General features: G+C 43.1%; 1 protein-coding gene and 4 long non-coding RNA genes across 9 annotated transcripts; 3 read left to right on the top strand and 2 right to left on the bottom strand.

Moving 5' to 3' along the window:
• The first annotated feature begins 17527 nt into the window (after positions 1-17527).
• Positions 17528-23362, top strand: LOC121401438. The gene is made up of 3 exons (XR_005966243.1): positions 17528-18045; positions 20243-20365; positions 23285-23362. It is a non-coding gene; the product is annotated as an uncharacterized LOC121401438 (long non-coding RNA).
• Positions 23363-82313: 58951 nt separating this feature from the next.
• Positions 82314-90168, top strand: LOC108710854. The gene is made up of 4 exons (XR_001934816.2): positions 82314-82460; positions 84737-84769; positions 86093-86132; positions 89972-90168. It is a non-coding gene; the product is annotated as an uncharacterized LOC108710854 (long non-coding RNA).
• Positions 90169-91805: 1637 nt separating this feature from the next.
• Positions 91806-101491, bottom strand: LOC108710853. The gene is made up of 6 exons (XR_001934815.2): positions 96525-101491; positions 96339-96433; positions 94853-95243; positions 94152-94233; positions 93958-94051; positions 91806-92881 (listed from the first exon to the last, which is right to left on the bottom strand). It is a non-coding gene; the product is annotated as an uncharacterized LOC108710853 (long non-coding RNA).
• Positions 101492-114552: 13061 nt separating this feature from the next.
• LOC121401436 lies at positions 114553-114951 on the top strand. The gene is made up of 2 exons (XR_005966240.1): positions 114553-114651; positions 114900-114951. It is a non-coding gene; the product is annotated as an uncharacterized LOC121401436 (long non-coding RNA).
• LOC121401435 (general transcription factor II-I repeat domain-containing protein 2-like) lies at positions 114645-117326 on the bottom strand. 5 transcript variants are annotated; one of them, XM_041586084.1, is made up of 4 exons: positions 117197-117326; positions 116996-117100; positions 116798-116918; positions 114645-116710 (listed from the first exon to the last, which is right to left on the bottom strand). In XM_041586084.1, the coding sequence occupies exon 4, from the start codon at positions 116707-116709 to the stop codon at positions 114985-114987; it is 1725 nt and encodes a 574-aa protein (XP_041442018.1). In that variant the 5' UTR covers position 116710; positions 116798-116918; positions 116996-117100; positions 117197-117326; the 3' UTR covers positions 114645-114984. The 5 variants fall into 5 exon arrangements, with proteins under 5 accessions (XP_041442018.1, XP_041442019.1, XP_041442020.1 ...); XM_041586085.1 differs by having other exon boundaries at positions 116798-116900; XM_041586086.1 differs by having other exon boundaries at positions 117193-117325.
• Between the last annotated feature and the right edge of the window lie 26853 nt (positions 117327-144179).

Below are 144179 nucleotides of genomic sequence, written 5' to 3'. Positions count from 1 at the left end.
ATGGCGGAGTCAGATGAACGCAGTCCAAGCCCGGTCGAGTAAACAGCCTCCGGCGATAGCACAGCCTCTACGCATACAGACATCCGCTCTCTGTTGTCTGCCCTACCCACCAAAGACGACTTAAGGGCGATGGCGAAAACGCTACGAGAGTCGCAGAAGGCAGACCTTGCGGAAATCAAAGCGGATTAGCATAGGTGAGGCCTACAGCAAAATGGAAGACAGGCTTGGAAAAGCGGAACAGGCCCACTACCATCTTGTACACAGATCCAACGACCATCATAGGTTTATCTACCTACTCTGGAAACATATGGAGGATCTAGACAATAGAGGCCGCCGCAATAACCTCAGGATCCGTGGTATTCCGGACTCCGTAACCGCAGCTGAACTTGGCGACACGGTAAGAGCCATCTTTAATTCTATATTGGACAAAGAACCCACCAGCCCACTTGAACTGGACAGGGTCCACCGTACATTGGGCACCCCGAGGTTTAGAACTGAACGACCCCGGGACGTGGTATGCTGTGTGCACAAATTTACAATCAAGGAGGACATTACACGTGCATTGCGGAATGTGGAGCTTTTTAAATACCAGGACTACGAAGTATCCATCTTCCAAGACCTGGCGGGGCTCACAATCCAACAACTCAGAGCCCTTAGGCTGCTTACCATGGTCCTAAGAACCCAAAACATAGCCTATAGGTGGAACTTCCCATTTGCCCTCACCGTTATAAAGGGCAGGCAATACAGTCTGAAAGAACCAGACGGTCTGGAGGACTTTGTGCGTGCTGTGGGATTGCGTACCTTAAAGACCTTAAAGAATGGAGGGAGCTAGCCTACAATGGAGACTTTATGGAAACCCTGGAAACGGAGCAGTGGCAATGCAGGAGCAGAATGAATAAACCCTCCAGCCCATCCACTCCAAGGTGCACGGACTAATCTTGAGGCTTCTGTCCACACACTGCAATATAGGACAAGAGACCCTATTTTGTAAAACCTGCACACCACTGTTTTCTGGGAGGCAAAAGACACGAAGAGGAATGGGAAGGGTGATAGGGGAGGAAGAAAGGGGAGAAAAAAGAAAAAAGGGGAAAAAACAAAAAACAAAAAAAAACCTCACACTTAAAGCACTAGATTCAATTATACCCATGCTGGATCACTACCATAATGACTCACGTCCTGCTGTTGACTACACACATTTGTGCCTTTAGACATGCTCGACTTCCTTTACATTTTGTAACATCAGATTTCCACAACAGTAGACTGATGCTGGGACTCTGGGAATTTCTAAGACCCACAGCACCATTGGAGGTTGAGCCACTTGGGACAGTGTTGCAATTCTTAACGACACACCATCTTGAACAGTTCCTGTTCCAGCGCAGAGACTCATTCCTCCTCCAGCTCATCGGCCTTCTTAACAAACTCTTACCATGAGGATGTGACGGTTTAACAGCTTTATTATTTTTGCATAATGTTTCTTTTTGTTTTACTTTAGGTTCCCAACCACCTAAGTCCAATACTTACCAGTCACGTTATGTGCACTCATCTCCTAAAACAAGGGCCACCACTTAGCCTGTCTCTTCGCCCCTTCTAGAGAACTCCTCTCCCTGTGTCACGGCCGGCACCCGATACCAGAACAAATGCCAAGCACCCTGGTCTTGGCTCGGCTTCACCAGTAGTGTGACCACCGTTGGGCTTCGGGAGGAGCGCTCAGCTTACTTGGGTGCCACCTGGACTTAACGAGGGGTGCAAGGCGAGATGTTCTGGCTGGCGAAGGGGCACGGCTGTTTAGCAGAGTCTTTAGGCCGAAGGTCACGGTACAAATGGAGCAAGCGAGAGAATCGTCAGACAGGCTGGGTCGAGGCAGGCAGATAACAAGAATCGCCAGGCAGGCAAGGGTCAAACCGGGTAATCAAACAGAAGGGATCAGGCAGAAAGAGTAGTCGAAATGCAGGCAAGGGTCAGAGTTCGGATATCAGAATAGTCAGGAACAGGCAGGGATCAAAAACCAGGAATCACAGATAAAGTTTACAAGAACAAACAGCACAAGGCTTCAGGAACCACTAGAATAACAATTCTATCACGGGCAAGGTGCTGTGGACATGATGGGCTTTTTACAGTTTGAATTTCGCGCCTTTGCGTGCTGACGTATGACGTCAGCGCGCCTGCGCCTTTAACTGGAAGGCGCTGTTCCTCTTCTCCGAGAGGAATCCACGAAGAAGGACCTTACCCAAAAGCTTCAGAATTATTTTCAAGAAAATAGCTTAGAACAGACCGACCCATGGACCCTATGGCTATGGCTAGCACACGAAAGAAGAGAGAACGCAATGCTAAAATACAACTCTGACCCCCTGACACCACACAAGATAAAATCTACAACAAATTGAACAAATGCAATGGCTACATTATAGACTATATTATAGATTCCAATATCCCGCAATTATCAGATGATATTAAAAAGGCCTTAGACTCCCCATTGACCAAAAAAGAGTTTACATCAGCCATTAAGACAACTCAATCCGGAAAGGCGCCGGGGCCCGATGGCTTCTCGATATCATACTATAAAGAACTGAGTCACTGCCTCTTACCATATCTAGTTGCCGCTACCAACTCTATCACGACCACCAAAACAATCCCCCCAGAAGCTCTGGAGGCTCACATAACCTTAATACACAAGAAGGGCAAGGACCCAACAGACCCTGGAAGCTTCTGACCCATTTCCCTACTAAATGTCGATACCAAATTGTATGCAAAGGTACTAGCTACCAGGTTAAATCAAGTTCCCACAGTTTGTCCCACACAAAGAGGCCAGAGACAACACAAACAGACTCTTCAGCATCATCCATCACTGCAAAAGCTGTTCCATCCCTGTCATGCCATTGACGCCGAGAAGCCATTCGACAGGGTGGCCTGGACATTTTTGCGATCCACTCTAGAACACATAAACTTAGGACCCAAAATGCAATCATGGATATCTACTTTATATACCAATCCGTCTGCTAAACTCAGGGTGAATGGAGAATACTCACAACCATTTAGAATCCAAAACGGGACTCGGCAAAGCTGCCCGTTATCCCCACTCCTCTTCATTCTATCACTCAAGAGCTTTTTAAACAGGGCAAGGAACGATCCAAACATCAATGGCGTCACAATCGGCTCAAAAGAACTCAAAATCGCTGCATACGCGGACGACCTGCTTTTCTTTTTACGAAACCCTAGGATTTCACTCCCAAACTTAATAGTAGAACTAGACAAATTTAATTCAGTTAGTAACTTTAAAATAAATCTGACTAAATCAGTAGACCAAAATGTCTCTATTCCCCAAGAAGAGTTCTCAGCTGCTACTACTTCTTTTCCCATTAGAACATCCAGTACATGCTTCACCTACCTTGGCATAAAAATATTTCCTGACGTGAAACAAATTATCAATAGAAACTACAGTGATCTTTTAAATTCTATCAAAACGGACTTAAGAGACTGGACAAACAAGGCGCTATCGTGTTTCGTCCGCATCAATTCACTTAAGATGAACATTCTTCCACGCTTCCTATACGTCTCAAAAGCTATTCCATACCCCCCTCCCAAAGGGACCTTACAAACGATGCATACTCTTACAAAAAAGTTTATTTGGGAGGATAAAAACCCGAGACTGGCCAGATCGACCTTAACCGCATCTAAAACACAAGGTGGACTAAGTCTCCCAGACTGGCAGACATACCATCAAGCCACGATTATAAACAGATGCCTAGACTGGGCCTTTTACAGGAAAACCAAGTTATGGATAGAGATAGAGCAAGAATCCCTAGTAACCCCACTATGGGCGGCCCCGTGGTTATCTCCAGCAGACAGAACATACAGAGATAGAACAGACGCCAAACTTAAATACACATTAGATACAAGGGACACTCTAGCCAAATCAAGCAAATGGATCAACTCTCCTTCCCCCTTATCTCCAGTATTTGGCAGTCCCAAATTCACACCAGGCCTGGACTTAGATAACTACAGGGGATGGGACATTCTTTTACATGCAGGAGACGATTATTTTTACAATCGAGGCAAATTGAAAGACATAGAAGAGCTACTAATTTACAACACTCTGTCCGACCTAGATAGATTTAAGTACCGGCAAATCAGGCACTTCCTACAGGCAACATTTCCACCCGATAAAGACAGGCTACCCTCAAGCATGGAACATATTTGGTCCCAGAAAAAACCCCCAAAACGTACGATCTCACGGATATACAAACACATTACAGATCTTAAACCAGGTCCACTTTTTATCCTTAAAGACAAATGGCAAAAAGACGTGAACACAACTATCACTGACAACCAATGGGCAAAAATCACTCATTTAATATACCAATCCTCTAAATGCGCCAGACTCCAAGAACTTAACTATAAATGACTAACAAAATGGTATAGGTACCCAACTAAATTGAGCAAGATCTATAAGGCTGTGTCACCCACTTGTTGGAGATGCAAGGAACATCCTGGTACCCTAACACACATATTTTGGGATTGCCCCATTCTCAACTCTTTCTGGACCCTAATACGCAACACTATCAAAACTGTCACAGACATAGAAATCCAAGACAACCCTCTAGCTGTTCTTCTACACGACATACCATTGCCATTAAAGGCATACAAGAAATCTCTTGCTCCCATAATGCTTGACTCCGCCAAAGCATTAATTCCCCTTAAATGGAGACAGACGGAAGGCCCGTCCGTAAAAGATTGGCTGCTCAAGATTAAAGAGATACATAAATTTGAGGAGCTGAAGAATGAAACTGCAAACGATTCCCAGAATTTTATAACTAAGCTCCGTGTGAGATCCATCCTAACATTCTACTTATAATCTTACAATTATAAGCGGTACCCAACATGAGTGAACCACCCAGACTAGTCGCATCGTCATAGCGACTAGACAAGATTTTTTTCGTACTCCTTACAGGTTTAAATTGGCAATATGTAGATATGAGCTCGAACACATCTTTCACGATTTTGAGCCCCCCCAGGCCGGTATGCCATCTTTGTAACTTTATTATTTCTCCACCCTTGTTTCTCCCCCTCACCTTTATCTTACTCTCCCACACCCCGACCCCCGCCCTTCCCTTTTCTTTCCTTTTTCTCGCTGTACCCTCTATCTACTGAATCCAAAATCAGGTACATCAACACTCTATGGTGAACTTTTTTGGCACCCCAAGCGAAATGTCACCCAACGAAACCATATAAATGAGACGAGCAAGACTCAAAACCTGCTATTGATGCTCATTATGGAATAGTCTCCTCAGATAATGGCTGTAGAGACAATTTGACAGTGCACATTGATAAATAGTAAATGCTATCCTCTGTCCCTGAAATATTATTGTTTCTGATGCTTTAAATCTGTATTGAATGTGCTGATGTGTACCTGTTTTTTCCTTTGTTGAGAAAATCAATAAAAACAGAATTATAAAAAAAAAAAAGTGCTTATGACAACCGCCCTACCAATGCTTTTCGGCACCCAGACCAGATCTGGGTAGGACTAATCAATATTTTTACCCACTGCCTGACCAGGTGATACTTAACAACAAGCTGATAAATTTTCAACAGCATTTGTTTGAATGGCTATTAACAGATGTGGCTGTAGATGTGGTAAGTTACAGTTTCAATACAGTTTCCCACATCTAGTGAAGATGTGGGAGTTACAGTTTCAGTACAGTTTCTATTCTGGTTAGTTCTTTCTCTATTCATTCTCTGGACCCCCGCTCTATAATGTCTGATGAAGAATTGATTGGAAAAGTGAGTTTTACAATAGTAACGCTGCAAGAACAAACCAGTGACAAAACTAACTGTGGCGTAGCCCTAAAAGCAGGTAAAACTAGAGAGAGAATATTTTGGAGGAGGGAAAAATAAAAAGCAGATGGCAAATTAAAAAAGAGGGAATGTCAAGGTGAGAACAAAGTGTAGAAAATAAAGAATTTGAAATGCATTAGTGTCACAGAGAGAATACATCAGAAATAAAAATAGAGATGCCCAAACCTTTTCACCCTACAGATTCCTATTTGGCTCTTTTTAATTTTTTGGTTTTCTTGCCATGTTTTCTTCTCTCTGTTCTGTTCTTATTCTTTTTTTTTTCTCCTTATCTGTCCTTTTTCTATTGTTTCTATAGTTTCTTTTGTTTTAAGCATGAAAGGGGACTTGTGCAGAAAAAGTTTAAAGCTTTTGCTCTTCTTTGGTCTTTTAAAGGGATACTGTCATGTGAAAAAAATTTTTTTTCAAAATGAATCAGTTAATAGTGCTGCTCCAGCAGAATTCTGCACTGAAATCCATTTCTCAAAAGAGCAAACAGATTTTTTTATATTCAATTTTGAAATCTGACATGGGGCTAGACATATTGTCAATTTCCCAGCTGCCCCAAGTCATGTGACTTGTGCTCTGATAAACTTCAGTCATTCTTTACTGCTGTACTGCAAGTTGGAGTGATATCACCCCTCCCTTTTTCCCCCCCAGCAGCCAAACAAAAGAACAATGGGAAGGTAACCAGATAACAGCTCCCTAACACAAGATAACAGCTGCCTGGTAGATCTAAGAACAACACTCAATAGTAAAAACCCATGTCCCACTGAGACACATTCAGTTACATTGAGAAGGAAAAACAACAGCCTGCCAGAAAGCATTTCTCTCCTAAAGTGCAGGCACAAGTCACATGACCAGGGGCAGCTGGGAAATTGACAAAATGTCTAGCCCCATGTCAGATTTCAAAATTGAATATAAAAAAATCTGTTTGCTCTTTTGAGAAATGGATTTCAGTGCAGAATTCTGCTGGAGTAGCACTATTAACTGATGCGTTTTGAAAAAAACATGTTTTCCCATGACAGGATCCCTTTAAAATACTTCTTCCCATACAGACACAGAGCAGTGATTTCTAATACTTGCTCTCCTTATCCAGTAAAGGGAGGAGTGTGGGCTCCATTACAGTCCACAGCATGGGTAAGCCATGTGGCTCAAATGTCCATTTGTCGCACCTTCTGAACACACCTACATATGTTATGTGTTACACACACAATGCCAAATCACTGTTGCCTTTACATTCTTACATCTAAGGCTGTTTGTCTTTCAGCCTGCTCTATTCAACCGCAATGTGAATCCCCTTACAGTGATCTGCATTTTGGTTATCAGGGTCATTATCTTAATTCACTTAATTCAAGTAGAACGCTTGTCTATAAGGAAGTAACCTAATGTAATGAAGAACATTTTCTATTAATAATACAGAAGCAGGGTATAGAGAAGGGTAATCTGTATACTTCTATTTAAAATGCTAATTGGTATAGACAAGCTTGCTCCTGGACTGGCATAAGTAAAATATTATTCAAGTTAGCTGTAAGGGTTGTCTTCCTCCCATTCGTGGTCCCTCCCGGTTCGGTAAGTCTGACAGTATGTCCGAGCCCTATCAACAGGAACCACTGGAGGAAGCTAATATCTTAGAGACTTTGTCCCAGCAGATGGCGGCGTTGATGCGTGCTGTCCAAGATTTGCAAGGTGGCTACCAAAGCATTCAAGTCCGTTTAACTGAACTCCCCGCTGATGACGCTGATTCCTCGTCTGCTTCTGGACATCTTGAACCAAAGATTCATTTACCAGAGAAATTTGCCGGAGATTGCAAGCAGTTTCGGTCTTTCTGGAACAGTTGCAGGTTACTGTTCTCTATGAAGCCCAAGACCTATGTTGGTGAAAAAGTCAAAGTGGGAACTGTTATTTCATTTCTTCAAGGCGAACCTCAAACTTGGGCTCACCGCCTTTTGGAACTTAATAGCCCTCTTCTAAAGGATGTAGAGACTTTCTTTGCAGCCATGGCATCCTTATATGATGACCCACAGCACCCAGAAACTGCAGAAGCTGCTTTAGATTCTCTCACGCAAGGGAAGCGCCCTGTGGAAGACTATGCTGCAGAATTTCGGAGGTGGGCTGTTGATACAAGCTGGAACGAGTTCCCTCTCAGACATCATTACCGAGTTGGACTATCAACTCAGCTAAAGGATGGATTAGCCAGAGTGCCTATTCCTTTGGACGAGCTCATTCAGCTTACCATCCAGATTGACAGATGGTAAAGAGAGAGGCATACGGAGAGGTCTTCAGCTCCAGTCTCCTGGATGGTCCCTAGAGCACCCATTCCAGGCACCTCATCCATTCCTACCACTGAACCTGAACCAATGCAACTTGGTCTTACCCATCCTGGCCTGAGTCCTGAGGAAAGATTGAAGAGAAGGCGTTTGAACCTTTGTCTTTATTGCGGTGCTGCTGGTCACCTCCTGCGGACATGTCCTCTCCGCCCTGATGGCAATATTACTTCTGGTGGGGCTGCGTTGAGACTACGTTTGCAGTTAAAGAATTCCCATATTTCCCTTTTGCTTTCGTTACAGTGGGGAAGAATACGGGTGCAAGTGACAGCAATCATTGACTCTGGGGCCAGTAGCTGTTTCATTGACTCTACCTTTGCTCGTATCCATGGCTTTCCTTTACGCCCGAAGTTGCAACCAGTATTGATTCGAATGGCTGACGGTTCACCTTTGAATTCTGGACCTGTTTCATTCGAGACTGAAATTTAAAATGTTTCAATAAACAAGTCTCATCATGAAACTATCCGTTTCGATGTGGTTCCTTCACCTCATTTTCCAATTATTATTGGGTTACCATGGTTGAGGGTCCATAATCCAATTATTGACTGGGTTTCAGGGAAGTTATCCTTGTCTTCTTCGTTTTGTCTTAGGAATTGTGTGCAAGGAAAGTCGCCTGGCCTTCATCAAGCCCTGCTTTGTGCTTCTGAGAAGAATCAAGATTTGTTATCCACAGTCCCGACTGTTTACCACGAATTTCTTGATGTTTTCAATGAAAGACCGGCGGACATTCTTCCTCCACACAGGGCAGACGATTGTCCTATTGACTTGCTCCCTGGTTCACCTATTCCCTTTGGTCGCATTTTTCCTCTTTCTGAACCCGAACTGAAGGTTCTACAAGACTATATTGATGAGAACCTTCGAAAAGGCTTTATTAGATCCTCCACGTCTCCAGCAGGAGAAGGCATTTTCTTTGTGGAAAAGAAGGATCATTCACTGCGACCTCGTATCGATGATCGTGAATTGAATAAAGTGACGATCAAGAACAGGTACCTTCTTCCTTTAATTCACAAACTTTTTCAGAGACTGCGTTCAGCAACTGTTTTTTCTAAGCTCGATCTGAAAGGAGCTTATAATCTGATTTGAGTGAGAGAGGGCAAAGACTGCCTTTCGCACATGATACGGGCACTATGAGTACTTTGTCATGTCATTTGGTTTATGTAACGCGCCAGCAACTTTTCAACACTTTATTAATGACATTTTTCGGGACATTCCGGATACCTTTGTTGTGGCATATCTAGACGGCATTTTGGTCTATTCAACATCTTTGGAAGAACACCGTAGACACAAGCGAGAGGTATTTTCTCGTTTACGCTTGCATCATTTAGTAGTCAACGCGGAAAAATGTGAATTTGAAAAGGATCGAATTGAGTTCTTGGGGTTTGTCATATCCACCAATGGAATCGTCATGGGTGTTAAGAAAGTTTCGGCTATCCTGGACTGGCCAACTCCCAATGATCGTAAGGCGGTCCAGAGGTTCATCGGGTTTTCTAATTTTATACGTCATTTTTCTGGCATCATTAAACCACTCACGGATCTCACTAAACAAAAGGTCAAGTTTCAATGGTCCTTTTCAGCTCAGTCAGCTTTCGATCAGTTGAAGAAAGCTTTTACCACGGCCCCTGTTCTCACACATCCGGAACCATCTCTGCCCTTTATTCTTGAGGTTGACGCCTCTGAAGTTGCCGTCGGAGCTGTACTATCTCAGCGTTCTGTTCCTCAAGGTTTAATACATCCAGTGGCATTCTTTTCCAGGAAATTATCTGGGTCAGAAGTGGGCTTTAGAAGAGTGGAGGCACCTTTTGGAAGGTGCTGCACATCCGATTCTGGTTCTTACTGACCATAAGAATTTAGAATATCTGCGTTCTGCCAAAAGACTCCGACCAAGACAAGCTCGTTGGGCACTTTTTTTTTTCACGGTTTCAGCTTCACATAACTTATCGGCCTGGTTCTAAGAATGTTAAGCCGATGCTTTGTCTCGGATGTTTTCTTTGGATCCTTCTTGGTCTTCTGGAGCAGATCCTGTTCTTCAACCAAGTTTTTTTTTTACTTCTTCAACCCTCCCTTCTTCAAAGAGTGAAAGAACTCTGTACGCCGGAATCTATTCCTAGTACTCCTGTATTAAAAGCTCAAGAGGGCCTTTATTATTTCAGGAATAGACTTTTTGTTCCCTTAGGTCTCAGATTGGAGGCTTTGGGGTATGCTCATGATGTTCCACTGGCTGGACATGCAGGGTTTCGAAAGACTCTTGATTTGGCTCGTCGTCATTTTTGGTGGCCTACTTTAGGAGGGGATTGTGCGAAGTTCGTTCGCTCTTGCGAAATTTATGCCAGATGCAAGGGAGCCACTTCCAAAACTTCAGGTCTGCTTCATCCATTACCAGTACCAGATCGCCCCTGGGGCTCCATTTCAATGGATTTTATTACGGATCTTCCTTGTTCTGAAGGTTTTTCTATTATTTTTGTTGTAGTGGATAGGCTCACGAAGATGTCTCACTTTATTCCTCTTGGTGGCATTCCTTCGGCCCCTGAACTGGCTAAGACATTCATTCAGGAGATTGTTCGTCTGCACGGTCTTCCGGAGAACATTGTCTCAGATAGAGGAGTACATTTCACTTCAAAGTTTTGGCGAGCGTTACAGATCAATTTATCCTTTTCTTCAGGTTATCATCCTCAAACTAACGGACAGACAGAAAGGTCAAATCAAACGTTCGAACAATACTTGAGATGTTTTTCGTCCTTTCTACAAGACAATTGGGCCTCTCTTCTTCCAATGGCAGAATTTGCTTACAATAACTCTGTTCACTCTTCCACTAGACACACTCCTTTTTTCGCCAATCTTGGGTTTCACTCAACAATGATTCCAGGTATTCCTCAGGTGGTGTCGGTTTCAGTAGCTCAAGAGAGACTTGAGTTTTTGTTATCAAACATCGTAACTTTGCGTCAGAATTTACGGAAGGCTCAATTGAACTTGAAGTACTTTGCTGATAAGAAGAGAGCCCCTGATCCAGAGTTTAAAGTTGGTGACAAGGTTTGGCTTTCAACTGTTAATTTAAGGCTTAATTGTCCTGTGAAGAAATTGGCGCAACGTTTTATTGGACCCTTTAAGATCCTACGGAAGATTAATTCTGTTGCTTTCAAGCTTCTACTTCCAAGGTCCTTGCGGGTTCATCCAGTTTTTCATACGGCACTTCTGAAACCAGTGGTCCCGAATCAGTTTGTGGGTCGGAGATATCTAGTTCCGGATCCCATTATTGTCTCCGATCATGAGGAATATGAGGTGGAATCGATTCTGGATTCTAGGATCAGGAACAAGAAGCTTCAATACCTTATCAAGTGGAAGGGGTATGGTCCTGAAGAAAACTCCTGGGAACCTACTGATAATATTCATGCTACTGATCTTTTGAAGAGTTTTCATCAGAAGTATCCAAACAAGCCTTCTCAGGTAAACGTCCAGAGGCCGTTCCTAAGGGGGGGCAATGTCCCCAGGGTTCTGGGAGACATGGCTCTTCGGCGCTATGCGTTCCAGCGCTGCATCCAGTGACGTCACAACGCGGGCACCGTGACGCCGGCAGAGGGGAATTGCTTGACGCAGGCGACGGTATTTCTTTCGGCGCAGAGTTTCTCCCAGTGCTCGGACATCGCTTTACTAGCTGTTGTGAGTAAATTTCTCTGATAATTATTGTACCTTGGTTTTGACCCTGATTCTGCCTATTGACTACACTCCTGCTTAAACAGGAGGGGAATTGCTGTGCGCAGCGTATTGACGCAGGCGACGGTATTTCTTTCGGCGCAGAGTTTCTCCCAGTGCTCGGACATCGCTTTACTAGCTGTTGTGAGTAAATTTCTCTGATAATTATTGTACCTTGGTTTTGACCCTGATTCTGCCTATTGAATACACTGCTTAAACACTTGGAACCCTGCTTGATATATTTGAACTCCTGTTGCCGAACCTGCTTGTCTTGACTATGCTTCTGTGTTAACCCTTTGAACTCTGCTTGATATATTGAACTCCTGTTGCCAACTCCTGCCTGCCTTCTGAGTTCACTGCTGAATTAACCCTTGGAACCTTGCCTGGACCTGTTGCCGAACTTTGCCTGTTATCGTTTACGCATTTTGCCTTGACTCTTGTCTATCTGAATATTTATCACCACTGCTGATCCAGTTTACCCATCTCGTCTACGCTTCAGTTTCATCCTGGGAACCCTTCTCCTGTGACTTCCATCAATCTGCTCAAACCAGCAAGTTCAGTGCAGCAGCCATAGTGTCATCGGTGCTGATCGTTATTCTGCCAACTACTCTTCCATCAATACCTGCAGTTAACGCTAAGGTGATTGCCGCACCAGTTTCTGCGACGTCCTCCCTACTCCTACTGCTCAGCAACTAAACCTGCACTTTCCTATATCCCCACAGACACCAGACCTGCTCCTTCACAGACCAGCGCACCCTGCCAGGAATCCCAGGCTCCCCTACTACACCTTCACTGATCTCCCTCTGTTCCCATTGGAGGGTGTATCGGTAGAGGAGCTGTAAGGGTTGTCTTCCTCCCATCCGTGGTCCCTCCCGGTTCGGTAAGTCTGACATTAGCCCAGTAGGGCCTTGGACTGTTTTAAGGCAAGCAATTTAAAGGAACAGTAACATCAAAACATAGAAGTGTCTTAAAGTCATAAAAATAAAATACAGTTGTCCTGCACTGGTAAAACTGCAGTGTTTGCTTCAGAAACACTACTGTGTAGCAATGGTGGCAGCCATTCAAAGAAGAAAAGGCTCAGGTTACACAGCAGATAGCAAATAAGCTCTTTAGAACATCATGGTGTTATTTAGCCTGTGCCATATAACCTTTTTTCAATTTCCACGATTGCTACACAGCAGCTTCTTTATATGAACTATAGTAGTTTTTCTGAAGCAAAATCAGTTTTACCAGTGCAGGGCAACACCACATAATTGTCTATGCAGCTAATGTTTGTTTGTAAATCTTCTGCTTTCGCTAACTTTCTCTTTGAAGGTATATACCATCTTATGTCTAGTAATGCAACTCTCATGGGTAATGCATGCTATTGGAATGTAGGTAGTGTAATGAAGCACAAACTGCTTCATTACACCATATAGTTCTATATTACTGTAGAACTGTGAAAAAATCCCTTAATTGTTTACCAAATGTTGTTGAGACAGGAAGTGGCTTGGTCTGTTCTACAAAGGTTACGTGCCATTCATATTAGTCTACCGTCACAGATTTATTTTCCTATTATGCAGAACAACCTGAATATGAGGCCCTCCAATCTCATGTTTATACATTTTTCATTTTTCTGTCTAGCCTATACATCTAGCAACGGTGAGTAGAATTTGTTAGTTTTTTCTATTTCTTCTATATATCAGCTCTGATTTATCTTTGTACATTACTTCAGGACACTTATAGATTATTTATTGTATACTGCATTCTTGGAATCTTGGCTTTTATGCTTATCCTGTAATTTGGAGCACCATTCCTTACAGCTATTATTACACTTAAATACATTTACATTTAAATATTAAAACAGAGCAGAATGATTATGCCATTGTTATGGAGCTAATTTAGTTGCCAACAGATAGGGGGTAATTTTTAAATTATTACAGAAAAAATCCAAAAAAATTAAGAATTATTTGTTTAAAGGGGACCCGTCACCCCCAAAAAATTGTTCAAAATCCTATTTTATCACATTAGTCAAGCAAAATTAACTTTAATTACACTATATAAATTATTTGAATCTTGTTTCCTTCAGTCTGTGATTTCAAAATTATAGCAAGCCGGCAGCAGCCATTTTGTGGACACTATTATTAAGACAAGCCTTGTATCATCTCAGAATCTTGTTTGTGCACCAGAATGGGGGACCCGATGTCCATCCCCATGTCCTGGCTACACAATTAAATGGTAAAGAGAACGGGGGAATGTGGGGAGAGCAGTGACAACTAGGAAGTGCTGAATGGAAAGTGAAAGTAATTGTCTGCCCCGCTTCTATGCCACTGGCATAGAGGAGTGGCAGACAATATTTGATTGACAGCTGAGATTTTTAAAGGAGTTTACAATAGCTATGAATGCATTAATAAAAAATAGAAATTGGATTTCATGTTTAATTTGAAAAGGACTTTTATTATACAGATTTTTGTGTCTGGGTGACAGGTCCACTTTAAATAAAACTGCGTGCCAGTGGCAATGCCGTAATATGGAACTTTCATAATATTGGTTTTCCAGATAATTACTGCAATAGTAATTTATTTATTGGTATTAATTAATATATAGAATACTTATTCTTGACATTCTAAATTTAAAATAATTTAGGGGTAGTTTTTATGTGAAGGCATACATTTTAGCAAAACCAGTACCGATTCTTTGACATTAGCGTAAAATATAATGATCTCAGAGATTACTCACAAGAAGGTGAAATTGCTTAGTTAGATGTGAAAATTATTAATCAAGATTTACTTTAATGTAGGATACTTTTCTGTAAATATGAAATCAAAAATTGTGCTATGCCATATATTTTGTTTTTCTTTTGTAATCAGTGACTGAATTTTGGAATCTTTATTTAAAGCCTAAATCAAATGGAAAATAAATCATGAGCATTTCTTTCTAAGTAGTTTTGTGAAAATGTACACCAGGAGTAAATGGTATGAAACACATATTTAATATGATTTATTCTTGGCATAAATATTTACAAAAGTATGTTAATATGTGTGTGTATATGTAATATAAATATTTAAGATAAATATTGAACAGATAAATGTTTAAAATGATGTTAAAATGACAGTATATTTGTATGCATGTCCATGTCACCCCTAAAGCCCAGTTTTCAGTAAATTCTAATATTTAATCTTTTTCTTGGTCTGAAAATTGGTTGGTAAATTCATTCTTGTATTCACTAATGAATTGGAATAATCTAATGGTAAATTGATTGTATGTATGTAGTAATCATAAGTTTTGGGGTATTTTAAACATAAATGTATTTATACATGTATGTCTTTATTTTATTCATTTTTTTAGGAATAAAAAAGATGATGTTGCCACTTACTTCAGATATCACCATAGAATGTCCATCACCATATTTTAAAGCACATTATCCACAGATGAAAAATGTAAAAGAATACTGTTCTCAAGATATATCTTACATAATTATAACAGATTTTTCAAGTGGTAACGTTGGAACATATCATTGCATTTCCCCAAATAGAACAGTGCTTGAAACAAAACTGGAGTTAACTGACTGTAAGTTTTAATTAACGTTTAATGTTAATGTACATTGGAAATGTGCTTAGAATAGCCCCCTCATCAATTTTACATTCACTTATTTTTAAGGTTTACTTATCCGTTAACGAGCAGAGATGATGACTGTCCACTAGAAAGATACATTGTGTGTGTATAAACATTATACACATTATCACATATAAAAACAGTAGAAAAGGCTGAAGGATAGGAGCAACTATGATATATCATTTAATTCACCAAAAACAAAACACTAAGGGGCCGATTCACTAAGCTCGAGTGAAGGATTCGAATGAAAAAAATTCGAATTTCGAAGTATTTTTTGGGTACTTCGACCATCGAATTGGTTAAATTCGTTCGAATTCGAACGAAATCGAACGAATCGAACGAAAAATCGTTCGACTATTCGACCATTCGATAGTCGAAGTACTTTCCCTTTAAAAAAAACTTCGACCCCCTACTTCGGCAGATAAAACCTACCGAAGTCAATGTTAGCCTATGGGGAAGGTCCCCATAGGCTTGCTAAACTTTTTTTGATCGAAGGATTTTCCTTCGATCGTTGGATTAAAATCCTTCGAATCGTTCGATTCGAAGGATTTAATCGTTCGATCGAACGAAAAATCCTTCGATCGATCGAACGAACGTTTAGCGCTAAATCATTCGACTTCGATATTCGAAGTCGAAGGATTTCAATTCGAGGGTCGAATTTCGAAGTATTTTTTACTTCGAAATTCGACCCTTAGTGAATCTGCCCCTAAGTGGCAGATGTATCAAGGGTTGAATATCGAGGGTTAATTAACCCTCGATATTCGACTGCCGAATTAAAATCCTTCGACTTCGAATATCGAAGTTGAAGGATTTTGCGCAATTCGTTCGATCGAACGATTAAACCCTTCGAATCGAACAGAAAATTTTCAGCAAGCCTATGGGGACGATTTTTAGATTTTTAGAACGATTTTTAGTTCGAAACGTTCGATTCGAAGTCGAAGGTCGTAGTCAAAGGTCGAAGTAGCCAATTCGATGGTCGAAGTAGCAATTCGAAATTCGAACTACTTTTCCTCTATTCTTTCACTCGAACTTAGTGAATGGGCCCCTAAGAAACTCTTTAAACACAGCAGGGCAAAAATCCCAAATGTCCCCCTGTTGAAACAACTCAATATACCTGATTAAAGTATTGTGTGTTGTACCAATGCAAAACACACAAGTGAAGACAAATTAGCTTTCTTTTGGAAGATGGGAAACATTATTTAGTGTGAAATTTGTTGGTCAATTAATTTATATTATATGCCTACAAGAGCAGGGACCTCCCTTACCAGTGTCGATTTATTGCAGTCAATGCTTGTTCTCCTTTACAGTGCCACTTCTATATTAAACACTGCATTGTATTTTGTATATATTCCATTTGGAAAAGCTTATCTAGTATTACCTAAAGCTACTGCTACTGGAATCTATCAGAAAATTGCCCAGATAGTTAATATAGTTTTTACCTTCAATATCATTATTATAGTATTTTACCCTGTTAAATAAAACGTCTCCCCCCACTGGTCAATGTTTATTTTACAATAATAAAACTAACATTCTGTAAATGATGCTCATGAATACTATTAATATTTCTGTACTGCTGCTCATTCCAGTGGAGACGACTGAAGCGGAAATTGTAAAGTTTCGATCTGTTGGGGATGGCTTGAAACTGTATTACCAAAGTAACACTGATTCAAAATGGACATGGACCTCGCCTGACTCACAAAGTAAAAGAAAAATTGATATTTTAAATACATTACTCTATATCAGTTGGAAATTCCAGGGTCGAGTCAAAATTTTAGAAAATGTCCTTCAAGTTGCACCACTGGATTTTTCAGATGCTGGTATATATAGAAACCATTTTGGAATGATGATAAATCTTGTAACTGTGCAAGGTATGTATAAAGCATTCCCTTTCTGGTTACCAAGTATGAAAATGAAACACTTTTAAATGCATTTTACTCGGGTAGCATCCCCCCTACAAAGACTTAAAAAAATAGGGTACTAAAGGATGGAGATACCCAAGTCATGTCCTTAAATTCATTATTGCTAATTAGTAAATCATTGCAGCTTATTACAGCTATAACGAATAAAGGCAGGGTGGTTAGGGACCATCCTAGAAGCAAATCAGCTTGGAATGTTTCTTGTGTTGAAACATAACAGAATTAATTGAGCAAGATTTAAATACACACTGGAACTTGCCTTGTGTTTGGAATGTGCTGTTTATCACAAGATAAACACCTTTTTTCTCTTCCTGGCTTTTCAGTTAAAGCAGATCCATCTACAGTTGTTTCACATGGAAGAAAGCTATCTCTCACCTGTACAGTGTCCCATGTACCAGACACCAGTGTGGAACTTGTCTGGGCAAAAATAAATAGGACCTGTTCCATACATGGTAAAAGGCAATCATTAACTTCAAAAAAATTGGAATATACCATGGTTGTTGATGAAGTAAATGAAAAAGCTACAAACTGGGCATGCTTGGTATTCCACAAAAGCCTCCTTAAAGCTACATTACCCATTAACTTAGAATACATCAAGCTTCCACTTTCAGGGATTACAACCAGCCCCGTCGCAGTTATGACCGGCACCATCATTACTTCTACTTTCCAACCAGGCACATTGAACAGTACAGGTATGATATTTATGTATCATATTTCCATATATATTTTTATTTTACAGGTATGGAACCTGTTACCCAGAATGCTCGGGACCTGGGGTTTTCTGGATAATGGATCTTTCTAGAATTTGGATTTCCAGACCTTGAGTCTACTAAAAAATAATTTAAACATTGATTAAACCAAATAGTATTGTTTTGCATCCAATAAGGATTAATTATATCTTACAAGGTACTGCTTTTGTGCTACAGAGAAAAAGGAAATAATGTTTAAAAAATTTGATTTATTTGCTTAAACGGGATATGGCCTTTCATTAATTCTGGGCTTTCTGAATAATGGATCCAATGGAATATATACATTTTCATCACTTCATGAAAAGGGAGGGGGGAATTTGGTGATATATTTAACTATAACTTAAATACAAGATATATGATATCAGGATTCATTTATTAATGCTAGATGCAAGCTTGCTAATGGGCACTGAATTTTAAAAATCTGATTAAAACTCTACATGACAGGGCCCTTTTTCCAGTTTGTTTCTGCTTATTGAATTGCCTGGATTTTTTGTTAGTACTAAAATAGAATTATACCCATTTATATTATATAAAATGGCAATTGAGGTTGGAAATAAACCATGTCTTCAAGGTTCCATTTTTCACTCTGATTTGAAATTGAATTAATCAGAATCTGATGATGAAAATGAAGCTGCAGTGTTTAATACATGGCAACTGCCTATAGTAAATACTGTTTTGTAAATGTTAGACTGACTTCTTTGATCATAGTTTCCGAAGTCTAAATTGTGGTTCAGCTACGGAGAATTCCATTTACAACCTTGCTCATTTAGAAACTCTTTGAATGGTATGAAACCATCTGCCCTCTATAGATAGACCATAAGCTGAAAATCCAGAAAGCTCAATTTTAAACATTTTATTACATTTTTAAACAGAGTATTGCATTTTTTTAAAAAAAATTTCCTTTTTCTCTGTGATACACAAGTACCTTATACTTGATCCATACTAACATATAATTAATCCTTATTGGAAGCAAAACAAGCCTATTGGTTTCATTTAATGTTTACATGATTTTCTAGTGGACCCAAGGGAGTTATTTATTAAAGGTCAAGTTGCTTATTACACGAAAAATTGGATTGTATTTTTCATTCAAAACTCGAAATGTTTGGTTAAAAAACTGTAATTTTCCTAAGCTTTGTTTCTAAAAACCCATCGAGGTCATGTAGAAGTCATGGGCAGAGGTCTCTTGAATTGTTTGAAGATGTTTGTAGCCTTCATGATGTTCGTGTTTGGCTCAAAAACTCGATAAATTTGAGTTTTGGTATAAAACTTCAGAAACCTCACAAACTTGACCTTTGATAAAGAACCCTCTTAAAGTATAGAGATCCAAATGAAGGAAAAAACCCTTATGTGGAAAACTCCTGGTCCCAATCAACAGGAATAACAGGTTTCATACCTGTATTGCACTACTAGGATATTGTACAGTACAAGGCCCATTTACTAAGGGTCGAATATCAAGGTTAAATTAACCATTGATATTCGACCATCGAAGTAAAATCCTTCGACTTCGAATATCGAAGTTGAAGGATTTACCGCAAATGTTTTGCATTATATCCCTGATCAGAGGCTTACCGTTCGACTATTTGACCATTCGATAATCGAAGTACAGTCTCTTTAAAAAAAACTTCAACTTCATACTTTGCCAAATTAAAGCTAGCGAAGTGTAATGTTAGCCTATGGGGACCTTCCACAGCACTTTTCTAAGTTTTTTTTGGTCGAATAGAAATCCTTTGATCGATTGCTAAAAATTGTTGATTCAAACGATTTAATCGTTCAATCAAACGATTTCTATTCAATCGTTCAATCGATCGAATACGCTAAAAATCCTTTGACTTTGATATTTGAAGTTGAAGGATTTCAATTCGATGATTGAATTTCAAAGTTTTTTTAACTTCGAAATTCGACCCTTAGTAAATCTGCCCCTGAAGGATATAATGCAAAACAGAGAAACCAATCAAGATAAAATAAATGATAAAATAAATGATAAATCTACATAATCTGATGTTCTCTGCTATACAGAGATTTTTAATCCAAAAGGGAATTTCTTATTGAAGCTGCCTGTTTCTACTGTTGACTTGAATTTTAATAATGCATTTATTATTGACAATGTATTTAAATTACAATTCATTTGCTTGTCTTTTAGAATTAAGCACCAGGGACACATTGGATTTGGATCATTCAATTAGCTTAACAGTTTGCATTTTAATTGCCCTCGTGATTGTGGTTCTCTTGTTAATATGCGCAATTAAAAAATGGCTGAAGCCAGGTTAGTGTTCTATGCATTATTTTCACTTTTGTACGTTATTTAGGTTTTGTAACAAATAATACATTGACTAAATATTTTATAGAGCTGAAACTAAGCAGTGAACAGTCAATTCTAAAGTGTTATCACAATGACACATATGAAAAACATATATTCCTATTACAGGTATGCGATTTCTTATACAGAAACCTGTTATCCAGAAAGCTCTGAATTGCCAAAAAGCAATCTCCCATAAACTCAATTTTATCCAAATAATCCAAATGTTAAAAAATGATTTCCTTTTTCTATGTAATAATAAATCAGTAGCTTGTACTTGATCCCAACTAAGATATACTGTAATTGCTCCTTTTTGGAAGCAATTGGGTTTAATGTTTACATGATTTTCTGGTAAATTTAAGATATGAAGATCCAAATTACGGAAAAAACCATTACACAGAGCATTTTGGATTACAGGAACCATACCTGTAATCAATGAAATAGTCCTCATTGGTGGAATGAAGTATGTAAGCACTGCTCTCATATCAGTGACTTAAGGTGGCCATAGAGGCAAAGATCCGCTCGTTTGGTGACATCGCCCTATGGCCGAACGATCAGATTACGATGCGCAATTGGCTCTGGCGGGATCGGTTGGGACAAAATCAAACCTTTCCGATCGACCAAATGTTCTGTCTCCGCCAGACGAAAAATGATCGTCACTCTCCACACGGTCTGAAAATGGTACGAATCCTCGATTCGTACGATAGGATCTTTGCGTCTATGGCCACCTTAAAGGAAAACTATACCCCCAAAATGAATACTTAAGCAACAGTTTATATCAAATTGAATGACATATTAAAGAATCTTACCAAACTGGAATATATATTTACATAAATATTGCCCTTTTACATCTCTTGCCTTGAACCACCATTTCGTGACTCTATCTGTGCTGCCTCAGAGATCACCTGACCAGAAATACTATAACACTAACTGTAACAGGAAGAAGTGAGGAAGCAAAAGGCAGAACTCTGTCTGTTAATTGGCTCATGTGACCTTACATGTGGTTTGTATGTGTACACAGTGAATCTTACGATCTCAGGGGGCGGCCCTTATTTTTAAAATGGCAATTTTCTATTTATGATTACCCAATGGCACATACTACTAAAAAAGTATATTATTATGATAATGGTTCATTTACATGAAGCAGGGTTTTACACATGAGCTGTTTTACTCAGTATCTTTTAATAGAGACCTACATTGTTTGGGGGGTATAGTTTTCCTTTAATTCTGCTGTGGTGGACAATGACGAGAAAACCCCAAAGCATTGTCAATTTCTTAGACAATAACATGATGTTATAATTTGTCCACCTCTGATAACAGAGAGATTCTTTATGATGAAACCAACATCGTGCTGCAATCTGTAACAGAACCTTCAGTTCAACATATGTTTCTAAATAAAAGGCTTAGGGGCCGATTTATGTAAAAAAAAAAAAATTTCAATTACAGAAAAACACAGATGAAAAATGTGATTGGAAAAAAAAAGTACCAAATTATTTTTGGAAACCTCTGAATTAAAAGAAATTAAAAAGTTGCTAGAAAAAACTTGTCAAATAAAAACTGGTGAGATTGTACAGCAGTCATTAGGAATAATATTTATTTATTGTCCCAGTTTATTAAAACATTCAAGATTTTCAGCCTCATTGAAAAGTAATGGAACAATGTGATTCCTGCTGGCATGCGACAATTTTGTCTAAGAAAGGGCTGAGCCAACCAGGCGCCCTAGGCAACCCGATCAGCTAGCCCCGTCCCTGCGTGCACATGTGCAAGCGAAATAACGGAGGGGGAGAGTGATGAAGGGGCCTCTTCTGCCTGCCCCTAGTTCCAGCCCTGATCCACGTGCAGGAATGTTTTGTTGTATTTTTTTGTTACATACTGACAGAGGTCCCCAACCTTTTTACCCTTGGGCCACATTCAAATGTAAAAAGAGTTGGGGAGAAACACAAGCATGAATAGTTTCTAGAGATGCCAAATAAGGGCTGTGGTTGGCTAATTGGCAGTAGCAATATGGACTGGCAGCCTCCAGGAGGCTTTATTTGGCAGTAAACCTGGTTTCTATTTAACCAAAACTTACCTTCAAGCCTGGAATTCAAAAATAATCACCTGCTTTGAGGCCACTGGTAAGCAATATCCAAGGGGTCGGTAAGCAACATGTTGCTCGTGAGCCACTGGGCTCTGCGTTTTTTTTTCCCGCGTCTGTGTTTTTTTCACAAAATGTAATTTTGAAGGGATGGTTCACCTTAAAGTAAAACTTTTAGTATGTTATAGAATGGCCAATTCTAAGCAACATTTTTTGATTGGTCTGCATTTTTTCTTTTTTTTTTTATAGTTTTTGAATTATTTGCCTTCTTGTTCCGACTCTTTCCAGCTTTCAAATGGGGTCACTGACCCAGTCTAAAAATGCTCAGTAAATACAAATGTATTGTTATTGCTACCTTTTATTACTCTTCTTTCTATTCAGGCCTCTCCTATTCATATTTCAGTCTCTCATTAAAATTGATGCATGGTGGCTAGTGTAATTTGAACCGTAGCAACAGACTGCAGAAGTTGCAGGTTTACTTTGAAGTGGTATGGTGGCTTATCAACTTTATGATCATAACTCTGTAACTAAAAACCCCTGTCTTTGTTAACACATGCACTTGTATATATACTGAATTACTCATGAGACAGGGGACCGGGGAATGTGCACTGATTAATTGGCCAAGTCAGTAGCACTTTCATTGTACTTTTTATAATACATTTTTACTTAGGAGTGCAACCACAACCCCCCTTTTTGTATACTAATAAAAAAATACTGCGACCATTGCTCCTGTGTGAAATTGCTAAATGGATTTTATGAGTGTTTGATTTTTGGATACAAAATTTACATATAGGAATTTGTTTTTATAGCGGCTGCAAAACAGACAGCGCAGACAAACGCCCGCCTACATCACATACAAAACATGTCTGGGACTAATGAATCAACAGGTAAATGCCGCTTTATCATATTTATTTAGTAGGTAATGATTAGTATGTAATGACTCTGTTTGTGATTTGACTTTAAATGAATGGTTATTGTATTTGTATGGCTGGACCTAGAACCAGCCAGTAAGCAATCAGAACATAACAACTTTCACAGGGTTTTAACCTTTACAGTTAAAAGTCAACAGGAAATAAACAAACAGATTTGTTTGCGAAGAACATTTTATTACTGTATTATGGTTTAAATAGCTCTGTGGCTTAGCAACTGATGTATTAACATTCATATTTTTCATTTCCCTGAATCAAACTTTTTAGCGCTACAAATTGTGCATTTGAATAACTTCGCTAAACCTTGTCAACATGTATTTATTAACTGTAAAAACCATTAAAAACTCTTAATACAAAACATCACCATATAAAAGCTGGTGATTTCATGTATACGTCAATAGGAGCTGTCCTTCTCTAGTTGTAAAACCTTTCTTTACTTCAAGGTTTTAGAGGTTTTCTTTTTTTTTTTTTTAATTTAATTCCATGAAAAAGAGGATTTGTATTAATTTGTGCTTTTTATATTTATTCTGTATATATATTTATATATATATATATATATTAATCTAACAAGTAGGTATTCATGTTTTTATAAAATGTCAGTTTATTCACAAGTTAACTTCTAAAATTCACAATTTTTTTTTTAAAGATGTGGGCCCTATTTGTGGATTTCTTCTGGGTACGCTTCCCTACATACTAAAAGACACAGAAAGATTCATTGGCTCCTGGTGAAATTGACTCTAGTGTGCTGAGTAAATAGTGAACTTAGATTGTAAGGGAGCAATGGAAATGACATACAGGACTGGCAACTAGCCGGTATTTCACCACCAGGACTGGGTCCAGTATTACAAATCTACTGACTATGTAATTGTTGGTATAATTGTAAATCCTATTTGTTCTGTCTCTGGTCAGCCCGTGATCCACCTTAATTTTGCTCCCTACTCCCCTCCATCCCACCCATTACCCCTTTCAACTCCTTTTTTCCCCATTCTGCCACCCTTTTGGCTGCCAGTGCACCCAGGTCAGCCCCATTTGCCTTATAGTCCTGCCCCCATCCCATCAAAGTCCCACCCCTTCACGATCCTGCTCCCGCCTCTAAGGCATAGGTTGATAAGATACAATCAAAAGGTGGCAAACCTTATGGCAGACAGTCTCTGAAATAGCTGCATAAAAATTAAACTTAACTCTTCTTTTTCTAATTACTTTTTTAACTTTTTTAAAAAAACTTTTATCGTAACTTTTTTTACTGTAAAAATGATTAGTTGACAAAATACACCTACTTATGTAACCTTATCTTGGCTAAAATAGGCTTTATGTGGCTAGTAAGATATAACATAGGTTACACTGGACTCTCTTTCAATAGGATGGGCCTTTGCTAAGTGGAAGGGTGAAGGGGAGATGTTGAACAACTATACCTCTCTTGTGCTGTTTTGTAAAAAAATAAAAAAGAGAGGATGACAAAATAGTTTATCAAAACAAAATAATAACAGGCTTTATTGTGTAAAGCGTAAACAGGTTAATACTCACACAATCCAAATGAGGCAGTGTAAAATAAGTGTCAAATCAAAGGGAGAGCAGAGACAGCCGGGGGCATTTCTGCCATGAGGCAAGGTGAGCCTCAGGCGGCAGCTCCCCAGAGGTTACCAGGGGCGGCAAAAAGCCACTCCTGGTACCTTCAAAAGCTGAATTTCCGGCTTCTAAACCGGAAATTTGGCTTTTCCTACGCAGTGAGAGCAATTTTGCTTTCTGCGCTATAGATGCGGCTTTCACCGGACCCCCGTCAGCTATTTTCAGGTAAGCGTGATGGGTGGCGGCATCCTGAACGTCGCCTCAGGCGACTGCCAGGAACGCGCCTGGAGACAGCAATGTAACAACAATGTGGAGACAGTTTTGGGAGTTTGAGCTTTGCCTTCTAGGGTTCCTAGTAATGATGTGCGGACCGACCCAATACCAGCGGGACCGGCCGACCGTACTGCGCAGTTTGCAGGTCAGTCGAGATTTTCTCGACCCGCATATCACTATTTCCCAGCATATGGCAAGAAAATCCTCAATCACGGAGCAGCAGCAGTGTTAAAACCATCGCTTTATTCAGAAAATCTTAAAAAGCATGAATGGAGCACACAACAAACGAACGCTTGATGCGTTACGTGGACAGAAGCCATTTCTTCCAAAGCAATTTTCACATGTGAGCATTTAAAAAGACAAAAACACGACCACTAAAAAACAGTAACCCTTGCAGTGCTGGACAGTAACTGTTACAGTAATACATGTAGCGTTCCCATAAGGGACTTGTACCACTCAACATCTCATACAATTGACAGTTAACGTACTATAGATAATTTACAGTAAGTATAAAAGTATGTAATTCACTCATTTCTAGTATAGGTAAATCTAAAAACAACTGGACTTGCTGAGTAATCAATGAAGACATTTCACTACTCATCCGAGCAGCTTCTTCAGTTCAACTGACTGGTGTGGAAAGTTCTCGGCATACAAACTCTTCCACTAATCCAATCACAATGGCACATTGTAACTCTTCAAAGAGGTGACATCTGAAGAAATTCAAAGAGGTGTAAATTCTGTGTAGTTACTGTGATAGGATTATCCAATGTGTCATGCAACTCCTAGAAAGAGGGGAGACAAAACAATGTTCACCAAGCGAATGGCTCAGCATAGGAGGGCAAACTCTACAGGGCAAAACTCAGCTGTCTTTCTACACTTAAAAGACAAGGGACACCCCTTTGAAGATAGCAAGGTCCAAATATTGGATAAAGAAGACCCTTGGTTTGAACGAGGCGTGAAAGAGGCAAATCATGTCAAGGTGGAGAAACCATCCCTAAACAGAGGCGGGGGCCTTCGACACCACCTCTCTGCTACATACAATGCTGTTCTAACATCTGTACCCCGGCGGTTTCAGAACACTTCACACGTCCATTCATGCAACTCTCACAAGTAAAACCTCTTTCTAGGAGTTGCATGACACATTGGATAATCCTATCACAGTAACTGCACAGAATCTACACCTCTGTGAATTTCTTCAGATGTCACCTCTTTGAAGAGTTACCATGTGCCATTGTGATTGGATTAGTGGAAGAGTTTATATGCCTAGAATTTCCCACACCAGTCAGTTGAACTGAAGAAGCTGCTCGGATGAGTAGTGAAACGTCTTCATTGATTCCTCAGCAAGTCCAGTTGTTTTTAGATTTACCTATACTAGATATACCATGACCTGGATAAATGAAAATCTTCATAGTCATAATTCACTAATTATTACACTAGAATACATGGATTAAAAAATGAAGGGGTTTGGAATCAGATAAGAATTAATTGGAAACAATTAAATAATAAGGTATGAATACATTTATCTACACATTTCATTATTTAATTTGAAAAAACAAGTTTTTTCCCATTCTCGATTTAATCCGCCGTGAGTTTCTACCATTTTAAGTGGATAGATCCAGTACGCCTCTAATTTGGAAAGGGTCTTATTCTTATCAACCCGTCGCTCATTGTATCTTGGGCTGTCAATTACTTACCCTAGATACCTTATCATGTTGTTATTATATGTTTAGCAATGGCTGATTTAGTGTCACCCCTTTCAACAGCCGACAAATGTTCCAAAAATCGGACCCCTGCACACGGTGTAGTTTTGCTGGGCTGGGCTACGCATGTGAGGTAGCCAGGTAAACCACCCACCTCGAGCGGCAATTAAAATATTGTTTGATAATGTAATCCTTTCATGTGTATGTACTGTTAAATCTAGAAGAGACATTGAGTACAGTGTATGCCTTGCATCTGTTCTGACCACATTTGTAGGTGCCTTTGTGCCGTAACCAGGTTGAGTCCGAATTACATTCCTTGGATTGATTTAAACTAGGAGAGAGCCAAGATGCTAGATTTCCCTTTCCAAAAAACAAGAGGGAAATTGGTCTAAGGTCTCTTTTAAAACTGGATCTTGTAACAATATGCCCCAATGTCTACGGACACTGCGTTGTATATAAAAGGCATCTCTCGTATACATTGTAGTAGACGGCAATTTGGACCCTTGATCAGATGCCCTGGATCCTGTGGCCACTTTCCTACAGTTTTTATTTTTCTTACTGTTTTTGTTATGATATCGTAGTAAATCTAGCCTGTCTGTAGAGACAGCTTTATCATATACGAATTTGATGTCTTTCATATCATTTCCACAATCAAGGAACCTGTCCCAGAGTTACAGGTTTCTCCTGAAAGACATCCCATGTGGAGCATATACAGCATAGCCGCAAGAACCGTCCCACAGGGATGCCCCTCAGGGAAGACGCAGGATGTCCACTTGTGGCATGTAGTAAAGTGTTCTGTATGATGGGATTATGATATTGTGTAGTTTCAATCCTATTCTGATTCACTGATAGGATAATATCTACAAAGTTAGTAAATTAACTGTATTCCTTCCGTTACTACATTACAGTACCCAATAAATAATTTTAACATCTGTTCATCTCCACCCCATATTCCAATACAGTCATCGATATATCTATAAAATTGAATAATATTACTGCGGTATGGATTTGTATCTCCAAAGACGTGGTGTCTCTCCCACCACCCTATAATGTGTGGCCCTGATCCCTTACAGGATCTAAACCCTTCTTCAGAACCATGTCCCTTCATTTAGGCAAGACGAGAACTACTTCCTTCTATCCCTCCTTGTTGGAGCTCATGTTGCTTTTGCTAACCAGTTTTATCATTGTCAAGTTCCTAGAAAGTGCAATGACAGTAACTATTGCTATGCAATAAAACCTTGTTTATGGAGTCTCTCTTCCCCTACTTCACTAAAGGATAGTGTCCCTGGGGCGTGACTGACCAGGCAACAAGAATGGCCGCATGATTTTGGCTCTCCTGGGGCTCCACACGCTAAAGTGCCCCACACCACTATCCCAGTTTACCCAGCTACCATCAAGTGGATCCGGACAGCTTTGGGACCGTTCCGCTGACATTCTGCAGCAAAAGGGAGTCCCGGGGAGCACCATTACCCAAAGAACCGGTTGAGGCCTAGCACCGCGTGTCAAGCCGCGGCCTCGCGTGATCGCGGTCTCTTCCAGGGCTGGTTGGAAAGCTCCGTAAATTATCAGCACGACTGCTGGGGAGCTGTGGTGGAGGGTGAGTGGCGTTGGAGCCCTGGGGGCCCCTTATTTTGCCTTTTAAAAAGAACTTTGCATGTTCCAGTGGGTGCTGCTCTCACACCCATAGCCTGCAGCTAGAGACCAGGCCAAGAGAGGGTGAACAATCCAATTCCTAGGAGACTCCTTGCACTGCATGTCACTGAGTCTTGCACAACAACTGCAGAGGGGCTGTATAACCGAACTTTTGCTCACCAGAATTTACTCGCATAATAGACCCCCTGCCAGCCTGAGGCCTAATTTAAAGGCTAAGTAAAGACCCTCAGGGGCGTGGCTACCGCATTTATTTGAGAGGTCGCATCTCTGTTAGGTTCCGCCAGCCAACACAAAATTCCTCCCCGGTGAGATAAAGTCCTGCTCCACCACTGTCTATTCTGACCTCTTTGACCAGCCTTGCCTTCCTACTCCAAGATGGGCCCCAGTAAAACCTTCAAAAAAGCCCCAGAGGCAGCTGCGCGACTGGGAAGATTCGCCCGAGATAGTGGGCCTATCAAAGATAATGGAAATCAATTTGCATCTTCCTCTCCAGATGCAACCAGGGAAACCTGCACAACACTGATTACTGCCAAAACCGAAGAGCTTAAAGTGGAGTTCTCCATACTTAAACAGGACTTCAAAAGCTTCGGGAGCGCACGGTAGAAGCTGAGCACCGTATTAACACATTGGAAAATACATGTGCACCTGTCCCACAACAGATTAGTGAGCTCCAGCAGGCACTCACAGTGTGTCAAGCAAAATCAGATGATCTTGAGAACTGTCTGTGCTGGAATAACGTGAGGTTTGTGGGCTTCCCTGAAAGGGCAGAGGGGACGGAGCCAGAAAAGTTCCTCGAATCCTGGATAAGAGACACCTTTGAAGTGCCCTTACTCTCTCCTGCCTTCACAGTAGAAAGGGTCCACAGGATCCCAATGCGCCCTCCTATTCCAGGAGCCCCTCCTAGGGCTTTAATTGCATGGCTATTAAACGCTAAAGACAGAGATGCCCTACTCAGGATGGCAAGAAACATGCAACAGATCACTTTCCAGAATACCAGGATATCTCTCTACCCCAATTTCTCGCTGGAAGTTCAATGGCAAAGGTTGCGGTTTCAGGAGGTAAAAAAACGCCTGAGGGAAAAGAAAATCAAGTATGCCATGCTGTATCCTGCTAAACTTCGGATTCAAGCGAACGGCAACACCCAATTTTTTTCTTCCCCACAAGAAGTCTCTACATGGTTGGATAATGCGGCACTGTAAAGTTCATTTCTTTGACGTCCTCACAGACCCCCAATTGGATTACAAAATTTGATTACTCCAGCTTCGATCGTGGGGACCTTAGCATCTTCTCCTGTGTGAGTACTAGGGATGTCGCGGACTGTTCGCCGGCGAACTTGTTCGCGCGAACATCGGCTGTTCGCGCTCGCCGAATGTTCGCGAACGTCGCGCGACGTTCGCCATTTTGGGTTCGCCTTACCTGGCGCTTTTTTTTGACCTCTCACCCCAGACCAGCAGATACATGGCAGCCAATCAGGAAGCTCTCCCTCCTGGACCACCCCCACACCCCCTGGACCACTCCCCTTCCATATATAAACTGAAGCCCTGCAGCGTTTTTTCATTCTGCCTGTGTGTGCTTGCAAGAGCTAGTGTAGGGAGAGAGCTGTTACTGATTTCACTGATTTCTTTGAGGGACAGTTGATAGTAAGTTTGCTGGCTAGTAATCTACTTGATACTGCTCTGTATTGGAGGGATAGAAGTCTGCAGGGATTTGAGGGACATTTTAGGGTAGCTTTGCTGGCTAGTAATCTACCTTCTACTGCAGTGCTCTGTATGTAGCTGCCTGCTGTGGGCACTGATCTCTTCTGATCTCATCTGCTGACTGCTGTAATAACCCAATAGTCCTTGTAAGGACTGCTTTTATTTTCTTTTTTGTTTTTTTACTTTGCTAGTTGCTACTATAAGCCCAGTGCTATTAGTCTAGCAGTGTTGGGGAGTGGGACTGGTGTGCTACTGTGCTGCTCCTAGTAGTTCAGCAGCACCAACCCGAGAAAAATATTTTTTTTAATATACATATATTTTTTTTTTCTTTTACTTATCTTACTGTTCTTTAACGTGTACAGTGCTGTTGCTGTTCTTCATAGTAGTGCACCAATAGTAGTGCACTTGCAGGCATTATTTGCTCAGTGTGTTCTTCATTTTCAAACAACAACCATCTAGCTGTGTGAGCTTGTTCACATTCTGTCTAAATATCAATAATAATACCGTCTCTAGAAACACCACCCGAGTGACGTTTTTCAGGCAGCAATAATATATTCCGTATCCACTGCTGTAGTAGTGTATACGTTAACCTTGTAGGCATTATTTGCTCAGTGTGTTCTTCATTTTCAAACAACAACCATCTAGCTGTGTGAGCTTGTTCACATTCTGTCTAAATATCAATAATAATACCGTCTCTAGAAACACCACCCGAGTGACGTTTTTCAGGCAGCAATCATATATATCGTATCCACTGCTGTAGTAGTGTATACGTTAACCTTGTAGGCATTATTTGCTCAGTGTGTTCTTCATTTTCAAACAACAACCATCTAGCTGTGTGAGCTTGTTCACATTCTGTCTAAATATCAATAATAATACCGTCTCTAGAAACACCACCCGAGTGACGTTTTTCAGGCAGCAATAATATATTCCGTATCCACTGCTGTAGTAGTGTATACGTTGACCTTGTAGGCCTTGTTTGCCCAGTGTGTTCTTCTTCTTCATTTTCAAACCACTGCCACTTAGCTGTGTGAGCTTGTTCACATTCTGTCTAAATATCAATAATAATACCGTCTCTAGAAACACCACCCGAGTGACGTTTTTCAGGCAGCAATAATATATTCCGTATCCACTGCTGTAGTAGTGTATACGTTAACCTTGTAGGCATTATTTGCTCAGTGTGTTCTTCATTTTCAAACAACAACCATCTAGCTGTGTGAGCTTGTTCACATTCTGTCTAAATATCAATAATAATACCGTCTCTAGAAACACCACCCGAGTGACGTTTTTCAGGCAGCAATCATATATATCGTATCCACTGCTGTAGTAGTGTATACGTTAACCTTGTAGGCATTATTTGCTCAGTGTGTTCTTCATTTTCAAACAACAACCATCTAGCTGTGTGAGCTTGTTCACATTCTGTCTAAATATCAATAATAATACCGTCTCTAGAAACACCACCCGAGTGACGTTTTTCAGGCAGCAATAATATATTCCGTATCCACTGCTGTAGTAGTGTATACGTTAACCTTGTAGGCATTATTTGCTCAGTGTGTTCTTCATTTTCAAACAACAACCATCTAGCTGTGTGAGCTTGTTCACATTCTGTCTAAATATCAATAATAATACCGTCTCTAGAAACACCACCCGAGTGACGTTTTTCAGGCAGCAATCATATATATCGTATCCACTGCTGTAGTAGTGTATACGTTGACCTTGTAGGCCTTGTTTGCCCAGTGTGTTCTTCTTCTTCATTTTCAAACAACAACCATCTAGCTGTGTGAGCTTGTTCACATTCTGTCTAAATATCAATAATAATACCGTCTCTAGCAACACCACCCGAGTGACGTTTTTCAGGCAGCAATAATATATTCCGTATCCACTGCTGTAGTAGTGTTTACGTTGACCTTGTAGGCCTTGTTTGCCCAGTGTTTTCTTCTTCTTCATTTTCAAACAACTCCCATCTAGCTGTGTGAGCTTGTTCACATTCTGTCTAAATATCAATAATAATACCGTCTCTAGAAACACCACCTGAGTTGTTGTTGTTGTTGTTTTAAAAATAATGCCAGGCAAAGGCAGGCTGCCACGCAGAGGCACAAGGGGCCGTGCTGCTATGCTATCCTGTGGCCCTAGGAAATTGCCCAGTTTTAAAAAGGCAATGACCCTGAACTCCCAAAATGCTGAAGAGGTAGTTGACTGGCTTACACAGCACACCCCATCCTCTACCGTTTCTAACTTTACCACAACATCCTCATCCTCCACTGCTATGGGCACCCCACGTAACACTTCCTCCACCACCGGCGCCCCTTCTTCACTGGAGTCAGAGGAGTTATTTTCACATGAGTTTCTTGAACTGAGTGATGCGCAACCATTATTGGCAGAAGAAGATGAAGGAGATGAGGACGTTACACCAGATTTAATTCTGGCAGAGAACACAACAGAGATGGACATAATGAGTGATGACGAGGAGGTCCCCGCTGCTGCTTCCTTCTGTGAGCTGTTAGAAGAAATTGATGCATCTGAGGAGAATGAGGATGAGGAGATTGATGTTTTATGGGTGCCCAGTAGAAGAGAGGAAGAGGAGGATAGTTCAGATGGAGAGACGGAGAGTCAGAGAGGCAGGAGGAGAATAAGACTTAGAAGAAGCAGGGAGGACAGCTCGCAGGGAACAGTAGGGCAACAACATGTATCGGCACCTGTGGTCAGCCGGCCAACGCACCCGCCATTGCCGCCAACGCCGCCGACTTCTACTGTTACCGCCAGATTGCCAGCCTCAAAAAGGTCAGCAGTGTGAGATTTTTTTAATGTGTGTGCCTCTGACAAAAGCGTTGTCATTTGCAATGAGTGCAGTCAGAAACTGAGTCTTGGGAAGCCCAACAGCCACATAGGTACAACTTCTATGCGAAGGCACATGAACGGCAAGCACAAAGCACTTTGGGAGCAACACCTCAAAGGCAACAGGCAAACTAAAAGCCACCCTCCTTCTGGTCCAGCATCTTACTGCTCTACCTCTGCTGTCCTTCACCCGTCTGAACCACCCTCCACTCCGCCTTCCACCTTGACCACCAGTTCCCATTCCCAGTCATCTGCCCCCAGCCAAGTTTCTGTGAGGGCCATGTTTGAGCGTAAGAAGCCAATGTCTGCTAGTCACCCCCTTGCCCGGCGTCTGACAGCTGGCTTGTCCGCACTCTTAGCCCGCCAGCTTTTACCATACCAGCTGGTGGACTCTGAGGCCTTCCGCAAATTTGTAGCAATTGGGACACCGCAGTGGAAGGTACCCAGCCGCAATTTTTTTTCAAAAAAGGGAATACCACACCTGTACCACCATGTGCAGAGCCAAGTCACCGCATCTCTGTCACTTAGTGTTGGGCCAAAGGTCCATATGACTACTGACGCATGGTCCTCCAAGCATGGTCAGGGCAGGTATGTCACCTACACTGCCCACTGGGTGAACTTGGTCATGGCTGGGAAGCAGGGAATGTGTAGCTCAACAACGACAGTGGAGTTGGTGTCACCGCCACGGATTGCACGCGGTTCTGCCACCACCTCTACTCCTCCTTCGCTCTCTACCTCGTCTTCTTCCTCTTCTTCGTCCTCTGCTGCTGGGTCCTCCTCCTCCACACCTGTGCACCCCCAGCTCCCCCTAGGCTATTCGACGTGCCAGGTACGCCGTTGTCATGCTGTCTTGGGGATGACGTGCCTGGAAAGCAAAAACCATACCGGATCTGTACTCCTGTCATCTCTGCAGTCACAGGCCGATCGGTGGCTGACCCCACACCAACTGAAGATCGGAAAAGTGGTGTGTGACAATGGAAGCAATCTGTTGGCAGCACTGAGACTGGGCAATTTAACACATGTGCCCTGCATGGCACATGTTCTGAATTTAATAGTACAACGTTTTGTCTCAAAGTACCCAGGATTCCAGGACGTTCTCAGGCAGTCCAGGAAGGTGTCGGCCCATTTCAGACGGTCCTACACAGCCATGGCACGCCTTGCTGACATTCAGCAGCAGTACAAAATGCCAGTCAGGCGTTTGATTTGCGACAGCCAGACTCGCTGGAATTCAACGCTCCTCATGTTGGAACGTCTGCTGCAACAACAAAGAGCCGTCAACGAATACCTGTTTGAACTGGGTGGTAGGACTGGATCTGCAGAGCTGGGGATTTTTTTACCCCGTTACTGGGTGCTTATGCGCTATGCCTGCAGGCTCATGCGCCCTTTTGAAGAGGTTACAAATATGGTCAGTCGCACCGAAGGCACCATCAGCGACCTAATACCCTTCGCTTTCTTCCTGGAGCGTGCCGTGCGACGAGTGACAGATGAGGCTGTAGACCAGCGTGACGAGGAGCAGGAAGCGCACGATTTCTGGTCGGAATCACCAGAACGAACCCAGGCACCTGCTGCAACGCAGGGAGAGGTGTCAGAAGTGGAGTCAGAGGAGGAAGGTGGCTTTGTGGAGGAGGAGGACCAACAGGAGCAGGCTTCCCAGGGGGCTAGTGGTGACCTTTTGGGGACCCCTGGTCTTGTACGTGGCTGGGGGGAGGAGACCGTGGATGATGCAGTCCTTGATAACGAGGAAGCAGAGATGGATACCTCTGCATCCAACCTTGTGAGAATGGGGTCTTTCATGCTGTCATGCCTGTTGAAGGACCCCCGTATCAAGAGGCTTAAGGAGAAGGACCTGTACTGGGTCGCGACTCTACTAGACCCTCGGTACAAGCATAAAGTGGCAGAAATGTTACCAACATACCACAAGTCTGAAAGGATGCTGCATTTAGAAACCAGCCTGCAAAACATGTTGTACAATGCTTTTAAGGGTGATGTCACTTCAGGAACTCATCAACATTCCAGGGGCAGAGGTGCCATTAATCCTGCCACGAGCGCACCTGCAAGGACAAAGCACTTTGGCCACTCTGTAACGTCAGACATGCAAATGTTTTTCAGTCCAAGGCAGCGGCAGAACCGTTCGGGATCCACCCTCAAAGAACGCCTCGACCGGCAGGTAGCGGACTACCTGGCATTAACTGCAGATATCGACACTCTGAGGAGCGATGAACCCCTGGACTACTGGGTGCGCAGGCTTGATCTGTGGCCAGAGCTGTCACAATTTGCCATGAACCTCTTGTCTTGCCCCGCCTCAAGTGTCCTCTCAGAAAGGACCTTCAGTGCAGCAGGAGGGATTGTAACTGAGAAGAGAACTCGCCTAGGTCACAAAAGTGTGGATTACCTGACCTTTATTAAAATGAATGAGGGGTGGATCTCGGAGGGTTACTGCACGCCGGAAGACTTGTGCTGAGTTTCTGATTCTGACTCCCCATGCAGCTGTCCTTCTCTGCACGCCTCATGACTCCACATACAGCTGTCCTTTAGCGTCCTCCTCCCTCCACCACCGTTACAAACTAGGGTGCAAACCCTACTGGTTTAATTTGAATCCAGGTAAATCCTGAGTTTTTCTGGCCTCTGTGCTTCAGTGGCTGTGACAAAAAAATTGAATATTTTCAGCATTTATATGGCATATTTTTTATGGCCTCTGTGCTTCAGTGGCTGCGACCAAAAAAAACAGAATATTTTCTGCATTTATATGGCATATTTTTTCTGGCCTCTGTGCTTCAGTGGCTGCGACCAAAAAAAACAGAATATTTTCTGCATTTATATGGCATATTTTTTATGGCCTCTGTGCTTCAGTGGCTGTGACAAAAAAATGAATATTTTCAGCATTTATATGGCATATTTTTTCTGGCCTCTGTGCTTCAGTGGCTGTGACAAAAAAATGAATATTTTCAGCATTTATATGGCATATTTTTTCTGGCCTCTGTGCTTCAGTGGCTGCGACAAAAAAAACAGAATATTTTCATCATTTATATGGCATATTTTTTCTGGCCTCTGTGCTTCAGTGTCTGCGACAAAAAATTTTTATATTGTTAGCATTTATATGGCATATTTTTCCTGGCCTCTGTGCTGCAGTGGCTGCGACCAAAAAAAATTAATATTGTTTGCATTTATATGGCATATTTTTTCTGGCCTCTGTGCTGCAGTGGCTGCAACAAAAAAAAATTAATATTGTTTGCATTTATATGGCATATTTTTTCTGGCCTCTGTGCTGCAGTGGCTGCGACAAAAAAAAATTAATATTTTCAGCATTTATATGGCATATTGTTTCTGGACTTCTGGTTCAGTGGCTGCGACAAAAAAAACATAATTTTTCAGGAAAGTACACCTGCCTAATTTTTCAGGGTTCTGCAACAGTGGCAAAATCGCATCTTTTATGGTCACCGCAGGTGATCAATAAAGTAGACCAAAACTGGGCCCACACTGCAGAATCAGTGTTTTTTGGTTCACTTCACTGTACATTGAATTACCTCTGCCTGACCGTGCACGTGCGCACAAGCACGGTGACTGCTAAACACACCACTACAGAAATATTGCCACCAACAGGACGAACATCCTGGAGGTGACAAGCAACTAGTAATTAAAAACTATTATTTGCTCACTTGACGGTATCATTCATTAAAGCTCTTTGCGTCTTTTTGCGTTGCAGTAAGCACCGCGTTTCGTCTTTGCGTGTGAACAGGCTGTAACTTTTACACGACTTGATTGGCATGTAGACGCCGGACGTTTTAAAGCATTTTATTACACAGGTTTAGAAATGTAGTGTGATTTCTGCCCTTTACAGCACAAAACGCAGCGCTGTGTCAACAATGGATTTTTTAGAAACATTTTTGCCCTTGATCCCCCTCTGGCATGGCACTGTCCAGGTCGTTGCACCCTTTAAACAACTTTAAAATCATTTTTCTGGCCAGAAATGTCTTTTCTAGCTTTTAAAATTCGCCTTCCCATTGAAGTCTATGGGGTTCGCGACGTTCGCGAACCGTTCGCATTTTTGACGCAAGTTCGCGAATATGTTCGCGAACTTTTTTCCGACGTTCGCTACATCCCTAGTGAGTACTATTCACGTGAGCATGTGGTTAATTTCTTACTAATGCTATTTACTTTCACATACAGGATACTGTACGACTTTTCTGAATGGATCCATGATGACATCTTTTAGACACATTAGTGTCGCATTATACTTTTCCTAGTTTATGTTCATTCTAGTATGGATTATCCAGCATTTCGCTTTGTGTCTTTACCCATGACTCGCACTATGCATCCTGACTGTTGGCCGGCTGGCCCAGAATAATTTAACTTTACTCGGAATCCCATCAGCTGTCAAGTAGAGCATTTGAACGGTTTAACTACGTTTCAATAAAAATGTGTTTTTTTGTTGGTAGGTTCAGGGATCAAATTCTGCCACACTTCTGTGCAGGGGACGGGAGTTAATCAGTTATTAAGTTTGAAAGTTAAACGGGTAACTCTAAAATGTTTACATGTCTATATTGCTTACAGGTTGAAGAGGTTTTTATGCCTTATCTGCAGGATCATGTTAAAAGCTTCACTGAAATGTTTGCATGTCTTTGTATGCCACAGGTCTAAGTGGCTCTTTTTGCCTTATCCCCAAGACCACAATGTCTACTTCTAACTTAAAATTTTCCTTACTCTCCTGGAATGAAATGATCGGATTAAGAGAAAGTTGGTACTAGATCATGTCAAATTGCTCGATGCAGAAATAATACTCTTACAAGAAACCCACCTTACAGGAATTAAGATTTTATCCCTCAGACATCCTTGGGTGCGATGGGCCTTTCACGCCACATATTCTCCTTACACTGGGGGGGTATCAATCTGTGAATTTCCAGTTATCATCTATGAGGTCTGACCCCAAAGGCAGGTTCATCTTTCTGAATTGTAAGATTAAATACTGTTTTGGCCAATATGTACATTCCACCTCCATATACAGATGAGTGTGTTATGTAAATTATGTAGCAGATTTCCCATATGCCCAAATTATATGTGGTGGGGATTTTAACACAGTTTTAAATGACCGTCTGGATAGAGTAAGGAGCTCTGGAGCTACTTCCAGTACTAGAGCATCTAACTTAGCAGCTTTGATGGCGGATGTCTCTTTGGTGGAGGCGTGGCATCACTGCCTCCCCTCGCAGCCCGGTTTCTCTTGCTTCTCCACAACTCACATGTCCCTATCTAGGTTAGATATGGTGTTTTTCTCCAAGGGCCTCCTTTCAAATATACAAGGAGCTCATTATCAAACACGAGGTATCTCAGACCACGCTCCGCTTAAGATAACATGGCATAAGAAAGACAATGGTCTTTCAACCCAGTCTGGCTCAATATTATAAATAATGATGCATCAATCGCCAGCTCCATTACAGAATACTTCTCCTTGGATCACATCCCTGTTAATACCCCAACAGTTTGGGAGGCCTTCAAGGCCACTCTCAGATCTATTCTCCACACTGAGATTACAGCCGTTAAAAAAGCCTCACGCCATCTTGAAATGCAGTTAAGACAAGAAGTTGATACCCTTACTGCTAGTATGCAAGCAAACCCCTCACCACCCACAATAATAGCATTACGCCAAGCGGAACAGGCGTATGCCGCGCATATGCATGAAAAACCCAAGAGGAAACTGGTTTTCTCTAAGGCCAACTTTTATGAGCAAGGTGAGCGGGCTGGAAAACTACTAGCATATAAGGCCAAGGTACAAGCCCCCCCCGGTAATTACTGAGCTTTATAATTCACAGGGAGTGTTACATAGCCAACCCAGGGAGGTGCTAGGGATTTTGCACCTAGTCTAACTGTAGAGCAGGTCAGAACCCTGGATGCAGATACAGTATCTCAGTCCAAGAAATCTCTGAAGCTATTGATGCTTTCCCTAATGGTAAGGTATCTTGCCCAGACGGTCTACCGATCGAAATATATAAACGATTCAAAAAAGAAATTACCCCAAAATTGTGTGAGACCCTTAAGGATGCGGTGCAACGCCAGTCCCTACCTCCATCCATGTACAATGCCACAATTGTGCTACTCACCAAGCCTGGTAAAGACCCCAAACATTGCGACGCATATCGCCCAATCTCACTACTTACTACGGATGTAAAAATCTTAGTAAGTAATTCATCACCTGATTCACGAACATCAGACCGTGTTCATGCTAGGCAAATCCACAGCTCTAAATATCCGTAGACTCTACACTAACCTTTCCCTCTCCCATGATAACAAGGGTAGGAGGACTGTGATTGCCCTGGACATTGCCAATGCTTATGACACTGTTGAGTGGCCGTATCTCTGGCAATTGCTAAAAGAATATGGTTTTGGCCCAAACTACATCAATACGGTTAAATTAGTATATAATGCTCCTACTGCCTCTATAAAAACAAGTAATACTGTATGTCTACCCCTTCCTTCCGTCTCCACCGAGGTACCAGGCAGGGCTGTCCACTCTCCCCTCTACTGTTCGCATTAGCCATCAAGCGACTAGCATATCTCATCAGATCTCATAACAATATAACAATATAACAATATAACGGGGTTTGTGCTGGGTAATAGGGAGGATCGCATTCAGTTGTATGTGGATGATACCCTCTTATATCTGGGGGACAGAGGTGATTTGCTAAATAACGTCCTAAAGGTCTTAATAGAATTTGGTGATGTCTCTGGACTGGTAATAAATAAATCCAAATCCACTGCCCTTATGCTAGACCCGCTTGCGTAGGAGGAAGACATGTCTACTTTTCCTCTTAAAATAGTCTCGGAATTTACTTACCTAGGAATCAAGGTTACAGCCCTCCCCCAGCAATACTTGAATCTTAACATAGACCCGTTGAATGATTGGATGTCCCAAAAACATGGGCTAACTTACCGGTTGGCCCCACAGGGCGGGTGCATCTTCTAAAAATGATTATCTTACCCAAGCTACTCTAAGTAGTACAACAATCCCCTGTATGGATACCGAAATCTTATTTTCTTAAAGTACATGCCATATTTAGGCAACTGGTGTGGGCTCATTCCAGGCCACGACTAAAGCTTGAAACATTAATGTGTGCTAAAAACAAAGCTGGCTTGGCCCTTCCAGATATGTTTTTATATTATTTGGCAGCACAACTGTCCCACCTCACCACGTGGGTGGAAGGTTTGCATCATAGAGTGCTTCATTCACTTTGGGCTCAGTTGACTGGCTTTCCTGATAACCCAATAAGTTGGATCCTAGGGAAATCTGTCACTACATCTCAGGCATTACTTCCCCCCCCCCATCGGTTCCCTACGTAAGGTGTGGAAAATGGCAAATCCACTTCTTAATTCTCCTGCCACGGACCCACTTACACCACTATGGCGCAACCACGATTACCCCTTATTGTTAAAACTAGGTCCAATGAGTCTCTGGTCGAACCGTGGCGTTAATACGTTAGGTGATGTATGGCATGATGGCAAACTAATTTCTTTTGCGCAATTAAAGGACCAATTCCAGATCCCACATAACCAATGGCTGACCTTTCGCAAGTTCAGCCATGCTCTCAATGCCACACACAAGAGCCACGACTTATCACTATCCACGCATCCCCTTTTTCTATACATTAAGAGAGGTCATACAAAAGGTCTGGTCACTATGTTATATGCTAAGTTGCTACAAGAAGTGCACAATAACAACCTAGATGGGCTTTGATCCAAAAGGAGGTAGATGTAGGCACAATCCTGGATGAGGAATGGCAAGAAGCGCAGGAATCCCCTCAGTTGGTATCCCCCAACCACCGATTATGGCCAATTCAACTGTATATTCTCCATAGGGTTTATTAAACCCCTGTCATACTTCACTACATTAATGCCAGCACCCTGGATGTTTGTACTAGGTGTGCTTTGGAAAGGGGAACTCTGTTACACATGCTGTGGAGCTGCACTAAGCTTTCCGCATACTGGAGGGAGGTACTAGACACCTTAGATGCGGTGCTCCAGGTGACAATTACCAGGACACCAAAAATGTGCGTCCTGGCCATAATTCAAGACTTAAAGCTGAATCATTATCAGTCACTTTTCCTTGAGGCATTACTACTGGCTAAGAGATTAATCACCCAGAATTGGAGAGAGGTGGCTCCTCCTACCTTCTCTACCTGGAAAGCAATAATGCAGGATACCTGTAACACTGAATACTTAATGTACCTAAAAATGGGACTCCCCACCAAATTCCATAAAATTTGGGGACCCTGGACTGACATTTACTCCCAACATCCAAGACAACTTCCAGCAGTTTAGGTTAACAGGGTTCAGGGAAGGTGAATGGTGTAATAATTTTACTCGTCCAACTAGGTCTGAATCCCTAGTTGGAGGAAGACCCTAATAATGTTGTAAAATGTTGTACCTATGACGTAGTATTTGCTGCATGATATGCTTTCTGCACTATGTTTTGTCTAAGACATGTAACATGTGATATAATGTTCTTCCTTCTTTTGACTTTTCTTTGTAAACTGCTTACTTTATTCACGCAATAACAGCTTTACTGGCCCTTTTTGATCTCAGGCTCCCTGGAACATCCACCCAGTCCAATAGATAAAGGCAATAGAGGAAGTGCCACCCCTTTCCAAACACTCCATAACAGTGTGATAGGAAGTGGCCATTAACCTATGGGCCAATTTACCCTAGCAACTATGAATTGCTTTGGATAACAGACTGGAATATGGATAGGAGAGACCCAAATAAAAAGAGGAGTAATAAAATATAGCAGTAACAATAATTTTTCCGTTTACATTTCCATTTGAAAGCTGGAAAGAGTCGGAAGTAAAATTCAAATAGTTTAAAACTTTAAAGATGTCTGTTCTTCTATTTTCATATTGTTTTTAATGCACTTTCCCTTTTTTTTCTATTGGCTAATTAATGTATTCTGGTGATTGGTGGGTTCAGGGTATATATTTGGTATACCGATATATGTATATATATATTGTATAACCTATGATTACGTGCCTATTGGCACGAAACGTGTAGGCCTATATGTTGGCCTAAATAAAGTTCTGTTCTTTTACAAGCCTGTTTGTGGGATGTGTGAGTGACTGGCCTTTTCTCTTTTTGTTGGGCCTTGTTGATCCCAAGCTCTCTGGAACATCCACACAATCCAATAGATAAAGGATTGAGGAAGTGCCACCCCTTTACAAGCACTCTATAACAGTGTGCCAGGAAGTGGTCATCAACCTATGGGCCGTAACATATATATGCAAATATGCAAAACTAGACACATGGGCTTTTGTCTAGTAACTAATGAATAAGGAAGTGTAGGGATTTAAAGACATAGGGTTAATACTATAAATCTGATAATGCACTCCCAGCATTTATTCTGTACTGCACAACATGTTTCAGATATAATAATTCTTCATCACTAATCCTTTATTAAGTACTCTCTCCAGCTCATTTATGTTCCTCTTAAGGACTGGAGTCCAAAACTGCACTGAATACTCCAGATGAGGCCTCACCAGAGCCCTATAAAGAGGCATAATTATGTTTTCATCCCTTGAGTTAATGCCCTTTTTTATGCAAGACAGAACTTTATTTGCTTTAGTAGCCACAGAATGACACTGCCCAGAATTAGACAACTTGTTATCTACAAAAACCCCTAGATCCTTCTCAGTTAAGGAAACTCCCAACACACTGCCATTTAGTGTATAACTTGCATTTATATGATTTTTGCCAAAGTGCACAACCTTGCATTTCCAATAGAAAATGTTTATAGACTCGTTATAGGTTATATACATAGTAGAAATAAGACATACGGATCAGTAAAAAATAAATCACCCAGGCTTTTGTTACATGCTTTCCTTATAACTGTATATCCTCTATGTTACTGTAGTAAATAATTCATTACTAATTATGTTTCATTTCATGTTTTATTAGCTTATTTGACCGAAGAACCAAGAGATACTGATTCCGAAGATGCAAAATATATAGCTGTGGTGTTTAAAAAGCCAGCAACAGGTAAACATAATACATCTGGGTAAGGAAAGAACTAAATAAACCCCCAGGAAACTCTGAATTAGCTTAATTAGGGGCTTGGTTCAATTAATGATTAAAGATTATAAAGGAAATTGACTTTTCTCTGTAGAATAAAATCTTATTGTGATAAAAATACCTTGTCCTGGTGGTCTAGTGGTGGGGCGGCAGGGACGCCTGCCGCCCCCTCGACGGGGACGCCCGTCACTCCGCGCTGCTCCCTAGTGCGCGCGCGCGCATGAGCACTTCTGATTTAAAGGCGCATGCGCGCTGACGTAATGAGGCGCCAAATTCAAAAAAGTATTTAAAGGGCATTCCTACAGTTTGTCATTGCCCGTGATAGGATTTTGTTCCTGGTGCTTCTGAGCTTTGTGCTATATTCTGTACCTGTTTGATTCCTGTTTTTGACCCCTGCCTGGCTATTTGACTATTCTGACTTCTGGATTCTGACCCTTGCCTGATTACTGACTACTGCTTCTGATTAACCCTCTGATTGACTCCCTGGTTTGACCCTTGCCTGTTTGATAACGTTTACTCTCTGCCTGCCTCGACCCGGCCTGATCTGACTACACTTTTGCCTAAACGCCTTGTACTGCGATCTTCTGTCCAAAGACTTTGCTTTACTGTCGTGCCCCTCTGCCTATCCAGAACCCTCATTTTGCACCTCTCCTTTAAGTCCAGGTGGCATCCAAGTAAGCCAAGGGCTCCTCCCGAGGCCCAAAGGCGGTCACACTACTGGTGAAGCACTAGCCGTGACCAGGGTGCCTGGTGTTTGTTCTGGTGTTGGGTGCCGACCGTGACACTTATACACAGGTCTATTGATTTCAAATAGAGTATATACTAGTTATACATACTCCCACTACATGTTACCAGTTACAAGAAGAATAATTTTTAATCACAAGTGACCTTTATGGTAATTAATTACATTAATACATAAAGCCTAAGTCTTTACAGACTACAGTGAAATCATCACTAACTAATTTAGAGGTCCTTTTGCCAACACCAGGACCTTTCTTAAAGATAACATGATTCAGTTGGCAACTACACTGAATGTTTTTCAAACTTTGTATTTGTGAAAAATAGGGATGGGCGAATTTTTTCGCCTCGTTTTGCCCAAAAAATGACGCCCATAGACTTGTATGACGGCGTGCATCAAAAAAAAAAAAAAAGTCAGGCGTCAAAATAATTTTGCCGCGCGACAAAAATTTTTTGACGCCCATAGGCTTTAATGGGCGTCTGCGACATTTTGCCGGTGGCGAATTTTTGGCGAAACGAAACGGCTCAAATTTGCCCATCTCTAGTGAAAAACACTCCCCTAAAGATAATTTTTTGGATTAACGTTATGTGGGTTACTGTAAGTGGGAAAGTAATGCTTCCTTACCAAAATGTCATTATCCAGAAACCTATTATCCAGAAAGCTCTGAATTCCAAAAGGCTGTCTCGCATAGACTCCATTTTATCCAAATATTCCAAATGTTTTTTTTTCTTTGTAATAAAAAAATAATAAAGTAGCTTGTACTTGATCGCAAATAAGATACGATTAATCCTTAAGCCTGTTGGGTTTATTTCATGTTTACATGATTTTCTAGTAGACTTAAGGTATAAAGATCTAAATTAAGGAGAGACCTGTTATCGGGAAAACCCCAGGTCCCGAGGCATTCTGGATAACAGAACCTATACAGTACCTGTACTATATAAAGAAACATCTAGAAACACCAGCTATGGTGAAATCTATTGTCCCTCCATGTTATCTCTGATAACCTGTGTCAAGTAAAAAAAAAGACAGTGTTTCAGGGCATGCCCCTTCATCAGGTGTTAAAGGGGAATGCCGCTGAAACGTCGTATTGTTTGGGTGGACAAATATAGACACAGGGGTTATCCCCGAACTGCTATATAATTGGTGTTCTGGAGTTTTCTTGTACTGTTGAGATTGTGGGGGAGCCGTCCCCCTATATTCCTATAGAATTGGATTTATCTAAGGTGGAGAGGCTAGGTGTGCATGTGAATTTACTCTGGAGTTTTATCTGTGAGGTTTAGGGAGCTCTAGATAATAGGGTCTGCTTAGACTGATATTTTAGGCCAGTGGTACACTTACCCCCACATATAAAATCTAAGGCACTGAGTTTGCCCTGGAGCAGTAACCAATAAAATGCTTGCATTTAAACAGGTGACTAGTAAATTCTACTTGCTGATTGGTTATTATTGGTTACTGGCCCATGGCAAACCTAGTGCCTTTTATTACATAACCCCAACAGAGTTTCCTCTCCTGGAGTATTTGCAACAGCGTAGAAAATGCTGATGTGCTCTGCATAGATCCACCAGTGGAGAAAAGCCCCATCTGTTCCCAGCTGCCTGAAAATTTCAGAGTGAAAATGCAAAGATAAAGGTGTTGTGTTAACTTTTAGTATGATGTAGAAAAATGGATTTGTTTTACTTACCGATAAATCCATTTCTGGGAGTCCCGTCATGGCAGCACAGGGATATCTGGGTTAATGCACACTTCCCTTCAGGAGGCAGGATGGCCTGAAACTGTACGGTCCGTCCCACCGGTCCCCCTCTTCCCTGCATTGACCCCTCCCCTATCAGTTCCGTTTAGCAGAGCAATGTTTCAGGAGGTAAAATTATCCTGAGGGTGGGGCTCCCTGTGCTGCCATGACGCGACTCCCAGAAATGGATTTATCGGTAAGTAAAACAAATCCATTTTTTTCATGGAGTCCCTAGGCTGGGTTAATCCCAAAGCATACAGAGAGAGTGGGCAAATGTAGTAGAAGAATATAGGAGAAGCAGATGGTGCATAACAGGTAAATAGTTGAGTAGAAAGAAAAAACGTTCTAACATGGCAACACTGGCAGTAACTGACTATGTGATAACTGACTGTAGAAATTTGCGGCCAAATGCCGCATCTGCTGAAGCAAAAACATTGAACTTATAGAACTTTGTGAACGTGTGGAGCGAAGCCCAGGTGGCTGCCTTGCAAAATTGTGCTACTAAGGCATCATGTGACAGGGCCCATGATGTGCTGAGTGCTCTTGAATGTGCAGTAAATTTGAAGGGCACTGGTTGTTATCAGTAACTTGATCTATCTGCCAATTGAGTGTTTTGATGCTTTGCATCCCTTGCGTTGAGAACCATAGAGAACAAACAGAGCCTTGGACTTTCTAAATTCTTGTGTTTGGTGAACTTTAAGGCTCGTACCAAATCTAAGGTGTGAAGAGATCGTTCTGCCCCTGTGCTTGGTTTTGGACATAGAGAAGGCAGCACTCTCTCTTGATTGATGTGAAACGATGAGTTGACTTTCGGTAAGAACGTTGGTACTGTTCGCAGAACCACTTTGACCTGGTGGAAAATGCAAAAAGGCGGTTTGTGGCTTAGCGCTCCTAATTTTGACACACGTCGAGCTGAAGAGATGGCCACTAGAAAAACAACCTTCAACGTCAACAACTGTAAGCTGGTGGAAGCTAGCGGTTCAAACGGTTCTGATTGGAGTACTTGAAGCACTAGGTTCAGGTCCCATGGTGGTGTGCAGGGGCGCGCCGCCAATGAGGCGAGTTGAGAAACTCGCCTCAGGCGGCAACGCAGGAGAGGTTTCCAGGGGCGGCAAAAAGCCGCTCCTGGTACCTTTAAGAGCCGAATTTCCGGTTTTTAAACCGGAAATTCGGCTTTACTATTGCAAGAGAGCGCAATTGCGCTCTTCGCATTAGTGTTCCTGTCGGCGAGGGAGGGGCGGCATTGGAGGAGCCGTCTCAGGCGGCGATGTAAGTAGAATCGGCGCTGGTGGTGTGGGTTGGCGAAAGGGTGGGTTTATGTGGTTTGCAGCTTGCACAAAAGGTTTAACCTCTTGCCTTAGTGCTAGTGGTACTTGAAAGAAGAGTTATAGTGCAGATATTTGTACCTTGAGTGAGTTGACTTCAAGACCTTTATCAAGTCCTGCTTGGAGGAACTCCAGTACTGTTGGAATTTTGCGCACAGTGTGGTTGATTCCGTTTCGGTGACACCAGGCGATAAAGGTTGGTCAAATGCGGTGGTACAACTTTGTTGGTAGAGGGTTTACGTGCTTTCAGAAGCGTGTTAGTTACTCTATCTGAAATACCCTGGTGTGTCCAGATGGCGACAAGCCATGAGGGATAACTGGTTGAGATTGGGATGCCTGTAGTGGTCCTGGAAGAGAAGGTCCTCCCTGCAAGGTAGATGCCATGGTTTTGTCTTCAGTAGGTCTGAAAACAAGGCTCTCCTGGGCCAGTACAGAGTGATTACAATTGCCGTTGTTTGAAAAAGATGCAGTCTGCATAACACTGGATGTATCATAGGAATTGGTGGAAACAGGTATATCTTGTCGAATGTCCATGGAGTTACCATTGCGTCGACCGCAAACCTGGATGCCATTAAGTCTATTTGAGGTACCCCCCACCGACTGGTGATTTGATGGAAAACATCTGGATCGAGGGACCATTCCCCTGGGTCTAGGCAGTGACGACTGAGAAGATCGGCTTCCCAGTTGAGTTGTCGGGGAATGTAAACTGCCGTCAGCATGCATGAATTGTGTTCTGCCCATTGTAGTACCATTTGAACTTCTTGGCTTTGCCCTGCGTTCCCCCTTGGTGGTTGATGTATGCCACTGCTGTGGCATTGTGTGACTGGACCTTTATTGGTTGATGATGTAGTAGATGGGTCCAATGTGTGAGGGCGTGATGAATTTCCCGGATTTTAAGTATGTTGATGTGCAGTGTTGACTCTTGCTTTGTCCATTTGCCTTGGAGTTTGTGCTGCCCGTAGACACCACCCCAGCCTGTGAGACTGGCATCTGTAGTGACAAGCGACCAGTGTGCGACTGAGCAAATTCTGCCTCTTCTGAGGTTGTTGTTTATGAGCCACCAACGTAGAGATTGTCTGATTTGTACTGATAAGGTAATCGGAGCTTCTAGATTGTGGTGAAGCTTGGCCCATTTGCGAAGGAACTCCAGTTGGAGATAGCGCATATGAAACAGAGCGGATTGAACTACCTCTATGGAAGCCGTCATAAGGCCTAATAAATGCATGCTTGCGTTTAACTGGCTTTGTATAATTGCCTGCTTTTAGCTCCGGGAGTGACACTGCGTGTGTTGCGGAGTTGAATTGCATTCCTAGAAATACAATTTGTTGTGAAGGTACTAACGCACTTTTTGAGTAATTGATTAACCAGCCGTGTGCTGACAGAATCTGCATGCACTTGTGAGTGCTGTTCACCGCTGACTCCAGAGATGGTGATCTTAGTAGAAGATCGTCGAGGTATGGTAGTACACATATCTGTTGTAGTCTCATGTGGCCTACTAGCGCTGACATGATCTTTGTAAACACCCTCGGTGCCGTGGCTAGACCAAATGGGAGTGACTGAAATTGGTAACGGCCACCGAGGATTGTAAAGCGCAGATATTGTTGATGCTCTTTGTGAATGGGTATATGTAGGTATGCATCGATTAGATCTATGGATGTGAAGAAATATCCTTTTTCTACATTGTTTATGACGGATCTGAGGGACTCCATCTTGAAAGTTGGAATGTGAAGGAATTTGTTTAGGGATTTGAGGTCGAGGACCTGCCTGACTCTGCCTTCTTTTTTGGGAACAAGAAACAGGTTTGAATAGAAACCCTGATGTCGTTGACGTGGGGGCACTGGAATAATGGCTTCGGAAGATAGCATAACTTGTTGTAGAGCTATCTGCCCTTGTGGAGATGTGGGCGGTCTTGAGCGCATGAATCGGGGTGTAGGAAGAGTCTTGAAATGTATTTTGTATCCCATGGAGATTACTTGTAAGACCCACTTATCTGAGGTGGTGAGACTCCATTCCTCCTTAAACAGAGAGAGACGCCCTCCTACTGCCACCTCCCTGTTGGAGCATCCACTTTCGGGATAGTGTCCCATTTGTCTCGGTGGACTTGTTCAATCGTGTATAATGTATCTAATCTCTTGTCTTTTGACAACGTCTATCAAGAGTTGTCCACTCCTTTTGAATGGTTTCAGTAATTATATCGTGTACAGGAAAGTGTCTTTGTTTAGTTTGCTTGGAACCAAACAGTTTGTCTAAAAATATTTTTTGTTCCTTATGTTTGTCCTGAATGCTTAAGGATTGAAAGATATCTGATAGGAGTGCATTAACTGCCTCCGCTTGAAATTTACGTGAGCGCTCTGTGACTGGTGGAGGTTTAGAGCCTTCATCTTCCCAATAACTATCTGCTTCATGAAGTATACCTTCCTCCTCTGAGGAAAAATGGCCCCCTTGTCCTGAGCTTGGTGGGCTGTTAGAGCCGCTAGTTTGTCAATAGAGGCTGTCATTCCCACAGCGGTTGACTGAAAAGCTTGCAGCCAGTCAGGAGCTTGGTTGTGCGACTGCCGTCTTGTGTGATCTATGGGCAGTGTCCCCTAGTGAAATAGATTGTTCAGGAGTGTTGTTGTCGTGAGAGGACTTGCGCTTCTTAGAAGACTGCCCCTCTGTGTCTTTGGGGCCTTTGTATGGCTTTTTAGGTAGGGAGCCATTAGGCTCTTTGCTTTTAGTGCCTTCAGTATTTTTGCTTAGTGCAGCAGGGGATTTGACATGCTCAGCTGCCATGTTAGGCCAAGCATTAGAATGAGGATGTAAGGAGTGGTAGAAGGTTTTTTTTGTTTTTTATTATTTATATTTTATATAATAAAAGTATAATACCTATAATACGTATAGGTAAATTTCTTTGCTATAATTTAAGCGTTCCCCGACCCGTAATACAGGCATTCTGCCTGTTAGTCTAAATGTCCCTGCTATCCGGAGACTGACAGAAGCAGTGGCCACAGCAAAAATGAGAACCGTATGTGGTCTCCTATGAAAGAGGGAATAGCATCGCATAAGTGTCAACATATCCCACACGATACGTGTATGAGCCTGGGATCGATAATGATGCGCCACTTACCCGGTAAGCCTCCGTGTAGTAACCAAGTGGTTTGCCGCACTTCTGGCGTAATGTCGGCCTTGCTGATGAGAATGAGCAGTTGCTGTCTGGAGTTTGCATTGCGCAGGCAAACCACGAATAGACACTCCCTGTGACGCCTCAGAAATGTGCACCAGACAGTTTTGCGCTCAATCACAAGTGGTGCCAAATTGAAAATATTGGCTAAATTAACCTCGCCGGCTTTGTGGTACAAACGCGTAATTATAAATACACGGCAGTGCTGAAGCATGCCTCGGTATTTATTTGGATAAAGACAGCGCTGAAGCTTGTCTAGGATTACCCAGCTTACGTGATATAGGCAAGCTGCCAAGCAGAACTAAGGCCTGCTGTACTGTTATAACTTAAAGACAGCACCGAGCATATCTTATGTAATTCCTTTGTGAAATTCTGATGAATAAGAAAAATAATTGTGAAATAAAATAAAAAGAATTGATATAAATAGAACAGAGCTCTCTGATCCTATCTCCTGGAAGCAGGATGGCAAAAAACTGATAGGGGTGGGGTCAATGCAGGGAAGAGGGGGACCGGTGGGATGGACCATATAGTTTCACCTTTTCAAGCCATCCTGCCTCATGAAGGGAAGTGTGCATTAACCCAGATGTCCCTGTGCTGCCTAGGGACTCCATGAGAAAATAATATTCTGAGCCAGTTTTCATAATGCGTGGTTATATTTATTCAGCTAGGGTCCAAATTATCCTAGCATTGATCTGAATAAGAGACTGGGACATGAATAGGAGAGGGTCTAAATAAAAAGACGAGTAATAAAAAAAGCAGTAAATTAAGGGGGGTTATTTATCAAATGTTGAGTTTTAGATGTTTGTGAGGTTTTTTATACCTCGTTCTATCTATCTACCCAAAAAAATTTTAATCGCTCAAATGAATTATGTTTTGGAGCAAAACTGCCGAAAAAAACCCCCAAACATCAGAAAGGCTTCAGACATTCTCAAATGGTTTAAGGGAGCTCTGCCATTGACTTCTACAGGACCTCGACTAGTTGAAGCTGGAGTATTTTCAGATTCAAGCTATTTCCAGCTTCGGGGTATAAACAAATCATGAACATTGATATTTTTTTTTTTTTTTAAAAGCTGTAAAAATTGATTTTTTTTTTTTTTAACTGAAAATTCCAGTTTTGACTGAAAAATAGACTTGAAAACTTTTTTGGATATAAATCAACTCAAGCTTTGGTAAATAGCCCCTTACAGAGCATTTGTTTTTTGATGGGGTCAGTGAGCTCCATTTGAAAACGTGACAGAATCAGAAGAAGGCAAATGATTTAAAAACTATTGAAGTAATGGACCATTCTATAACATAATAAAGTTAAATTAATGGTGAAACCCCTTTAAGTGTTTCTTTGCCATGCCTGGGATGGATGGAGCAGATAGACCTTTCCTCAACTGGTGTGCGACTTTAAAGGAGAAGGAAAGCTACGGAGGCATTTTATTGCCAATAGATTAGCTGCAATAGTGCAAGCTAGAATGCTATATTTATTCTGTATAATGTTTTACCATACCTGAGTAAAAAGCTCTAGAAACTCTCTGTTTGTTTAGGATAGGAGCTGCAGTATTAACATGGTGTGACATCACTTCCTGCCTGAGTCTCTCCCTGCTCTGGGCTCAGATTACAGTAGAGAAGGGAGGGGGAGGGGGAAGAGGAGCAAACTGAGCATGCTCTTGCCCAGGGCAATGAGGTTTAAGCTAAAGGCAGGAAGTCTGATACAGAAGCCCATGTGTACACAATAGAAGGAAAGAAATGCTGTGTTTCTTTTGACAGGGGACTCAGAGCAGCAACACTTTGGGGGTTTACTGGTATATTTAGATGGGCCTTTCTGATAAGGCTTACTTAGTTTTAACCTTTCCTTCTCCTTGAAACTATGGAAGTTTAAATTATATTATTAAAGACCATATTGTTAACAGGCTACATCAGAATCCTTCTCATGACAATGCTATCATTTAAGCAACAATTTTAAATCAAACTACTCAGTGTCAGGCGGCCTATCGGCTCCCAGCGGGAGAGTCAGGACCAAGGAGGAAGCTTTTAGGGATCAAAGTCCAGGTACAAGGTACAGGCAAGGGTTAAGGCAATTACAAGGTCAAAGTCCAGGCTATGGTTCAAAGGCAGGCAGAATGAATCAGAATCAAAGTCCAGGCAGGGGTTCAAAGTCCAGAATAACAATAATAAAGCACCCAGGAATGCTACTAAACTAATCCTATAATTGGGCAGCGTCTAGAAGGCCAGGGCGCCTTTTTCTATTCAAATTTTGCTCCACTGGTGACGTCATTGCGCCAGCGTCGGCATCCGCAACAACGGCGTCGCGCTAACGTCATTGCGCCGCCGCCGCTACCCACATGGCGGCCATGGGCGCCGCCATTTTGGGAGGGACGCCGGCAGAGAAGGGTGCGCCGGCCGGAGCTCCGGGCGACGTTCCTGACAGTACCCCCCTCCCCACAGGGGGCCTCTGGACCACCAAGTCTAGGTTTTTGAGGAAACTTAGTGTATAATTCCCTCACAAGGTGGGGAATATGAACATCAGAGTGTTTCTCCCAAGAGCATTCTTCTGGACCAAAGCCCTTCCATTTGATGAGGTACTGAAGAGATTCCCTGGAGAGTCTGGAATCCAAGATCTTCTCCACTTCATACTCTAGTTGGCCGTCCACAGAGATGGCAGAAGGAGGAGACAGATCTGAAGAGAAGCGTTTGGAAATAACTGGTTTCACCAGGGAGACATGAAACACATTAGGAAACCGCATCTCAGGAGGAAGTTGAAGCCGAACTGCCACCGAGTTGATAATCTCAGAGATGAGAAAAGGACCGATGAACTTTGGACCTAGTTTGGAAGAAGGGATCTTCAGATGAATATTGTTAGAAGAAAGCCATACTTTATCTCCAACTTTATAAGCGGGAAAGGGCTTCCTTGTGCGGTCCGCAAAGGTCTTATGCACCAGAGCACTCTTTTCAAGATTAGATTTAGTTGCCGCCCGAATAGCAGACATATGAGCCGCGTGGTCATCAGCGGCAAGAATGTCAGATAGTAGGAAGTCCTGTGGGAATGCTTGCGGATGCAGACCATACACAGACAGGAAAGGAGATCTTCCAGTGGACGTGTGACAAGCATTATTATGAGCGAATTCCGCCCACCGGAGGTCAGAGCAGTCGTCTTGACAGAGAGAAACATGATTCCTTAGGAATTGCTCAAGGGCTTGGTTCACCCGCTCCGCTGCCCCATTAGTTTGAGGGTGATAGGCAGAGGAAAATTGAAGAGAAATGGCCAACACTTTGCATAAAGAGCGCCAGAACCTGGATATGAACTGGGATCCTCTGTCAGAGACTATTTCTACTGGAAAGCCATGCAAGCGGAAAATATACTGAATGAAGAGCTGGGATAATTCCACCGCAGAGTGAAGTTTTCGCAGGGGAATAAAATGTGCCATTTTACTAAAGCGGTCAATAACCACCCAGATCACAGTGTTCCCTCTTGAGGGTGGTAATTGAACAATAAAGTCCATTGCTAAGTGAGTCCATGGGCGAGAGGGGATGGGTAGAGGTTGTAATAATCCACTAGGGCGAGAATGGCTAGCCTTGGAAGTGGCACAAATGGTGCAGGCAGCCACAAAGTCTTTGACATCTTTACGAATAGTTGGCCACCAACCAAGGTGTCGTAATAACTCTAGAGTCTTTTCTGGACCAGGAAGTCCAGTCTGCCGGGAACAATGAGTCTGTTGTAGGATGAGCAGACGAAGTTCAGAGGGTACAAATGCCATCCCAATGGGAGTATCGGCAGGAGCGGAAGACTGGCCAGCCAAGATTTGTTCAGCAAATTGAGGAAACAGGGATGCAATGATCTTGACAGAAGGAACAATTGGTTCTTGCTTTTCAGAACAACGATCAGCCGGGGAGAAGCTTCGGGAAAGAGCATCAGCTTTACGATTCTTGGAGCCAGGGCGATAAGTCAGGATAAAGTTGAAGCGGGAAAAGAAGAGGGCCCACCTTGCTTGTCGAGGATTCAGTCTCTTGAGAGCTTGTTTGAACTCTAAATTCTTATGGTCAGTATAGATCGTGACCGGGATCAAAGATCCTTCCAGGAGGTGACGCCACTCTTCGAGAGCGAGCTTGACTGCCAAGAGTTCACGATTCCCCACATCGTAATTCTGCTCTGCAGGAGAGAACTTTTTGGAGAAATAGGCACAAGGGTGTAGTTTCCCATCGGCAGAACGTCTTTGGGACAGGATAGCGCCGGCTCCAACTTCGGAGGCATCCACCTTAATGAAAAAGGGTAATTCTGGATCAGGATGTCGTAGGACAGAAGCGGAGGGGAAAGCATCTTTCAGGGACTGAAATGCATCTACCGCTGACGGAGGCCATGCATTGGGTTTACCCCCTTTACGGATGAGAGCCAGGATAGGAGCAATACGAGAAGAGAACCCCTTGATGAATTGTTGGTAGTAATTGGCAAACCCGATGAATCTTTGAATCGCCTTGGCGCTCAAAGGAAGGGGCCACCCCAGAATTGCGACAACTTGGCGGGATCCATCTCAAAACCTTCAGGGGAGATGATGTAACCTAGGAAAGGGATCTTGGATACCTCAAAGACACAGTTCTCCATCTTGGCAAAGAGAGAGTTCTTCCTCAAACAAGAGAGTACCTCCTTAACCTGGGAGCGATGGCTTTCTAGGTCCGTGGAGAAGATCAGGATGTCATCTAGGTACACGACCACGAAGTTCCCCAAGAGATCCCGGAAGATGTCGTTCACGAATTCCTGAAAGACGGCGGGGGCATTACAAAGGCCAAAGGGCATTACGAGATATTCGTAGTGCCCATCTTGAGTGTTGAAGGCCGTCTTCCATTCGTCACCCTCACGAATGCGGATGAGGTTGTATGCCCCGCGTCGATCCAACTTTGTGAAGATGTTAGCCCCTTTCAGTTGGTCAAAAAGTTCTGTGATCACAGGCAAAGGATAATGATTTTTAACAGTAATTTTATTAAGTCCTCGGTAGTCAATACAGGGGCCTGGCCCACCATCCTTCTTCTCCACAAAAAAGAAACCAGCCCCTGCGGGAGAGGTAGAGGGACGAATCCCCGCAGGAGATTTTCTTGGATATAGTCTTTCATGGCGGTAGTCTCTGCTGGAGAGAGAGGATAAGTGTGACCTCTAGGGGCATGGTTCCTGGAAGAAGGTCGACTGGGCAATCATAACTACGGTGTGGGGGAAGGAACTCTGCTGAATTTTACAGAAGACATCCGAGAATTCCTTGTAGAAGGGGGGCAGTGTCTTCAAACCTGTAGTGGAGATATTCACCTTCTGGAGAGGTTTAGCAGGAAGACAGTGCTGTTGACAGAACGGACTCCAACGAGAGATCTGTCCAGAAGACCAATCAATGATGGGTTATGGAATCGCAGCCAGGGAAGACCCAAGACGACTGGAACAGAAGGGCAGGACATCATCTGGAAAGATAACTTTTCTTTATGCAAAATCCCAACCTGCACAGGTAATTCCCCAGTCGTCATGGAGATAAACTAGGACGTAAGAGGCTTGTCGTCAATGTCAGTACCTCGAAGGGGAGAAGACAATGGATATAGGGGACGCAAAGAGAGCGTCCATAAAATTCCCGGCAGCCCCAGAATCGATGAAGGCAAAAGCGTCTTAGTGGCCGAATTTGAAAAGGTAGAAGAAACCTGTGAGAGTTCTCTTGAGATTGGGAAGTAATGCCACCTACTCGCGTTGCCTTGGGGAGAAGAACCCTTAGGCCTCACAGGACAGGAATTGGCAAAGTGAGATTGACCACCACAATATAGACAGAGTCCCGCCATACGCCTCCGGAGTTTCTCCGGTTGAAATCTCTTGACTCGGTCCCTATCAGCTTGATGTTCTCTCAGCCGAGTGTCCACCTTGACAGCCAAAGCAATAAGGTCTTCTACCTGTGTGGGTAATTCACGGGAGACCAGGTCATCTTTTAGGCGGATAGAGAGGCCATTATAGAATGCAGCATGATAGGCATCATAGTTCCAACTCAGCAGCAAGCGTACGGAATTCGATAGCATAATGAGCCACGCTGCAATTCCCCAGGCGAATCTGGAACAAGCGGGAAAATGCAGTCGCAACCCGACCAGGAGCATCAAACACCGTCTGGAATTCTTGAAGGAAAGCCTTGGCATCATCAATTAAAGGAGACTCTCCCAGTGCGGAGATGCCCATTCGAGCGCTTTGCCAGCCAGACAAATTACAAATCCCACTTTAGATTGCTCGGCAAACCGGATCCGACACTGGTGTCAGGGAGCCGGGAGCTCCCTCCAGGGAGGTAGTCAGGATCGAGGAGGAAGCCCTCTTGAGGGAACAAGGTCGTGGTGTCCAAAGGGTTAAACAAAGGAGTAGTCAGAATCCAGGCAAGAGTTTCACAGGCAGGCAGATAACAGCAAAGTCCAAAGTCCAGGCAAAGGGTCAGGAAACAATCAGGAACAAGAATATAGCAATATCAAATGTCAGGGAACCCAGGATACACATAGGCAATGTTTCCTATACTTGGGCGCCATTCTGGCGTCTGGGTAGCGTTTTTATGTTTGAATTTGGCGCCATAGTGACGTCACCGACGTCCTGACGCTGGCGCCGATGCGCTGGCGTGTTTGCGCCGGCGCCGCTACCCACGTGGCGGCCCTGGGTGCCGTCATTTTGGGAGCGAAGAGATAGACGCGCCGCCCGGAGCTCCTGGAACTGCTCCGGGCGGCGTTCGTGACAACTGGTTCACGAAACCACGACAGGCTTGGGGATCACCACTGTAGAGAGGCGGTGCCGGAATACGTGGACCAGTAGTGGAAGACTGTGGGACCACGGCGGCAGCAACAGGAACAGGCGATGATGTAGTTGGCGTAAGAATGGCCAATTTTTGCAGGATCGCCTCCAGCGTTTGTCCCACATAGGATTGCCGTGCTTCATAAGCCTCCATGCGAGAATGCAGGCCACGAAAGGCCCTTCCGAAATCAGGTTGAGCTTCCTCAATGGGGTCCATGGGCCCAATTATAATGTCAGGGGGCAGCTTTTAGGGATCAAAGTCCAGGAACAAGGTACAGGCAATTACAAGATCAAAGTCCAGGCTATGGTTCAAAGGCAGGCAGAATGAATCAGAATCAAAGTCCAGGCAGGGGTTCAAAGTCCAGAATACCAATAATAAAGCACCCAGGAATGCTACTAAACTAATCCTATAATTGGGCAGCGTCTAGAAGGCCAGGGCGCCTTTTTATATTCAAATTTGACGTCATTGGTGACATCATTGCGTCAGCGTCGGCACCGACGTCGTCGCGCTGATGTCATTGCGCCGGCCCCGCTACCCATGTAGCGTTCCTGACACTCAGAACAACTGAGAATTAGAGTTACCAATACAATCATATGTTCTATAAAAACCACAGAGTATAATTTGACAATGTCCAAGGTGAGAGTTGAGTACAGTAGCTAGTCTCTTACATAGTTACATAGTTAAATTGGGTTGAAAAAATACAAAGTCCAACCCCTCCAAATGAAAACCCAGCATCCATACACACACCCCTCCCTACTTTCATATAAATTCTATATACCCATACCTATACAAACTATAGAGTTTAGTATCCCGATAGCCTTTGATATTATGTCTGTCCAAAAAATCATCCAAGCCATTCTTAAAGGCATTAACTGAATCAGCCATCACAACATCACCCGGCAGTGCATTCCACAACCTCTCTGTCCTCACTGTGAAGAACCCCCTACGTTGCTTCAAATGAAAGTTCTTTTCTTCTAGTCTGTAGGGGTGGCCTCTGGTACGGTGATCATCTGTATGGGTGATCTTTAAAGGAGAAGTCAACTGTTTAAGCTTGACTTCTCCTTTAAGAAGGTGCGATTATATGAATAGACATGAAGATCTAAAGCCACATATTGCACCAGCTACACTCAACGCTTACCGTATTTCAACTAAAACACTGTAAAGGTGATCTTTCATCACGTTCACTTGTTTGGTAAGACAGACAAAGCCTATTTTCCTTCAGACCTATGTATATGGAAAAGATGTTCAAGCACATTAAATCCTCTCTTTTGAATTCATTTACTGTGCACAACCTTGATGGGTTAAAATGTTGCTCCTCCCCTTCCCTATATCCCCTGTGCTTAACCCTCCTACATCGGTTTAGTATATCAACCGAGAATAGGATAACTCAAAATAAGGCATCACTGCCACTCTAATAAAAATAAAAAACTTATGTCTCAGGGAGGGAGGTCCTGTGTCCCCCAATTGACTAGAGAGAAAGAGATTTAACGGTAAGTTATACTAAAAATCTCCTTTTCTCTAATGTCATTGGGGGACACAGGAACCACTGGGACTTACCAAAGCAGTCCCTTAATAACCAGGGAGGGAAGAGACAATCCGCCCTAAATCGGTCATGACTACCGTACGAAGAACCTTCCTACCGAAACACGCTTCGGCGGAAGAAAAAACATCAAAACGATAGAACTTTGTAAAAGTATGGACTGACGACCACGCTGCCGCCTTGCACAACTGCTCTGCAGGAGCCTCATTCCTCCATGCCTTGGTTGAATGAGCCTTTACCTGTGCTGGGGGACTTCTGTGAGAACTCTCATATGCCTGATATATGGACTTCTTAATCCATCTGGCTATAGTAGCCTTCGTTGCAGCTGTTCCCTTCCTTGGACCTGAGGGAATGACAAACAGTGAATCCGAACGCCTAAATGAGGCTGTCCTATCCACATAATATCTTAAGGGCCGGACTACATCCAGGGTATGTAGCCTTTTTTCCTTTTCGTTCCTAGGTTCTGGACAAAAAGAAGGTACTACAATAGGCTGATTCACATGAAAATCAGATACCACCTTGGGCAAAAAAGTCGGAACCGTACGTAAGGTCACCTTATCTCTATGGAAGACCATTAACACCGGAGCAATCGAGAGCGCACTCAGCTCCGACACTCTCCTGGCCGAACAGATGGCCAATAAGAACACCACCTTTGATGTCAACCACCCCAAAGCTACCGACCTCATAGGCTCGAACGGAGCTACCTGAAAAGCTCTGAGAACCAAGATAAGATCCCATGCCGGTACAGGTGGACGAAATAATGGAGTAACGTGAGCTTGCACCCTGAAGAAACGTCCTTACATCATCTTGTTGGGCTAACCGCTCCTGAAATAAGACTGATAAGGCAGAAACCTAAACCTTTAATGAAGACAGCTTGAGTGCGCCGTCCAGTCCCTGCTGGAGGAACTGCAACACATTGTTAATCTGCAACTGCTTGAATGGAGCCTGATGTCTCTCACACCACGTACTGTAAGACCTCCAGACCCTATAGTAGGCCTTGGCGGATACGGGCTTCCTGGCCTTAATCATGGTCTCCGCCACCCTATCCGAGAACCCCTCCTCAGGATGGCTGTCTCAACCGCCAAGCCGTCAAAGACAGTAGGGCTAGGATTGTGGTGAAAAATTGGACCCTGACGCAGCAGGTCCGGCCTTAACGGTAGTTTGAACCAATCTCCGTCTGCCAGGGAGATCAGGTCTGAAAACCACGCTCTTCTTGGCCAAAAAGGAGCCACCATCAACAAGGTCAGTTTCTCTCTCCGAAACCTTTTTAGGATCCTTGGAATCATGGGAATTGTTGGAAACACATACGCCCTGTGATAACTCCAAGGAAACGTCATTGCATCCCCTCCCTCTGCTCTTGGATCCCTGGATTTTGCCAGGAACCTCGGTAGCTTTGTATTGTGGCGGGATGCCATCAGATCGATGTCTGGCTGACCCCACCTGTCTACCAGCAGGGAGAACACCTCCGTTAGGAGTTCCCATTCTCCTGGATCCAGGCGGTTTTGACTTAGATAATCTGCTTCCCAATTTAGAATTCCGGGGATGTGAACCGCTGATATCACTACCCTGTGGTGTTCTGTCCACTCCATTATCCTCTGCGTCTCTTTCCATGCTGATACACTCCTTGTGCCTCCCTGATGATTCAGGTAGGCCACTGCAGTAGCGTTGTCCGACTGGACCTTTATGTGTTTGTGCTTTAACTGATCCTGCCATTGTACTAAAGCCTGGTAAATGGCCCGAAGCTCTAAAATATTTATGGGCAGTTGGGCTCCGCGGGAGACCATGTGCCTTGTGCCCACATCTGATTGAGCCTTGCCCCCGATCCGGTTAGGCTTGCATCTGTTGTCAACAGCGTCCACTGTGGGTCCTCCCATGACTGCCCCTGAGGCAATCTTGATGGAATTGTCCACCAATTCAATGACTCCCGTATTATCCTGTCTAGCATAATGGTCTGCTCTAGCGAACCCCTGTTCCATATGCGGAGAAGCACAATTGCAGAGGTCTTAGATGATATTGGGCCCAAGGCACCGCCTCCATTGCGGCAACCATTAACCCCAGAATCTGCATGCAGAATCTCACTGCGGGTGTGCGTTCCTGGCGAAGCCACTCTACCATACTCCTGAGTCTCGACCGCCTCTCGATGGGCAGAATAACTCTCTGTGAGCTTGTGTTGAACACTAGCCCCAGGAACTGTAAAACCTGGCTTGGCACCGGGGATGACTTCTGTTGATTGATCGTCCACCCAAAAGATTCCAAGGTTGTCACCGTGATGGACACATTCCTTGTGGCCATCTCTAAGGAGTCCGCCTTTACCAAGATGTCGTCCAGGTATGGGATAATGGAAATCCCCTGAAGTCGTAGCGTTGCTGCCATAGACGCCATGATTTTCGTAAACACCCTGGGTGCGGACGTCAGGCCGAATGGAAGGGCCACAAATTGGTAATGCTGCTGAAGGAAAGCAAACCTTAGAAACTTGTGATGTCCTGGCCAAATGGGAACGTGAAGATACGCGTCCTTGATGTCCATTGACGCTAAAAACTCCCCTCCTCTCACTGAGCGAATGGACTCCATGTGAAAACAGTAGTATCTTATGAACTTGTTCAGTGCCTTCAAGTCTAACACTGGACGGAAGGACCCGTCCTTTTTCAGCACAATAAATAGATTTGAGTAAAAACCACCACAGCACTGGTCGAACGGAACTGGTACCACTACTCCTGACTGTAGTAGTGTCCTCACTGCTCCAAAAAAGGCCTCGCGCTTCGGCTGCTTTACCGGCACCCTTGATAACATGAACCGTCGAGGTGGAGGGGCCTGAAATTCCAACTTGTACCCCTCGCTGACCAATGTCTGAACCCAGGAATCGGACACCTCTCTTACCCAAGTTTCCTGGAACCTCACGAGCCGCGCTCCTACGTCTCGACCGAGGTCCCGTGACCCTGCCCAGTCATTGTGCAGGGGCTTGTCAGTGACTGACTTGCTGCTGGACTTGTGGTTCTGCCACTGAGGTTTCCCTCGTTGCTGGAACCTCCCCTTTGAACGGTATGAATCCGATGTCCGAGCTCTTCGTGGGGAACGAAAAGTGGAGCCTGGAAATATATCTTCCACGTTTCGAACCCGATCCAAAACGGCAATAGTGTACTCTTACCCCCTGTTGCTTGGGAAATTATTTTTTCTAGCTCCTCTCTGAATAGACGTTTCCCTCTAAACTGCAATGATGTCAGAGACTTCTTAGAGCTCAAGTCTGCTGTCCAATTCTTTAGCCACAATGCCCGGCGCGCCCCCACCGAAGAAGCGGATGTCCTGGCTGTGGTCTGTATTGCATCCAGAATTGCATCGGTTAAAAAGGCATTTCCCTCAATAATCTTGGAAGCCAATGAACATAGCTCCTCTCTAGGAGTATCACCTCAGAATCCTTCTAAGAGAGCCTGAGACCACGAGGTAATTGCCCTGCTGGTCCAAGCTCCTGCTATCATAGGTCTAAGAGTGAATCCTGCTGAAATAAAGATCGCCTTAAGCAAACTCTCTAGACGCTTGTCTGTGGGATCCTTAAAAGCCGCCGCATCAGGAACCGGAAGAGCCGTGTTCCTGGATAGTCTCGATACCGGGGCATCCACCGTGGGCGGCACACTCCACTTCTCCACCAACTCCTTGGCAAAAGGGTATGAGCGAGAAAAACGTCTTGACGGCTGAAACTTCTTCTCTGGGGAGTCCCACTCCTGTTGTATAATATCTCCCAGCTGTTCATGAAACGGAAACTCAGCCATCCGTTATAGACTGGCGCTTAAAAGGGTCCTTATGGACTGACCCAGTAGAACTCGAGTCTACCAATTCTAATGTTTCCTTTAGGGCCCTTATCAAGCCCTCCACATCATGAGGAACCTCTCTATCCGGTTCCACGCTCCATTCGTCATCCTCAGATGACGAAACCACCTCCCCCTCACTGTGGTCAGATAAAGACTCCTCAGCAGAAGAGTCCCCTGAGACTAAGGAGGTCAGAGCCTTTCTCTTCAAAACCTGTTTCCTTTGTTTTGGGCTAGTGCCCTGCAAAAGGTTAGGTACCTCAGATAGGTGAGAGATAAACCTATCTAGAGAAACCTAGCTACCTCTACACGCCCCTCCGCTCCTGCCCTCCACAAGAAGGACCTAGCGGCTCAATGGTCTGCTTCTTAGAAGTCTCACGACCCTACAGAGGTATCCCGCGTAGGGGGCTAACATAACGGAGCTCAGGTGTGTCCCTGACTCCGGTCTCACCCCTGGTGTCAGTGCTATCCACTGACCAAAGCATTCCATGCGTAGGGTCTCTCTAGAGACCAAAGTCCTACCATCTTAGTCAAGGACACTGAAAAAACTGAGGTAGGAGGGTTAAGCACAGGGGATATAGGGAAGGGGAGGAGAAACATTTTATTTTTTGTCAGTATCCTGCCTCCTGGTTAGAGGAGCTTAACCCAGTGGTTCCTGTGTCCCACAATCACGTTAGAGAAATCTAGTTGTTGGCTCAGAAGTTTCAAAAGATAATGGAGTACATTCGGACCAATCACTTTGCTTTAGTCTAGTTGAAACCACTTTGTTAATATCAGTAGGGGAACAGACCGGAATATGCACAGTTGGGCTTCATTGGAGATGCTGTGTGCATTTTCAATTAAAGGGCTTGTTCATCTTTGAGTTAACTTTTAGCATGATGTACAGCAGTGCCGAGGGCTGTAATTTTTCAAGACACAATGGAGGGCCGATAATGGAAGCCAGTGTTGACTACTCCCTGTTTTTAAAACACAGGTGCTGTGTGCTGTGTGCTGTGTGCATTTTCAATTAAAGGGCTTGTTCATCTTTGAGTTAACTTTTAGCATGATGTACAGCAGTGCCGAGGGCTGTAATTTTTCAAGACACAATGGAGGGCCGATAATGGAAGCCAGTGTTGACTACTCCCTGTTTTTAAAACACACCCTATTTAAACCACACTCTTGTTACCACCAGAACTTTTAAGACCATATCCACATTAACACACCAAAAACCAAATGGTTGTGAAAGAGGTTTAAGTCATATTAACTTTAAATCCATAAGCCTCCTCCTCCTTCCCCGTGGATAGCATAGATACACCCAGCATATAAATATACACTTTAGTGACAAATGCTAATAAACCCCAGAGCAACCCCCACAAGGCTTACCTCCAACAAGCAGAGTATGGAAAACACAGGGAGTATAGGACAGGCAGAGTAGGGCACACACAGACAGAGTATGGTAGGCAGAGAAGGGCACACACGGGCAGGGTACTGCAGGCAGAGTAGGCCACACACAGGCAGGGTAGGGCAGACAGACTAGGGCATACACAGGCAGAGTACGGCAGGCAAAGTATGGCACACACAGGAAGCATAGGGCAGGACGTGTAGAGAGCTTTGAACAGATGAACAATGCAGACACCTACATTATGAGTCTAAAGTGTGAACAATCCAGAGTCTGAGTGTGGGGTACAAACAATGCATGGGCCAGTTAAATCTCAGTATTGATACCTTTTAAGATGACACAAAGTAAGAAGCCAGACATTGATGTGGGGCCACACAATTGGGGGCCGTGGGCCAGCGGGCTGCCAGTTGGACAGCACTGATGTAAAGAGTGATATTCTGAGAAAATTTGCAATTGGTTTTCATGTTTTATGATTTGTGGTTTTGAGGTATTTAGCTTTTTATTCAACGGCTCTCAAGTTTGCAAGTTCAGCAATCTTGTTGCAAGGGTCAAAATCAGGACCGGACTGGGAGTAAAAAGCAGCCCTGGCAAAAAAATCAAAGCAGCCCACACATAAATGCGTGCTGGTCTTTTACTTACACACACGCATATTTCATATGCATATATATATATATATATATTTATACATATATATTATATAGTGGATAATGTACCCCCTACTGTAATTTATAAAGATATTATAAGTCACCGAGGAGTTATGTGACCATATAAAAGCACCGCATAACTCCGAGGTGATCACTTATCTTTATAAATTAGGGGGTACATTATGAATTATAATTTATAGTTTGTAGGTGCCTTAAAATGTAAAGAATGGCTTTGCTTACATATTACTAAACGACACTTATTAATATGCTATGCCTTTGCCAAGACCACCCCCCTCCCCTGATTTCAGCTTTCTGCTTATGTTTCCCTCTTTTTTGGGGGGCTGATTACTTATTTGAATTTCTTTGCTGTGTTCTGCCCTTGCCTTCTTGCTTGCCATGGTTTATGTCATCAGTTGCAGCAGGTAAAGGAGATAGATCGGAGGAGGGGGAGTAGGACAGAGAACAAGACTCGGGATTGAAAGTAGGAGGGGGGAGCGAGAGAATGTGTTACAGGGAGGGGGGCCTGAGAGCAGAGAGGGACCCTGCAAGCAGGGAGGGAGATTGGAGAAGCACCGTGAAAGGAGGAAGCTGGACAGAGCTGACATGAGGAGCTGTGAAACTTGAGACAGTGGGTGACTGTGAGGGGGGGGGGCAAGACTGGAGAGGGACTGTCCGAAATCAAACAGACAACTGGAGGCAGCTTGTGAGGGAGACCCTAAACGGAGCAGTCAGAGGCAGGGAAAGAGATGTGCAACATACGGAACGCATTTTAGGACATCATGCGCCTAATTACCTTTGCTGCATGCGTTGTCCTATGCCTTCTCCATAGCGCATTGTTTGCCTTTGTAGTCACGCATGCTCCAAACGCATGATATCCTAAAATGCGTTCCGTAGCAACACTCTTATCAGTAAAGCTAAATAAAGTATTACCTCCTCCACGCTCACTCGCTCTCTCTCCCCCTCCCTCTGGAAATAGCTTCGGCGTGCGCACTTCAACTATGTGAACTGTGCGCTCCTTGCTCGTAAAATATATTTTCCTTCTAATAGCAGATAAGTGCAGCGCCCGGCCCACTTCATCACAGGATAGAGCGGCCGTTCGGGCAAATTCCCGAACGGACAGATTACCAGTCCGGGCCTGGTCAAAATGACCATAGCAACCATGTATTGATCTGAATAAGAGTCTGGAATATGAATAGGAAAAGGTTTGAATAGAAAGATGAGTAATAAAAAGTAGCAATAGCAATACATTTTTAGCTTTACAGAGCATTAAAAAGCTATAAAAAAACAAATGATGAAGAACAATTGAAAAGTTGCTTAGAACTGGCCATTCTATAAGATAGTAAAAGTTGACTTAAAGGGGAACCATCCTTTTAACCCTGAGTCACTAAGAAGGCTCTAATATATAAAACTGCTAATATATTTTAAATGGCTGAAAATACATTATAAAAGGGTTGTTCAATTTTCAATTGGCTTTCATTTTTTATTATTTTTTTTATTTTTAGTTATTTAGCTTTTTATTCATTAGCTCTCCAGTTTCCAATTTTAGCAACCAGGTCGATCAGTCCCATTGTACGCTGCACTTCTAAAACATTGTGTACGCGTCATCGCCTGGCGACGAATCAGACTTGATCGCCTCGTGAAGTTCAGCCATTGGCTAGTTTACTTTCGTTGCAGCGGGGTTTCAGTTTTTTATAATGGACCACAATTCTGGCATAGTTTGATAGACTATGAGAAAGGCTAGAGGAGCTGTCCCAGCACAGGAGACTTTCATTTACAGCTGACATAAAGGAAGCCATTATATCTGAGCTAGTACTTAACAGATTTAGGTGACAAGAGTGGGGAATCTAATTCTGACTTTATTAAAATTCACCAAGGTAATGATAATGTTTTCACTTCAGGATTTTCAAGAGGAATGGAAGCCAATCAAGGTGCACTCTGTGTAAGTACGCTTCATAGGCACAGCTGATTGGGAATAAGCATTTGAATGTATTTTCTGCATTAACCACATGCATTAAGAACTATTTTTATCCTGTCTATTTTAGAGCACCGCAAAGGGGGATGAGATTTACGCCGTCGTTAAATAACGAGACCGGCTGAATGTTGCGTTTCCACGATGAGGCAAAACAAATTCAAAACATTAAGAAAATTATGCAAGTTTAATTTGGTGATCATTGGCAAAGCATTGTGTTGTTTCTTCAACATCTTGTTTGGCTTTATTTTTTTTTCAAATATCCAAATTGCTTTGTTAAGGAGAGTGAGAGAGAAACAAGAAGAAACGCAAATGGAGCAGCCATCATTTTCAATTTTTTTTAGGCCTGGAGGTGGATTCAGCGGAGCATTAGAAGGAAGGAACATGTTGCGCCTATGGGAAACTTCCTACTTAGGTGGCCATGCATACAGAGATCGGCTCATTTGGCTAGGTTGCCAAACGAGCTGATCTCTCCCCAATATGGCCACCAATATCAGGCCCTAGGGTCCAAAGATCGGACCACAATGAGGAGAAAACAGGTGGTTGGATCAGGGACTGCAACAACCAAATGATGTTGTCCTCAATCTGGTGGGACTTTTGAATTTGCAAGATGGACCTCTGGCAGCTAGCCCTGGGGGTGCAATTGCTTAGGTAATTAGCACTAAGGGGTGTTGTTGGGGTTATGAATGACTATTAAACTAATTGTTTTAATATAATATGGAATCTAATAATATATATTATGAAATATAAAATGAAAAACTGAATAAATTCTATTGATGATTATAGATTTGTTTACCGATAACAATGAGTGAAACGTTTTGCATCAAAAATGATGCCCATAGACTCTAATGGTTAAAAAAAAATTGTTGCGCTACCAAATTAAATTTGATGTGCCGCAAAAAAATGACGCCCATAGATTTTAATGCATTTTGCAAATGTTTGGCTAGGTGAAATGGGTCAGATTCGCCCATGACTATTTACTGATTATTTTACTTAATTTATAAAGTGTTGTAGAATGTTATACAAGGGAAACTTATTTGCATGGTTTGGTCACCTACATGGGCCAAGAAGGGATGATTGTGATAATTTAACTACTGGGCCAACAACTGAATAAAATAGGGTTGAAGTGGTGTTGGCCTAATAAATCTCTGACTAATCCCTAATCATGTATTGATATGTACGGTTAGTGTTCTGGGCCTTTATATGGTTAGGTCATGGAAGTCTGACTTTAGGTCCCCATAGACGCGACCGATTTCAGTGCCGTTCGACCGATCGGTCAAATTATCGTGCGGTTAGTGGGATTTGAACGATCGTATATCTTACGATTTTTCGCCCGACATCTTTATCGGTCCCAGCGCAATCTATCGATGTTTGCAGGGCTAAGCGGGCAGCTACTCTTCAGTTTTGCTGGCAATATCGCCTGAAATGGTCTTTTTAGTTGATGGACACATTGTACATCATCATATTATTTTGAGATAATCGTGGTCTCGCGATAACGATTGGATCTTTTAAAAATCTTTACATCTATGGCCAGCTTAAGTCATTATCACCATTGTATGGTGACTTTCTCATTAGAGATGGAAAAAGTAGCTTGTGGAATGAGTAGCACTATTAATACATTAGCTGTGAAAAGGTCTCTTAAAAAATGTTGATAGATAGAATTCATGATGGGATCAACAATAGAACCTGATTTGCTATATCACTCTTTTCAGTACAACTAATATAGGGAGATAATTCCACAACTTTGCAATTCTCACTGTAAAAACCCTTTCCAAATATTTGAATTGGAATGGATGCCCTTCTGCTGAAAGAAGCCACTGGTAAATAAAGCATTGGAGAGTTGATTATATGGTACCCTTATTTATTTGGTGTGAGAAAAGTAACTCACCCTGGTGGTCCAGTGGTGCGGCAGGGACGCCCGCCGCGCCATCTGTGGGGACGGCCGCCACGCCGCTCCTCTTCGGCCGCCATTGGGCTACTTAGGGTGCACGCGCGCCCGCGTCTCGGTGTTAATATTGACACGGGCGCGCTGGTGTAATGATGCGATTGCGCAATGGCGTGAAAATTTAAAAGTATAAATAGCTTATTAAAGCTACAGGACCTTGCCCGTGGTTTCTGAACTTATTGCTATCTGATATTCTGTTTGATTCCTGTTGCGACCCCTGCCTGGCTTTTGACTATTCTGACCTCTGGATCCTGACCCTTGCCTGAATACCGACTACCTCTTCTGCTCAACCCTCTGATTGACTTCCTGGTTTGACCCCTTGCCTGGCTGACTACGTTTATTCTGTGCGACCTTTGGCCTACCGAGACCTTTGGCCTAAGACTCTAGCTAACAGTCGTGCCCCTCTGCCTATCTAGAACCTCTGGCCTTGCAACCTCTCGTTTAAGTCCTGATGGTATCCAAGTAGCCGAGGGCTCCTCCCGAGGCCAAAGGCAGGCAGCTGAAGCACGAGCCGAGACCAGGATGCTTGCCATTTGTTCTGCTGTTGGGTGCTGACCGTGACATTTGGATTCTCTAATGCCATAATATTCAGTTTGAACACTGGGGACCAAAGCTGCATAGAATATTCTAGATGGGGCCTCACCAGTGCTATGTAAAGAATGATATTTGTATAAATATGCCCATCATTGTAGTAAGTTAACACCAGTACCATAGCCATGGATATCAGGGGTCTTATGAATGTTCCTAGTTAAGCAGTGTGCATGTTTGGAGGCAGCCTTTAAACCAGTCATTTGGATGCATTAGGAGGCGTTTCATATATGGATTCTGTACCGTGTCAGCATTTTAAATGACTAAAATGTCAGATAGTTAGTTATGCCATTAAGCAGAGGCGTGACACTTAAAACATACCAGTCTTTTAATTTGTCTGTTACACAGTCCTGCAGATACAGCAAGCACGGTACTATATATCGAATGCTTGGTGATATTTCATTTTGGTTGGTGGAAAACATTATGTTTAATGGGGAATTTATATTTTAAAATGGCCTTTTTTTATAATCGCAAATGTGAACTTTATGGTGCTTTTTAATTTATTTATAGTTTTAATAAAACGCTCTTGTGTTTCAGCAAAAAGTACATTTTTTTTTATGAAACCGGCCAGGCAACCAGCCAGCCGCAATGTAAACAGCCTGCAATGAAAAAAGTATCTGGCTTATTTTAACTATGAATCGTAAGTTTTATGTTTTTATTGGATGAAAATTTCAATCATTTCGAGGTCTGCCAGTGATTTACAGAGGTATTTGATTTCCCTCCAAAGCACTTGTGTTTGATAGTTGTAACATTGTAACAATCTGGGATTGCAGAAGGATGTTGTGAAAAGGTCTCTGTGTGTGTGTGTTTCGGATCAATAAGCGACACATATTTTTCATGATTGTTAGTATATATTTCCATTTGCCATTTCATGCCAGACTCAAATGTTTAACTTGATTCTTGTTTTAAAGGAACATTAATCCTAAATAAGAAGACAATATCATTTCAGCTATTTTATTGACATCAAAAGTACCGGTAAGTAGGAATTGTGAACAATAGAAGAAAACCTTCTTTCTCTAATTTTACACTTTGTGTTCTATTCTCCAAAAGATTTACAACTAAATTATAAATAGTATGGGTCACTTTTTTGTTCCTAAATATATTCAGTTTTTTAAATACTTTTAGTACTGTTGTGGTGTAGTGGTTATTTAATCACTGTACTGATTTATCATTTGAAGGGCTTAAAATCCTGCAATGATTTGGGGGCCCATTTACTTTGCTTGAGTGAAGGAATAGAATAATAAAAACTTTGAATTTTGAATGTTTTGTTTGGCTACTTGGGCCATCGAATTGGCTACTTCAACCTTCGACTCAAAACTTCGAATTAAACTTCGAATCAAATGATTTGAACAAAAAATTGTTTGAATATTTGACCATTCGATAATCAAAGTACTGTCTCTTTAAAAAAAACTTCAACCCCCTACTTCGTAACCTAAAACCTACAGAGGTGCAATGTTAGCCTATGGGGAAGGTCCCCATAGGCTTCCTGTCCATTTTTTGGTGGAAAAAAAATCGTTTGATCGATGGATTAAAATCCTTCGAATCGAACGATTCAAAGGATTTAATAGTTTGGTTGAAGGATTTTTCGTTTGATGGAAACTATTTGCGCTAAATCCTTGGACTTTGATATTCTAAGGATTTACATTCGGCAGTCGAATATCGAGGGTTAACCCTCGATATTTGACCATATGTAAATGTGGCCCTTAGATCAGAGATCCACAACCAGTGGTTTGTGAGCAACAAGTTGCTTACTAAGCCTTTTGATGTTGCTCCTAGTGGCCTCAAGGCACTTGCTTATTTTTGGATTTCCCTTTTGAGGCAAGTTTTTGAGGCATAAAAACCAGGTGTACTGTCAACTCGAGCCTCCTGTAGGCTGCCAGTCCAAATAGCAGCCAATCGTAGTTTGGACTTTCTTTATGTTTGTGATGCTTCCCAACTTTTGTACATTTGAATGTGGATCATGGGTATAAAAGGGTTTCATTCAAAGACTGGTCCGATTGCCATCGGGGAGGGGGAATTTTTTCCACCGTGTGGCCAAATGGAGATATATACAAACACTATAAGTAAATGTTGATGAACGTGTGTTTTTTTTTTTTGTTTTTTCAAACTAACTTACTATGTGACCCCTGATTTAGAACATGGGGAGATGTGTTGCCCGTTGCTCCAGAAAAAGCTTTCCCACCAGCAATAATGTGAATAGGTGGTGGTAAAACAAATGAGCTTTGGCTTACCAAAGTTGGCTGAAGTTTCCTCGCAATTTACATTATTGCCAGCGGGAAAGAATTTTGTCTTGGATGACAAATCTCCCCATGTGCCACTATTAAACAATGGGTTTCTGATGGGATCTTTGGTCAAGCTTGAAACATCCGATGACCCATCTATAGCAACCTTTAGGGCATTGGCCCTTAATATTTATATCTTGCCTACAGCGGGCAATCCATTTCTCTTTCCTTCCCACCGGCTAAAATGCAATTGGCTCTTGGGAAAACACATGTGGTACAAAGTTGGCCAAAGTTTCTTCTCGTAGAAACCTCAATCACACTGCTTATGTTTCCCCACATACAGTATGCTACCTGTAACGAACATACCTGGTGGTCTGGGGGGGGGACGACAGGGACGCCTGTCGCCCCCTCGGCGGGGATGCCCGCCTCGAGGAGCGGCTCTGTAGGCCGCAGGCGCCGGCGTCCTAGGGCGCGCGCGGCGGGCTCTGGATTTTCTTAAAGGCGCAGGCGCGCTGACGTTGCGACGTCAGCGCGCAACGGCGTGCAATTCAAACACTATTTAAAGCCCATTAGGGCTGTGAGACTTTGCCCGTGATAGGATTTTGTTCCTGGTTCTTTCTGAGCTTTTGCTGTATTCTGAATCTGTTTGATCCCTGTTTTGACCCCTGCCTGGCTATTTTGACTATTCTGAATTCTGGATCCTGACCTTGCCTGCTTACGACTACTCTACTGTTTAACCCTTCGATTGATCACCCGGTTTTGACCCTTTTGCCTGTTTGACGATTCTTGTTATCTGCCTGCCTCGACCCAGCCTGGTTGACGATTCTTGTTATCTGCCTGCCTCGACCCAGCCTGTCTGACGATTCTGTTGCCTGTTCCATTTGTACCGTGACCTTCGGCCCAAAAGACTCTGCTACCTGCCGTGCCCCTCTGCTAGCCAGAACATCTTGCCTTGTACCCCTCGTTAAGTCCAGGTGGCACCCAAGTAAGCTGAGGGCTCCTCCCGAAGCCCAACGGTGGTCACACTACTGGTGAAGCCGAGCCGAGACCAGGGTACTTGGCACCTGTTCTGGTATTGGGTGCCGGCCGTGACACTGCCACTGTTACTAGGCCTAGAGCAAAGCTGAACTTGTTATTACACCCCCTAATGTAAATAGTTATACTAGCTGTCCAAATATTTCAAACAGTGAATGTATTAGTTTCGAAGTTGCTAATTACAATGTATGGAATTTAATAATTGCTTTATTTCCAACAGAAACGCCTTGCAGTGTTCAAAAATTATTTAAATTAGGCAAAAGGAGACAGCAGCCTCTAAAAGGTTCCAGTCATTAGTGTATAATATTGATTGTCAAATGAGTTCTTCATTAAGGTATCTAGGATGCAATTTCTCATGTTTTCTGAGACTGGGAAGATAGATGATACAATAACAGGATTGGCTCAGTAATTGACATTTTATTATTGATTGCGGTGTCACCGGCCAAACCAACAGCCTCAGAGTTTGGCGCATCCATGCGCCCAGTGTCATCGTTGACAATCGGCCATCGGCTACAAACCGACACAAGCCAATAAATCATTGGAAGAGCCGATTGTCCTGTAAATTGCATCTAAAGAAATGTTCTCAAAAGCAAAATCCACATATAACTCACTCTTTAATGGCCATAAGTGAATGCATTTCACAGGTTTTAACAGTCTCCAAACTTCAGGGATTCCAAAGTTGCAAATTGTTTTGAAACAAAAGAGTTTAATTAGAAAAAAAGAGGCAGAACAGAGAGGCATCTGGTGCAACGCTTCCAAGCAAGTGCTTCTTGGTTTAGGCCAACTATTTGCTTATTTTGACAGTAAGATTTGGGGAAGCCAAATCATTACTATGTACAAGTAGTATTGTAATTGTCATTATAGAATGTCCTAGATGGTGTAGGATATAATAGATCCGTTTCCTACTGTATCTTGGCTGAAATGCTTAGAGATAGCTCCAATGACAATGTAATTAAGTGGTGGTTGTTAAAGGTAAATAGGGATGTCGCGGACTGTTTGCCCGCAAACTAATTTGCGCGAACATCGGCCGTTCGCGTCCGCCGAATGTTTGCGAACGTCGCGCGACGTTCGCCAATTTGGGTTCGCCTTAGCTGGCGCTTATTTTTGCCCTCTCACCCCAGACCAGCAGATACATGCCTGCCAATCTGGAAGCTCTCCCTCCTGGACCACTCCCCTTCCATATATAAACTGAAGCCCTGCAGCGTTTTTTCATTCTGCCTGTGTGTGCTTGGAAGAGCTAGTGTAGGGAGAGAGCTGTTTAGTGATTTGAGGGACAGTTGATAGTAACTTTGCTGGCTAGTAATCTACTCGATACTGCTCTGTATTGTAGGGACAGAACTCTGCAGGGATTTGAGGGACAGTGAGTTTAGGTTAGTTAGCTTTGCTGACTAGTAATCTACCTACTACTGCAGTGCTCTGTATGTAGCTGCTGTGGCCACTGCTTCTGATCTCATCTGCTGACTGCTGTAATAACCCAATAGTCCTTGTAAGGACTGCTTTTATTTTCTTTTTTGTTTTTTTACTTTGCTACTATAAGAGCCAAGTGCTATTAGTCTAGCTGTGTTGGGGAGTGGGACTGGTGTGCTGCTCCTCCTAGTAGTTCACCACTACCAGCACCAACCAGAGTCAAAATTGTTACAAAGTATCTTAGTGGCACCTGTTAGCGTTCTGAGCTCTCTGCCAAAAGCCAATTAAGTTAGAAACTGTTTTTTTCTGGCTGTTCAGTGCAGAGAAAAGAGGGACTTTCCAGTACAAATGAGGGACAGGGGGTTGAGTGGTCAAAAGAGGGACAGTTGGGAGGTATGCAAGTGCCACCTAGCTGTGTGAGCTTTTTCACATTCTGTCTAAATAACAATAATAATTCCGTGTCCGTAAACATCACCTGAGTGATGTTTTTACAGCAGCAATAATATATTCCGTATCCACTACTGTATACGTTGCCCTTGCAGGCATTGTTGCCCAGTCTTTAACCAAGTGCCACCTAGCTGTGTGAGCTTTTTCACATTCCGTGTCCAGAAACATCACCTGAGTGACGTAGTGTGATTTCTGCCCTTTACAGCACAAAACGCAGCGCTGTGTCAACAATGTATTTTTCAGATACATTTTTGCCCTTGATCCCCCTCTGGCATGCCACTGTCCAGGTCGTTGCACCCTTTAAACAACTTTAAAATCATTTTTCTGGGCAGAAATGTCTTTTCTAGCTATTAAAATTCGCCTTCCCATTGAAGTTTATGGGGTTCGCGACGTTTGCGAACCGTTTGCATTTTTGGACGCAAGTTTGCGAATATGTTTGCGAACATTTTTTCCGCCGTTTGCTACATCCCTAAAGGTAAAGGTAAAACATGGGCTTAAGGGCTAAGTAGGTCCAAAAAATGACATAAATACAATCTAAACTGGCCGACATGGGCGATGTATCCATTTTCTAATTTGAGGGAAAATGCGATTGCATTCCAAAAAAGTACTGCAACAAAATGCGCACAACTTTTCTTACACAGTGGGGCTCATTTATAAACAGTGGGCAAATTTGCACCTGGGCAGTAACCCATAGCAACCAATCAGTGATTAGCTTTTTTCAGCCAGCTGCAGGATGAGCACTGAAAGCAGTCATCTGATTGGTTGCCATGGGTTACTGCCCAGGAGCAAATTTGCCCACTGTTTATAAATGAGCCCCACTGTGTTTTTGTATTTTCTAGCTTATTGAGGAAAAAATAGAGGCAAAATAGTAACGGTCGCGTACAAGTGAAAACCACAGTTTACCATTCATGTTCAATTTTTCTCGAATGTTTTCTAAAAGGGGAACTATCGTGACAATTAACATTTAATATAAGCTTCAGCATACTGAAATAAAAATACTATGTAAATTAAATATTCTGCATCATTTTTGAAATAATCAAGTTTATCTTCACTATTCTTCTCTGAGCATCTGTTTCTCTTCATTCTGTCTTCATGCAGCAGTTGGGTGTCAGATATTCATTGACAGTTAGATGCAATATATTTCATGGGGGGGCTTCCTTTGCTAGCTCACTCAAATAACTGATTACAGTACAAACACAATTGAACAATAACTGACATTTGCCAAAATCCTGCATGTGGAGAGACATGATGTCTGTGGATTTTAAGTGAAAATCTAATACATCTTCTAGGAAGATATATTGGATCTAACTGTCAATGATTCTCTGACACCCAACTCCTACACGCAATAGTTCCCCTTTAAACTGGGAAGTAAAGTTATTTGTTGGCAAATCCCATTGACTTCAATAGGCACTCGGCTTTAACTTACATACCCTGCCTACGACTAGTTGCGCTGCAAAGAGGCTAATGTACAGTAGAAAGGTTCTGAACCAAAGGCTCTGTGGATAAAAGGCCTAAATGACAAGTCAGACAATCAAATACAGGTATGGCATTCGTTCTATTGAAATCCGTTATCAGAAAGCTCCAAATGACTGAAAGGCTGTCTTCCATAGGCTCCAAATGATCCAAATTTGTAAAAATCATTTCCTTTTTCATTGTACCTTGTACTTGATTCCAACTAAGATATAATTAATCCTTATTGGAAGTAAAACCAGGTCATTGGGTTTATTTAATGTTTATATGATTTTCTAGTAGACTAGGTCTAAAGATCCAAATGACGGAAAGATCCGTTAACGTGAAAAAGCTCAGGTCCAGAGCATTCTGGAGAACAGGTCCCATACCTGTACAAATAGATGGTTTCAAATCAAAGACCAAGGATCTTTAAATGAGTATGCTGGAGCTTCCAAACAATCTTTCAGAGTATGACATGCCTCAACCAATCCCCAGGCCAAAAGGACAGCACACATACGGTTATGTGGCTACAGTCCCTCTACACAAACATTTTGTTGATTTGTCTCTTGAGGACCTTTGGATACTCAATGAACTACTGGGTATCCTAAAAAAGATGTCTAGCATATATGATGAGTAATGTCCATAGTAGGTAAGTAATGAACTAAAGGGTGCGAGAGAGTAATTTGTCCCCCTCCACAAATTAATTGGACTGTTTTAATGGAAATGTTCACCTCTCTTAGTAGTTGGCTCATTGGCTATTTGGGGGAATCTTTACTTCAGTCCAATTAAACTTGGAGTCCAGAGAGAGCAGGACTGAGGCAAACATTGTGGTGTAGAAAAGCGATAAAGTCAAAGGCTCCCCTTATGGGATAACATGATGTGACTGGGAAACCTACTATACAATGATTCATTTATAGGACTGAAACTCTATGTTTTCTTGAATCTACAGGTAATCTGTGCTCCAAATAACCTATAAGGCAGATCATCACGTTACAGTAAATGTTTAAATCGGAATGATGTTTTTGCATTCTGGGTTTTTTTTCTTGGTTTTTAATCATTGTCTTTTCTCTCCTCTTAAAATTCAAGATGCTGAATGAATGATATGTTCTTAAATAACACTGTAAATGCAATAAATCCTAATAATAAATGTATAAACCAGTGCGGGCACAGATTTAGTTGAGCATAGCGGCCAACATTGGAATTTGAAGGATATGAAAATAATTTTGAGGCGCGACTATTTTGTTCAAATGCATGTCAATGGGCATCTAAATAATTTTGATGCATTGACAATTTGATGCGACTATTGTGGTGTTTTTTTAGCCTGTCAATTTTCGATGCAGTTTTGTGAATTGATTTGCTGCCAGCGAAAGGGCGAAATGCGCTGTAAAATGAGTGTCTGGCGAATTCATTTGGCCATCACTACACAGGATCAATTTCCAACTGGGTTTTTATACAATACAAATACATTGCAGTGGCAAATGATGTCACCATACATAACGATGGGAAGAAAAAGATTGTGTTTTGAAAGCACACCTTCCGACAGCTATTGGTTAAAGGGTGACAATAGTCTCTTGTGGCTTTGCTGTCTTTGAGTGTTCTCTGGTCATAATATAATGAAAATGCTATGTGATTGGCATGCTTTAAAAACCAGGAACGTATCGATCCACGGTCCTGGCCAATGGTAATTAGTCAGATGTGGCCTTGTAGATGGCACCCTCGAAATAAATGACTCCCAGTATTCCCTACGATACCAAGTGTGCTGCGTACTGACAAAAATGTTAATGTTTGGTGTTTTTTTAAAAAAAAGATAGGTATAGGCAAAGTGCTTTGCAGACTTTTAAATAGTTTTGTTTGACATAATTGTGTGGGTTGCCCTACATAACTGTGGGTTGGTTAACGTTACAAAATGTGAAATGCATGATGCGTAAGCCGCCAAACAGCATGAGAATGTTCTCACCGTGGCTAACAAGAGTTAAACACACATGTGTGAGATATGGCATCCTGCATTGAAACATCTTGTCCAAATGACATGTGGCTTTTAACACATTATTTGTTCACCCACAACCCATAAATCTTGAAGGAGGTTGAGGTGAGAAAAGACAATTCACAGGAAAGGCTGCTTTTCTTGTACAGTATCATCAAAACATTAAGCAATGGCCTCTACTGGGATGTCATAAACAGACATTATCCTTCTTGAACTATCTCATCCAGTCAGCCCCTCAACAAGTTATCGACCAACTGGCCACTAACCCTTTCAACACTGGCCGTTGATGCTCAGAGCTACAACTGGCTGCTTATCCCTATCTATTTGTGCTCCTCAGAACAAATCAGTTCTGGCTAGTTTTTGAATGTGTAAAAACTGGGCAAGTGGTTTTGAATGGGGCAGGCCACCGGCATCACTAATATCATTCTTTTCACACCCATACCCTTCTAACCTGGCAGTGCTGTGTGCCAAGTAAATACCTGGTTTCAGAAGGCTTTGCTTATTCCTAACAAGCATTTGACATCATTTGCAGCCTTGGGATTTCCAAATAATCTGGTGGTCTTTAAGGAGTTGTTTAGTGTTGAGTTTACTTTTAGTATGATGTAGAGAGGGATATTCAGAGACTTTTGTGTTATTTGGCTTTTTATTCAGCAGCTCTCCAGTTTGAACATTCTGCAATTTCTTTGCTTGGGTCCAAATGACCGTAGCGACGATTCAATGATTTCAATAAGAGACTGGAATATATCGGGAGGGGCCACAATAGAAAGATGATTAATAAAGAGTAGCAATTACAATACTTATGTAGCTTTACACAGCATTTGTGTTTAGATGGGGGACTTGCCCATTTGAAAGGTACAATTGAAAAGCTGCTTAGAATTGGCCATATATTTAAAACAAAACCCAAAAAAAAAACAGCAGTGTGGTGATGACTATCCTGCTTTAAAATATTAATCTGATCTTCCTATTTATAAATGCAAACATCTGACTAGAAGCACAGACATATAAGAGCATATTTCTGCTGGAAACAATAAATACAATATGTATGATATGTGTTATCTATAAGTGTCACTGTTGCTTGGTAGGAGGCTAGAAGCAGGACTGGCAAAGGGAAAAAAAAGTCAAAAATAGGGCTGTGTGTAAAGGTGTGTGTTTGTGTGTGTGTGTGAGACTGAAGGTGTGACTGGGTGTGTGAGTGCTGTTGAGCAATAAGGGTGTGGGAGAATGGGACCTGTGGCTGCTGTACCAAGAGACTGCACCAAATCCCACTCTGACTTCTCTGTATTTATTCTGGTCAAATGTTTTTAAAATTGATTCATATCAGGGATTTAGCCCTTTCACTGGCAGCCAACTTGATGTCTTTGGTACATTTATTGACTGACCATTTTTTAACATGTTGCTCTCTTTCATTTTAGATGCCTTCCCTGTGGGGGGGGGGGGGTTGGTGTTGTTTTTTCTGGACAACCTTTTTTTTTCAGGGAATTTCTACTTCTGTTACAAGATATACGCTTCTAAGTATGGTATGGTACGGTGACCCCTGAAAACCATATATTTTCAGATAGTACAAAAACAAATTCAAAATGGGTAATTATGTCGTTTAATATTAAATGACTGTATTACAAAGCTACGCTTAGCTAAGCTAAGGCATTTGTTGACATTTCTGAAAATGACCGCCAAATATTTAAGTTTGCCACCTTTATATCCAGGGCCGGAACTAGGGGTAGGGAGAGTAGGCACGTGCCTAGGGCGCAAAGCTGGGAGGGCGCCAGGCACGTACCTTGTCTGCCGCCTACCCCAAGTCCGGTTCCCTTCTCTTGACCAATCTATGTTTTTTTAGTGATTTGTGCGCTTCTGCGCATGCACGCTAAACAGGCGACGCGGCTGCCGGGCCTGCCTAGGGCGCCTGCCCAGCGTGGCCCGGTACTGTTTATATCACGCAGTTTCTTATATACAATGGTAAGTCGCATTAAATATGGATGCTGTTAAATATGAACAGTTTGATGCTCAATATAAATAAATATACAAAACATTCTGGTATATATGGAGGCCAAATGAACAAAGCCCCCGCCTTACTGCATATTACTGTATGTGCTGCAAGACTTCTGTAACAGTACAAAGACCCCCCTCCCATCTATTTTTGGAAAGTGCTCATTCTAAAGACTACAAAATTGGCAAAAATTTCTTTCTACTCTAAACTATGAAACTGCAGAAGTGTGAAAAAATGACAAATAACAATGGAAGCCTAAAACTACAATATGATTACCAAAAAAAGAAATACAATTGGGCAAATCCAGTAAATAACAAAAGAACTGATCCAACAGCATGGTTAATGGTCAGAATGCTTGATCCAAAAGTCACTTTGTAAAATGCAGCTAACGTTTGTGTATGTTTTAATGCATGTACAGTATGCGCGTGTAAAGAAAAGCAACTTACAGTTCTTGTGTGCAGGGGGACCTTGGCAACGTTGAGGGTCCAAGGATATGCAGAGCCTACGCAGTGTGCCGGCCCGGGGGGACTGAAATTCAGGTCCTGCTTCTTTCAGCGCGGAGCTGCGATGATCCAATAAGAAGTTGGGTCCTGCGACGATCACAGGCCCCTTGGCTCAATGCCTAGGTGGTTGGCAAAGAAAGAATTAAAGTAAGAAATAGACTTCCTATTATGTGTCTTATTTTATGATCCATTTCTTGCTATGGAGATTTGGAGAGTGTTGTAGTTAAACAGCAGCCAGAGGGATACAGGTTGGTTGTTAGTTTTGAAAACAGTTTTTTTTAAAGGTACAATGTATTTGCTGATTTGTGGGACATTTGTCTACAATAGGTACCTAGGTGGGAGTGTTGGTTACAATTGGCCTGAATGAAAAGTCATGTATGCGATATTGGTATAGCAGAGACATGATCACCTTGTAGTTTCTAGCAAATGTGCACTCCCAGTTACTCTTTATGTCCTTGTCCTATAAAGTGATTTTGCCATTGTGCCTATGTCCAGTGACAATCACTCTTTGTTGGGCGGTCTGTGAATGACAAGTTCAAACAGAACAGCCGTACGAGTGATGTTGGGCTTAGGGAGGCAGGGGTATGATGCCCCCTCTGTAGATGAACCACAAATCCAGGTTGACTAGGGTAAGACGACTAGGTTAGTCCCCCAGTCAATCCAAGCAGACTTTTAACCCAGGCTGTGCTCTACTATATATAATATAGAAGTTAGTCCATGGTTTCCCTAACTGGGTGGAGCTGTTTTACTGCAGTGTGCAAATATACTATTCCTAACTCAATAATTCTAATTTAATCCAAAAATGCCACAGAATATTGCGGCCTCATTGCACACAGGCAAGATTCACATTGTTCCATTCATTTTTAACAAGGGTGAACATCTTGAATGTTTCAATAAACTGGGTAAATAAATAAAAGTGTATGAGTTCCTGTAGACATTTGCCATCTTCAGTTGATGACTTTTTCCTGTCCCTTTTTATGTTTTTTATTCTTTAAAGGGGGGGTGGTTCACTTTTCTGTTAATTGTTAGTATGTAATATAATGGCATCTTTAAAGCAACTTTTCAATTGGTCCTCATTATTTTTTAGTCATTTTTGTTTAAATTATTTGCCTTTTTTTTGGACTCTTCCCAGCTTTCAAACAGGGGTCACTGACAAATGCTTTATACGCTATGCACATTTATTGTTCTTGGTACTTTTTATTTCTATTCATATTGCAATCTCTTATTCAAATCAGTGCATGGTTGTTAGGGTAATGTGGATCTTAGCAACTAGTTGAATACAGAGCTAAATAAGTGAAAAAACTATAATCAATTGCAAATTGTCTCTACATCATATTCAAAGTAAAGGCTACACAGCCCCCCCTTTAAAGAATCCAGACTATTCAATGTTGACGAAAATACTTGTTTTGGGCTTTTTTTGGTGGATTTTTGTTAAAGCTGGTAGTACTATGAATATAATGGATTGAGCTACAAAATTCCATCTATAAACATGAATCAAATCAGCAGCACTGCATACAAATAACAGAGCAGAAGTAAGAGAAGATACACAACTTGCCATGAGTTTTTTCATGAAGTCAAACAGTGATGTTGGGATTCCAAATCAGGTGGCCTCCCCTGGAAATGGTTTTTCCAAATAGTGCATCCCCAGAGGGGGACTGACTGCCAAATGCAAATGAAATGTCAGTACAATGCAGTTCCACCATACCTGGCAAACTCACCAAGTTCCCAGCAGAGGCCAAAGGCCCTTCAATCATCTTAAAGGGAATGTCAAGCCAAAAACATTTTTTAGCGTAATTAAAGAACACCTAATTCTAAGCAACTTTGCCATATACACTCATTATGGTTCTAAAGTTATGTGTCTATGTATTGCTACTGAAAGCAGTGTCTGTCCCTGTCTATTCTCTGTTCTGTTGATACAATGTAAGACATGGCAGCTGATTAACAGACCTGTCTTTGCAGGGGAACTAAGACTTTTGCCACATTTTTTTAAAAAGTAACAACTGGGAGTTAAGCAAATGCTTACATGTTTAAAGCAGTGAAAATTTGTAATAATATATAATATATTGGAAAGTTGGTTTGAATTGTGTTTTCTTTTACTGGGCACATTTTTAATGTGGGGTTGACTTGCCTTTTAAATGTATTTTGGGCCAAAAAAATAAAAAAAAATAACATCTCCAAGACTTTCAATGTTGGGGCCTGATATAAATCTCAAATATTTACCAAGAAGCAAATGTGGCTTTTGAGATTTGACCAAAAAAAGTGCCTAGAAGGTTGGCCAACCATTCATTTATATTGAGATAATAAAGGGCTTTTCCTGCATAGACTTTTTATAGCATGTTCAAACAAATGATGAGAAAATTCAAACGCATAGTTGGGATTCAATTTAGGGTTGCCACCTGATTTGTCTAGCTTAGCCAGCACATCACCTGCTAGGGTTGGGGCCAATAATAGAAATTTCCCAACAATACCCTCTAAACCCCTCCCTGCCCTGATTTTTTTCAGCTGGCAATCAGCCTTTATAAGGCAGAGGGCTTCACTAGCCAGTTCATTTTCCAGCAAGCACTCGCTGTGCAACATCTAACTTTCTGAGCTCTTCAACCAAGAGTGAGTTTATGGCTGCCTATTGCTGCTCCACCAAGGGAACATCCAAAATTGGTCTGTGGTTTAAAGAAGGTAAGTTTTATTGTTTGCATTCTTGTTTGCCAGTATTTATTTAGCTGTATTTAAGAATTGGTAAGAGTAGCCAGGCTTTAAATGGGATTTTCTTACACAACCCATATAGTGGACAGTGTATTAGTTCCAGCAGAGAGAAAAATCTACTTGTGAGGTTGTGCAGGTATGGGATATATTATGTTCAACCTAGTCTCTCATAGATTGGGTTGTATCAAATCTAAATTTTGTTTCTCTGTAATATAATTAATCCTTATTGGAGGTAAAATCAGCCTATTAGGTTAGTTTGATTTTCTGGCTGACTTTAAAGGTTTGATCCTAAAAACCTCAATTATTGGGCTTTCTGGATGATGGGTATCATAATATATCAGACTTTTGGTTTTTATGAGTATATCTAGAATTCCATGGTGCATTTGAGTTGTAAGCTTTACTTTTAAAGGCTATCATTTAATAGCCTAAATGTGTTTGCTGGGCCAAAATCACTTGATTTGGTAAGAAAAGCAATAACTCCAGCAGCACTCCGATATGTGAATCAAAGAGCTTGATAAAGGGCTGGAATAGCCCGAAACGTCGCTCTGCTAATGGCATGAATAAATAACCTTTGATTCACATATCGGAGTGCTGCTGGAGTTATTGCTTTTCATTTGAATTTTTCCTCGGGCAGAGAGGAACACAGCTGTGCACCCGACGCTGCAAAAGGTGATTCTGTGTGAGTGTGGCACCTTACTGATTTGATTTGATCACTTGATTTGGTAAGTTATCTCTTCTTGCAAGCAATTAGTAATGGTCACCTGTAATGGGTTACTGGGCTGGTGTGTGAATTCTCCAAATTGGGGGGGGGGGGGGAAATAAGAAACCAAACAAAAAATAATTTTTTTTTTAAAAAAAAATATATAGATATAGATAGATATATATATTTTTTTTTTTTTTTTTTAAATCAAGTGGCTTTTTGTGCACTGCAGTAGAATTTCTCTCCTAACAAAGTTGAAATTGGGGTATCTTTTTACTATTTAACATAATACATTCCCCCCATCTTTAAATCTTTTGTGTAACAATAAATTATTCTTGATCTTGTATATGATCTATTGCAAGTAGAACAATCCTAATGGGTTTTAAAAACAAACTAAAGCGTAAAAATTATTGATCTAATTTATTTTTCTAAGACCTAAAGGGCAAGTCAACCCCAAAATAAGTGTCTAGTAAAATCATTTGGTCAACTTTTTTTAAAGGATTAGTAAATGTTAAACTGTCAAATTGATGCAGGTGTTTTTCTAAGCACTATGGCAAAGATCTTGGAGGTTACATGTCATGTTAAAGTTAACTTTTGTTATAGTTGTTCCACCTGGTGCTCATTTTCTGACCACTAAGTAGTTGAGGAAGTTGTCTGGAGAAAGAAATAGGGCTGCTCTAATGGTTTTTCTGGTTAATGGAAATTAGAAATTATTCCTAACTAGAAGAAAATCAGAGTGGCACAATTTTTTTTTTTTTTTGGCACTGGTCAGAAACCAGCAGGTGGTACAATTGTAACAACATATATTTTCACAGTACATGCATCCCTTAACATGTTGAAACTAAAAACCATTCACTTGTTTGTAAGGTTAAGTATCCTTTAAAAAAAATTTGCAGAAGTCAGGTCTGTTAATGAAATTTAAGCCTTATCTGCTTATCATGTAAGATTTAAAGAGAAAGCTACAGAGATTAACTGGCCCCTGAACTTCAAACTTTACCCCCCCCTGTATTCATGTCTATTATTATTTCTAAAGGCCTGTACTGTTTACACCTCTGACTGAAAGTGCCCACATTGTTCACCTTTTCACACCTCCATATGAAGGGGTACTCTCTGTATGAAGTGTTGATTTCTGAGTGGTCTTGATAGGTTTCCCTGTTGGTTGCTGTATTCTGCCTTCTCTATGCATGTTCTACTGTGGCTGTTCTATGCTCCTTATGTGTGCCATACTCTTTCTGGTGTAGGCTTCCTGTGTGTCCTCCTTTGTCTGCCATGTGTCCTACTCTGCCTGCTCTATGCTCCCTATGTGTCCTGCCTTATGGTTGCTGTGTGTACTACTCTGCCCCTTGTGTATGCTGTACTGTGGCTGGCCTGTGTGGGATATGTGTGCCTGGTAGGGTTTGTTAGCTGGGGTGGTGTGTGTGTTTATTTATTTATTTATTTTTTTTTTTTGTAAATTATGTTGACCATTCTGAGTAAATAACTGATAAATACTGATTTAGTATTTGGAGTGTTGGCCTTTGGTTAAATGTATTTAACTTGTGTTTTGCAGTTATAAGGATTCATCTTGCTGTGTTGGAGTTTGGTAAGTATATATTTTTTTTTTTATTTGTCAAGATGTAGGTGTAGTGTGTGTGTTCTCTTGCTGTTGTCCAATTAGAGGCTTAATAGTGTTTTAATATAGCTGTTTTTGGATAGTGGCTTTCATCAGATGTGTAACGTTAGTTGTGTGTTTAAATGTCTATCTTTATAGGCCAGTGTTTAAGGCAAATATCTACTTTATCAATGTAGTGTGTGGCAAATTAAAAATTGTTATTGAAAGTAATTATTTCCCAGCAAGTTGCTTGCATTCTGGGTTTAGCTTCATTTAGGCATCATTGTTGGGCAATTTTGGTACATGGGTTAGTTTTATGGTGAAAATGGATAAAATTGTTGTGATATTGTAAGGGAATCCAGGTAGCTGCATTGACTTTTTTTTCCACTCATTTTCCAGTATTTTTGTGAGGTGGTGGTCTTGGCTTATATTTTTTTCCAAATAGTTTGATTGCAATATTGATTAGTGTGGTACACACAGACTTCCTTACTACATGTGGCAGGCCCTCTTGTTGTTTTTACTTTTTAATTTGTACTAAAATATGGAACAATAGAGTAAAGTTTTGTTTATAATTGGACACTACTTAAATGTTCGGCCTTGGTACATTGCAATGTAGTTATTTGTTTGGAAGTTCAATAAGTAAGTAGTATGTTGTAGCATGTTAGTATTTATCTTGTATGTTTAAACCCTGTTGTGGTGGTTTCTGGAAATATTCTATACATATGATGGATAGAGGGCAGCCTTGTCCAAATTTTTTTTTTTTTTTGGAATGTCTGGATAGTGTAGAAGTTTTTTCTCTTTGATGGTTGGCTGCTATCCAATGCTATTAAATTCCTAAATATTTTTCCTATCCCCAGGGCAGTTGACCCTATAGAAAGCCTTTTCTGTCTACATGGATAGAAGTTGGTTTTTTTTTTTTGTTTTTTTTTTTGTGCAAAGTTGTGTGTGGACATTGCTTTTAGCTGAAAGAATAGTATGTTAAATAGTTTATTAGCATTAAAAGTTGTGTTTGGAGAAGGTTCTATTGTCTAATTTTTCTCCCAAAGTATTGATATTTAGTATTAAATTTTAGTTTTAACATAAATGTACTGAGTGTCATGATGAACTTCTGGCAGTGAAGTTAATAGCGCTTTTGTGTGGTTTTTAATTTTTTGTAGCAGTTGGGCTAAAGTTTATTTATTTTTTTTTTTTTTGATTGAATCCTTTTTTAAATGTGTTGTAGATTAAGCTGTCTGTTTTTTGGAGTTAATGTTGGAGCTTAATGTTTTCATATTGTTACCAGTCAAATTTGATCAAGTGTTTCATCATTGACAGAATTTGTTCCTGAACAGGGAATTGGGGCAGGCAGCAGATGGTAAGTTAATTTTTATCTTGAGGGTATAATATATATTTTTTTTTTCTCCTCAAAGACCTGAAATGTCTATGTTTCTGCACCCACTCTTAACATTTTCAAATGTTCTAAATAATTGCAAGAAATGAGCAGAGCAATTGAAAAGCCTAATTTCTGTTGCAAGGTGCTATATTGTAGAGTACTAAAAAAAACAGTAGTTGTATGCTTTTGTATTGCTCTCCATTTCTCCAGATAGTTTGTTTGTGGATATACTAGAGGCAAGCATTGAGGATAGAAGCACCACAATTTTGTTTTTTTGGTCAGTGTGCTGCAATAGCTAGATTTTTCTGTAATGTTTAATAATCTGCTAGTCATAAATGCTTTTAAAACTAAAGTGAATTTAGTAAGCTTTAGCATACTGGCCCTGTAAAATATATTTGTAAGTGTTAATGAATATCTCATAGCCAACTCCTGCATGAATACCAAATTAAGAGAAATGGATTGTGAGAGAGGGATAGCGAAGATAAACTTGGATTATTTTTAATCAATGTAGAATGTATTTTTTTGTGTTCAATCATATTTTTTTATATATTTTTTTTTTTTGCAGGTTGTATCACTTTGTTGGTGTGTTAATAAAATATTTGAAATCTGTCCTGACTTGTGGTTTTTTTTTTTGGGTAGTGTTTGTAAACTGAATAAAATGCTAACTTTATTTTTTTGTTTTTAATGCACCATTGGCTTTGCTTTATGCTCTGGAGCTGGGGGAATCTGTTTCACTGATTGTGGAGTCTGTAAGGGTTTAAGCTGAAGTTGACATAGTCATACACTAAGGTTGCATCTCAGGATTGTTGTATGTTAAAGGATGTTGTACCCCAGCAACTGCAATAATATAAGGATATTGGTTGAGGAGTTTATGCTCTTTGGCCAGTTCATATTCTTGCTAGTCAGATTCTTTTCATAGAACTCATTTAGTGTGCCCCCTTTGACATTGCATAGCAGGGGTGTAACTACAGAGGAAGCAGACCCTGCAACTGGAGGGGGCCCAGGATGTATTAAGGGAGAGTCTCTGATAAGAGTTTATTGTTGAAATGAGAACCTAAAAATTTTTAAATTCTGTAATTTGTTGTGGGATGCAGTAATATCTAGTTACACCACTGGTACTTGGTGGTTGGTGACCAGTAGTTAGATGAGTTGCAACTTGGTTGATATGCAGTTATATTTTTTATTTTAAGTAGTTATTTGGTTTATATTTGAAGCATTGTTTGTAGTGGAAATTTGCAGGAGTTTATTGTTAAACAAGAATTTAGACTAAAGTGGTGCCTATCAAAATGGCTATAGATAAGTAACTTTTAGTGAGTGCAGTGCTGCTCTTTTAGGTTGTGTGGGCAGCCATGTGTGTTAGTGTGCATGCACATGTAGGGATAGTTGAGTTTTGGTAATCTTCTTAAATTTAGTATTCTCTGCTTGGCAGATCCACATGTAGGTAATTTGCATATCTATTATTGGGTAAGTGTTATGACTACTTCCTGGCACACAGTGTTTGTCTTTAGCTTCTGGTTGCTGACTTGGCTAGATGTTCCCAATGAGGCTGGCTACACAAAGGACTAAGGTATTCTGTTAGAGGGACCAGTAACTAGTGATATTTGGGGTGCAGGGACCCCATAAATGAGTTGAGGTAGAGATGGATACTTTGATAGTATGATAGTAATCTGAGCAAAAGATGGTAATATATAATGTGGGTGTACAATTTATATTTTTTTTTGGCTTGTCTAGCAATAGGTGAGGTATGTGTGGCTGGAGATATGCTTTTTGAACTATCTGCATGGACCATATTCAGCTTTGACTTAGTCATTGTCCATATTCCCCCCCATCAACTGTAATTAACTGTATGAATGTGACTAATAAAGTGGTTTTGTTTTACTGCAAAACTTCCTGGTGTGGTTGATTTCCCTTTAAAAAATGTTATGCAGTTTGAAGTGTAGTGACATTGCACGTTCCCATTTAGCAAAGGTTGAACCTGTTAGTCCAGTGTAATGTGTTTTCTGCCTATAGGTGGACATTAAGCATTTTGTGTTGAAATAGTTGAAATGAGCATTTTACATAGTGTTTGAAGTCTTGTGCATTAAACCACCCCTTTTAGACATATTTTAACTGGCTGTAAAATGTTATAGGATATATACTGTTGGCAGCTCTATTGGCTCATCTTTAAATGATGGTACTATTATGGTTGTGATAGATTTGAAAAAGGTATTTTAACTTTCTAGTGTAGGCAGAAGTGCAAACTTTTAAGACCTGCCTGATTCTAGGTCTGCTGTGTAGTTAGTTGTTCATGTAGTACCTAAACTTTAAATGAATGTTTTAAGTTTGCCAGGGCCAGATGGAATACACCTTCATCGAGTTAAGTTTATTTAGGTTATAGATGTGGCTGTATTTCAGATTTGTCTTTCATGTGGTATGTATTTGAGGCCCTCTGTATATTTAAAGGGATGATTGGAGTGATTATTTAAAATGTATTTGTGAGTGGCATAAGCAGCAATTGGTGTGGCTTAATGAAAGGTATTGTAGTATTTTCAGTTAGATGCTGGACAGGAGGTTTTTTTTTCCCCATAAGAGGCATGTTTACTAACATTGGAGATAAATATATGGAGAGATTTCTGGAGATGTTGCCCATGGCAACCAATCATATTTATATGGCCATGTATAACTTGGAGAACAAAAGAAAATATCTGATTGGTTGCTATGGGCCCCACACCTCTGGGGGGCCCTGCACCACAGGGCAGCATAGATAATATTTCCCTCAGCACATGATGCTGCCTGGCCTGCCCTCAACTTTGAGAGTCCAGCCCATCCCCAACTCTCATAGGCCCAGCTTTCCTCCAACCTTGATAGGCCCTGCCTGCCCCCAATCCAACCAAGCCTGCTCCCAAGCTGAATTGGCCCAGCCCACTCTCCTATTTCCTCCCTCTCTCTCTTACCCTGTGTGCCCCTATTATGTTACCCTTTCCTTTCTATTTTGTGCCTGTATGCCCTTATTTTCCTAAATACTTGGTGTGTCAGTAGCCAGCAACACTTTGTCTAGGGGCCCCGCTAACATGGTCCCAATTGGGCCCCACATTTGATAGGACCAGCCCTGGCTATGGGCAACATCTCCAGAAATCTCTCCATATATTTATCTCCAATGTTAGTAAACATGCCCCTAAGTGTTTAATAAAGGTGGTTAGGAAAGTGGCTACAGGATGATGTTACTTGGAGTAAGGCTCTTAATGGGGTGTGTTTTGGCACTGTATTGGGCTCACTTTTATTTAACCTGTTCATTAATGGGTGGGGAGGGCATTGTGTTTTTTTGTTCCAGATGACATTGCTATGTATCTAGTTTATTCCATCCAGGAGGTGAGATTGTTCCACAGGATCTTGATAGAGTTTGAATGTTGGTAGGTAAGTGGTTTAATGTGGGATGTTAAAATCAGTCAGTTTAGCCTGTCATTGTATTTGGTTAATCATTGTAGAATTATAGTTCTTGAAGAAAATTTTGGTTGTAGCAGGGAATTTGGGTTACTATCTTTAAGGGCAAAGAAGGTTTTGAGCTGTATTAAAAGGGGCAGGTTTTGGGAGGAAGGGGGTCTTCCAACTTCTATTGTAGATAACACTGGTAAGGCCCTTTGTAGAATATGCTGTGTATTTTGTCTAGTACTGAACTTTGTTGGGCTTCTCTAAAATCTCTTGCCATTCCACATTCCCATTTAATTAGTGTAAAGTATCCCTTTCTATGAGGAAAGTATGTTAAAATTGTGTTTTGAGGTTGCTAAGATTATGATTAAAAGTGTTGTGGTGTGTGTATATATAATTATTTTTTTTGTTAATAGTTGTTGGTTGCTGATGAGGAAGGAAACTCCAGAATTTCTTGGGACAGCATGTCTTCCAACTTGAAGAAAGGCTTGTTTATCTGGAGAGAGCTGTGATGCTTCAGCTGGTGGATGAATGTGTCTTCAAGCAGCAGTTGATGTTGTCCATGATGTAAATGTTTAAATAAAACCATTTGACTAGTTTGTTTTATGTTAAATGTTTGGTAATTGTGTTTTCTTTCTAGTTAAAGATGAGTTTAAGCTATGTAATTGATGCTAACTTACATGTTAAATGTTTATTTTAAACAAAGTCAAAGAACTTAATGTTAAGTTAAAAAAAATTGTCTACTGGTGTGGTGTGTTTATTTTTTGGATCTTATTGGTTAGACAAGTTAAATGTTTAAGTTTCTCAAATGTTGTTGTGAGCAAAATTGGTTTGTGTGTTTTTTTTCAGTTGCTGTGTACAGTGTTTATTTCTTTTGGAAGTGTTTTTCAGGTGAGTGATGCAGTTTTTATTTTTGGTTTGGAGAGATGTCTACTACATTTTTCAGAGGAAAGTGTGCTTGCACTTGGAGAAGAAATGTTTGCCTCCTGAAAGTGATTGTATTGATCTTGGCTAACACTGTTAATACAAATAGTGTTAGCCAAGATCAATACAATCACTTTCAGGAGGCAAACATTTCTTCTCCAAGTGCAAGCACACTTTCCTCTGAAAAAAGAGTTAGTTAAAGTTAAAGTTAAAGTTAAAGTTAAAGTTAAAGTTAAAGTTAAAGTTAAAGTTAAAGTTAAAGTTAAAGTTAAAGTTAAAGTTAAAGTTAAAGTTAAAGTTAAAGTTAAAGTTAAAGTTAAAGTTAAAGTTAAAGTTAAAGTTAAAGTTAAAGTTAAAGTTAAAGTTAAAGTTAAAGTTAAAGTTAAAGTTAAAGTTAAAGTTAAAGTTAAAGTTAAAGTTAAAGTTAAAGTTAAAGTTAAAGTTAAAGTTAAAGTTAAAGTTAAAGTTAAAGTTAAAGTTAAAGTTAAAGTTAAAGTGTTAGCTTCCCACCACAAGCCTATAGAACCACCCTAGGACAGGCAAAGCAACTGAGGGACAACTAGGATTCTACTGTCGGTTTAATGCTTGCCACTATGGGGATTGTAGCAAAATGGAATGCAGCAATAATGGGTTTGCCTTAATTCAAAAATAGAGTTGAGAGAGGCAAACATCCAATTTCTACACACCCAAAAAATAATAATCAATGCTTCGGCAAAAATATTTAGCCTTTTTCTTTCATTTAGGCTGCAATCTCAGCAGAAATAAAAGAAAAACCAAAAAACATTTTGGACCAGAAGCAGACAATGTCCCTTTTATTCCTATTTTTGGACCTAGATCAAGGAAACTCTTTACGGTGGCGCTAACGCTCAGCAACTCCCATCGTTGCATAGAAACCTATTCTATCTGAAGATAGAAAAGCAGAAAAAAGTTTCTAATTAGTTACCCATGGAAATTCGGTCTCACCTCAGGCACTACATGGGTAATAGATGAATTTTAGTCTCACCTGAAAAATCCTTTTCTCTCTTCATCAAAAGAGGGACACAGGCACCGGAGGGTTCGCTTCACCTTCCGCGAGGAAAGGACACACAAACAATAAAAAAAAATAAAAAAAATAGAAACAACTTAAACATACATCCAAAACAAAGATACAAACAGCTTTTCATTCAAAATGCAAAAAAGTACAATTTTCAATCAAACATTCCCAACAATCAAAGCAGAGTACTGTGTGTGTAGTGCATCCATAGTTTTAAGCAAAAGTAGATATGAATCTCCTTTCCAGAACCAGGTGAGTCCCTCCCCCAAGGCCCCCAGTAACCAGACACAAAATGGCAGTGCACAAAATGACTTTATTAGAACAGTTGAAAAAGAGGATTAATTGCAAATTAAACAAAATTAGGATTCAACAAACACTGCAGTAACTAACAAAAACAGAACCCTGTAAAAACCTTCAAACCCCAGGGTCTACACAAGACCCAAAACCATTGTGTACTGATAGGGGAGGTGGCCCTTACTGAGTTGAAAGTACTGGCTGTGCAACTGCATGATCTCTCTGAGTTTAACCTTAAAAGTCAATTCAAAACCAAAGATATACCTACACATAACATTCCAAATGTTTCATCAGATTAAGTTAATGACAAAGTGTAGAAAATGTTATAAAGGCCAAGATTTTTAAACCACAAAAACAGCAACCAACTATATCAAACACCAAAGAAAGCTAACATTTCCAACTCTGTGACCCAGTAAACATCATTACAAGCAAACTACCACCAAGTAAAAAAAAAAAAATTAAAATAATCATTAGCCAGTACTAATTAGTCTATAATTAAAGAAAAACATTCAATGTACATCCAATACAAAGATACAAACAAACAGCTTTTCATACTTAAAAAGTGGAATTTTCAATGTGTATAGTGCATCCATAGTTGTTGGTGGAAATATATGAGTCTCCTTTCCCAAAGCCCCAGTAACTAGACAAAATGGCACTGCAACAAGCACAAAATAACTATTACAACAGTTGAAAAAGAGGATTAAATACAAATTAAACACAATTCAGTAACCTGAACAAAAACAACTCCTTGTAAAAACTTTAAAACCCCAGTATCTACACAAGACCAAAAACCATTGTGTACTGATAGGGGGAGGTGGCCCTTACTAAGTTGAAAGTTCTGGCTGAGCTACAAATAGCACAGCAATCTAAATGAATGGCAAATTCCACCTTAGGTTGCTGTGCAACTGCAGTCTCTCTGGCTGGAACACAAAAACCCATTCTCTACATCTCCAGACGCCCCTCTCCATGCTGACTTGTCTCTCCTCCTGTTGCTGGCTGTGAGAGCAGGGCCCAGACTTTCTCCTTTATCATTGGCTGTAGAAAGTTCCTTCCTGCTGAAGTATTAACAAGCTCCCTAAAGCAGAAGACACAAGTGAACTACATTACCCAGCAGTCTTACAAGTACAAACATCAAATGTGCTACACATGTTCCTTTAAAAATGACATTTTTGAAAACATCAAAGCTAAGAAAAAACATTCAATCTATTTCACACCAATTCTGCCTCCGGGAATCCCCTCAGAAATCAAAGCCTGCCAGCTACAAACAAAAAGTACAAATGACCCAGATAACCAGCAACCAAAGGACACTGCTTGATGTAAAAAGACAAACATAAATCACATGTAGCTCAAATTAACTCAAGAGAGGAGAAAGCTGGGCTGGGGGGGGGAGAGGTTGCAGAAAAAAAGGGATGTCAAGTCCATCAAAAAAAAAACGTTCCTTATCTTCTGACCAGGTCAAAAGATCCCACCCGCTCCCTCTCCATTTTTACCTACTTTGTAAAATGTCTACAGTTTCTCTTCTTTACATTATCACATTATATATGAATAACCAAATGTCCATCTTTTCCTAGGAAGACTGCAAAGTGACAGTCTTCCATACCTTTACATAGAATCAACACAAAAGCCCACATAGTGTTATTCGTCTACAATCAATGTCAAATATTTGAGCCAGGAAATGTTTTTCAACACTCTTCCACCATGATTGGCACTAGATTTAAATGAGATTTTTGGCCTTCCCCTCAATCAAAAGCTTTTTGGAATCTAATTTCTTACAGCATCACTAAGACTTTGCCACAGTACTGCACATGCCCATTTAAACAAGGGACAAACTAGCTTCCCACCGCAAGCCTATAGAACCACCCTAGGACAGGCAAAGCAACTGAGGGACAACTAGGATTCTACTGTCGGTTGAACGCTTGCCGCTATGGGGATTGTAGCAAAATGGAATGCAGCGATAATGGGTTTGCCTAAAGTCAAAAATAGAGGTGAGAGAGGCAAACATCCAATTTCTACACACCAAAAAAATAAAAACTCAACTCAATTCAATGCTTCAGCTAAAATATTTAGCCTTTTTCTTTCATTTAGGCTGCAATCTCAGCAGAAATAAAAGAAAAACCAATAAACATTTTTGCCCAGAAGCAGCCAACGTACCTTTTGTTCCTATTTTTGCCCGTAGCTCACGGAAACTCTTTACGGCGGCGCTAACGCTCAGCAACTCCCATCGTTGCATAGAAACCTCTTCTATCTGAAGATAGAAAAGCAGAAAGAAGTTGCTAATTAGTTACCTACGAAAATTCCCTCTCACCTCAGCCATTACAGGGGTAATAGATGAATTTTAGTCTCACCTGAAAAATCCTTTTCTTTCTTTCTCCGAAAGGGGGACGCAGACACCGGAGAGTTCACTTCACCTTCCGGGAGGAAAGGACGCTAAAACAATAAAATAATAGAATCAAAACAACATTAAACATACATCCAAAACAAAGATACAAACAGCTTTTCATTCAAAATGCAAAAAAGTAAAATTTTCAAACAAACATTCCCAACAATCAAAGCAGAGTACTGTGTGTAGTGCATCCATAGTTGTTACCATAAGTATATGAATCTCTTTTCCAAAACCAGATGAGTCCCTCCCCCAAGGCCCCCAGTAACAAGACACAAAATGGCAGTGCAAAAAAGGACTTGATTAAAGCAGCTGAAAAACAAGATTAGTTACAAATTAAACACAATGACGATTAAGGAAACACTGCAGTAACTTGAACCATTGAACAAAAACAGCCCCCTGTAAAAACCTTCAAGACCCAAAACCATTGTGTATTGATGGGGAGGGGCCCTTACGGAGTTCAAAATACTGGCTGAGCTGCAAATAGCACAGCGGTCTAAACGAATGGCAAATTCCACCTTAGATTGCTGCTAAACTGTGCAACTGGATGATCTCTCTGAGTGTAACCACAATAAAACAAATGGCCATGTGTGCTTGCTAAGGTGTATAAATGGAAAAATAATAATAATGTCTGTTCATAAAACTCCCAATGTTACTTCAACTGACCACACAAGAAACCTCGCTTCTCTCCACACTGTGGCTTTCTCCTTATCAAGATGGCTGACCGTTGTACTCCTGGATCACAGTGAAAGCAGACAACAAAACTTCCTCCGGTAAACAGCCGCACACAGCTTCAAACAGGCTGCACACTGCAGTGTTCTCCCCTTGCAAGTTAATAGCAGTCTCTCTCTGGCTGGTCGCAGGCTGGAGCACAAAAACCCATTCTCTACATCTCCAAACACATCTCTCCATGCTGGCTGATTTCTCCTCCTCTTCCTGTTCCACACCCCTTCCTCTTCCTGTTGCTGACTGTGAGGGCAGGGCCCAAACTGTCTCCTTTATCATTGGCTAAAGAAAGTCCCTTCCTTCCTGCAGGCTGAAGCATTAACAAATTCCTCTGTAGTGGAAGAGACAGTGAACTACATTACCCAGCAGTCTTACAAGTGCAAACATCAAGTGCGCTACACATGTTCCTTTAGAAAAGACATTTTTAAAACCATCAAAGCTAAGAAAAAACTAAAAAAATGCAGCCATTTGACACCATTTCTGCCTCCTAGAATCCCCTTGTAAATGAAAGCCCAGGAGATACAAACACAAAGGCTGAATGACAAAAGATCCAGATAACCATCAGCCAAATGACGCTGGTTTATGTATAAAGACTAAAACAAATCAGATATAACGGAGATTGACTTAAGAAAGGAGAAAGCTGGGCTGGAGAAAAAGAGGGATGTGAAGTCAAAAGATCCCACCCGCTCGCTCTCCTTTTTTTACATCCTTTGTAAAATGTCAGGAATTTCTCTTCATTATGTTCTCGCATTATATAGAAATAACCAAATATAGATATTTTCCCATAACGACAGGTAAGTGATGGTCTTCCGTACTGTTACATAGAATAAACACGAGAGCCTGCATAACCTTATTCATGTTAAATCCATGTCAAATGTTGGAGCCATGAAAAGTTTCAGAATTGGCACTGGGGACAAAAACTCCTTTTTTGACCTTCTTCCACCAGAATTGGCACTAGATTCAAACAATGTTTTTGGCCTTCCCCTGAATCAAAACAGTAAACTATTCATAATGGTTTTTTAGATTTGATTTGTTACAGCAGCGCTAAGACTTTGCCACAGTACTACACATGCCCATTTCAACAAGGGACAAACTAGCTTCCCACCGCAAGCCTATAGAACCACCCTAGGACAGGCAAAGCAAAGACTAGCACAACTGAGGGACAACTAGGATTGTACTATGGATTGGATGCTTGCCATTATGGAGATTGTAGGAAAATGGAATACAGAGATAAAGGGTTTGGTCATAAATAGAGGTGAGAGAGGCCACAATCCCGTTTTCTACACACACAACAAAACAACAAAAGCACGCTCACTTCAATACTTCTGCAAAAATATTTGGCCTTTTTCTTGGATTTATGCTACAATCTCAGCACAAAGAAAAGAAAAAGGCCAAAAACATTTTGGGCCAAAAGTAATGAACGTACCTTTGTTCCTATTTTTGCATCCATAGCTCACGAAAACTCTTTACGGCACAGCTAACGCTCGGCACCTCCCATCGTTACATAGAAACCTCTTCTAGCTGAAAATATAAAAGCCAAAAGAAGTTTAGCATTTTGAACCGACGCAAATTCACTCTTACCTCGGGGATTACATAGGTTACAGTGTTTTACCCGGAATGGCGCAGATCAAAGACGTGCCTCTAAATGACAATGACCAGCCGCCGTAACAAAAACAAAGGATCAGCAGCAGTGAGAGGGATCAGACACAGCCCAAAGCAGACAGAAGCAGGTTGCAGCAAGGAAGAAGCGCTCTGCTGAGCCACAAGCGTTCAGAGACAAGGCTAGTGGAGGAGCAGCTCTGTCAGCAAAGCCCCCAGCAGAGGCACACGCAACCAAATAGGGCAGCAGGGAACAATGTATCTGGAGAATCGCACTGTACACGCACTGTAGACAAGTGAGAGTGAGAGCAGACCTAGGGATCAAACCAGGTCTGGAAGCAGATTCAGCAGAGGTGGCAGCAAGCATCGCAGAGAGAGCAGGCAGGGAGGACAGAGTGTTCCCCTGTCTGTGAGTGTGCTATTTCTACTGTTTGCTTATCCCCCCCCCTTAGGAACCCAGGACAGAGAGGAGACAATGTCGACACCGACACCAGCACCGCGGCAATGGAGTCATCGTCGTGGACCGGCCAGCACAATCGGTCGGTGGAGCGGGAGGCAGTCGGCCCGCGGCCGGCAGTGAACGGCGCAACCGAAGGTGCCTTACGCGGGTCAGACAGTCGGCGCTCCAGAATTGTCCCAGGGATGCGTGACACACAGAGATTGCTGTCAGGGCTAAGGGAATTACTAGGGAGGTGGGAAAGTTGGGAGCCCTCAGAAGGAGTGCCCAGGGCCTGGGGATAAGGGGAAGAAAGGGGAATTAACCAGCCATTACAACAAAAGAGGATGAGCCTGTCGGGAAGCAGGCCACCCGTCGGGGCAGCTTAGGAGGTGACCGTAGCGGATGCGCAGGGGCGATCCACCAACGAGGCCAGTCGAGTCACTCGCCTCAGGCGGCAACGCCCTGCCGGTCGCCGGCTGCTCCCGGTAACAAATAGCCACATTTCCCGTTTGCCACCCACAAATTCGGCTCTTCTAGTGCAGAGAGCGCAATTGCTCTCTGTACACTAAGCGGCGTGGACCGCCCCTGCCCTCTCCGGCGCCGTAAAGGCGAGTGCCGTGGGGAGGTTTGGGCCGGCAAAATAAGATTGCCTGGGGGCGTCATAATGGCAAGAATCGCTCCTGCGGACGGGCCGCAATAGTCAAGTGGAACCAAAAAAGCAGTGGACTGCTGAGCAGCTCACCCCTGAAGTCATTCCAGCTTTAATCATCTATTTCATGACACGTTTGAAGTACCAGAAGCACGACGTGGGCTGCATGACGAGGAAATTGAAGGAAAGGGCTAGAGAGCGCACGAGTCAGATCCAAAAACCACAAACAGCAGAAATGAGTCATATTACTAGACACTTTGTAACATGTCATGGAAAAGATAGAGATGTCTTCTCCATTCAAGGGATAGAGAGAGTCAAATTGAGGGGGACAGGGGGAGACCATTTAAGAAAGGAGAGAGGTGTTTTAGATTTTCCATTTGGGGACACGTTTGCCCTTAGGACTCAATTAGGAGTTGGATGTTACCTGCTAGATCTGAATTAGACAGAACAAAGATTTACTGGAATTCTTCCTAATATCTTTATTAGAAAATATTCAACAACTCCCTGGCGGCTTTTAGAGTCAATAATAGGTACAAAGTGATTGATGTCAATTGAGTTGGATCATTTTAAACATCTTGAACATAACATGCTATACAAGTGTTTGATTTACATTGTTAGAATGAATAAGTGACTTTAACTTGGAACGCACGATACACGAGATAGGATACAAATGCCCAACACAGCGCTTTTGGGTTTATATTAAGAAAACACAGTTAATCCCCTCTGATTTTAAATTGGTTTTAGAGTAAAACGGGAGGGAGTAACAGGGTTTCAATTCCGGACGGAACACGCTGTTAACAGAGACACCTACGACTAAGTGCCGGAGGGTACGGAACGCGTAAGGTGGGCCGAGCGGGGTCAGTATGTATCATACTTTTGGATGCGACTAGAACTAAACATTTTGTTTTTACAAATAAAAAGCCTCGGGACTTATATCTTTTGATCAAAGTTTTTGGACTGTAGCGGATGGGAAGGGGCGCTCCGCCGACGAGGCGAGTTGAGACACTCTCCTCAGGCGCCAGCGCCCCCCTGGTCGCCGGGGGCAGCAAAAATGCCGCTCCCGGTAACAAAAAGCCCAATTTCCGGTTTTCCAAACAAAAATCCACCACTTCTGGTGCAGAGAGCGCCACTGCGCTAACACACATGGACCGCCCCTGCCCTCTCCGGCGCCGTAAAAGTGAGTGCCGCGGGGAGTACAGATAAAGGAGGAGAATTGGAAAAAGGAGATCGTGGAGCAGAGCAAATGATATAGCGAGATACACAGAAATTTCGGCAACTGCCTTTGGCCTTTCTGCTCCCTAGCCAATATCATTGGTGAGAAACGCCCCCAACATTGTTCCCCTCTATTTTGCTACGTAGACAAGATTTGGGAGGCATATAGGGTTTACGGCGGCTCGGCACGGTGGCTTTATGACAATCGGTCTCGTCAGAGGCTAGCGCCAACCCGCTGGTTACGACAGTGAACTTCAATGCGCCCACGGCTAGATCGCTACGTTAGGGGATGCTAAAGTGTCGAAGGAGGGCTTTCGGTGGGAATTTAGGATACCGTTCCAACCTACATCGCAAGGGGAAGTATATGAAAACCTTCAATCGGTAGCTGCAAATCCTGAGCTAGTACACCAGAAAACCCTGCAAAGAAGCGGAATCGGGCCGGACGGCGGGCCTATTTACAGCCCCTCCGTCGGAGGACTTGAGAGTGTCTCCGTCGGAGGCGGTTCCAAAGAAAGAGGCCGGGAAGTTCCGCCTCGTTCGCCGTTTATCCGACACAAAAGGCTCGTCGGCAAATGACGATATTAAACCGGAACTTTGTTCGGTATCTTACGCGTCTTTTGACCGGGCATTGACGCTAGTCGAGAAGACAAGAGCGGTTGCTTGGTTAGCCAAAGCAGATATTACGTCGGAGTTCCGCGTACTACCTATTCATCCAGACTGTCATCATCTATTGGGAAGTGCTCTGGATGGTTTCTTTCACGTGGATCTAGGTCTGCCAACGGGATGTTCTATCATCTCGTGCTCTTACTTTGACAAGTATAGCTCTTTTCTAGCACGGGTGCTACCAAATAGGTCCAATTTAAAAGGTCTGCTACGCTACCTTGATGATTTCCTATGTGCGGACTCCGCAATTTCAAACAAGTGCCGCACGTGTCAAAGACTTTACGGGAGGGGAACTGAGAAATTTGGGGTCCCTTCAGCGCCGGAAAAAACGGCGAGGCCCGTGACCTGCCTTGGTTTTCCAGAGCTGCAGATCGATACACGGCCGGGTGAACGGTACCCGCCGTTCGACAAATTGGGTGAATTGAAAAGTTCTGCAGATAGATTACAAGGCAGCCGCAAAAGCGTCAGTCACCGTTAAGCAGGCTGCCGAGTGATGGCATTCTTTCGCAGGCTGTGAAAATTGCTGATAGGGCCAGTGGCACCCCCTCACCACATGCACTTACCAAAAGAAGCGATAGATGACTTCCTGAGTTGGCGCCGGTTCCTGGACACATTTAATGGGAAGTGAATAGTCCCTGCAAACGAATGCAGCTTTCCCGCCAGTACGCCTTCCCGGAGCGCGTAATGCGATCGCTGACTCTTTCTCTCCGTTCCAGCGGGAGCCTTTTGGACAACCGGCATCGGCGGCAGAATCGAAAAGCCGCCGATTCCCACGGCGGCTCGGGACGATCGGATCGGAAGGTCGTCGGTGACCCGGTCCACGTGGGCGTCGTACGGTAAGGTCTGGAAAGATTGCGAGCAGCTGCCCAATTGGGGGGGGGGGTGTCTACATTCCCACCAGGACAGGCAGGAGCTTATGTTTTAGTGGGTGTAATGGACGGCAGAGCAGGGAAAGTCGGTGGCGCAGATCGAGAAGATTAAGGCAGCTCTTGGCTTTTCGGTTTAAGTTACAGGGTAGGGAACATTTGACCAACCCCTTTGTCAGGCAGGCGATAAAAGGGTTCAACAGAGGTCGCATTCGACAAGACTCTAGGAGACCTTTGTAGGTTGACACGTTAGATGGTTCGCTTCACATATTAGGGCAAATGTTTTTCAACGTATAAAACGTTATTTCCACCAAACGTTTGCGTGGCCGTTTTTCTTCCCTTTCGAAGTTGGGGAGCTGTGAGGTCTGGCAAACGTGGAGCTGAACGAGCAGAGGGTAGACGTGTGGCCGAGTAGGTCCAAAACCGACCGAGCGGGCAAAGGTGCCCTAAAAAATGGGCCCATTTGCCCAGACATCAACGGACAGCAATTCTTAACGACTCGGCCTGACATTAAGGGCCCCTCCTTTATACGCGAGGATGGCGCGCCCATCACCGGCTTCCTCTTTGTGAAGCTATTCAGATTGGGTTTGCAGAAGGCGGGGAAGACTCCGCTTGAGTATGGATCGCGTTCCTTTCGGATTGGGCAGCTACAGACGCGGCGCTTTTGGCCCTGAGCAAAGCGGTGGGGAAAAGGATTGGCAGATGGGAATCGAGAAGATTTCAAAGTTACGTACATCCTGCGCTATTGCAACGAGGGCCCGTTGGTTGTAGGGGAAAGCGGGTAATGTGGCAAGGGTGTTATTTCACAGAAGGCTGCCATCGTCTATCTTGGATAAGGCGGAAGTCAACAAATAGGGATCGTCGGACGCGCCTTGGGGAATTGGGCGAAAAGGAGAGCCGCGGTTCCGAGGAGAGGCGTGCGGATGGTTTTCCGGAACGTCCGGTTACAGTGAAACGGTTTGCTTTTCCTTGTCTACGGTGGCCCGCCTTGTTTAACAGACCCACGGAAAAGGCAGCAAGAGAGGAGCACCCCCATGTTCTGGTGTCGCGCGCCAGTGCTAACGACACGAGAGTAATAAGCCAGAAGAATCCGGTGAGATGAATGAAAACGGATATCGGCTAAATTTGTTCATTGTTCCCCAGAGCGGTGATAGCGCGGTCAGAAACCGATCCTTAGGCAATGGAAAGGAGCAGAATAAAATGGAACAAATTGCTCAGTGCCTTCGTTAGGTGGTCCGGCAGGGTGGCGGTCAGGCATAAACATCTGGAGAAGGCATTGCCGGGATATGACAAGCGGGGTGGAGTTCATTGGTCAGAGGTCGGCCTGGATAGATTTAAAGAAGAAGTAAGCGTTTTGGAAGAAAAATAAACAGCCCCCCCAATAAATGTACCTTAGTCCCTGCTGCCAGTCTGCTCTGGTTCCTGTGTTATCAACAGATAACAGATAACAGCAACAAAGTTACTCAATTACAATGCAAGAGCAAACTATCTATAAATACAGTGAATTCATATTAATCTAAAAACATTATCACTAGAAAGTTTTCTGGGCAAACTATAAAGTTAAAGGGCAAACTTTAGAGTTAAAGGGAAAACTTGAAAGTTAAAGGGAAAACTTGAAAGTTAAAGAGAAAACTTGAAACTTTTCTTGGCAAACTATAAAATTAAAAAGACAACTTAAAGGGAAAACTTTAGGGGGCCTGGCCAACTGTGCAGACGCGCCTTTACCGAGCTCTCGGTCCAGCTCCCCAGATTGACCCTGACCAACGGCACAATTAGAGTCCGGTCAGATAGAAGAGGGCAAACGCTACAAAAACAGCCCTTTTGTGAGGCCCTAGGGTCAGTACAGCCCCACCGAAGATCCCGGCCTAGCACCGCGCCCGAGCCTCCGACTAAATTTGAAAAGCCATACGGCGGCGCCACTGGACCGGATGGGCAGCAACGACGCGCTTCAATCCAAGCCACTATTAAAAGCCATACGTACCTCGGGGCCCCGTGGACACTTGACCTACTCTCATAGGGGCCAATAGCGCACACAGGCCTCTCGTTAGCCTCAAAAGTATCGAGGTCGGGGACGGAGCTAGCCAGCGATGAGTGTGGTCGCTTGAGACACCAGCTCCGTGTTACTCTGAGCCAATAAGCCATTTCCCGTACTTTGGACCCAGATCGAAAGGCTGGTACCGTGGGTGAAGTTGGCTACGACGGTATGGAACCGAAAGCACGGCCGAAAAAGACAAACGCTTCAGTTACTGCGTTCTTTACCTCCCACGCTGCAACAGACTCACAGCCTAAAGCAGGCGCCATCTTGGATCCATCGCAGGCTGCTCCGGATACTGATCCCATGCGAGACGCACACGGCACCCTTAACCCGACAGAGGAACTAAAAATCACGCCGATGGCTATCAAACAAACCCTGCAGGCGGATATTAAACAAATGTCGGTTGACATACGCAAAGAGATACAAGACCTTGGTGTCAGGGAGCCGGGAGCTCCCTCCAGGGAGGTAGTCGGGATCGAGGAGGAATCCCTCTTGAGGGAGCAAGGTCGAGGCGTCCAAAGGATTAATCCAAAGAGTAGTCAGAATCCAGGCAAGAGTTCACGGGCAGGCAGAAACAGCAAAGTCCAAAGTCCAGGCAAAGGGTCAAGATAACAATCAGGAACAAGATGAGCAATCGTAGCTCACAGGAAACCCAGGATACACTTAGGGAAAGTATTCCTAGACTTGGGCGCCATTCTGGCGTCTAGGTAGCGTTTTTATTTTGAATTTGGCACCTTTGTGACGTCATTGGCGTTCTTGCGCCGACGTCGGCGCGCTGATGTCATCGTGCCGGCGCCGCTACCCACGTGGCGGCCACGGGCGCCGCCATTTTGGGAGCGACGCCGGCAGGGGAGGACGCGCCGCCCGGAGCTCCTGGGACTGCTCCGGGTGGCGATCGTGACAGGACCCCCCTCTGGACCACCAGGACTTGGCTTCTGGGGAAATTTGGAGTGGAAATCCCTCACAAGACGAGAAGCTTGCACACCAGAGTGTCCTTCCCAGGAGCATTCTTCAGGGCCAAAGCCCTTCCACTTGATGAGGTACCGAAGAGAGCCCCTGGAGATTCTGGAGTCAAGGATCTTTTCCACCTCATATTCTTGTTGACCATCCACAGAGATAGTAGGAGGGGGAGACGGGTTCACCGAAAAGCGGTCGGAGGTAGCGGGTTTCACCAGAGAGACATGAAACACGTTGGGAATTCGCAGCTGAAGTCTGACGGCCACAGGATTGATCACCTCCGAGATGGAGAATGGACCCACAAACCTCGGACCCAACTTAGGAGACGGCACCTTCGACCGAATGTTCTTGGAAGACAACCAGACTTTATCAACAACCTTGGAGGGAGGAGAGGATCTACGTCTACGATCTGCAAACGTCTTGTGAACCAGAGCGCTCTTCTCCAAGTTCGACTTGGTTGCAGCCCAAATAGCAGACATGCGGGCCGCGTGGTCATCGGCGGCCGGGACGTCGGACAACACAAAGTCCTGGGGGAAGGCCTGAGGATGCTGACCATACACTGACATGAACGGGGACCTTCCAGCGGAAGTGTGGCAGGCATTGTTATGAGCAAATTCCGCCCATGGGACGAGATCAGACCAGTCATCTTGACAAAGGGAGACGTGATTCCTCGAGAAAGGTTCCAAAGCTTGGTTTACACGTTCAGCTGCTCCATTAGTCTGGGGATGATAAGCGGAGGAGAACTGGAGAGTAATACCCAGATCTTTGCACAGGGAACGCCAAAACTTAGCAGTAAACTGAGAACCTCTGTCAGAGACCACTTCCGCAGGAAAACCATGCAGACGGAAAATATACTGGATGAAGAGCTGAGACAACTCCACGGCAGAGGGACGCTTCCGCAGGGGAATGAAATGGGCCATCTTGCTAAAGCGGTCAATCACCACCCAGATCCCAGTGTTTCCACTAGAGGGGGGAAGTTCAACAATAAAGTCCATTGCTAAATGAGTCCATGGACGAGATGGGATAGGCAATGGTTGTGATAACCCACTGGGGCGAGAATGGCTAGGCTTGGATGTGCCACAAACGGTGCAGGCAGCAACAAAGTCTTTGACATCTTTACAAATAGTCGGCCACCAGACTAAACGTCGAAGGAGTTCAAGAGTCTTTTCAGGACCAGGGTGTCCTGCTTGCTTGGAGCAGTGGGTTTGTGGAAGAATAAGAAGACGTAACTCGGAGGGAACAAAAGCCATCCCGATGGGGGTATCCGGAGGAGCAAAAGACTGTCCGGCCAAGATTTGTTCGGCAAATTGGGGAAATAGAGATGCAAGAATCTTGGCGGAGGGAATAATAGGTTCAAGTCTTTCTGGTAGACGATCGCCCGGAGTGAAACTTCTGGAGAGCCCGTCGGCCTTCCGATTCTTGGAGCCAGGAAGATAGGTCAGAACAAAGTTAAAGCGGGAGAAGAACAGGGCCCACCTGGCCTGACGAGGATTCAGTCTCTTGAGAGAATGTATGAACTCCAAGTTCTTACGATCGGTATAAATCGTGACCGGAATTGAAGAACCCTCTAGGAGGTGACGGCACTCTTCGAGAGCAAGCTTGACTGCCAGAAGTTCTCGATTCCCTACATCGTCATTTTGTTCTGCAGGAGAAAACTTTCTGGAGAAAAAGGCACAGGGGTGCAATTTCCCATCGGCAGAAGGTCTCTGGGATAGAATAGCCCCAGCACCTACTTCAGATGCATCCACCTCAATGCAAAAGGGTAACTTAGGATCCGGATGACGGAGGACTGGGCCAGAAGAAAATGCGTCCTTAAGGGACTGAAAAGCTTCTACCGCAACTGGAGGCCACGACCTGGGATTACCCCCTTTTCGGATGAGAGTCAGGATAGGTGCAATACGGGATGAGAACCCCTTGATGAATTGCCGGTAGTAGTTGGCAAATCCGATGAACCTTTGAATAGCCTTGGTGCTCAAGGGAAGGGGCCACTCTTGGATTGCTGACACCTTAACGGGATCCATCTCGAAACCTTCTAGGGAGATGATATAACCCAAGAAAGGAATCTTAGACACCTCAAAGACACATTTCTCCAACTTGCCAAAGAGAGAGTTCTTCCTCAAACGAGAGAGTACTTCTTTCACCTGGGAGCGATGAGATACAAGGTCTTTCGAGAAGATCAGGATGTCATCCAGGTACACGACCACAGACTTTCCCAAGAGATCCCGGAAGATGTCATTCACGAGCTCTTGAAAGACAGCGGGGGGCGTTACAGAGGCCAAAGGGCATCAAGACATATTCATAGTGCCCATCCCGAGTGTTGAAAGCCGTCTTCCATTCGTCCCCTTCACGGATGCGGATGAGGTCGTACGCCCCACGGAGATCTAATTTAGTGAAAATCTTAGCCCCTTTCAATTGGTCAAAGAGTTCAGCAATCAGGGGCAAGGGGTACCGGTTTTTAACAGTGATCTTGTTAAGGCCCCGGTAGTCAATGCAAGGACGTAGGCCTCCATCCTTCTTTTCCACAAAGAAGAAGCCTGCCCCGGCAGGAGAAGTAGAGGGGCGGATAAACCCCCGCTGGAGATTTTCCAGAATAGAATCTTTCATAGCGGAAGTCTCAGCCGGAGAAAGAGGATAGGTGCGACCCCTAGGGGGCATGGTTCCTGGCAGGAGATCGACAGGACAATCGTATGGTCGATGTGGAGGAAGGAACTCTGCGGACTTCTTACAGAATACATCAGAGAATTCCCTGTAAAAGGAGGGTAGAGTCTTCAGATCAGACATAGAGATATTCACCCTCTGGAGGGGTTCAGCAGGAAGACAGTGCTGCTGGCAAAATGGGCTCCAACGGGAAATCTGTCCTGCGGACCAATCGATGGTGGCATTATGCAGGCGCAGCCAAGGGAGACCCAAAACGACTGGAACGGATGGGCAGCAAATAATTAGGAACCATAGTCTTTCTTTATGCAGCGTCCCAACCTGCACAGGCAATTCCCCAGTCGTCATAGAGATAAATTCAGCCTCCAGGGGTCTGTCGTCAATGGCAGTGACACAAAGAGGAGTGGACAATGGGAATAAGGGAACCTCCACGTGTTTGGCCAAAAGAGCGTCCGTGAAGTTCCAAGCAGCTCCAAAGTCAATGAAGCTGAGCCGACAATGGTCTTAGTGGCTAGACGAATCTGTAAAGAAAGGAGAAACCTGTGATAGTTCTCTTGAGACTTCGGAGTAGTGCCCCCTACGTGAGTAACCCTTGATATACCTCGGGGAACAGAACTCGTGGGCTTCACCGGACAAGAGTTGGCAAAATGAGACTGTCCGCCACAATACAGACATAGGCCAGCCATTCGTCTACGGAGTCTTTCTTGTTCGGAGAGACAAACCCTTCCAACTTGCATCGGGAAGAAGCTGGAGTAGCTGGAGTATGCAAGAGAGCTCTCTGGAAGCGGGGTGCCAACAAGGGTTGAAATCTTTTACAACGCTCCCTCTCTACTTGATGCTCTCTGAGACGAGTGTCCACCTTAATGGATAGTGCAATCAGATCTTCCAGCAGATCAGGGAACTCCCTGAAGACAAGATCATCTTTACTAGACAGACCTTAATAAAATACGGCCTTATAGGCACGGTCATTCCAGGAAGTCTCAGCCATCAAAGTTCTAAAGTCAATAGCATAGTCACTGACGCTGCGGTTCCCCTGCCGGAGTTGCAGAAGACGAGACGGGGCATTGGTGACCCGACCCAGGGCATCAAACACAGTATGAAATGCTTGAAGAAAAGCCTTGGCATCAAAAGTCAGTGGAGAATTCTTCTCCCAAAGAGATGTTGCCCACTCAAGCGGTTTGCCCATCTTGGAACGTTCATCGGGGAAGTGCGAGGGTTGAAACTCAAACTGGATCTGGCACTGTGTAGCGAAACCTCTGCAGGCCCGTGGGTCCCCACTGAAGCGAGGGGGAGGCGGAATACGAGGCTCACCAGACGAGAAACCTGCGGTAGACGAGACGACCGCCGTGGGAGGATTTACAGCAGCTTGGGAAGCAGGAGGCGCTGGAGGCACTCGAGAGAGAAGGGTATCGAGTGCCTGCCCTATGCGGTACTGCTGGCCTTCATATTCCTCCATGCGGGATGCCAGTCCGCGGAGCGCTCGTCCGACATCGGGCGTAGCTTCCTCAGTAGGATCCATGGCCCAAGTATAATGTCAGGGAGCCGGGAGCTCCCTCCGGGGAGGTAGTCGGGATCGAGGAGGAAGTCCTCTTGAGGGAGCAAGGTCGCGGTGTCCAAAGGGTTCATCCAAAGAGTAGTCAGAATCCAGGCAAGAGTTCACGGGCAGGCAGAAACAGCAAAGTCCAAAGTCCAGGCAAAGGGTCAAGATAACAATCAGGAACAAGATGAGCAATCGTAGCTCACAGGAAACCCAGGATACACTTAGGGAAAGTATTCCTATACATGGGCGCCATTCTGGCTTCTAGGTAGCGTTTTTATTTGGAATTTGGCGCCTTTGTGACGTCATTGGCGTTCTTGCGCCGACGTCGGAGCGCTGACGTCATCGCGCCGGCGCCGCTACCCACGTGGCGGCCGTGGGCGCCGCCATTTCGGAAGCAACATCGCCAGGGGAAGACGCGCCGCCCGGAGCTCCTGGGACTGCTCCGGCCCAGCGATCGTGACACTTGGGGAGCGTACGTCCCGCATAGAAGTCGAAATGAGTGAATACGCAGAGGCACATAACGACTGGGCTGACAATCACGCAAAAGTGGAGACCGTCTGGCGAGTAAGGTTGCAGATTTGGAGGATCGTTCCCGCAGAAACAACCTCAAGCTGCGTGGCATACCAGAGTTGGTACAGGCACAGGACTTGGCAGAATACCTGGCTGATTTACTTGAGGTAATTATGCCTGATACCCCTCATATTGAACTGACGACAGACAGAATATATAGGATCCCCAAGCCACGCAATGCCCCAGACTCAGTCCCAAGGGACGTGCTCATCAAATTGCATTTTTGCCATATTAAAGAGAAGCTTCTACGCTCGGCCAGACGCAAGGAAAGTTGGCCTGCTGAATATGCCGACTTACAAATTTTTGGCCGACTTGTCCCAAGCTACATTGGCAAAACGCAGAGCTTTTGGGGAGGCCACTAAGATACTCCGGAACAACCATTTACCGTATAGGTGGGGCTTCCCGGTTAAGCTGCTAGTCAACAAGCAAGGCACCCTGACCTCTCTCATCACACCTGAAGAGGCCAGAAAGGCGCTACGCAGATGGAATTTGTTAAACACCCCCACCTCTCCTCCACGCACCCCGCAACGCTCGCAACTCCAAAAGTTATCCAGGGAGTGGCAAGAAGTATCGTTTACAACGTCGGCGATGACCCTCCTGGTGTATTTTGCAAGTTATTCTCGGTCCTATGCACCACTACTATGGCTCGGGGAGAACCGAGGATTGAATCCTTTTCTCTCTTTTTTCTTTTTTTTGGTGTTCCAGCCACTGTTACTTGTTCTACCACCGTACGCACCCATTTCCCCCTCCCCCCACATTTCCCAGTTCTTAGTACTACTGGGATATATTCTGGCGCAGTTCTACTCGAGTACCTACGCCATGAAGAGACTGTTTGTTGATGTTGAACCAAAGCTGGTTCTTTTTTGGTTGATACATTGTTTTTGGTGATATTTTGTATGTTTTTCAACTAATCCTAAACTGCATTCTTGCTATTTCAGTTTCATCATTGCCTGTTGATAATGTCTTTTAGATTACTGTGGATAGCCAAGCTTGGGATCCAGCCACCATGCCATATACACGATGGTTAAGTTTTATTCACTAAACGCTAGGGGGTTGAACACCCCACAGAAACGCAATTTAGCCCTTAACGAAGCATATAAGGCTAAAGCTGATGTTCTGATGTTTCAAGAGACTCACTTTAAAAAAACCCAGCAACCAGCGTTTCGTAATAGAAGGTTCCCACATAACTTTCATGCCTTATCAAATACGAAAACTAAAGCAGTTTCTATACTGGTTGGTGCTTCTACCACGTTTCAGATGCAACGCATGGTGGCTGATCCCTTGGGGAGATATTTACTGATAGTCTGCATGCTCCATAACCAATTGTATACACTGATTAACATCTATGCCCCAAACGACAACCAGTTGCAATTCCTAAGTAAAACACTGACACATCTTTTGCAATATAGAAAGGGCAAATGTGTTGTGGCAGGGGACTTTAACCTCGCACCTGACCCCCCTAGGGATATCTATAGAACTACCTCACAATCTGTAAACAAGCAGCAATTGACACAAGCCAAAACATTCAGGGACCCGCTTCATAGTTTTGCCCTTAGAAAAGGATTTTACGTATCACTCCCCCAGATTTTTAACCCACACGAGAATTGACCTTTTTCTCCTAGATCCCCAGACCACGGCACAAACCACTAAATCTTGGATAGGAATTCAGTCATGGTCCGACCATGCTCCACTTGGAATTGATATAGGACTTTTTCCTACTAGGAGAACTCTAACCCCTTGGAGATCGTATGACTCCCTATTATCTCACCCGGACATTCCGAAGCACTTGAAATCTTCTCTGAACTCATATTTTCAGACAAATGTGTCTCCAGATGTTGATTATCAAACAATATGGCTCGCACACAAAGCCACAATGAGGGGGGAAAAGGGAAAATTGTATCATACTTACCGTCATTTTCCTTTCCTGGTCCTCTCCATGTCAACAACGTTGCGGGATAGGTCCCTTCCCTCTCCTAATTGTAGAACCCACTCATTAATTAATTCAGAAATACTTACCCCCAACACCCACCGGCGTCTAGTTACAAGTTTGTAGAATATCCAAAATACACTGGGTAGGGTAACCTTGACATGGAGAGGACCAGGAAAGGAAAATGACGGTAAGTATGATACCATTTTCCCTTTTCCCCAGTCCTCTCCATGTCAACAACGTTCTGGGACGTAGCAAGTTCACTGTCCCAGGGTGGGAAGAAAAAATAACGCTTCATAGACAAAGATGCTGCAATCATGTTTTAATTTTTGGAGGAAGCCGATTTAAGGACTTTAGCCCCAAAAAGGGAATATTCAGAAGCTCTCACGTCCAGCCTATAGTGAGCAATGAAAGTACATGGCGTAGACCAAGAAGCTGCTCTGCAGATCACCTCTAATGGGACCCCTGCTTCTGCCGCCCAGGAAGCTGCGTGTCCCCTGGTTGAGTGCGCTCTTACTTCAGATGGCTCCGGGAGGTCCGCGGAAGAATAGGCTCTTCTGATTACCACCCACTTTATCCAATGGGAAATGGATCTGGATGAGGCTGGATTCCCCTTCCTCGAACCGGCCGGGATAACAAAGAGTCTATCCGACTTCCCGATTGAGTCTGTTCTTTCGCAGTAGATTCGAATGTTTTCCGCAGGGCTTGCAGATCTGGTGAAGCTGATTCCTTCGGAAAAGCTGGTAAAACGAACTCATCCCTGAGATGAAATTGTCAAACCACCTTAGGCTTGAAGGATGGTATGAACCTTAGGATGACTCCATCTGGTAAGAAAATAGGACTGTCTGGAGAAAAGCAAAGTGCCTGCAGTTCCCCTACTCTCTTAGCTGAGGTAATGGCCACTAAAAAGGCCGCCTTAACCGTCAATAACCATAATGAGAGAGAATCCATTGTGTCGAATGGAGGTGATGACAGCCTCTTGAGAACCCTAGGAAGATCCCAATTGGGACACCTTGGTCTTCTTGCTGGTAAGATCCTAATCGCTGCCTTAAAAAATCAGGATACCAAGGGGTGTTGAGCCCATTTTACTCCTGAGACTGCAGATATGGCAGAAACTTGAGTTCTCAGGGTACTGACAGACAATTCCTTTTCCATTCCTGACTGCAAAAATTCCAAGACTTCTGCGACTGAAACTGGCAGAGATAGCGACGACCTTCGACAGTTCGTAAAAGTGTCCCAGACCTTTGAATATCTTGAGTTTGTTGAAGATTTTCTGGATCTTAATAGGCTTTGAATAACGCTCTGGGACAGCCCTTGGGACTCTAAGGTCTGCCGCTCAACCTCCACGCCGTGAGAGCCAGAGGACCTGGATCTGGATATCTGAAAGGCCCTTGGACTAGAGGATTCTCTGACATTGGGAGTTTCCAAGGACGGTCCTTCGAGAGCTGAACAAGATCCGTGAACCAAGGTCTTCTTGGCCAGGCTGGAGCGATGCAAACCACCTCTGCCTGGTCCTGCTTGATCTTTTGAATCACTGCTTGCATTAGAGGAAGAGGAGGAAAGACGTAGCACAAACGGTGAGTCCATCTCTGGGAAAGAGCATCCACTGCTAGAGCCATCGGATCTGGCTCCCTCGAGAAGAAGAGGGGACATTTGGAATTTGTGGATGAGTCCATGAGGTCTATGACCGGCTGTCCCCATATGCAAACTAGAGTCTGGAAAATCTCTTTCCAATTGTGCCTTCCCACTGCATACCTGCTGAGAAAATCCGCAGCCTCCTTCAACTACCCTGGAAGATATACTGCCGTGAAATCTATCACTGTTGACTCTGCCCACTGAAAGATTGGTTCCACCTCCGCCATAAGGAAAGGACTTCTTGTTTCCCCTTGTCTTCTGATATAGGACACCGCCGTTGTATTGTCGCATCTTATTTTTAGTCTTGAGCCTCTGAGTTGATCCTGAAAATATAGGCAGGTTTGAAGAATGGCCCTTAGCTCTAAGACATTTGATGGCTCTTCTGACCAAGGTGCTGGCCATGATCCTTGAGCTACCTGGGCGCCTAGCTGAGCCCCCCATCCTCTTCCAGAAGCATCTGTACATATTACAGTTCGGAACCTCGGGACAGATGCCGGGGCTCCGTCCACCGGTGTAAGTCTGGGACCACCGAGGAGCAAATCTCTATTTGTTGATCCTTGCTGTAACCGTCCCATTGAAATGCATGCTGAAGTTGCCTCATCCTCCAATGGGCCCAGGGAACCAGCCCTATGGTGGATGACATCATCCCCAAGATTCTTACACAAGTCCTTGCCGAGACCTTGTGACACTCTAGGATGGATGCGACTTCTTTCCTGAGGGCTTCCTGTCTTTCTCTGGACAAGGAAATGGTACCCTCCCTGCAGTCCAAGATTGCGCCCAAGTATTGTAGCACTTGAGCTGGAAGCAATTGACTTTTTTGTAGGTTCAGGGTCCATCCGTGGGATCTGAGAAACTCCATCACCCTGTCTCTGTGGTTGACAGCTTGGGCCTGCGTAGAGGCTAGGATAATGAGGTCGTCCAAATCATGAAACACTCGGATGCCCCGCCAACGCAGGTGGGCTATAAGAGTGACCGTGACCTTTGAAAACACCCTCGGTGCTGTGGAGAGGCCGAAGGGTAGACACCTGAATTGAAAGTGAGCGTCTCCCACCTTGAATCGGAGGAACCTTCTGTCTTCTCTGCAGACCGGCACATGGTAATAAGCATCCCTGATATCTAGTGAACACATCCCATCTCTTGGTGCAATTGCGTCTATGGATTCCATTCGGAACCGTTGGACCCTCAAGGCCCGATTGACACGGTTTAAGTCCAGAATCGGACGCCAAGCACCCGAATGCTTTTGTACTATAAAGAAAATCAAATAGTTCCCCTGTCCCCATTCCTTTCTTGGGACCTGGGAAATAACTCTCCGAGTCTTTAGAGCTAGTAGACATGACCGGAGAGCCCTTCTCTTTATTGGGCAGGCTGGAAGGGGTGAAGGACGAAAGCATGGAGAAGGAAGATGTTTCAACTCCAACCTTCTCGAATAATGCTGAGAATCCACTTGTCTTCTATCCATTTCTCCCAGGCGGTTCGAAACAGTGTCAGTCTTGCCCCTACTGTTTGCCCCTGGGGAGCACCACCTTCAGAATTGTTTCCTAGGATTGCTGGAGGATCTACCTCTTGCCACCCTAAAGAATCCTGATTGTCCCCCTCTCCAGTTACCTGCTCTTGGATTGTTGCTTCTGGAACGAAAATTCTGTTGATCGTATGGGGGAGATCTAAATCTGAATGTGCCTCTGCCTCTGGACGACTGTTTATTGGGATATCTCCTCTTTCTTTTCTGAGGCATCGGCTGGCTTTTACCTCCTGAAAAAAGTGTCTGACCTTGGAAGGGCAAGGAGCATAATGCGAATTTAGAGGCTGAATCCGCTTCCCAGGATCGGAGCCACAGAGCTCTTCTAGCCGACACGGAAAGAGCCAGCGATCTGGAAGCCAAATGAATCTGATCAACGTGGGCGTTCATGAGGAATGAGGACCCCAGCTTGAGTTCCTTCAAACCCTCTATTATGTCAGTCCTATCGCGTCCTTCTTTGAGGGCTGCTTCTATGTGAGTTAGCCAAACCTCAAGAGCCTTGACTACTGACAGACTTGCCATTGCTGGTTTAAGGGATTCCCCTGCCACTAGAAAGGCTCTTTTCAGATCTGTTTCCAATCTCTTGTCCATGGAGTCCTTTAATGTTGCCTGGTCCTCGATAGGAAGAACAGTGTTCTTTGATAGGTTGAGGACTGGAGCATCCACCTTGGGGAGAGTAGATATGTCTTTCCTATCTTCTTCCTTAAATGGATAGAGCTTATTGAATCGTGCTTGCGTAGAGCTCCTCTTAGACACTGATTCCCATTCCGATTTGACCAGCTCCAATACTTCTTGATGTAGCGCAGGGGTGTCCAACCTTTTGGCTTCCCTGGGCCACATTTGAAGAAGAAAAATTTTCTGGGGCTGCACATGAAATACACAACACTTTTGATTTATAAAAATAAAGGAAAAACACAGAAATTAACTACAATACCAGCTAGATAACCATATTGAGCTATACACTGGAATATGGGACAAATATAGAGCAACCTTCTCTGCTATATGATTACTAATTGGGCAATAGGTAGTCCCCCTCCTCCCTAGGTCACCACATTGTTACAACCTGCCATAGTAAGCCTATTCCTAACAAGACAACAGACTGAGGTGGTAATGATAACCCGGTAATGATAATCATTACCACCTCAGTCTGTCATATTGTTAGGAATAGGCTTACTATGCCAGCTAATCATGTGTTTGGACAAAAAGCACAACAACAACATGTTATTTCACTCTTTTATTTTCTCCATACCTTTTATTAATTGTTCATTTCTTTCTTTTTTTCACTTACTTTCCTTTTCTCTCTCCACATGCAATGTGAAGCAAATATATGGTTGTACAATGCACAAAAAAGAAGATACAAGTAAAGTTTTAATGGGATTTTTGACATTGCACTTGACTTGATAAACTACTGCTCAATGGAACCAGATATTGATGCATTAAATTAGAAGTAGTTGCAATTCTCAGTGAATATTCAAGGTGCTCATCAGATAATTTGGTTCTAATTTTGTGGCAAGCAACTCCAAAAACTGCATGGCTCTTCTCCTGCCTAATGAAAGGCTAGCTTCAGCCTGCAGCTTACTGGTAAACTTTACAAAAAAAGTAAAAGAAAAGAGCAAATTAAACCATCCTAGTGGGATTTTAGAGATTGTGTTTGATAAACAACTAATCGATGCATCAATATCTGGTTCCATTGAAGTAGATGCAATTCTCAGTGAATATTCAAGGTGCTCATCAGATAATTTGGTTCTAATTTTACTCTTAGTGTGCTTCATTCTTCATTCATAAGAAAAGAGAGCAAAACAAACCATCCTAATGGAATTTTTGACATTCCACTTGACTTGATAAACTACTGCTCAATGGAACCAGATATTGATGCATTAGATTAGAAGTAGTTGCAATTCTCAGTGAATATTCAAGGTGCTCATCAGATAATTTGGTTCTAATTTTACTCTTAGTGTGCTTCATTCTTGAAAAAAGTTGCTCACAAATATAGGTGCTGCCAAAAAGTGATGACAGGAATAAGGCATGGTTGTGAAGTGAGGGATATTTATCTCTGGGAAGATAGGACCTATAAAAGTCCAGTAAAGACACATGATCAAATTTTTCCTTAAGCTGGAAGTCAGATTGCAGCTCAATGCATTCCATTTGAAAATTGGCAGGTAACATATTTATGTCAACTGAAAATGGTGTTGCAAATATAGCAAAATGTTGTTTATTTTCCCTGAAATCCTGAAAACGTTTTTCAAATTCTTGTATCAAATCATAAAGCAAGGCTGCATATTTTTCAGTGTTGACAGGAACATGTTTGGCCAATGTGTTGAAATGCATAAAATTGTTTGCCTTAATTTGATCTTCCCATAATTTTAGTTTCGTTTGGAATGCTGTTATGCCTTGGAACATTGTGTTGATAAGCTGGTTTTTACCTTGAAGACGCATATTTAAGTCATTCAAATGGGAGGTCAAATCCACTAAAAATGCTAAACCTGTAAGCCAGTTTTCATCATCAAGTTCAGGCACACATTTTGCTTTTGATACCATAAATGACTTTACTTCATGTCGCAAATCATAAAATCTTTTCAACATTTGGCCTCGACTTAGCCATCTTACTTCTGAGAAGTAAATGACATCACCACAGTCAGCATCTATACTTCTAAGAAATTCCTGGAACTGGCGATGATTCAAGCCCTTGGCCCTTATGAAATTCACAGCCTTTATCACTATTTGCATGATGTTATCCATTTTTAAAGCTTTTGCACATAAATTTTCTGGATGTACTATGCAATGATACTTCATTAAATGTGAGTTTTTGGCAGCAATTGCATCATTTTCGATTAATTTTACAAGTCCCTCTCTTCTACCTACCATTGCTGGGGCACCATCAGTAACTATACCAGATATGTTTACAAAAGACAGAGAATATCTATTTAACATATTTTTTGGAGCCGTATCTGTAGCATCAGTGCTTTCATCCACTGCCAAAGCATAATATTTAAATTTAGCAGCTTTACTCTTCAAACATCTTTCAACAGATTTTCCAATGTCTTCTGTTCGCCTGGCTATAGTCTGGTGTGACAAACTTATTTTAGAAATATCCCCTTTTTTTTCAGGGCAAATTATGTCTGCCACACTTTCCATACATTGCTTAATAAACTCACCATCAGTAAATGGTTTTGATTTTTTTGCTATTAAATATGTTACCACATAACTAGCTTTTACAATAGATTCTGTCTGAGTAATAACTTTTTTAAAAAAATTTTGTTGAGAAGACAGACTTTTCTTAAGTTCCATTGCTTTGTCCTTACGACACATTCCTTGATACACAGAGAATTTTGCAGCATGTTTTTGCATATAATGCCTTTTTAAATTATAGTCTTTGAAAACTTGCACATATTCACCACAAATTAAGCAGAGTGCTTTACTGTTTGCCTCAACAAAAAAGTACTCTTCTGTCCAATTTTCTTTAAACACTCTTCCTTCCTCTGTAACTTTTCTTTTTCTGTGTTCTTTTTTCGATTCAGAGATTCTGAAAGCCATGCTAAAAAAAATAGGGACTATATTTATTATGTTGTTAATTGTGAAGCATGGCTAGCAATACTTAATGTGCTGCAGATGTACTGCTTACCTGCCTTTCCTAATAACAGGACTGTAGTAGGAGGTTGATGACTGCTATTTTTCTGCACTTTGAAGCTGCACACCACCACATGGGAACAAATAGCAAGAGTTTGCTAGAAGAAAAATAGGGACTATATTTACCAATTATGGCTGCCAACTGTAAAAAGCATAGCAGGTGATGCACGAGGTGCCACTTAATAATGCTTACCTGCCTTCTAAATAACAACCAAGGCTCACTTGCAGGTTGATAGGTTAAAAATGATAAGCTCTGTGTTTCTGCTATAGGAAGCTGCACGGGAACGAATAGCAAGAGCTATAAGGAAAATATGTACTATATTACCATTTATGGCTGCCAAATGTAAAACATAGCAGGCGATGGGAGAGGTGCCACTTAAAAATGCTTACCTACCTTTCCAAATAACCACCGAACGCTCACTTTCAGGTTGATCAGCTCAGTGTTTCTGCTGTAGGAAGCTGTGTACAGTGCACCTCACAGGAACAAATAACTGTTTAAAAAAGGGAATGCTGTGTAAAATGCCCGTTCATGGATGGCACACATCGCATACAAACAGGGTTGCCAGGTCTAATTTTCAAAACCAGCCCAAAACTAGCCAAGTGGCATTCAAAGGTAGCCCAAAAATAGCTCAATATTTGCAGGAAAAAAAACTCAAAAAAATAAATGAATGTATGTGAAAATATGCCTTTTTTAAATTTTCACTGTTTTGCTAATTTTCCAATAAAGGTAGGTACAGACTTGACCATCACCAGGGGCGTAACTAAAAGAGGCCCAATTTGTAACTGGCGTATTTTCATAAAAAATTATTTATTTCACTGCACATATTGTGCTATGTTTGGGCTACTTTTGAAGTTGAATAAACAATTTATTTATAATTCATTTTTCAGTTACAAAATTAATTCTCTATTTTTGATACTATGAACTGTGAATTTAATTAAGAAGTGATAATTCATTGCAATGCACTTATAAGCTATTAAGTACATTTACCTCATAATTAATTATCTTAAAAAACAAATCAATTGATTATTGGGAATCACAGGGGGCTTGGGAATTCATTTCTTTTTAATTCATTTTTGTATTAATTCTAATTTATTGCACTGCTCTTTAATTAGCCTACAGACCTACACACAGTGAATTTAGTGAAAATAATAATTCCAGAAAATTGTGGAATAGGTATATGGCCCAGGGGTATTATTACACAAATCCCTACTTCCAAATTTATCATGTCAAATGCAAAGCACTAAGCCAGACTAAAACAGTAAAAAATTCTGTACCTGTAAAAATACTATGCAGGTGTATTGTGCTGAACCAGGGGAGCTGAGGTAATAATAATTGGTTGCTGTGGAGTGCAAGAGTGCCAGACTTGCCAGTAAGCTGCAGGCTGAAGCTAGCCTTTCATTAGGCAGGAGAAGAGCCACGTAGTTTTGGGAGTTGCTCTCTCTCTGTGCCTTTTATCACGCTGCCAGACAAGAGGGGGCAGGGCCCAGCAAAGCCAGGAAATTGGCGCCAAAAACACGCGCTGCTAGCTAGCAGCAGCTAGCAGCCGTTGGGGAGACTGGAGAACACAGGCGGTGACGTCACACGCAGAGCGCCGGCGCTGACGTCACACGCAGAGCGCCGGCGCTGACGTCACACGCACCGCACGCACAGCACAGAGAGGCTGCAGCCAGCAAAACTGTAGGGAGAGGAGGCGTGCCTTTCCTCTGACGCACGCTTCCTGCTGGGCCGCACGGACCTCCATTCCGGGCCGCATGCGGCCCGCGGGTTGGACACCCCTGATGTAGCGGGAAAACTTGCGCAGATCCCTTGGCCTTGGGAAGAAAAGAGGAAGGAGTTGCCTGCTCCTCTGATTGCAGAGCTAAGGAGGTTCTGACTGCCCTTATTAATGGCTGAACTAGGGCAAAGTCAAAGGCCGAATGCCGAGTCTCATCTTCCTGATCGGTATCTGATTCCAGCACTGAGCTTGTCCAGAAATCCCCTTCCTCTTCCGGGGAAATGGAAACCCCTGAGGGTCCCCCCATGTTTTTGGAAGCTGCCTGCACTTCCTTGGCCACAGTTTCTTTTATCCAAGCAAGGATATCTGTACTGGCACCTGCTGACTGCCCTGCTGCCGCATTGAGCCATGACTGGCATAGTTTCTTATCCGGCAGAGGTGCCTCCGAACATCCCAAGCATTGGGCCTGCGTGGTTTGAACATTTTCCTCCCTGGGGATGGACTGTTCCTTTGATCTTTCTCTGGATCTGGAAGGCCTCATAGCACTGCCAGGATGAGAGAGAGAAAGATTTAGAAGTCTTGGGAACTGCTTAACTAGCATCCCGCCTTAGACTGCTCACCCTCAATTAGTTTAGTGTCTAAAAAGAACATTTTTTTTTTTCCAGGAACAATACTAGGAACTGGGCAACCTACCAAAAAGGAGGAGGAAATACAACAAGATAAAGGAAAATGCATTAAAAATGCATTAGCAGGCTCCTAGCCCAGTTCACAGGCTACTGCTCCCCTACCTACCAAGAAAAACGTAACCAGGAGGCAGGAGCAGCGCGTGGTCAGCCGAGCTTGACAGAGCTTACACGGACCGCTGCTTCCTGTCCCCTAATAAGGCCAAGGGCCCTGCCCCCCAGCCGGAGCCAATCGCCGCAGAGGCGCCTACCAGGGGAAGAGAGAGAGAGAGCCGCTGCTCCTGACCCGGAAACATACCGCCGCTTGATCCGCAAAGGATTGGAAGGTGACGTATGCGGAAGTTCCGGGTCCCACGCTCTCTCTCTTCTCTATCGGCAATAGACATCGCCGAAAGCCGCACTATGTTTCCCTGACTGCCGCCACCCCCCCTGTTCCCCAAAATACTCACAGAGTCCGGGTGAGGGAATGAGCCCCGAGGCTAGGGAACAGGGGGACCACAGCCCACGGCTTCTCTATGGGAAAGAGAGAGAGGCCCTGCTGTCGGAGAAAAAGGCTAAAGACCAGCCAAAAATACTCCGTCCCTGGGACGTACTACGACAGCCCCCTGCTACGGCTCTGGAAAAAAGAACAAACGAGCTCCTGTAAGGAGCTAGGAGAGAGACAAAAAGAACCCAAAAAAAGACGCCGGTGGGTGTTGGGGGGTAAGTATTTATTAATTAATGAATGGGTGGGTTCTACAAATAGGAGAGGGAGGGACCTATCCCGGAACGTTGTTGACATGGAGAGGACTGGGGAAATTATATCTCAAGCTGCTAATCTTCGAAAGCAGAGAGATAACAAAATACACACAATTCAACAGGTCATTACAGATTTGGAACATGACTATTATTCTCAACCCACAATAGAATTGGCTAACAGGATTCAAACACAAAAAATGGAGTTACAAAAATTACTTCTTATCAAAACAGAATTTCGGTTAAAGCTTCTCAAACATTTCTATTATACAAAAAGTAATAAAGCTGATAAATTGCTAGCCTCCCAATTAAGACAAAGACAAGCCCATACCAGAATACAATTTTTAAAGGACCAACAGCACAAAATCACATATCCACGTAAGATGGCTAATCATTTTGCCTCTTATTACTCTTCTCTGTATAATTTATCCCAATCGCAAGAAGAACCCCAACCCGCACGGGATGCAATACTGACATATTTGGATTCTTTACCAATCCCACGGCCCTCGGAGAATCAACGTGAACAACTTAACGCCCCTATCACCAAGGAGGAAATCACCCAAACTATAAAATTGTTAAAGCTCGGTAAAGCTCCAGGGCCAGACCGCTACACTAACTCCTACTATAAAGCTTATGCTGACATTCTAACTCCCCATTTATTGCATTTATTTCAATCTATTATGGACACAGGACAGATTAAAACGGAACTCCTCCAGGCACATATCTCAACCATCCCCAAACCGGGTAAGGCACCAGACCAATGTCAAAACTACAGACCTACAGCTCTGTTAAATACAGATCTCAAACTTTACTCCAAAATACTTGCACTTCGTCTGAACAAAGTTTTACCGTGTCTTATACAATACGATCAGGTGGGATTTGTGCCTGGACGACAAGCTCCTGACAATACCAGGAGGTTTCGTGACCTCCAACACGTAAAAAAAAGGGGGAAAATTCCAGCTTTAATACTCTCACTTGATGCGGAGAAGGCGTTTGACAGGATCCACTGGGGATACATGATGAGCACCCTCACTAAATTCGGTCTAGGGCAAAATTTTCGGAAACCTATAATTCCACTTTATTCTAACCCTTCCGCTAGGTTCTTAACTTCGGGGATTCTGTCAGACGCCTTCACTGTTTCTAACGGCACTAGACAGGGGAGTCCGTTGTCCCCTTTGATCTTTGCCTTAATGGTAGACATTCGAGGGATCCCGACACAGTCTGGATGTCACACCATAGGTCTGTTTGCCGATGATATTATATTAACTTGGACCAATCTACATATCACCCTACCTAATGTCCTTCGTGAGCTGCATTCCTTTTATTTCATATCCTGGTATAAAATAAACTCCCAAAAAACGCTGGCGTTACCAATCAATATCCCTACACAGGTAAAGCACCAACTCCAAAGTAATTACTCATTTGAATGGAGAGATACTTACATTACGTATTGCTCTTCCTAAAGACCCAGAACTGCTATTCAAGTATAACTATGTTCGTCTCCAGAAGTCGATTCAAGAGAGTTACTCTAAATGGAAACCTCTGTACATTTCTTGGGTGGGTAGGATAAATGCTGCCAAAATGACTATCTTACCAAAAATGTTGTATTTCTTTCGGACTATACAGATTGCTCTCCCTTCGTACTACATTAAAACATCGCAGAAACAAATGAATGTGTTCGTATGGGCAGGGAAGAAACCTCGTACAGCTGCTAAAGCATTACAACAACCGGTTGCAGTAGGAGGATTGGGGCTTCCAAACATCAACAGCTATTATACAGCTTCATTACTGGACACGACCATGAAAATGCACAGTCCAACCTCTTGCAGACAATGGTTAGATCTGGAAACAGCAGAATCATTCGCTACCACTATTCCCCTTCTGCTGTGGACCCCACCGAATCTCAGGCCTAAGCGAACTTTAGCCCTACCCACGACTAAGTTGATAATGAGAACTTGGTACAAGGAAAGAACTAAGATGGAACCTGGTAAAATCATCTCTCCCAGGACTCCATTATTGAGTCTTCCATTTTTTCTACAGGACTTGCCTATACAATCGTGGATAACTAAAGGACTGCATCTAGTTAAAGATTTATATGGTAGAAACAAATACATGCCATTCCAAGAACTCCAAACTAAATACCAACTCGCAGACACTGATAGATATACCCAGACGAGAATAACGCATCTGTTACTGTCACACATACCTAACTATAAAAGTTGCCCGCTACAATCCAACTTTGAGCGGCTCACGGCCTCAGGACGGTCCTCAAGAGGAACTCTTTCTAGCGCCTACAAACTTTGGGTCATGGACCCTCCAGACTACAAATATCCCTACATGTTAAAATAGGAAAGAGACCTACACCTGTCCTTTACCGTGAATCAATGGCACGAAGCAGCGCAGGTATTATCTGGGACAACCAGATGTACAAACCATATTGAATCTTAGAAGAAATTTTTATACAGATGGCATCTGACCCCAATGCGACTACACAAGATCTCACATACTCACTCGCAGTTATGTTGGAGAAACTGTGGGGACAATGGAACCTTACTACATTTGTGGTGGGACCAGGGCTGCCATCAGAAATCACGGGGCCCCGCACAACAAAATTTTCTGGGCCCCCCTTCCCTAAGTATGAAGGCCACACAAGACACAGGCATTAAAACATTAAGTGCCCCCCTACAAGTTAAAAAAATAACTTTGGTGCCCAGGCCCCTCCTACAAGTTTTGGTGTCAGGTGGTGGTTAAAGAAAAAAAACATTTGTGGCCAGGGCCCCCACACATTTAAAAAATAAACAATGAGCCAGGGCCCCCACACATTAAAAAAAAAACAATTAGCCAGGCCCCCACACATTTTAAAAATAAACAATGAGCCAGGCCCCCACACATTTTAAAGATAAACAATGAGCCAGGGCCCCCACACATTTAAAAAAAAAAAATTAGCCACGGCCACCACAATTAGCCAGGGCCCCCACGCATCTTTAAAAAAAACTAGCAAAGGGCCCCCACACATTTAAAAAAAACAATTAGCCAGGGCCCCCACAGATTTAAAAAAAAAAAACAATTAGCCAGGGCCCCCCACACATTTTAAAAATAAACAACGAGCCAGGGCCCCCACACATTTAAAAAAAAAATAAAAAAAATTAGCCAGGGCCACCACACTTTTTTAAAAAAAAATAACAATTAGCCAGGGCCCCCACACATCTTTAAAAAAAAACTTGCAAAGGGCCCCACACATTTAAAAAATAAACAATGAGCCAGGCCCCCACACATTTTAAAGATAAACAATGAGCCAGGGCCCCCACACATTTAAAAAAAAAAAAATTAGCCACGGCCACCACACTTTTTTTTAAAAAACAACAATTAGCCAGGGCCCCCACGCATCTTTAAAAAAACTAGCAAAGGGCCCCCACACATTTAAAAAAAAACAATTAGCCAGGGCCCCCACACATTTAAAAAAAACACACATTTAAAAAAAAATAAAAAAAAAATAGGCCCCCCACACATTTAAAAAAAACTATCAGCCAGGGCCCCCATACATTTAAAAAAAACACACATTTAAAAAAAATAGCAAAGGCCCCCCACACATTTAAAAAAAACTATCAGCCAGGGCCCCCATACATTTAAAAAAAATAAATAAACAATTGGTCAGGGCCCCCACAAGTTAAAAGAAAAAAAAACTGCACGTACCTTAGCCAGGGAGTTCAGATCCCGGTATCTTCAGTTTCTTGTGCTCTGATTCGCCAGTGAAATGTAAGTCCCGGTAAACCCGCATGGTGATTGGTTAAAGTAGAGGGGAGGTTCAAACTTCTCCCAACCAATCCGCATGTGGCTTTACCGGGACTTACATTTAATGGCAAATCAGAACACAAGAAGCCAGTCATCGGAGCTCTGATGCAGGGGCCCGGCTGTGCAAGTAAATGCAAGTAAGTGCAAGTAAATGCAGCACGGCCGGGCCCCCCTTAACTCCCCAAACCACCAGGGCCCGGGACAACAGTCCCCCCTGTACCCCCCTGATGGCGGCCCTGGGTGGGACTGCACGCTCTCCCAACAAATATGGAAGTCCGTATGTCATTTTAGATCAAGCGACCTTCACATAGTTGTTCCTTTGGAGCCACAGGTGGCACTCCTCCTGCTGTTTCCAGAACAAATCCCCAAACCTACTACAAAATTGCTCTTTCACCCCATCCAATGAGAACAAATTATTGCAGCTGTTGATGTCAGAGCAGCTTGGAACATATGGCGGCTCGTAATGAACACAGAATGTCAAAATACGAGGAAATACGGACCCCGTGGCTGACCTACAGAAAAGGGCAAACTTCAACCCTGTGATACTGTTGCTATGTTATGATACCTGAATCCACTTCTGAGTTTGAATTTTCAATACCACAATGTGACTGAATGCAGTCTGGGTTAGGCTCTAGTAATACTTGTATAATTTTATAATTTTTTAGCAGAATGCTAAAATCCCTCCGTTACTGCTAATGGGCAGCACCTTACCCTAGCTGACTGGGGGAACAAACATTGATCCTACAACTAAACATATAGCAAGGCCAAGGTCACCCATCAGCAAATTGAATAAACAGCAAACTGCATATTAAATTTGGAGCTGCTCCATGCAGGGAGCTCCTTCGGCTCTCACGGGGACCTCATCAATTGCCTTTAATAGAGGTTTGGGACTAACGACACCCCACAATGGGTATCTAATATTTACCATATGCTAGATCTCATCTTGCTAAGTGGAAAATAAACATCTTATCATGGGTAAATACGGCAAATCGAAAGAGGGCGTAAGAGACGCTCCAAAACAGCATAAAATGACCCAATCCCAAACATTTGTAAACAGGTTTTTAGCCCCAGCAGAGCAAGAAAGGTCGCGAGTAGAGTCAGAAAGGTCGGAACAGGCCGAAGGAGACGACCAGGCCTCTGACGACGACTCGACCGTGTCAGAAGGTAAAGCTTACGCTAAAGATTTAGCCACTCAGATTAAAAATGCGCTAAAAGAAAATGTTGCTTCACTTCAAAAAAAATTTGGGACCCCCAATTGTCCAATGTATACTGTAGATACCTACAGATACGCCATATATTCTTTATGCAGTTTGGCACAGCTGATATTTTAATGGATGAACCTCTAATTCTGAAGCAGTTTAGGAAAGAAGATACGTCCAAAATGGTATCTATTTTGTATGCCCAGATTATGGCTACTGCTCAGAGCCCCTTCTCTATAGCATTACTGTCTTGGAAGAGGGATATCCCGGATATGTCAGAGGACAAATGGGATGAAGTGACGGAAAATTTATATAAATTTCTGACACTCGTAAGGTCACTTCTATGCTATGCAAAGAAAATGACAATTATAAAGTGGATGGCACCACTTCCCCCTAAGAAAGGTGAATGGATAGATTATGTGAACCGGTTACTTCCTTTAATAAAATTAACATATGAGGCTAGAAAATGGCCAGATCAATTTGGCAATATATGGAATCCCTGATTAGATGTACATTTGCTTCAATTGTCTTGATACGGATTGGATGATGCTACTACTCTTGATGTTACATTTGTATGCAAATGTCTTACGGATGTTACTGTACCCCCCCCCCCTCCCCCCCTCTTTCCTTCTGTATCCCCCCCCTTTTTGTTTATGAAAAACAATAAAATGTTTACTATCAAAAAAAAATGAAGAGGTTGCTGACCTAAAGGCAGAAATCTCGTGTCTCGGGCATGGCACGAGTGCAAATTTTTCCAAAGTGCTCATATTTCACAAGTGCTTAGAAATGACAGTTAAACAAGGCAGTTGGACAAGACATTCACATGGCAAAAGGAACCAGATTCCCCTGCAATCAACAGTGAACCATCTGGGAGAAAAAGAAAACAGATTGGTTTGGACCTGCTAGTTTGTTACTTCTTACTCCAAACATGCTTTATCCTGCATTTCTCCTCCTTTCACTCTCATGCTTCATAAAACATTTTTCACTACCTCCTCCATCAAATCCCAGTTCTATACAAATCTCAGCCTCTCTACTCTCCTCTCCTTCCCTCTCCACGCATGAAGTTTAGAAAGTACTCGGTTTAGCTATTCCACAAAACGCCTCTTTTGCATACAAACTAAGGACTTATAAATCCCGCTCTCACTTGGGGATCTCACTAGTCTTTCTTTCCTTTCTATTACTGGCAGCTGAGAATTTCCCCAAACCCTGGCCCTTACCCCATCCCAATTAGATCACGACCACGAGCTCCTTCTCTCCGGAGCAAATTCAAACAGTACACAACTCTTACTCCTATACCCAAAAACCCAGTTAATCTTTCCTGTGCTCTCTGGAATGCCAGATCTGTCTGCAAATAAATCACCGCTATACACGACCGTTTCATTGCAAATTCCTTTCACCTACTCGCGCTTCCTGAAACCTGGCTTTCTCCTACCGACACCGCCTCACCTGCTGCCCTGTCCTATGGGGGCCTACACCTTACTCATACTCCCAGACCTGGTAACAGACCTGGAGGTGGGGTAGGTTTGCTTCTCTCTCCCCGCTGTACTTTTAAACTTCTTCCACCTGTTCCCTCTCTATCATTCTACTCATTTGAGGCTCACTGCATTAGGCTCTTTTCTCCTGTTTCACTCTGCATTGCTGTTATATATCGACCACCGGGACCAACTGCACAATTTCTGGACAACTTGGCTGCCTGGCTTCCTTACTTTCTTTCATCTAACATTCCATCCATCATATTAGGCGACTTTAATATACCCCTTAACAACATTAACAACTCTTCTGTCTCTAAACTTCTTTCGCTAACCTCCTCCCTAGGCTTATCTTTGTGCTCAGACTCCCCCTCTCACTTCAAAGGTAATGCTCTGGATCTCATATTTACCAGACTCTGTTCAACCACCAATTTTACTAACTCACCATTTCCCCTCTCTGATCACAATATGCTCCCATTTCAACTCTCGCTAACTCCCTCCTCGCCCCCTGCTATTCCCCAAACACGTACTTACCGTGACTTGCAAGCTGTAGACGTATCGCATCTCTCTTCTTCCTTTGACTCTCGAATATCTCAGCCATCTCATGTCCTAATGTGGCTACCTCTGTCTACTATAGTACTCTCACCACTGCCCTAAATGAGCTTGCTCCTATAAAAACAAAACTTTCTACACCCAAACCACTTCAACCTTGGCATACTGCTCATACAAAAGCGCTCCAAAGACACTCACGTGCACTTGAGCGTCAGACTTTTGGAGCTACTAATCTGCCCTGCGCTCCTATAACACCAGCCTCTTCCAAGCCAAACAAACATACTTTACTTCACTCATTAACTCCCTTTCGAAAAAACCAGAACAACTTTTCTCCACCTTTAACACTCTCCTTTCCCCTTCTCCTCCCCCTCCGTGCACATCTGTTTCTGCTCAAGATATCGCTGAGCACTTCAGTGTCAGAATGGACACTACACTACTCAACCCCCCTAGACTTCCACCACCCTCCCTCCACACTTCCCAGTCTCTCCTGTGCTCCTTCACCCCTGTCACCGATAAGGAAATCTCAAAACTTCTGGCCTCTTCTCACCTCACCTGCCCACTCGATCCAATTCCCTCAAAACTTCTCCCCAATACCAATCCTTGTCTAATCAAAGCCTTAACTCACCTATTTACTCTTTCGCTCTCAACTGGACTGTTTCCTTCTCAACTAAAACATGCTCTTGTCACCCCCATTCTGAAAAAACCCTCTCTTGATCCCTCCAATCTTGACAACCTCCGACCTATCTCCCTGCTACCTTTCATCTCTAAACTACTTGAGCGCCTAGTCTACGACCGACTAACCTCATTCCTCTCTGACAATAACCTGCCGGACCCCCTGCAATCTGGTTTGAAGCCACAACACTCCCCGGAAACTGCCCTGACTCGACCGACTAATGACCTTTTAACCGCGAAAGCCAACAATCATTTCTCACTACTAATACTGCTTGATCTCTCGGCCGCATTTGACACTGTAGATTGCCCTCTCCTCCTCCGGTCCCTCCAGTCGATTGGCCTTCGTGACACAGCCCTGTCCTGGTTCTCTTCTTACATCACCAATCGTTCCTTCAGTGTCTCCCACAACGGAGTATCATCTTCTCCCCTACCTCTTTCTGTTGGGGTTCCTCAAGGCTCTTTCCTGGGACCATTACTATTCTCCCTATTCTCTCAATCAACTCGTACGGTTTCCACTACCACCTCTATGCTGACGATACTCGTCTGCTGATCGCAAGCCACGACTCCTAACTGCGTCCTGCCTGTCCGCTATCTCTACCTGCATGTCACAACGCTACCTTTATCTAAACCTCTCGAAAACAGAAATGGTTCTCTTTCCTCTAACTAACACCGGTAACATCCCCAAAGTATCCGCCATAGTTAACAATTCCGCTATCACCCCCTCTCCCCCGGGCCCGGGGCCTTGGGGTTATCCTAGATTCTGCCCTGTCATTCTCTACTCATATCCAGTCACTTATTAAATCATATCACTTCCACCTAAGGAACATATCCAAAATACGATCATTTATCACCCAAGATACTGCCAAAATTCAGATTCCCTCTCTCGTCATATCGCGTCTAGACTACTGTAACTCTCTTTTAATTGGCCTTCCCTTCCAGAGACTGTCACCTCTCCGGCTCAAACACCTCAGCAACCGCTCCTCCTCTGCCTCGCCATTCTGTCAATCCCTGCGCTGGCTTCCGTTACCTTTCAGAATCAAATTCAAATGCTGACTTTCAAAGCACTTCATAACTCTGCCCCACCCTACATCTCTGAACTCATTTCTAGATACTCACCCAATCGCTTACTACACTCCTCTACTGACCTGCTACTCAACTCTTCTCTCGTTACCTCCTCCCGTGCTCCCATTCAAAACTTTGCAAGGGCTGCGCCCCTCCTCTGGAATTCTCTCCCACGGTCTGTCCGACTTTCTCCCAACCTTTCTGCTTTCAAGAAATCTCTGAAAACACACTTCTTTCGAGAAGCCTACCCCCGCTCCGCTTAACTACCAAACACAACACCGCATACAGTACCACATTTCTCACCCACTTAATTCCATCTTGCCCACTCCCACACCTTGTGTATTACTCCCTTCCCTTTAGAGTGTATGCCTATGCATAGGGCCTTCTTCACTTTTTTGTACCTGGATTGATTGTGATGTTTGTTACTCCATATGTTCTATGTATGTAATTCATGTGATTTAGTTACATAGTTAATTACATAGTTCAATTGGGTTGAAAAAAGTCAAAATCCATCAAGTTCAACCCCTCCAAATGAAAACCCAGCATCCATACACACACCCCTCCCTACTTTTAATTCAATTCTATATACCCATACCTTAGCTTAGTATCACAATAGCCTTTGATATTATGTCTGTCCAAAAAAATCAGCCAAGCCATTGTTAAAGGCATTAACTGAATCAGCCATCACAACATCACCCGGCAGTGCATTCCACAACCTCACTGTCCTGACTGTGAAGAACCCCCTACCTTGCTTCAAATGAAAGTTCTTTTCTTCTAGTCTGAAGGGGTGGCCTCTGGTACGGTGATCCACTTTATGGGTAAAAAGGTCCCCTGCCATATGTCTATAATGTCCTCTAATGTACAGTAGTTGTATAATCACATTTACTTTACAGTGCTACGCAATATGTTGGCGGTATATAAATACATGTTAATAATAATAATAATAATAAATCGCATCCTTACATGCCAGAAATGAAACGATTGAGTGCCGAACGGAGCAAATTGAGCAATCGATTGACTCGTTACTCAATGTATCCCAAATACAAAACAAAGCTATACTATCTTTAACTCGCAGAGTAGAGGACCTCCATAACAGAGGGAGACGGTGTCTTTTGCGCATAAGGGGTTTTCCCAAAACAGTGGAGGCAAACTTCCTTAAACAGACAGTAACTTCATTGTTTAATTAAACCCTCAATATGCCTGACACAAACGAGATACAAATTGAAAGGGTTCATAGAGCACTCAGACCAAAGGGACTCCCGTCTGATAAACCAAGGGATGGAATATGCTGCTTATTACACTTTACAGTAAAAGAGGAAATACTCTCTAAAGCAAGGCAACAGAAGCTGATCCAAATGGATGGCGCTGAAGTCTCTGTCGTGCAAGATATATCACTGTATACTCTACAACAAAGACCACTCCTCAAGCCCCTGACAAATTTCCAGAAGAAAAACACAATTTGGTTCAGACGGGGAGACCCGTTTAGCATACAGGCCACTATCGCGGGGAAGTCGCACACCATATCAACACCTGAAGATATACGTCCCTTCCTACAGGCCTGCGACGCTCCAAAACTTGATCTTTCAAGATCCTTGGAAAGAGGCGGAATCGCCTAATGCCAAAAGAAGCAGGTCAAGACAAATGCCGGGAAAATCTCCCGGAAGCCCTACACCATCTAACCCGGGATGATTCCCCGTAACAACAGAAGGAACATCAAGTCATTTTGCCCTTTTTCATTTTTTATAATGCTCCACTTAAATCGATAATACTTCTTTTTGTTCTTCGTGAGACCTAGCATTTTCCTAGAACGGAGCGACTGCAAAATACATGTCGCTCGACACCCCCCCCCCCCCCAGTAATGGGCCAGACAAATTGTCTGACGAAAGGTCTGCGTTTTAAGGAAAGAAGCCCATTTAAAACCTATACGTCTCTTCCTATGGATTTTTCTATGTTCTTGCATTTGCTAGGAATATGTTGTTCCAGTCAATGCATTGTGTTTAAATGCAAAAAATGTTTGGATTCTATTTCTACTACTTTTTTCTATCGATCCTACCCTATTGCCCTATCCCACTCTGAGCTTGGAGGCAACGATTTCAGTAAGCCGTTTGTATTGTGTGTCATTATAGCTATATATTGCTTGTATGATGGAGAGTAACTTGAAAATCATTTCCCCGAATGTGAAATGTCCCAGAAAAAAAGGAAACAAATGATACATTTGATAAGGAAAAATAAGGGGGATATCATTTGACTTCAAGAAACAAATGCATCCATTGGGTCAGTACTCGCAATGGTTTTTCAGTAATAACCTTTTACAAAAAAACAAAAGGAGTAGCCATAACCATTAAAAAGTCAATCGTTTTCAAGGACAGTCTTGTAGATCCGGAAAATGTTCCGATAAAAGGCCTTTTATACCGCACTCCTCCTACAATCGGTAGTTTCTACCTACCCAACCATAGTCAACCACAATACTTATCTAAACCAAGTACAAAGATCTCTATATTCTCAGAAAGACTACTGATCCTGGGAGGAGGAGAACATAGCCCTGAACAACAAACTGGACACATCCAAAGGACAATCCCTGTTAACTCCCAAAAACATCAATCAAGCTGCCAAATCACTTCAAAAACTGAAAGTTATAGGGGCAAATTCACTAAAGGACGAAGCGCCTAACGCAAGCGTTAATTCGCTAGCGTAGCGCATTTTCGTTCATTCGCCGATTCGCTAAGGGACGCTGGCGTAAATTCCCTAGCGTTACTTCGCACCCTTACGCCTGGCGAATTTGCGCGACGGACGTAACTACGCAAATTCACTGACCGCATTTTGATGAACGCTACCTTTTACGCCAGACTTCCTTCGTCACCTCAGAGCAGGCAAAGTGCAATAGAGTAGATAGGGATTGCTTCCAAAAAAGTTACACATTTTTAGAAGTCCCAAAAAACGCTGGCGTTTTTTCTTTTTTTATGGGTGATAGGCTGAAAAAGATCTAAACATTTTTTGGGCCTACCCTCCTTCCCCCCTACATTTCCTAACTCATGGCACCTTAACTATACAGTGGGCACATGTGTAGGGCAAAATATACATTTCCTTTACGTCCTTCAGGCAGCACACAAATGAGTATTACCTCTGCTCCTTCTCCTGGTAGGACAGAAAAAAGATCAAACCAATTAAGCGCCTATATACACACCTCCCCCAACACCACTTCCCCTATGTTATTTTTTTCTGTCCTGCCTGGTAGAAGGTGGAGAGGACTGGGTCCGAAGATAGAGGCCCTTAGGGGGCTTGAAGGCCGCAGGATTGACCATGTGAGCATGGGTCAGATCCGGGGGTGAAGAGGGACTGAAAGACCCCTTAGGCAAGAGGCAGAGTACCTGTGTGGGTGCTGCGGAAGTTTTTTCTGCCAGCAGCAGCGATGTGCGGGCTGGTCTCTGCAGTGCGCGTCCTCTGTGTGCTGGGGCGCATCGGAGTGCAGGGATGCAGACGGAGAGGATCGTGAATCTCTTCTTTTTCGGTGCGGTAAAGAATGCCCTGATTGCGATGCCCTTTGAACCAGGCAGATTGTTTGGTTCCTCCTTGGATAAGTTGTTGGACAACCTTACCACAGGAAAGGGGAAAACTCTTCCTCAAGATAGGCCTAAGTCTCGGAGAAGGCACAATTTTCGAGGTTACTCAAAGAAATCGCCTTCTCGATCAAGTTCTTACAAAAGGTCCTTCGGAGACCGAGATGGAGGCAGAGACTTCAGAGATAGAGGAAGGTTTTTTGGTGGAAAAGTTCCCCCTAGGGAAAGGGGACAAAAGAAGGATGCTTCCGCTACTAAGTCAGCGGGCTTCTGACGCCAGAAGGCAGGAAGAAGTGGGAGGCAGATTGGCCTTTTTTCTTCCAGTTTGGGAAAGAACGACAAGAGATTCTTGGGTTCTAAAAATGATAAAGGAAGGGTACTTCATTCCTTTCAATTGTCCACCAGTGAGAAAATTCTGTGTGAATCAGAAAAGTTTAAATCCAGAAAAGCAAAAGGCCTTGGAGTCGGCAATTTGGGAATTTATCGACAAAAAGGTTGTGGAGCCTGTCCCAGTTCTGGAACATCAGAAAAGTATATTCTCATATATATTTGGTTCCAAAAGCAGATGGCCATTTTCGTCTGGTGATAGATTTAAAATTTCTCAATTTGTTCATAAAGAAGGAGAAGTTCAGGATGGAATCTATAAGGTCCGCAATCAACATCTTGCAGAAGGAAGATGTGATGATAACCTTGGATCTGAAGGATGCGTATTTACACATTCCAATTCATCCAGCCAGCAGGAAGTTTCTGAGAATAGCTGTCTTTCTGGGTTCCACGCTTTTTCATCTACAATTCAAAGCCCTCCCGTTTGGAATTACGTCAGCCCCAAGGGTTTTTACGAAAGTCATAGTGGTTATAGCAGCCCTTCTCAGACAACAGGGTCTGTTCGTGGTTCCATATCTGGACGATTGGTTCCTCAAGGCCTCTTCTCAACATCAAATGTATCTGCATCGGGAGATAGCAATCTCGACCTTGACGTCTTACGGTTGGATTTTAAACGAAAAAAAGTCCAACTTGCAACCTTCCACTTGTGTAAAGTTCTTGGGTCTGTTATTGGAAAATGAAATTATTTCTTCCTCAGACGAAGAGATTAACACCGATGGCAGCAGTGAAGAATCTCAGACAAAGTCAATCAGTATCCATTCGCGAAGCTATGAGAGTGTTGGGTTTGATGACTTCGGCAATAGAGGCTGTTCCCTGGGCGAAAGTTCATATGCGTCCTCTCCAACAAGAAGTTCTGCATCACTGGAACAGAGACGAGAATTCTTTGGGCAAGAAGTTCAAAGTGTCTGCTCTTCTGAAGAAGAGGTTGGGATGGTGGATGCGTCCACGTGTTCTATCTCAAGGGAGATCCATCAATCCTCCACGGTTTATTCTCATAACCACAGATGCATCAATGTGGGGATGGGGTGCTCATCTGGCAGATCATGTTACACAAGGCAAATGGTCAGATTGGGAAAGGAGACAGTCTTCCAACTTCAGAGAGTTGAGAGCGGTGAGGCTGGCCCTGTTGAAATTCAGACATCTAGTGGAGAACAGAGATGTAATGATTCAGTCAGACAATATGGTGGCTGTGACTTACTTGAATCGTCAAGGAGGGACCAGGTCTCCACTGCTGATCAGGCAGTGTCGGAGAATTATGCTGTGAGCGGAGCTACATATTCCCTTGCTGAGGGCGGTTCACATAAAGGGGGTGAACAACGTTCGAGCAGACTCATTGAGCAGGAATATTCTGGATCAAGGAGAGTGGGAATTACATCCCCAAGCTTTCGATCAAGTGGTGGAGAAATGGGGCTTGCCTCAGATAGATCTGATGGCGTCACATGTGAACAGAAAAGTTCTGGAATTTTGTTCTCTAAGGAGGATGGACGAGCCCACTCACTTGGATGCCATGACAATTCCTTGGTCATTCAAACTAGCATATATATTTCCTCCCCTGCCAATGATTCAGAGGGTTCTCCAGAAGATCAGGCAGGAGAAGGCATCAGTAATTGTAATTGCTCCCTTCTGGCCAAGGAGGGCTTGGTTCTCGGATCTTATGAGCCTGTCCAAGGGCCAGTTTTGGAGGCTTCCTCACAGGGAAGATCTTTTACTTCAAGGTCACTGGAAACATCAGGATCCAGCCTGGTGGAATCTCACAGCATGGGACCTGACGAGGAGATGCTACTAGATCAAGGGTTGTCTGAGGAAGTGATCCATACACTTCTTGCTTCAAGGAAATGATCTACTTCCAAAGTCTACAAAAGAGTCTGGAAGATATTTCAAGAATGGTGTGTTAAGAAAGGTTGCAGTCCAAGAGAATGTTCTACAGCTGAGATTTTACAGTTTCTACAAGAAGGGTTCGATAAAGGATTGAGTCCGAATTCTTTGAAAGTACACATTTCCGCATTGTCAGCAATGTTACACAGGAATATTTCTTTGTTTCCCTTGGTGAGACGTTTTATTAAGGCGGCAAGGAACCTGAGGCCTAAGCTGTCTGTATTAGTACCTCCTTGGGATCTGAATATTGTGCTGGCAGCTCTTTGTGAAAGTCCTTTTGAACCCTTGGATTCAGTCTCAATGAAGCATCTGTCTTGGAAGACAGCCTTTCTAGTCGCCATAACGTCAGCAAGGAGTATTGGAGAACTTCAGGCCTTATCTGCATTTCCTCCATATACCATGTTTTTCCCGGAAAAAGTTATGCTCAAGACCTTACCAGGGTTTGCTCCAAAAGTTCAGTCTTGTAGTAACCTGAATGCTCAAATTATTCTGCCATCCTTTCTTAGCTTGACAGAGGAACCATTGGAAGATAAATTACGTTGTTTGGACGTGCACAGATGTCTCCAGATGTATATAGAAAGATCTAAGGAGACGAGGCAGTCAGAGAACCTGTTTGTATCCTTTTCTGGGAAGAGGAAAGGATTAAAAGCGTCAAAAGCTACAATTGCTGTTTGGGTGAAGAGGGCAATTGCTGTATCATATGAATTGGCTGGGAAGGAATTCATTCCAAAATTGAAGGCGCATTCTACAAGGGCAGTTTCAACTTCTTGGGCTGAGAGATCCCTTGTAGATGTAGGAGAGATTTGTAGAGCCGCAACTTGGTCAAGTCTGCATACCTTTTCAAAGTTCTATAAGCTGGATATAGCAGCCACTCAAGATGCAGTCTTTGGCAGCAGAATATTGGAGTCGGCTCTCCGGCCATTTTCGCCTCCCTTATAAATGTAGCTTGCTAAGTCTCATTTGTGTGCTGCCTGAAGGACGTAAAGGAAAATTTAAAATTTAGTCTTACCTGAAATTTTCATTTTCTTTAGTCCAAAGGCAGCACAATAATTCCCACCCTAAAATAAAACATTTGAAGCATATATGTGTGTGCCGTCTTGCGTTGGCTTGGAAATAAACATAGGGGAAGTGGTGTTGGGGGAGGTGTGTATCTAGGCGCTTAATTGGTTTGATCTTTTTTCTGTCCTACCAGGAGAAGGAGCAGAGGTAATACTCATTTGTGTGCTGCCTTTGGACTAAAGAAAATGAAAATTTCAGGTAAGACTAAATTTTACATTTTTATTTGCTGTTTTGAAGGTTTCCCAGGCTTGTATAGTGATACTACATATACCTCCATTGTAACTTCTATTGGCGCCGTATACAAATTAAGCATCGCTAGGGTAACCGATTTGCTTGGCAAATTAGCGCTAGTGCAACTTCGCAACCTTACGCTTCCCCTGAGCGCAACTTTTGATTTCAGTGCATTTGCCTAGCGCTGGCAAAAATACGCCGGGCAAAGTGCGGCAAAGCGGACGCTGGCGCAACTACGAATCTTAGTGAATTTGCCCCATAGACTCATGGAGATTTCTCAAGCCCACTGCTAAACAATTCACCCATTTTTAATTTCCCCAAAAGAGTTATTCTTGTCTACATTATGTTTTCATCTCCCAACATTACTTGCACTGGCTTGTGAAAGCGGATATGGATAACGTCATCTGGTCAGACCACGCAGCGGTACATATTGTAATGAACATACCAAACAAACCTAAGCCGGCTTGGAACTGGAGACAATGACAATTTATTCGATAATGCTGAATGTAGGAAAGAAATTGTGGACGCTATTAAGAGATGATTCCACTTCACAGCAAACAAAATGACAAGCATTGAAATGTCTGATCAGAGGTATTTGGATTAAGCATGGCGCCCGCCTTAAAAGACAGAGGCAGAGTATACTAGATCATTTACTTCATCAAATCCAATGGTCAGAAGCTCAGCACGTTGAAAATCCATCGCTAGATAACCTCAAAACTTTAACGGCAAAAAGAACAGAATTAAAACAGATATTAAATGCCCAAAGCCAACATGCAATGATTAAGCTAAGACAAAAATATTACCAATTTGGAAACAAATCAGAGCGATTGTTAGCTAATCCCCTAAAAAATATAAAAAATCTCTCATACATATCTCTTACATACATAAAATTAATAATCAACAAAGACACTTACAGATCCTACCGACAAAAAGAGCTGAAACCTTTAAACAGTACTATCAAGACTTAGACAGTAGCCCTCAAACTAGGACTCAAGAAACAGTGAAAGCAAGAATGAAAACATATATATAGCAAAATATCTCCTTAAAGGAGAAGGAAAGCTACGGAGGCATTTTATTGCCAATAGATTAGCTGCAATAGTGCAAGCTAGAATGCTATATTTATTCTGTAGAACGCTTTACCATACCTGAGTAAAAAGCTCTAGAAACTCTCTGTTTAGGATAGGAGCTGCAGTATTAACATGGTGTGACATCACTTCCTGCCTGAGTCTCTCCCTGCCCTGGGCTCAGATTACAGTACAGAAGGGAGGGGGGGTGGAAGAGGAGCAAACTGAGCATGCTCACGCCCAGGGCAATGAGGTTAAGCTGAAGGCAGTATAAGTTTCTATGTAAATTATATCATATCAATATTAATATAAATTAATAATAATATATCAATATTTATAATATACCTCAACCCACTTACTAGGGTTTCTGGTTCTTTTGAGCAAGCAGACAATGAATCCACACCAATGAGCGTATAGTAAAGATATATATTGTAAAATAAATCAACTGATTGTTCTACATAAATGATTACTCTTAGACTAAACAAAAATTACAATATTTACAGTTACACATTACACAAGTCTACATAGTTGTTACCAAAAAGGCAGGGGAATAGAGTTCGGCTTCATCTCTGCCTTCCCCTCTGGTCTTCATTCCTCACATGTCTTGTCCCAGGCTCCTCTGGCTTCTCCAGCTCTCTAGCTGCCTCCTCTCGGCTGCCCAGCTCCCTCTCTGCTGCCCCCCCTCTCACATTTGTCCAGCCTTCTTTTATCCTGGGTTCTCACCTGCCCCCACAGAAACCCTCCCAACTGCCAAGATGCTGAGATAAACCCCCAACTTGCCTACATCCTGTTGAGCAAGTTTTCTCGAATACAAAATCAGTTTTATGGTCCCCACAGCAGACATAGACCTTAGTAATCACAGGAAAACCTTTGTTATGATAATCAGGGCTTCATGTTAGTTCCCTGAACAACCGCTTTCATATTAAATAACAAAATCGAGATGGCAATTTCTTACAGCAGGAAGTCTGATACAGAAGCCCATGTGTACACAATAGAAGGTAAGAAATGCTGTGTTTCTTTTGACAGGGGACTCAGAGCAACATTACTTTGGGGGTTTACTGGTATATTTAGATAGACCTTTCTGTTAAGGCTTACTTAGTTTTAACCTTTCCTTCTCCTTTAAAGAATGAAGTATACCATTTCAAAAACATGAAGTACTAAACGCTATCAAAAATGTAAAATTGCACAAATCTCCAGGGCCGGAATGGTTACGCTGGGAAGTTTGATAAGGTTTTCTCCGCTCAACTGGCTCCCCTTTTCCTAAACTTTAGAAATGACATAGATGAGAACCACCCCTTAAATAAGGAAGCTTTACTGCCTTAGATCACGGTCATCCCTAAACCAGGTAAAGATGCCACACTTTGTGGTAATTATAGACCTATATCCTTATTGAATACTGATCTAAAATTAGACACAAAAAGAATAGCGCAGACAATTAACCCACTTCTCCCAAGGTGGATACACGACCATCAAATAGGATTTGTCAAGGGGAGAGAGGGTAAGGAGAACACAATGAAAATCCTTCTTCTGATGAGCTGGGCCAAGGCTCATCAAACGCCTTCTCTGCTCATATCCACTGATGCGGAGGCGTTCGATAGGGTCAATTGGACATTTCTCAAATTTGTATTAGAAGGAACTGGAATGGAGAAGTCTTTTAGGGATCAAATGATGGCTGTCTATACAACACCGGCAGCCAAAATACGGCTGAACGGCTGCCCATTATCCCCATTACTATATGTGCTATGCGTGCAACATTTACCAATAGCACTCAGGAACAATCCATATATTTGGGGATGACCGTAGACAAACAGGTATATAAACTTGCCCCATTCGCAGACGACCTTCTCTTAGTCATAACTAACCCACCTATTTCAATGCCCAATGCTATTAAAGAACTTGTGATCTATGGTGAACTCTCAAATGATAAAATGAACAGGACTAAATCTGAAGCCCTCCCCATTTACAGGCAGCAAACTTTGATTCGCCGATAAACAGCTAACTTCAAATTTCAATGACAAATGGAAAAAATGAAATACCTGGGTGTCTACATACCAAATGACCTGGACAAAGCGTATACTTACAACTATACTACCTTGCTGAAAGAATGGGACAAGACCCACTTTACGTGGACAGGTAGAATATCTATTGTCAAAATGTCCATTTTACCTCAAATATTAGACCTGTTTCAAACACTACCTATCCTGATACCTAAAAGGTTATTTATTGTCAGAGCCCAAAGGCACAATTTGGAGTGCGGACCAAGGAGGAAGCAAATAGGCAAACACAGTTCGCGGTACAATGGATTAGGCAGAAGAATCGTCAGTTCAGGCAAAGGTCGGTCCAGGCAGGAAGATATCGTGGTCGAGGTTTCAGGCAAAGGTCGGTCCAGGCAGCCAAGAATCAAAGTCGAGGTTTCAGGCAAAGGTCGAGAATCAAGAATCGATATTTAGAAAACACCCAGGGACTCTAGATAGAAGATCCTATACTCGGGCGCTGAGAGAACCTCCTGGCGACCTTAAATAGGTGGATTTTCGCGCCAAAACGGGCTAGATGACGTCACAGGACGTGCGGCAGAATGTGCGCCAGCGTCTGCATGTTTTGGAAGCCAGCGTCATTACGCTGCACAAAAACGCCAGCGTCACGCTGGCGTCTGACGCCACATGGCCTCTTCTGGGCCCCGCCATCTTGGACGCGCCGAGGACGCCTTACAGTACCCCCTCCTCCACGGGGGTCCTCCGGACCACCAAGGCTGGGTTTCAGAGGAAATCTTCTATGAAATCTCCGAATTAGCATGAATGTCTGAATGTTTGAGCCAGGAACATTCTTCAGGGCCGAACCCCCTCCATTCCACCAAATACTGAAGAGAGCCCCTGGACACCCGAGAATCCAAAATTTTCTCCACTTCAAACTCCTGATGACCATCAACGGATACAGGAACTGGCGGAGAAGAAACATGACCAACAGCAGCCGGCTTGAGAAGAGAAACATGAAAGACATTCGGAATCTTCATCTCTGGGGTCAACTGGAGACAAACGGCCACAGGGTTTATGAGTTCAATAATGGGAAAAAGGGCCAATGAATTTGGGACCAAATTTAGCAGAAGGAATTTTAAGACGAATGTTCTTAGTAGAGAGCCACACCTTATCGCCAAGAGCATACTGTGGAGGAGGTGAACGCTTCTTATCGGCAAAAAATTTTTGACTGGAAGAACTCTTCTCAAGGTTGACCTTCGTGGCTTGCCAAATGGCACACATATGGGAAACTTGGTCGTTGGCAGCTGGTACATTGGAGAGGAGTGCATCTTGAGGGAAAGCAAAAGGGTGTTGCCCATAAACACAAAAAAAAGGAGATCTGTCTGAAGAGGCGTGAACAGAATTATTGTAAGCAAATTCGGCCCAGGGAAGTAAATCAGCCCAATCGTCTTGGCACAAGGAAATATGGCATCTTAGGAATTGTTCAAGAGCTTGGTTGACACGTTCAGAAGCTCCGTTGGACTGAGGATGATAGGCAGAGGAAAAATGTCATCAAATATTGAGAGATTTCCATAAAGACCTCCAAAACTTGGAAATGAACTGTGAACCTCTGTCAGACACTATTTCCAAAGGAAAACCATGAAGGTGAAAAATGTGTTGAATGAAAAATTTAGAAAGTTCCAAAGCAGAAGGTAATTTACGGAGAGGGATGAAGTGAGCCATTTTGCTGAACCTGTCAATTACCACCCAAATGACTGTACAACCACGGGAGGGAGGAAGATCCACAATAAAGTCCATGGCCAAATGTGGCCAAGGCCGGGAAGGAATGGGTAGCGGTAAGAGTAATCACAGGTTTTAGATGCGGCACAAATGGAACAGGAAGAAACAAATTCTTTAACGTCTTTCCGAAGGGATGGCCACCAAACGAGACGGGATAATAACTCAGTAGTCTTCTTGATTCCAGGATGGCCAGCCTGCTTGGAACTGTGTGATTGATGAAAAATAGATTGACAAAGATCCGGGGGAACAAAGGCCACCCCAGGGGGTGTATCAGCTGGAGCAGAAGTTTGAGCAGACAGGATCTGAGACCCCATAGAAGGAAACAAAGCAGCCACGATCTTTGCCGATGGAATAACCGGTTCTTCGTCCTTCAAATAAGAGTCCACAGGAGAAAAGCTTCTGGATAAAGCATCCGGTTTTTTGTTTCTAGAACCAGGTCGGAAAGTAATGACAAAATTAAAACGTGAAAAGAACAAGGACCGACGAGCCTGTCTGGGGTTCAGACGTTTAAGGGTTTGAATGTATTCCAAGTTCTTATGGTCTGTAAAAATGGTCACAGGAACTGCGGAAACTTCAGGAAGATGCCTCCATTCTTCTAATGCTAACTTGACCGCCAGAAGTTCACCATTGCCAACGTCATAATTGCGTTCTGGAGGAGAAAATTTTTTAGAAAAGAAAGCACATGGATGAAGTTTCCCATCACAGAATTGTCTTTGAGAGAGTACGGCTCCAGCACCTATGTCAGAGGCATCGACTTCTATGAAGAAAGGTAGAAGGGGGTTTGGATGTCTTAGGACAGAGGCCGAGGAGAAGGAACTTTTCAGGGATTCAAAAGCTTCTTTGGCTTGAGAAGTCCATACATCGGGTCTTCCACCTTTACGGATGAGAGCCAAAATTGGAGAATCCTTTAATGAATTGTCTATAATAATTGGCAAAGCCAATGAATCTCTGTATAGCTTTGATACTAGTGGGTAAAGGCCATTCTTGAATAGCAGAAATCTTGGCTGGGTCCATCTCAAAGCCTTCAGAAGAAATGATATAGCCCAAAAATGGAATTTTAGGAGTCTCAAAAATACATTTTTCCAGCTTGGCAAACAAGGCATTCTTCCTTAGACAAGAAAGAACCTCCCGAACATGGATTCTATGCTCATCAAGATGTTTAGAGAAAATAAGAATATCGTCCAGGTAAACGACTACATACAGCCCCAGCAGATCCCTGAAAATATCGTTGACAAACTCCTGGAAGACTGCGGGCGCGTTGCAGAGTCCAAAAGGCATGACCAGGTACTCGTAATGACCATCCCCAGTATTAAACGCAGTCTTCCATTCGTCGCCATCCCGGATTCGGATCAAATTGTATGCCCCTCTGAGATCCAACTTGGTAAAAATACAAGCTCCTTTGAGTTGGTCAAAAAGTTCTGATATGAGGGGTAAAGGGTAGCGATTCTTGGCGGTAATCTTGTTAAGGCCCCGGTAGTCGATACAAGGTCGAAGGCTACCATCTTTTTTCTCTACGAAGAAAAACCCCGCCCCAGCTGGAGAAGAAGAAGGGCGTGTAAATCCACGCTGGAGATTTTCTTGTACGGATTCCTTCGTGGCTTTAGTCTCCGAAGGGGAAAGAGGGTAAGTTCTACCTCGAGGAGGCATGGTGCCGGGAAGAAGATCAATGGGGCAGTCGTAGGATCGGTGCGGGGGAAGGATTTCTGCCGACTTTTTACAAAATACATCACCAAAGTCCTGATATGCCTGAGGTCAAGAAGGAAGATTTATCAAAGAACAGGACAAATTCGAGACTGCATTATGGGGCAAACACTTTAGTCGACAATATGGACTCCACTGGGAGATCTGATTTGCAGACCAATCAACGAGGGGATTGTGGAGTTGGAGCCAGGGTAAGCCCAGGACTACAGGTGTAGAAGGGCCATTTATAATAAGAAAAGAAAGTCTCTCCACATGCAGTGCCCCAATCATAACGGAAAGTTCTGGTGTGGCATGTGAGATGAAGGCTGTAGATAATGGTCTGTCATCAATCGCCAGGACTCAAAGAGGAGCAGTCAAAGGAAGTAGAGGAATGTTGTGCCGAACAGCAAACGCCTTGTCCAGGAAGTTTCCTGCAGCCCCAGAATCCAGAAATGCTTGCGTCAAAATTTGCTTAGCTGAAACTTGAAGCTGTAGTGGAAGCAAAAAGCGACGAGAAGGTTGATGAGGGAAAGAATCAATTCCGCTCAGGTGAGTCTCCCCAAACTTACCTAGGCGCAAAAGTTTCCCTGCTTCATGGGACAATTAAAGGCAAAGTGAGCCTTGCCACCGCAGTAGAGACATAAGCCGGCAGTACGTCTGCGTAATTTTTCCTCCTTGAATAAGCGGGCTCCCCCGATCTGCATGGGCTTCTCAGAAGAAGCAGGAGTTGGAGCGGTAACAGGGGTAGTAGGAAGGAACAATCTCTGGAATCGGGGAGCCAGGGGAGGAAGAAACTTCTTGCTTCTCTCTCTATCGGACATATGTTCACGCAACCTGGTATCAACTTTGATGGCAAGAGTGATGAGGTCTTCCAATTGCTCCGGAAGATCCCGGGATACCAGGTCGTCCTTTAGGCGAGTAGAGAGACCCTGGTAAAAAACCGCATGGTAGGAATCAGTATTCCAATTTGTCTCTGCGGCTAAAGTGCGAAAGTCTATGGCATACTCGCTGACGCTGCGACTCCCTTGGCAAAACTGCAGTAAACGGGAAGCAGCGGTGGACACCCAGCCGGGTGCATCAAAGACCTTGCGAAAAGACCGAAGAAACAACTCGACGTCGTGAGTAAGAGGAGAGTTCTTCTCCCACAAGGGGGATGCCCACTCCAAAGCCTTCCCTTGGAGATGAGTAATCACAAACCCTACTTTAGCCCTCTCAGAAGGATATTGTGAAGCCTGGAGCTCAAACTGGATTTGGCATTGGTTGACAAACCCACGACAGGACTGTGGATCTCCATGGTAAAGTGGAGGAGCTGGAACCTTAGGCTCTGAAGCATGAGAAGAAGAAATGCCGACCACCAGAAGAGGAGCTGCTGCGGCAGCAGGAGGATTAATAGATAATTTCTCTAAGATGGCCTCCAGCGCTTGACCAAAATGGACCTGCTGAGCTTCGTAGGATTCCACACGTGTAGCCAGTCCACGGAATGCTCTTCCGAAATCCGGAGGAGGCGGAGCTTCCTCAGAAGGGTCCAGGGCCCGAGTATACTGTCAGGGCGCGAAGGCACAATTTGGAGTGCGGACCAAGGAGGAAGCAAATAGGCAAACACAGTTCGCGGTACAATGGATTAGGCAGAAGAATCGTCAACTCAGGCAAAGGTCGGTCCAGGCAGCAAGATATCGTGGTCGAGGTTTCAGGCAAAGGTCGGTCCAGGCAGCCAAGAATCAAGGTCGAGGTTTCAGGCAAAGGTCGAGAATCAAGAATCAATATTTAGAAAACACCCAGGAACTCTAGATAGAAGAACCTATACTCGGGCGCTGAGAGAACCTCCTGGCGACCTTAAATAGGTGGATTTTCGCACCAAAACATGCTAGATGACGTCACAGGACGTGCGGCAGGATG

Source organism: Xenopus laevis, chromosome 3L, assembly GCF_017654675.1.
Source record: "Xenopus laevis strain J_2021 chromosome 3L, Xenopus_laevis_v10.1, whole genome shotgun sequence".
NCBI lineage: Eukaryota > Metazoa > Chordata > Amphibia > Anura > Pipidae > Xenopus > Xenopus laevis.
The sequence above is the reverse complement of the archived record's forward strand: the minus strand, read 5'-3'. Positions and strand labels throughout refer to the sequence as shown.

What these genes read in the sequence shown, in the direction of transcription:
- LOC121401435 (XM_041586084.1), bottom strand. Translation starts at nt 116,709, where the DNA reads ATGGCTTTCAGAATCTCTGAATCGAAAAAAGAACACAGAAAAAGAAAA.